Genomic DNA, 143668 nt, shown 5'->3' with positions numbered 1-143668 from the left:
AGTTCGGAACGTGGAGCCGGTGCGCCATGGAACTTCTCCGGCCCCTTTACTTTAACGCTGTCAGAAAGATCTGCCACATCGTGTATACTGCGCTTCTCTCTCCGTTTTAACATCGCATTCTTATGAAATACGAATGAATTAAGTTTTGCGCCTTTGTCATTAGTAAAACTGTTGCAGTCTGGTCCGGGCGTTATGCCGCCGAGCTGCCTGTTTCTCCGGGATACTGGGTCTCCGTGTACTTGAGAATAAAGTTCAGCTCTGTCTGCCCAGTCTCCATTATTTTCCGCGGTGCCGGATGCACTTTTCCTGTAGAACCTTGGCAGTGATGTTTGGTGATTAGGATGTTTGTGCAGTAATGACCCCGCTTGCGCTTTTAGCGGGATTTTGGTTGAAGTGAGGCATGATGCACAAGTTATCTCTGCGCGGACGGGGAGCGCCACGAGAGCGCAAAGTAACGCAACCGTGCAATATGAGGGGAAGCTACAGAGCTCGGTAACTCCCATCTTTCTTCCTAAAAATATAACTTAATGAGCCCAAACAGCCGGTCCCGAATCAGCTCTCCGAGGCGATGACTCCAGCATCACTGAGCCTGACACTGAGTGGAAGCGCTTGGTTCTGCGCTCGGCGGAGATGAGAATGAGATGCTGTTACCGGAGAGGTGGAGCTGACACACACGCGCGCGCGCGCGCACTCACGCTCCACACCCGCACGCGCGTACACACACACACACACACACACACACACACACATACACACACACACACACACACACACACACACAAAAGCCCAGAAAGAGTGAGTGGAGAGTGTGTGACATGTGCACGAAAAGTAGAACACAGAAGAAAATAGTGATCGGATATGGCAATGGTCCCGTGGGCATCCGCGCGCTGCTTCAACTGCAACATTGCCGTGACCAGATCTAATTATATTATTAAGCGTGTCATAAACACCTGAAACTGGGCACAAAAAGAAGAACTAAAATTAAGGCTTTATTGTTTCGGTTCCATGCACTAAATCTTGAATAAGTCACTTTTTCATCACGTATAGATAGGGTTAGACACGTTAACTCGCATCACATCCTTGACGCTGTAACCGTGAGAAAAAAAACGTTACATGAAATAGTAATACGAAAATATTCATTTCCACCAACCTGTGGAGAATTCGTGAGGGAGCAGGAGGGAGACCAATAGAGAGAGAGAGCAGTAGAGAGAGGGAGGAGACCAGTAGAGAGAGAGAGAGAGAGAGAGAGAGAGAGAGGGAGACCAGTAGAGAGAGACAGAGAGACCAGGGTAGAGAGAGAGAGAGAGAGAGAGAGAGAGAGAGAGAGACACCAGTAGAGAGAGACAGAGAGACCAGGATAGAGAGAAGAGAGGGACTAGTAGATGTGGTAACACAAGTCTTTCCTGGGAGTGAATTAAAATATTCATAATTACAAAAACTTCGCAGTGATAACAATAAAGGCATTGGGGACCGTTTTACAGTCTTGTATAGAAGAAAATGATTAAGTAATGTCCCCAAACACCTTCCTCACGTGTATGTGTGCTCTTTGTGTCTGTGTACCTTGGTTTTTATGAGAGGTGGTACTCAGAACCATTGACATAGATTAATTTTACTATCTAAGTGGTGTTTGTCTGTGAGCAGTTTTTAAAACTATTTTTAAATTATTGACTATAAAGCTATCTTAGGTTATTTCTGAGCATAGTGCTGACAGTCAGCGGTGCTTTCTAATCAAAACAAAAAGCAATGTATTAAAAATTATTCGAACGCTGTGCACTGATATACAGACTCAGTAAAGAAAATCTTGTTCTACAAATATTTACCATCATTACTCATTTACATAATATGAGGAATTGATACAAGCTAACTGGTAATTGATGAAATTACTCTGAGAGTAACTTAGGTCTCAGAGACAGATCAAACATTAGCTACTTCCTGGGCTTCTATGGAGTAGCAGTGTGCAGTGACCTTTTACAGCGTCTGTGTCTTCTGTGAGTTATGTAGCTTCATGAAAGAAGATTCAGGAAGTAATTGTTTATCTTGTGTGTACAAAAATAAAATGTGGCAATGATTTATTGATCTAATGATTTATCTTTGTGCTAAAAAACAAAACAAAACAATTGAACAAATTGAACAAATCTTGTGAAAGCAACTGGTAAATAATTCCCTTGATATAACACTCGATTTTTGTTTTGTTCTTTCTCTCTGTCTGTCTCTGTCTGTCTCTATATGTCTGTCTGTCTGTCTGTCTGTCTGTCTCTCTCTCTCTCTCTCTCTCTCTCTCTCTCTCTTCATATATATATATATATATATATATACACTATATTACTAAAAATATTCGCTCACCTTCCTTGACTCACATATGAGCTTTAGTGAAATCCCATTCTGAATCCATAGGGTTCAACATGATGTTGGTCCACCTTTTGCAGCTAGAACAGATTCAACTCTTCTGAGAAGGCTGTCCACAAGGATTAGGAATGTGTTTATGGGGATTTTGACCAGACTTCCAGAAGCGCATTTGTGAGGTCACATCAGGGCCGGAGTGGGCCACTTTTTCAGTCCGGGAGTTTCATGCCTAAATCCGGCCCAAAATTATTTTTCCCTCCCAATCGGCCCAAACTAGAGATTGACATGAGCCGGCCCATCGGGAATCCTCCCGAATCTCCCGATTAGCCACTCCGGCTCTGGGTCACATACTGATGTGGGACGAGAAGGTCTGGCTCTCAGTCTCTGCTTTAATTCATCCCAAAGGTGTTTTATCACAGGACTCTGTGCAGGTCAGTCAATTTCATCCACACCAGACTCTGCCATCGATGACTTTATGGACCTTGCTTTGTGCACTGGTGCACAGTCATGTTGGAAGAGGAAGGGGCCAGCTCCAAACTGTTCCCACAAAGTTGGGAGCATAGAATTGTCCAAAATGTCTTGGTGTGCTGAAGCTTTCAGAATTCCTTTCACTGGAACTAATGGGCCAGTCAGACAAGTACCTTTCTCCTGGCAACCACTAAACCCAGGCAAGTCCAACAGTTTGCCAAATGGAGAAGCACGATTTGTTACTCCAGAGAGCGTGTCTCCACTGCTCTAGAGTCCAGTGGCGGCGTGCTTTACACCACTGCATCCGACGCTTTGCATCGCACTTGGTGATGTATGGCTTGGATGCAGCTGCTCAACCATGAAAGCTCATTCCATGAAGCTCTCTGCGCACTGTTCTTGAGCTAATCTGAAGGACACATGAAGCTTGGATGTCTGTAGAGATTGACTCTGCAGAAATTTGGTGACCTCTTTGTCAGTTTACATGAAATTTCATGACTAGATTTGTTGCACAGGTGGCATCCTAACAAAAACATTTGTGAAAGAATGGGTCACTCTCAAGAGCTCAGTGAATTCCAGCATGTAACTATAAAAACAGTGTGGGTGTTGCGAATGAACAGGATGGGTGAGCGAATACTTTTGGCAACATAGTGTATATACAGTATATAAATGTACGCTAGTAAGAGAGTAAGACACATGCATAGTAAGCAGATATGAGTGAGAGATACAAACTTTGATTTTTTAAAAAGGAAAATAGAAATATATTATGGAGACTTATATGTCCCATATACACACAATCAAATTTATCGACTCAAATAAAACACACACACATGCCTTGTCAGTAACAAGAAGGAAAGAGACTCTATCCTGCATCTTCAAGAGGGAAGAGAAACGGAAAGTATTAAAGGGACAAGAGAGAGACAGCAAAATAGGCAAGAGAGACAGTAAGACAGGGAAGAGAGATGGAAAGAAATACAGGGAGGAAAGACAGAAAAGAGAGACAGAAAAGACAGATTCCATGCAATGCAGGCAGTAAATGTTTAGCAATAATAATAATCAAACTAATCGTAAAATAAAACTAAACTACACTCTTGGAGATTTTTACAATCAAAACCACTTACGCATTCAGTAGTGTCATGCCAACGATCTGAAAAAGTTTTGAAAAATCAAAACAGCTAATGTTGCAAGCAAAATCGCAAGGCTCCATCATTTCTTTTATCATGTTCTTCCCAGCTCAGTGACATTGGATTCACTGTGTAGCATTCTGCATTACAAAACAGTGCCGCCTTTGTCCGATGGTGTATTTACATCCTGTGGAGTGTATGAGTGCGATGTCACACTGCCACATTACACTCAGAGCTTCATTCCCCTCCATAGTTGATTAGTAATAGATCCGGTGTACCGGGTCCAGGCCCAGGTGTAGAGCTCCAGGTTACTGCTGCGTGCTGGGCTCTGCTGCTGGGTCCTGGAGCTAAATACTGAACTCCAGCTGCATTCACCCCAGGGTGCAGTCCTGTCACCTGGAGCAGGTAAGGGAACGTTCCCTGGTCAAATATAGCTCTCCCCTTCTGTCTGTCTGTCACTGTACTGTGAGATCATCTTTCTATACCAGCAGGTTTCACAATTCACTTTATATTTCCACAATTAATCCACAAACACACACACACACACACACACACACACACACACACACACACACACACACACACACACACACATGGTCACATGCTCACACACTCACACACTCACACACAACACAGACATGTGCAAACACAAACACATGTGCGCATGCACACACACAGGTAACAGATCTGGTGAGTGCATTTGTTTATTGCCACTGGAAAGCAAACACCATCTGGTGATGAATTGTAAGTCCCTGACCCACTTACCAATGCTATGCACAGAGACAACACACACAAACACACACACACACACACACACACACACGCGTGCGCGTGCACACACACACACACACACACACAACTGGATACAGATATATTACTGTTGAACCGACATACACACACACATACACACACGTCACTGGATACAGACATATTATTGTCAACCAGACACAAACACACAGACACAGCACTGGATACAGAATAATTAATATCAAATAGACAGACACGGCACTGGATACTGTAGTAATGCTGTTATAAACACTACATCTTTTCTCTAACTAGAGAACCTAATAACAAACAGTTCACCCACTGATCACTGAGTATAGGGCATTTATATTGTCTAATGATTCTTGTTAACGTTATGATATTGGCTGAAAACCTTAATCTGTTCATAATAGTTCAGCACATGCTAACCCACTTGCCTATTCTTTTTTAATATGATTTTTTGAATATGTATATTTCAATCTAATTTCTTATATACATCTGTATAATCAACTTGGTAAAGGTCTGTATAATCAACCAGTGCAATATGAACTTATATATATTCTGTCAACCTTGTATAATACAAAACAGTGAAAGGATACACCACCCAGAAAAAAAAAACATTTCTTCATTTTAAACGCTCATTGATTTTCTTTCTGGTTGACATACCTCTGTGTCAAAGTGCACTGAAGTTGAAGTTTAACTGCAGTTTTTCACTTTATGTGGTGCAGTCGAACATGATTTACACAACATACACACTGTAAGCCTCACTGAAACACACACACACACACATCCTCACAGAAACACACGCACACACACACACGCACACACACATCCTCACGGAAACACACACACGCACACACATATCCTCACGGAAACACACACACACACACGGAAACACAAGCACATCCTCACTGAAACACACACACATGGAAACACAAACACATCCTCACTGAAACACACACACACACACACACACACATCCTCACTGAAACACAAACGCATCCTCACTGAACCGCTCACATCCTCACGGAAACACACACACACACACACACACACACACACACACACACACACACACACACACACACACACACACACACACACACACACACATCCTCACTGAAACACACACGCATCCTCACTGAACTGCTCACATCCTCACAGAAACACACACACACATCCTCACTGAATCACACACTCACACACACACACACACACACACACACACACACACACACACACACACACACACACACACACACACACACACATCCTCACTGAAACACACACAAACACACACACATCCTCACTGAACCACACACTCACACACACACATACACATCCTCACTGAACCACTCACACAACATCACTGCATACAACACATACACTACATTCTCACTGAAACACACACACACACACACACACACACAACATCCTCTCTGAAACATACACATACATGATCCTTACTGAAACATTTACACAACATCTCCGCTGAAACATGCATTCTTGTACACAACATCCACACTAAAACACACACAAAACATCTTCACAGAAACACACCCAACGTCCTCACAGAAACACACACATGGAACATCCTCAGTAACTATTAGCATCTAATCAGTAGGCCCAATTTGAAAGTGATACTTTTGGTGACAAGTTGTTACAAACACACTATTACAGAATATCAATATAAACACCATTTCAAGTGCACAGGGACACTGCAATAAACCTGAAACTTTCACAAACAAACACACACACGCACTAAGAAACAAATGAGGTGAAAAACAATGCCACAATCTGAAACAACCTTTTCACAATTCACACTCACTTTCAAAGGTGTGACTTTAAAAAGCCTTATGAGCTGTGAGCAGAGGCCACACCAGAGGAAGGAAAACTGAGTGATTTGTTTGGACAGGTGAAGCACTCTCTGAACCCTGGTCAGGTACATAATGACACATTCACTGGCAGAAGGGTCTTATGTAGGTGAATTATTTCCCAGTACATTTTAATTTTGAAAAGCTGGCAACAGAGACAGCAGAAACAAGTGGAACATGTTTTGATAGGACTCATTATGAGCCCTAATAAAGCCGTTGCTGCGGGAGAAATGTTATCAGCCTGCTAAAATGCAGTGATTCCAATCCAAGATCAGACAGGTTAAAAGACCATGGTAGATCCTATCCACACTTGGGCGTAGGAGACTGCTGATGCTGAAACACACACACACACACACACACACACACACACACGCACGCACACACACACACACACACACACACACACACACACACACACACACACACACACACACACACACACACACACACACACACATCCACAGGCATGTACACACATAAGCATACATTCATACAAACACACTCTCTGTGGGACCTGAGCTCAGTTCCAGTTTGAGTTTAGGAGACATGCTTCCATATGAGGTTTTTTGATACTGAAAATAAAGTAACATATTCTCCAAAGAGAAATTCTGACACATGTTCTCTCTTTCTCTCTCTCTCTCTCTCTCTCTCTCTCTCTCTCTCTCACACACACACACACACACACACACACACACACACACACACACACACACACACACACAGTGTGCATATGCCAGCAGATCACAGTGAGCCGTGTATAGCTGGTTGTTTCAGTTTGAGAAAGCAGCATTGGAGAGATGTAACTGGAAAAGCAGCTCCGTGATGAAAGGATGTGCAAAACGTTAACATGGAGTCAATCTGCTGCTAGTCATATTCTGTCTGATACCCATCTCTCCTTCTCCATCTCTCCTTCACTCCCTCTGCCTGTCCCCTGTGACACAATCATCAGATCTCAGCATAAGCTTGCAAAGAGAGAGAGAGAGAGAGAGAGAGAGAGAGAGAGAGAGAGAGAGAGAGAGAAGAGAAGAGAGAAGAGAGCAAGAAGGAGCCAGAGGGAAGAGTGGAACAGGAATGGTGAGATTGGCTCCCTTAAGACTCTCTCTGTCTGATCTTACACCTTTAGTTGGGTCTGTGTGACTCTCTGATTATGGTAATCTACTGAAAAAGATTCCTAACTCATAATTGATTAACATAATTAACCATCTAATATTCTTTTGGAAACCTATTTGGGCTTTACAAAAATAAAATAAAATCATTGATCCTGATCTTATGTTTCTCTGTCACTGTGTGTATGTTCATAAATGTGTGTGTGTGTGTGTGTGTGTGTGTGTGTGTGTGTGTGTGTGTGTGTGTGTGTGTGTGTGTGTGTGTGTGTGTGTAATTGAATTTTTATGTATGTGTGTGTGTGTAACACTATACTCCCCAGTCCCCACAACACTTTGCAGTGCTACTGGACACTTTGAAGAGCTGCTGGAGTGATATCATACATTGTAGCACAGGAAACTGAGAATCAGAGAGGAAGTAGTGTTGATGGAACTTCACAGCCTGAAGGAAAACAGAGTTTGTGTGTATATATGTGTGTGTGTGTGTGTGTGTGTGTGTGTGTGTGTGTGTGTCTTGTGCATGAACATGGGCCTGTCTAACTGTTGGTGTTGGACAGAACCTGTTCCACTATTACACCTCTATAAGCACACCATCCTTCATACCATCCAAATGGTAAGATTAGATTTTAAAAATTGTATAGAAAGAAATATTTACTTTTTTATCATTGAATTATCCTTTGACTAGTCACATGGTCACTGCTGTCTAGTGATGCTAATGAGATGAGGGCCAACAACCAATAGGGACCCCGCAGGTGTAATTATGGATGGAGTTAAAGCCTTAAGTGAATGAGGATGTTTGGGAAAGGCTTATTACAGCATTCTGAGACACTTGAGCTCCAGTTGCCCCGGTTTTCATTATGAACAGGCTATGGCTGCTTCATTAGACAACCTGTTTGTTTTCGGGAAGCGACTCCATGAGCTTCCTTGACACTTTTGTGCCAACTGGGGGTTTCAAACAGGTAGCAGGGGTGTGCAAATCTTTACAAACCTTCTGCTCTGTATAGTTCCCTGGGTTATAGAGTAGGTGCCACGTCATGGAAACACAGGCTTCTGACTAGGGAAGAGCATGAAACTTTTGTTTCTTTTTTTACACTGAGTCTTGTTTTAGGATTAGTGTGGACAGAAATATTTATGTAAATTGTGTCCTTTGGTGTAACCAGGTATCTAGTATTAATAAAACAACACAAGAGGTTCTTCATGCTGCCTGTTTGCTCTATTATTGTCCCTCTTTCTTCACCAGATCCTCAATAAAAGACACATTTGCTTCCCATTACAGCCTGAACAAAATTGGGAGCATAACAGACGTAAAGGCCTCATTAGTTAAATGTTTCCCAGCATTTAACTTAATTTAATACCACTGGACATTCAGTGACCCGGAGGACTAAGGGCTTTAACAATTATTGTTGATCAGCCTAGAGAAGCAAAGACTCTTACAGAAGCTCATAAAAATGCTAATAAAAAAACTTTTCTTAAAACAATTTTTATAGACTCTGTTAATGAATCACATCACAGGCAATTAATCTGCATTGTGTGTAAATGTAATTTAATTTACAATACAAAGTATATTTTTAAAAAGTTAACTGAACTTTTACTTTACAAGAGTCAAGCCAGTTTTAAAGTGGTTGTATTTGCCTCTTTGTATTTTATTGAGTTAATAAAGCTGTAGATTTTCAAGAAGGAACACAGGCAAAGAGTGACCATTTAAACTGAGTTCATAAGAGAATGTCTGGACTATAAAAATGGCAAATGGTTGGAGAAATGGTTGGAGCTTTGTGGAGAAATGGTTGGAGATGGTAATCGCTGTAGCAGGTAGGGGAGCAACAAAAATGGAAACAAATCAAATGGTCCTGTGTTTCACTTCAGCAGATTAACACCACACTAGGAGGTACTTTATCAAGGTAGTACTTTTATCAAGGTAGTGTTTTATTTAAGGATAAAATCTACATAATTAGCTTTCCACATACAATGTATGTTATACTGTTTCACATACAGTAATGGTATTCTCTCACAAACCCTGACATTATTGTCTTAACAATGCTCTTTATTAGTAGCTATAACACTCCTTTAGCTTTACACAAGCTAAAAAATTATTTCCAGCTTTCTGGTTTTTTCTAGTTTTATTTCAAAAGCTTTTTCATTACTCTTCTGTCTCTCTCTCTCTCTCTCTCTCTCTCTTTCTCTCTCTCTCTGTATGTGTTTGTCATGTGGGAACTGATTTGTTGTGCTTTGATGTAAATATTAAAGCATTAATGTGGCCTGACTAAGCGCAGGGGAAACACGTTAACTAAAACCAACTGCAAACTATCACCTTTCATTACGATCATTTACAGCTAAAAACATGACTTGACTAATCAAATTATAATAAAACAGAGGACATCCATTGACCAGACTCAAATATCATAACTTTCTTTAGTCACCGAAAAGGACATTGCTGAACATTCACATTTTCTCTTTGGAGGTGTGTGTGTGTGTGTGTGTGTGTGTGTGTGTGTGTGTGTGTGTGTGTGTGTGTGTGTGTGTGTGTGTTTGTGTGTCTAATCCATAGAGGGCTCAAACTGCTGAATCTCCGTTAAGCTGGAGATGTTTCGTAGCTGTGGGAGCTTCTCTTGTCTGGGAGCAGCCCTGCATATGCTAATGAGAGTGCTTTAATCAGGACCTCTCATTAAGGTCTCGTTAGGGGTCCCTGCAGGAGCTTATTAAGGTAAACCTGTTTTACTACTGCCCCAGGATTACACCTAATTAGCAAACTCCAAATCAAGAGGAAAGTGATCAGAACTAAAGATTAGCTGCGTCTGGATATGTGCGTTGAATAATAAACTCCATCTTCTTGGTGTCATGTGAACTGCTCTGTTTGTATTATATCTGCAAAGTTTCTGCCGCATAAGTATAAATTATTACATTCTACTGTTTTTTAAGTATGTGTCTTTCTGTACATGTTTGTGTGTCTTTCTATATGCAGATATCAGAGCGTGTGCACGTGTGTGTGATTACTTAAGTTAGTACTTGTTCTGCTCTCTTCATCTACATCACCGTCCGTCTCTCTCTGTTCACCCCTTCATCTCCATCACCCTCCATCTCTGTCTGTTCACCCCTTCATCTCCATCACCCTCCATCTCTGTCTGTTCACCCCTTCATCTCCATCACCCTCCATCTCTCTGTCTGTTCACCCCTTCATCTCCATCACCCTCCATCTCTCTGTCTGTTCACCCCTTCATCTCCATCACCCTCCATCTCTGTCTGTTCACCCCTTCATCTCCATCACCCTCCATCTCTGTCTGTTCACCCCTTCATCTCCATCACCCTCCATCTCTCTGTCTTTCCCCCCCCTCATCTACATCACCGTCCGTCTCTGTCTGTTCACCCCTTCATCTCCATCACCCTCCATCTCTGTCTGTTCACCCCTTCATCTCCATCACCCTCCATCTCTGTCTGTTCACCCCTTCATCTCCATCACCCTCCATCTCTGTCTGTTCACCCCTTCATCTCCATCACCCTCCATCTCTGTCTGTTCACCCCTTCATCTCCATCACCCTCCATCTCTGTCTGTTCACCCCTTCATCTCCATCACCCTCCATCTCTGTCTGTTCACCCCTTCATCTCCATCACCCTCCATCTCTCTGTCTTTCCCCCCCTCATCTACATCACCGTCCATCTCTGTCTGTTCACCCCTTCATCTCCATCACCCTCCATCTCTGTCTGTTCACCCCTTCATCTCCATCACCCTCCATCTCTCTGTCTGTTCACCCCTTCATCTCCATCACCCTCCATCTCTCTGTCTGTTCACCCCTTCATCTCCATCACCCTCCATCTCTGTCTGTTCACCCCTTCATCTCCATCACCCTCCATCTCTGTCTGTTCACCCCTTCATCTCCATCACCCTCCATCTCTCTGTCTGTTCACCCCTTCATCTCCATCACCCTCCATCTCTCTGTCTGTTCACCCCTTCATCTCCATCACCCTCCATCTCTGTCTGTTCACCCCTTCATCTCCATCACCCTCCATCTCTGTCTGTTCACCCCTTCATCTCCATCACCCTCCATCTCTCTGTCTTTCCCCCCCCTCATCTACATCACCGTCCGTCTCTGTCTGTTCACCCCTTCATCTCCATCACCCTCCATCTCTGTCTGTTCACCCCTTCATCTCCATCACCCTCCATCTCTGTCTGTTCACCCCTTCATCTCCATCACCCTCCATCTCTGTCTGTTCACCCCTTCATCTCCATCACCCTCCATCTCTGTCTGTTCACCCCTTCATCTCCATCACCCTCCATCTCTGTCTGTTCACCCCTTCATCTCCATCACCCTCCATCTCTGTCTGTTCACCCCTTCATCTCCATCACCCTCCATCTCTCTGTCTTTCCCCCCCTCATCTACATCACCGTCCATCTCTGTCTGTTCACCCCTTCATCTCCATCACCCTCCATCTCTGTCTGTTCACCCCTTCATCTCCATCACCCTCCATCTCTCTGTCTGTTCACCCCTTCATCTCCATCACCCTCCATCTCTCTCTCTATTCACCCCTTCATCACCATCACCCTCCATCTCTCTCCCCATTCACGCCTTCATCTCCATCACCCTCCATCCCTCTGCCTCTTTTCAACTCTCTCACCATCTCTGTCTCACTGTCCTTCCATCTCTCCAACTCATTCTCTCTCTCACCCTGTTTCCATCTTCCTCCATCTTCCTCCATCTTTATTTTCTCCTGTCTCTTGCCCCTTTCTTCATCTCATTTCTGCTCTCTTCATCTGGGTCTCCAACCTCTCCCATGTCCCCCAGTCCCTCTTGACATTTCTCTCACTCTTTTTCTTTACATTGCTCTACATGTCCCCCTCTCCCCCAACTCACTTTCAACATCTCTCCCTCTCCCTCTATCATCTAACAACTCCTCCTCTCACATTCTCTTCTTCTCTTATCTTCTCTCCATCTCCACCTTCCACTCTCTCTTCCATCTCCCTCTATATATCTTTATATCTGTCTTTCCAACTCTCCCCATAATACTCTCCCATTTTTGTCTATCTCTCTCTAACTCTATCTGTTTTTCCATATTCACCTCCCTTTCTCCTTATCCCTTTCTTCTGTATCTCTCATTTGACACGCTCCCTTTTCCTGCGCAGGCACACACAACCAGCCCCTTTTCCATGTATTGCAGTCAGCTCCTACCTGTCTTTCTGGGTTCTCCCCATTCTGCCATTTCTCTTATCCGTCCAATCTGCCTGAAAAGAGGAAACCAAAAATAAACAGTAGTTTATATTTGTAGAACACACAATCACCCTCCTACACATATATCCCACTCTAACACTTACAAACACAAGTTTTTTTTTTTCTCACTGAGACACATACACAAGCTCAGACACTTATGCAGTCCATCGTATCAGCTGACCTCTTTTACTGCTCGTCATGGGTTCTGTGGAAGCCGTAGAGGCGGTGTGCACACTACCTGCCAGTGTACAATCACGACTAACATTTTATTTCAGGTGCACGCATGACTCGGAGTCTCTTCTTAATAAGGTACGTTTCAGCCCGTTTTCCCTCAGCCTGATGCATTCCTTTCAGACATGACATTGCTGAGCTACTCTGCAGGGGCTTGTCCACGTCTCTTGAGGACGTGAAGACTTTCAGATGGTCTTTCAGAGGGGGTTTTTCCACCGCCAGCAGTGCGACATCTCAAGCCTTGGTTGTCCGTAGAGAACCGGAAATGTGGACCTTTGACATTCTGGTGATTTGTGTAAGCCACCTGAGCTGGTGGAGATGAAGAGTAGCATCAGTGCTTCTGCTGTTGGTCGACTGTAGGACCGCTAGGTGCTGCCAGGTCCCTTTCAGAATGCACCAAGGACATTTTACATTTTATGTGAAAGTTCCTAAGATGTTAAGGAGGCAGCTCTAAAGCATCCATGTCTCCCACACTCATACTGAATTTCAGTAGACTGTCCAATGTTCAATCCTGTCCAATGTTCAATCCAAACACAGTACGACATCGGTCAGATTTTCAAATTTGACCACACTTTGAGGATGTTTACACACACACTTATTCTGCTGCATGTGCTCAGAGAGAGAGAGAGAGAGAGAGAGAGAGAGAGAGATAGAGAGAGAGAGAGAGAGAGAGAGAGAGAGAGAGAGAGAGAGAGAGAGAAAGAGAGAGAGGATACACATGGGCCTGAGTCTGGTTGTAGCTTGAAACCTTGGTGGAAAACAATGTCAAAGCACAATGAAGAAACCGCTCCACCTTGTTGTATGCCAGTACCTACCGTGAAAGACTCTTGTCCATCTAGGCTTTCATCCCAATGTATAATGTATTCAGGATGTTCAGACAAGTCCTGGGTCAGAGGACCTTCCAATGGAGATCATAGTTTACCATGGATTTGGAAAAGCCTTGGCCTTTCAAGGTCATTCTGTCTCTGCTTTAACAGCCAGAAAGATGAGAAAGATGAGATGTATCGCCACAAGGAGTCTGGTCTTGGTCAAAGCCCTGATGTTGATGTTATAACACTTTAACTCTACTCTTTAACACTATTACGATCACTACAGGCCAATGCTGAATTCCACAGAACTGTTTTTATATCCCAGGTTTATATATCACTGCAGTGTTTTTAACTGCAAGTGGAATGTCCTAGATGTGGTAGCCTATTCAGGAGAGATCTGAGGGGTCAGTATTTGGTCTACTTTTTCTAGTTTTTTTTTCCCTTATTGCAGTGATTAGGGCCACGCTGTTACACAAGGGTCTGCCTAAATCACAGTCATGCATCCCAGTTTCTAGTGACCCTTGTCCAGCACCACTACTTGTCCGAGCTTTCAGGTTCTCCGTCTCTGCTCCTGCTCACCACGGGTTATTCTGAGAAGCCCCACCTGGAGAAGTGATGATACATGGTCTTGATCAGTGTGACAGAGGAGATGTGCTAGTATCACGTGCTTTTACTCCAATGGCAAGATGACCAGCACCTCCGCTCTGCTGAAGGAATCTGCCAGATATCCAGGTTATATGACCTTGCTCTGTACAGCCACTGCTTGCTATTCTCTCGATAGTGTCCCCAGACCTCTGTCCTCTAAAACCTTTCCACAAGACAACAAGGCAGTGGTTTCCTGGCACCTATATTGTGGATCTGCGCCCCTGGGGACTACTGAATTGCACAGACACCTCAGTCTGACACTAGAGTTTCAATTTGACACCAGAGCCTCAGAGTGACACCAGAGCTTCAATATGACACCAGAACTTCTGTCTGACACCAGAGCTTCAATATGACAGCATAACCAGAGCTTCAATATGACACCAGAACTTCTCTCTGACACCAGAGCTTTGGAGTGACACCAGAACCTCAGAGTGACACCAGAGCTTCAATATGACACCAGAACTTCTGTCTGACACCAGAGCTTCAGAGTGACACCATAACATCAGAGTGACACCAGAGCTTCAATGACACCGTAACATTTGTGACACCAGAGTTTCAATATGACAGTATAACCTCTGTGTGACACCAGAGTTTCAGTATCCTGAAGAGAATTCCAGATCATTTGTGGACTGTAACTAAAAGCAGATTCCCTCAGCTCACTACATATTCCTGGTAACTTACAGGTAATGCAGTCACTGGAGGAAGTATGATGGTAGTTATTATTTATAGTGATCAAGGCTGGAATATAAGATGTCATATGGAGGATGTTTTATAAATAAAATTAAACACTGCTAATAAGGACCAACCAACTTTGATTGAGATGATTTGAGTGACAGAATCTAAAAGTTTGAGGGATCTTGAAGATGCATGTTTTTATTTTTAATTTAGATCCAGGATAGACAGTAAGGTTGCCTCCACAATTCTTTTCCTTGCATACTTAGGCAGACCGGATTTATTTTGGTACAGGAAACAAAGATTGTGTCTATACTTACTGACAGAATTTTATTAATATGAGGTTTAAATGTAAGTTTATCATGCATCCATACATCAAGGTACTTATAATCTGTGTTGGATCCCATCAGGGTAGTGACATTCACAATTTATAAAATCAGTATTTATAGATCAGGAGAACAGCTTGAACTACCTTCCTACCTGGCATTTAAAGTACAGTAGTTTGTGCTTATAGAAAGCAGCATGTAAAGCATTAAAAGAGCACAAACATGTATAAGCATGTATGCATACAGACACATATCCATGTATATACACACACACACACACACACACACACACACACACACAAACATGTATGCATCATCTGCCTACATGTGCACGTTGCAGTCTGAGGTGAAGGTGTCAGTACCATTAAGTATATATTTTACATCAAACTGAGTCCAGGATGTAAACTCGCGGAGCTCCTTTACCAGTGCTACACACTGCTGTCTGTCCAAAAAGCTTATTTTGGGCCCTATGTGTTGCTTTTTTAAATCAAACCCAATCATTTGTAAGTTATTTTGGGAGAAGTGATTCTGCCTGTTTATGTCCCTTAGAGGATGGTATAAAATCAGTACTGTATAGTAGCAGAGATGATGTCATTCTCTAAAACCAGACTAATAATTAAACATAAAGAGATTGTCTACGTTGGGTGTTCACTAAGCATTTGAAAATTTTAGCTAACCATCACAGTTTTGTTACTCGTTTATAATTAATTAGATCTGTTGCTTCAGCTCCTTTGTACAATGAAATAACATGTGCTGTTTTCCAGACATGTGCTGTTTTTACAGTAAATTTTGCAAGATAATTTGAAAGATTAAAAATGCATGTAATATGTTCTAAAATAGCTAGAGCAGCTCAGGAAACATGAGACCAACCCATCCTCACCTTTAGCGTATGGCTTAATAGTACCAAGAACATTTGATAGTATATAAAAAGTCAGCAGTGTGGAGAGACCATGGCTCTGGATTTCAAATATTCTGTTCAGATATTAACCGATCATAAACTATTTTAAGTTATTTTTAAGACAAATTGCTACTTTGCTGAATTGTTTAACTTTGGACAAATTGATGATCAACATAAGGTAATAATCTGACTTCTAAGAGCAGATGTACATTTATTTCTCAGCTGGCTGAATATATGTGGTCACCCTGTTGTGCCTGGCATTGGCATCCAAGCCTTATTTCTTACTTTACGCAATTAGGACATTTAAATAGAAAACCAGGCACTCAAACTATCCCTTATTCTTAACTTATTGTATGAAGTAGGAATATTTACCAGTGCTACGACTGATTTGCTGAAATGATCTAATGCTAAATCAACATCTGGAATTTCAGACGTATGTGAATTTCACACATTGCTAAATCATATTGGTTCATTAAAATTACATTTGCTCCTAAGCACCAGCTGGGACTCTGCGTCCTAACGCATCCAACAGGTGTTATGTCCACCATTCATGGTCCGGCTGTTGTGTTGTCTCCTGGTTGGGTTTGTCAGTGTCTCCAGGTCTCGCAGCTCCGATCGTATTTGTTAGTGTCTGTGTTCTGGCAGCTCCTTCTTGCTTCAGATTCATGGCCCAATGCAGGTGTGCCACCATGTGCTTGTATCATCTTTCTGGGACAATAAAGGGGCCTATGGATGTAGAGTTCAAGTCAGCCTAGAGCTCACCTGCACTTTTGATTCACTGCTTGCAGTTTGTTGTTTGTTATTCTGTCCTTGTGATGCTACGTTGCTGAGCTTGATTTGCTTCTTTTGATATTTCTGCTGGTTATGTGGTGTACATAGTGACTTTATTTAGTAAACTGTTTATCTAGATGCTATTTACAATTACAATTACACTAAACACATTACAATTGGACAGTCTGAGGTAAATTTATCTGGCTAAACTGAGAAATCCTGCTTTTGTTGGGAGTGGGTTTTGTATATATTTATGTGTAGTCAGACAGTTAGGGAAGTGACTGTATTTTCATAGGTAATGTGGAAGCAACTGTAAATACTGAGGCAAGGTGAGTAGTGTTTTTGGCAGTACCCAAACTGATGTTGTTACTGGTGGTGATCCCCTGTTTCCATACCGGATCACTTCTTCATTTTCTGTCTCTGTTCTGTTTCTTTTGCTGGCAGCCTTTGGTCATGGATCCTTGTCAGAGACATCTTGATTCTTCTTAAGAATCGACCCTGTGGAACTGGGCGCAGAGATTTGTGTGACAGGGCTGTTTCCAGGGCTCCGCCCTCTCAGAACATTCAGAATCTGAAGACATCAGCTCTCACCAAGCTTGCTCAAGTGTAGTCCTGGTGTTAGCTATTACAATAAACACGCCATTTTATGGAATCCAAGTACAAGCCTGAAAAGTGGAGATGTCAGTTCAATTAACATCTGAAAAGCTGTTTTCTAAGGATGTGTTTCAAGCCATGACAGAAAGCAGAGGTATTATTTTGAACCATGAAACAAGGAGCCATTCTGACACTTGGACATTGTCAATACTGTTCTACAGACCTGCACAACAGAGCAGTAATGGCAAATATGCTTTTCAGCTCTAGAGACCAGTAATTACATCTAAGAGTATTAAATTGAACGTTTTGATCAAAGAGAACGTGGAAGAATAAAGTCAAAGCCTCCACCATAGTGAAGCTGGTAATGGATTCAGTCCAACACACACATAGGCGAGGTTATTGTAGGTAAAAGGTGAAGCATGAGTGTGTATGTGTGTGTATATGCTTCATCCATTACTGAACTCATCGTGATGGAGGCCAAAAGTGTAACCTGTTAAAAGCTGTAAGAGGTGGAGAGAAGGAGTAGACAGCCTGTAAGTGAGAGAACATGTGTGTGTGTGTGTGTGTGTGTGTGTGTGTGTGTGTGTGTGTGTGTGTGTGTGTGTGTGTGTGCATGCGCGTGTGTGTGTGCGTGTGTGCGTGCGTGCGTGTGTGTGTGTGTGTGTGTGTGTGTGTGTGTGTGTGTGTGTGTGTGTGTGTGTGTGTGTGTGTGACAGAGACAAGACAGAGAGAAAAAGTAGGAGACAGAGAGAGAGTGGTCTGCCTGTAATGACTTTGGCATGTGTCCAGTCTCTGAGCTGTTGTATTCCTTTGAAACTCCATGAGTGAGGACTTCAGGTGTGTGTGTGTGTGTGTGTGTGTGTGTGTGTGTGTGTGTGTGTGTGTGTGTGTGTGCGTGTGTGCTTGTGCACAGGGTCTGGGGGTCTTCCTCCATCTAATCTCATATCTGAATTACAGCAGTGCTCTCTCCTCCCATCTCATCCCATCTTCGCTCTCTCTCTTTTTTTGCTCTACTTTTCCAACACAATCACTCTCTCTCACACACCTATTCCACACCTGAGCCTTCATTTTGCTTCTCCATCTCAGGCTGCAGACCTGTCTCCAGTCTACATGTCTGATTTCTCCTGAACACTTCAATCACACACACACATGTCTTAACCTTGGCTTCCAGATGAGTATAATAGCAGTGAGCCCGATAGCACCACCGCAGTGGAATCTGGGAAGGGGAGATGTGGTTCAAATTCAAATCAGTCATTAATAATCATAATGTGACAATGTGGCGTGCGTCCATTCCTTTCTTCCATATATATATATATATATATATATGTGACACAGTTTTTCTTGACTTTGAGCACAGAGAAAACATCTGTGCCATCTTAGCATCTTAGCACACAGGAAGATAGGCTGCATGACTGACAGATCTGACAAGAAATTGCAAGCTTGTAATCGATCAGCACTTTGCTACTAAGTAGAGGGAAATCAGTGGGGTAAGTGAATGCATCTTCCTGTGGGGAGAGAAAAAGTTGCAGCTGCTAACGAGCAGTTGGAGGATTGCTGGTGTGATGTAGAATCCTCTGAAAGTGGACCTCATTCTCGGGAGTTCTGTGAAGTTGCTTTGTGACAACAGCTATTATAAAAACCACAATATAAATAAATTTGACTTTGAAATTTAACACAGAGAAACAGTTCTGAATACTTTTTAGTATATCTATATTGTAACAGTTAATTGTACATACTTGAATCTGGTTATTTAAAATCTTGTGATATAGCCATCAATACATCTTCTGGGGTTCTGTGCAAAGCTGCATTAAGACCTTTTGTATACTTAGGCCTAGTAATCACTAGTGTGTGTGTGTGTGTGTGTGTGTGTGTGTGTGTGTGTGTGTGGGTGTGTGTTCGTGTGTACACATGGGTATGTGTCTGTATGCATATGTGTGTGTGTGTGTGTGTGTGTGTGTGTGTGTGTGTGTGTGTGTGTGTGTGTGTGTGTGTGTGTGTGTGTGTGTGTGTGTATGTGTATATACACATGGGTATGTGGCTGTATGCATACATGTTTGTGTGCATGTATGTGTGTGTGTGTGTGTGTGTGTGTGTGTGTGTGTGTGTGTGTGTGCATGTTTACACACATCTCTCAGTGTAAATTTCTTTCCTCTGGATATCAGTGAGCTTCTACCTGATGAGAAAATCTGCATACTGAAACCTCCTCTTACTTACAGGGAAAGAGAGAGATAGAGATAAAAGGAAGAAAGAAAAGAAGAGAAAATTAATGTCAGCTTGTCATGTAAGATGAGTATTTGATCCCTGAATTAAGGTCTATGTTTTAGCCATCAGACGCAGCATCAGAGCACACAGGGATTAAGAGCTTGAAGAACAAAGGAATTCACCAAAATAACCCCTCTCTCTATCTCTCTATCTCTCTCTCTCTCTCTCTTTCTGTCTGTCTGTCTGTCTCTCTCTCTGTCTCTCTCTGTCACACACACACACACACACACACACACACACACACACACACACACACACACACACACACACACAGGGGAGAGGTCCTGCAAATTCTACATGAATGCAAACATAAACCAATGAAAATCAGCAATACTGAAAGTGTCACATTCTTCTAATCCAAATCTTTGATTGGTGTGTAACCAATTATGTGGAGTCCAACCCCCAGTAACCCAAAGCTGTTCCAATGGCATGAAAGGGACTTAGTCAAAGTTAGGCAGGTGTTTTAATATTGTGCCTGATTGGTGAAAGACATGACCATGTGATATGGATCATATACAGGAATATATACAAGTCTAGGCTACTGTCTTGTGGGACTACCAGGTCCAGACAAGTTGTAGATAAACAAGTAATGGTGATCTGATCTAATGAGAAATTGTGATAGTGGACAAGAGGCAGGAAACAGCAAATGTATGAGGTGTGGGTGGAAGTCCCAAGTTCCAAAAAAAGGCACATGAAAAGTAAAAAAATACCATAGAGTGCAAGAAGAAGGAAAAAATGTGGAAGAGGCACTTAGGTGTGACCTCTAAGCTTGAGGAGCGATTTCAGCAGATCCCAAGAATGACAGAGAAGAGTAGTGTGCTGCACTTTCAGACTCCCAGGTCTTTGTTGAAAGGCCCAAGGGTGGGTAGAAATACATGAGCACTCACTGAAAGAGTGAGATAGGACTTTTTTTTATCAAAAGAGTACTTTAAGAAAATAAATGGATTCAAAAACAGTCCAGAATAGCACTGTCTTCAATTTTAAGAAACCCAGCTACACCCCTAGTCCACGCTTCTATCTAACTCATTTAGTTTTTGCACAAAAAGTGTTGCACAAAAACTAACTCTCCAACTCCCACAGGAGCAGGGATCTCCCATTCAGCTTTAGGCCACACAGGAATAGCAGGAATTTCTTTGAACATACACTGAAGACATCAAATTTAAACCACTGAAGAAATGTCTTTTTCTCATGTCTGTTTTTCTGTTAATTTCAGTGTATTGCTGTAGATTGTAATATATTACAGATTATAACAGCACCACCTCAATCTCACAAGATATGACCTTTTAGTCCCTCAGAGACAAACTCAACTGCTAATGTAAATACTTAGAATTATGGAAATACAGGATGTAATTAAAGGATGTAATAAATGACGTAACAAAGGACACAATAAAGGACGTAATAAAGGATGTAATAAAGGACATAATAAAGGACGTAATAAAGGACATAACAAAGAACTTAATAAAGGATGTAATAAAGGACGTAATAAAGGACATAATAAAGGACTTAATAAACGATGTAATAGAGGATGTAATGGAGGACGTAATAAAGGACGTAATAAAATACGTAATAGAGGATGTAATGGAGGACGTAATAAAGGACGTAATAAAGGATGCAATAAAGGATGTAATGGAGGATGTAATGAAGCATGTAATAAAATATGAAATAAAGGATTATTTTGTGTGGAGATGCTAATGCTCTTCCTCCTCCATTTCTTCACCTGCCTTACTGAACACTTTTACAGTCAGAAAAAACTCGTGAGGACCTTGGGCTTGTTCTTAATATGAAGAATAAATGTAAATTTAAATACCTGTGACCTGCCGTGTTTTTAATCTGTGGTAAATGGAATGCTGACTGATTGGGTTCATCTGCATAAGGACAGCTGGACAGCCAGAAAATACACACACAACACACATTCGAAGATGGAGAGAAAAGAGGGTGAGTGACGGTTTTTGTTCAGGGTAAAGGCATAGTCCCTGTTTGATGCGTTTTATGAGCTAACCTTGAGCTACTTAGACAGCAGAAGATGAGCTATGGCTGTATGGCATGGTCTGTGTGGCAGGAATTTCTCTTCTTTATTGATGAGTGTGGGCCAATAGAACCACAAAGAGAAAAATCTCCTTTAAGCTACACAGATAAAACTGCAACCTTTAACTTACCGCTCAGGTACGGACTACAGTAGGGATCGACATATCCCTGAAGTGACTCTGCACTAGTAACAGAGCGGACACTGTTACTCAGGAAGGGAAATGTGTGTAAATGTGTTGAGAGTTGCCAGTTTGGCCAGTTTGGCACATGTTTATGTGGCCATTGGGAGCATTCCTATGGTTAAAGCAACATACCCTACATGAGGGGATGGTGAAAAGACCAGGGTGAAGCCCTGATGAAGGGTGGACGAGGTACAGAGGGAAGGTGTGAAGTGCAGGGGTATACGCCCTGAAGGAGAGGCGGGCTGTGAGAACCCGTCAACTCATGAACGAGAGAGCAGTGTGACTGTCACTCAAGAAGGTGAAAGGTGTTCTGGCTGCAGCACCAGAGAGATGACTCTTTGGTCTGGTGGTCAGAGCACACGCTTACTCTGAGTCTGAATCTGAGACTGGGGATAGTTTATGCTTATGCAGTTCTGTTACATACAGGCTTTTTAGCATGAAAACTGCCCAGCACACACATCTATTCAAACATGCCTGTCATGCTACAAATTACCTTTGAGATACATGAGAGGTGCTGAGTAATACTGTGGTATATTAGACATAAGAAGAAGTGTATATATCAGAGTGTGTGCCTCTATAGATCCAGTTCAATAGAGGATCAATAAAGAATGACCCGCCAACTGTATGTTGGTCGTGGTGACATTTTTGCAAGTAAAATATAGTAAGAAAACCTATTCAGTTTCTCATACCTCCTGTAAATGATAACCATAAGACCTGTTTCTTCTGAAATGAACTTAACCCTAATGCACATATGTCCGCTGAGAAATGAGTCAGCAGATGTCCATTTGCACCTCTCCCAGTCCATTAGCAGCAGGGTGACTAAAGATCCCATTTGGCTTCATTAAATGTTTGAATTTCTCAGACATGACCTGAGTGCTATTGTCTGTAACCGAGTGCTTCACCAGGCAAGGAAGAAAAAGGGGCCCTCAGTCAGGTGTTGCATGCTCGAGTGGGGATATTTAACACTCTGGACACGTCCAGTCGTTTAGAGTATGCAAATAAAACCAGCATTAAGGTGTTCCTCACGAACGAATCACCAAGATTAATATGTAACCACCTCCAACAATCCCCAGGAAATTCCCTGTGCCTGCCATGGCTTCATTTGCACCGCTTGGCATGTTTCACTCTTTGCAGATTAGCTCAAAATCTCTCCCAATTTCAACCATCATGTGTACAGATATAAGAACATTTTCTGGACCTTTCCACATGAATGGTTGTGAAAATGGGATCTAATCTTCATTTAAGTCATAATACAAAATCTTTCTTTAGTTGCATGTAGATGGTTAAAAGCACTAACTTCCCATAATTTTAACCATCTACACGCAACCTTTAAAATATATTCAAGGTCACTGATGGAAAAAGACTGGTAAGCTCCAGGATATATGGTGGTCATTACAAGCGTGTGTTCCAGGCCACTCAGGTGTGGCTGTGACCTACCTGGTCATGTGAAAAAACAACCAGTTTTGGTCGCCTCTTCTTCACAAAATAAAATTTGTTTTTAGTGCACTATGGTCCAGACAAAATTCCAGAAAAAAAAGTTCATAAAACTGGAGACGGTTTCAAAGGAGCCTTTATTCAACAAGATGATAAACTGCCTCATTTGGCATCTGTTTGCAGTGATTATAAAATCTGCCACACTCTTTATCACCGGCTGTCTTCACCACTACCTCTTACCCCACAATACCCCACTAGCACATTCCTGCAAAGCCTCAAAGCAGCTCATATATCGCAGGGAGAATATAGTACAGTCAGGATGCATGAACTATTTAGCTCCTGATTTGCAAGAGCAAATCATGTATGAGTTCAATACCTAAGCATTCTCATGTCAGTAACTAAGCATGATGTACTGTTCTTTTCAATTATAGTATTTTTTTCACGATTTCCCCTTTCATTAAAAAATACAGTAAAATGTGTGAGAGTCTGTGTACCCAGTTGTGTTTGAACACATATTATTATATTCTGTGTTTAATATATATTCTGTATATATTCTGGCTTTTTTCGATGCAATCTTATGTGAAATGACAGTTATGTGAAAGTACACCTTATATCTATAAATTATACTTCAATTTGTAAGTTATAATAAGTGTGATTTGTCATTTCAGCCAAGAGAATCCCCCATCCGGGAAAATGAAATGTAGTGTTGGGAAGAGTATTTGTATAATTTTCAGTAGCCTTGAAACATGAACAACTACGGATAGACTTTGTCCAGAGAGTGACTGGAGGTGTCACTGATGAATTCTGAATTATATATTACTAATATGTAACGATACTGTATATTGATTGTGTCACTAAATAATTAATTACTAATAAATGAATTAACACTAATGAATTAGGCCTACTTCAGGAAAAACTTGAACAAGGTAGTTGTAATGAGGAGCGATAATGAGGCGAAGACATTTGCTGAGAAGAGCGAGATTTATTGAGGGCAAATCCAAAACGATTGTGGGTAGAAGGGTCCAAGGTCACGGCGACGAGATGAACAGATCCAGAAAACACATTAGACAGACAAAGAAAAGCAAAAACATGCAAACTGAAACAAATTAACAGGGTAACTGAGAGGAATAAAAAATGATACAGGCTGCAGGGGAAAACGTAAAGGCCTACACAAAACACAACAGTCTGGAAGTGTAACGCCTGGGGCATCAGTGAGCGATAAGGCGGGAGCATGTGTTGAGCAGAACGAGATTTATTAAAGGACATTTCTAACTCTGGGTCAAATAAACAGGCATTGGTCAACTCCGAAAGTTGAACGTAACCAACACAAAGAGATATATTCAAACACACAAGTACACGCCGTAATCTGATCAACAAAAAAAAAAAAAACATGCGAAAACAGAAACTAAGACTCGCAATTCTAACAAGCACACAAAGCGAGTATATATAGACCACACTAAACATGAAACACCTGAACACACTAACGAGGGAAACGGGTTACAAAACAAGAGGAGGGTCTATGAATGACAGGACCACATGGCTACATAAACAACACATACATGATTGACAGCTGGGGGAGGGGCTAACCGTGACAAGAACAATGGCACATCTACATGAAAATTACAACCACCAGCGCTAATCTGAGAAAATATATACAAATAACATGTTTAATAATAAATAAACAGGCGAGGAAAACCAAACGAGGGGCTGGAAGCAAAACAAAGAAGCACATGGAAATTTAACCCAGGAAGTAAACAGAAACAGAAAGCATGTGAATTTGTTGCTGTTCGTTTGCTGTGGGGACCGTGATGGCTGAGAGGGGTCGATTGTGACACTAGTGTGTTGTGCATTGATTTACATGTGTGTGCACACTGTAACCTCTACTTGTTGCATAAACCCTGGCCAACTATAGGAAGCTGAATGATAATCTATGTGGTACTGGTCAGTTCACCTATGAATATGAATTCATTTGGTGTTCATCAATAAACAAACAAACAAATATGACAATAGAATTTGAATATTGATGTTTTTATTATGAGCAAATTGATGTTAAATGCACCATTGACTTTATATGCAGTTTATGATAAAGCTAAAAGTTGTAATGATCAATGAAACAAAAACATTTTTTAAATGTTTTTAAAATACAACTTTTAGCAGCATGACAGTGCCATGTTAACATCATCTTCCAAAGCTGTGGCTCTATATTTGAATTGCATATTAATATTAACATCACTGCTGTTAACCTGTGATGATCTATAAGCTCTCCTCTCCTGTGTCTTATAAAGACAGACAAATGGGCAGACGGCTTCCCCACACATTTTGTTAGTAAAGCACCCTTTGCTTTTAGTAAAGGAGCTATGGTGAAGGTAATTCATCAGCAATGTCTGTACAATTAAAACCAAATAACACCAGTGGACTGCAGAACATGGCCAGAGTGGTGAGGGGAGGAGTTTAAGAGAAGCCTGGAGTTCTGAGGGGAGGAGTTTAGGACCAAGCTATAGTGGTGAGGGGAGGAGTTTAAAAGAGGGCTGGAGTTCTGAGGGGAGGAGTTTAGGACCGGGCTATAGTAGTGAGGGGAGGAGTTTAAGGGCCAGACTGGTGAGGGCAGGAGAGCCAGTAATGAGTAATGAGCCCTGTCCTAAACTGTTATTCTTCCACTGTGTTTGCTTATGTGTGAGCAAGAGGTGAGGAGAAAAACAAAAACTGGCTGTAGTTGTTTCATTGTGTGTGTGTGTGTGTGTGTGTGTGTGTGTGTGTGTGTGTGTGTGTGTGTGTGTGTGTGTGTGTGTGTGAGAGAGAGAGAGAGAGAGAGAGAGAGAGAGAGAAAGAGAGAGAGAAAGAAAGAGAGAATGTAAAGTGCAGACGTGTTGAGTGGAGAGAGACAGCTCTGATATTTTTGACATTTACTGATGAAAGTGAGCAATCTGCTCTCAGCATGAGCTGTGTGTGTGTGTGTGTGTGTGTGTGTGTGTGTGTCTGTGTGTGTGTGTGTGTGTGTGTGTGTGTGTGTGTGTGTGTGTGTGTGTGTGTGTGTGTGTGTGTGTGTGTGTATGTGTGTGTGCGTGTGTGTGTGTGTATTGATTATTGTGCTCTGATCTTCGCTGTAGGTGGTCTCCCTAGATTTATCTATCACATCCCTATATATGTCTGTCTGTATGATGTACACAATAAAATAAAATCAATTTTTTTGTCCTTCAAGTTAGAAGTAGTCAAAGCAGTGAGCATTACTGAAGAAAGCAAGACAATGTCAACACACAAACACACACATGTACCAACATACACACACATAAACACTTATGCACACACACACATACACCCACACTAACACACCTACTCAACAGTTGTGAATTGTGGATAGAGAGAACACCTGTATTCCACAGAGCTCTTCACCTTCCTCATCCTCAACATGGTTGGTGGGCACACTTCCCTGACACCAGAGCCAGCCGACTACAGGCCATGAAACACCACAGTTGAACCTATGACACAGACACTGAGAGAGCAGACGGGGAAGAAAGAGGAAGAGGCTTTTAAATTCATGTATAACATTTTAGCAAATAATATTTGCTAAAATTTTATACATGAATTTAAGAAACATAAAATCTAACAAATCCGAAATAGAAAAAAAATGTAGCCATTTACATAATAATTAAAGATTAGCAAAGCATAACAAATATTTCTGCCTTTTGACCAGCAAATTTGAAAATTGTGATTTTGAATGAAATTGTGTTAATGATAACCTGGAAAAGTACATTGTGTGTTTATGATAACGTGGAACAGTAGTTTTTTTATGATAGGTAAAATATCTAAACTCAAAACTAACTATAAAGCTAGAATTCAAAAGGTAAAATCAGAATCGCAAAAGGCCTACTGGGAAAAGTCATTATAAAAAAATTTGTAAGCAACTTTGAAGCTGTAATTGACTCTCCAAGTTGGAAAATGTTACACTTACTGCTGCAAATGTGTGGAGAATCAAATCACTGACTACAATCTGTGGTGTTCAATGGAAGCTTTGTGTCTGTGCCCTCCAGAGGCAGTCTCAACTCTGGGAATAGCAGCTGGATGTGCTGGTGAAAAAAATAAATGCACATGTTTCAAATGTTTGTGTGTTGATGATAACATGACAAAGTGATTTATTTTTGATTGGTTAAGTTCTTTCTCTAAACTCAACCCTAATCCTATTACTAGAACTACTAAAATCAGGCTCTCCGAAAGCCTACTGGGAGAAGTCATTACAAAAACTAATTAATTAAGTAAAATTTAGACTGTAATTTAGTCTGGAAGTTGAAAAATGTTCTATTAATTGCCGAAAATATGTGGAGTATCTTGTTTTTGTCCCAAGTTGTAAGCATCTATGAAGCTGTAATTGACTCTCCAAGTTGGAAAATGTTCACTTACTGCTGTAAATGTGTGGAGAATCACATCACTGACCAAAATCTGGGGTGTTTAACTGAAGCTTCCTATCTATGACCTCCAGAGAGGTGGCCTTATCTTTGGGCATAGCAGCTGGACGAGTTGATGAGCTCTCTGATAAAAACAAATGCATGTCTGCAAATGCACATTTACGTGTTAATGTGTTAATCACATTTGATCTGCATCTCAATGCTGTATTGCTCCACCATGTCCAGCCTTACTTTCTTTCCAGTGTCTCTCTCTACTTTCCACTCTGCTCTTCTTACTTCCTTTTCTTTTCCCCAATGTATCTTTTACCTCACTTTCTATCCCTCCATATATCTGCCTGTCTCTCTCTCTGCCTGTGTGTCTATCTGTTCTGAATCTTGTAAGGCCTCCAGAGGCTTAATCAGTGTCAGTAAGGCCTTCACTGAGTCCTCCAGTGTGGACATATTAGGTCATATACACACGGACACGAACACACACGCACGCATGCACGCAGGCAAGCACACACACACACACACACACACACACACACACACACACACACACACGCACACACAAAAACACACACCCCTTTGTCTCTTGCCAGAACCAGAATAAGTTTTTCTTCTTCATTCCTAAATGGAGTGATATCACAGAGAGGAAAAAACACACACAAACAAGCACGCACACACACACACACACACACACACACACACACACACACACACACACACACACACACTTCCTGTTTACTGTAGTTTTTAATTAGTAAAATACATTTATATGCTCCATTTATGAAGCATTATACATGAATACGTAAATTGTGCAACATACAGAATTATGTGCAACTGGAGTGCTATGTATGTTTATGACAGATTAATAAAAGATTAAAGAATAATCTAGTTAATAAGAGCCTAATTTGTTTGGGATTTGAGTTTAATGAGGGAGAGACTGAACACAATCGCCTGAACTTCACAGCACACTAACTGGATAAAGAGCACCACTCAGTGGTGAACTGCACAGCACATCTCTTTATGCATTGCATTAAGATTTACTTTTCTTTTTGTCTGCGTAGCTGCATGTGTGTCATTGTGTGTGTGTGTATGTGTGTGTGTGTGTGTGTGTGTGTGTGTGTGTGTGTGTCTGCGGTGTGTGAGTGTGGTGATTTCTTGAAAGGCATTCTAAAGTTATTTGGTTTCAATACCAAGGACAGATCCCATCTTCACACTTAAAGTGTTTAACCAAGCTGGTATATGGAGGGTTAAATGGTATTCAGTGAATCCTTGGGTTGGGTTAACAAATTACCTTTTTGACAAATTACCCCAGCTGTTCATTGTTTTTCTCACATGTCTATATATCCCTCTTGTACTTTGGTTGGCATTGTTTGTATGAGTTGTTTACCTGTTATTGCATTTGTGTGACTCTTTGTTCTCCTCGCTTTGTTGTCTTGTTAGCCTCTGTGTTAAATAGTTTCTAATTTCCTGGATTTGGTCTCCTTTTAGCTGCTTTGTTTAGTTTTTTTCTGCAGTGTCACTATGGAGTTGATTAAGAACCACTTGCACTTGCATCCTGCTCCACTGACTCTCTGTGACACATTACAGCAAAGGTGAAGAGACTCGAACATGTAATACGCAATAGAGTATCTGTACAACCTCTTCTTTATAAGTCCAAACTCTCACTGAAATCTGCATAACGCCATTTGTATCATATTAATCCAGACAACCACTGACATCTGTATTACACGTTTGTGACAGCTGCTATGCCAGGAAACTGGCTTTGTGGTCCGGTGGTCAGGGCTTCCAGTTACGTCCTGTTGGACTTGGGTTCTAGTCCTGGGTTGGGTGGCTGCCTTCAGCCTTTTGCCAGCAGTGGAATGGTGGCATGGCCATCAGGAGTGTGCCTTAGGTTGATTATCACCCCCACCCCTTCCCCCAGCTGTGAGGACACAATAAAGCAACAGTATGAAGACTCCGGCTGGGGGGCATGGGTATCACCCTGATGGAAAAAGGGGAAGTTGTGTGCAGAGGGATACATAGACAGTGTCATGTGCAGGGGTGTTCCAGAGAGGATGGTGTTGTGATGGAGACCGTCACTTAGGAAGGTTAAATGGGTGCTTTGGGTGCTATGCCAGTGAGCTGGCTCTTTGGTCCAGTGGTTAGAGTTCCCATTTTCCTCCTGTTGGACCTGGGTACGGTGGCTGCCTTTATCCTTTATCACAACTGCCTTTATCTTATTAGTCTAGACCACCACTGACATCTTTATTGCAGCTTCTTAATCTTATCAGTTCACATCACCACTGTCATCTGTATTATGTCTTCTTTATCTCATTGGTCCAGACACGGACATCTGCTGTCAACCAGATGTGTGCAGATCAACAAAATATCATTTTTATTGGTAGAGGGACAATCCAAAAATATATTCAAAAATAGGCAGAGAGCAAATGCAATACAATGAGATTATCTGAGCAAAAGAACATAATATAGATAGAATAAAAAAAAACAGACAATGTACAATGCCAGAAAGAGCATAATCTAGAAATCAACCAAATACAAAAGGTAAAATCCAGAAGAAGAATCAGGAAAATACAGAAGCTGGTCAGTACACAAAGGGTACACAAACGACAATATAACCGCTCCATAAGTTCTATAGATAAGAAACAAGGCCCAGCTGAAACACAGGGCTTAAACAATGGAAGAGAAATAAGGAACAGGTCCCCAGTTAGAACTCCAGGGATGATGATATCCCCAAGTCCATCCTATTGGATGATGTCTGACTAGGGATGTCAACCTGACTCTCCTGAGGAATACAGTGAAGAACCCACATGTTAGCTTTAATGGCCATGGCTTACAGGTTGGATGGCTGCATGACATCTGTATTACACCTACTTTATCTCATTAGTCCAGACCATCACTGACATCTATATTACACTATAATGAGGCAGGTAGGAGACAGGAGACAGACGCTAAGTAGAGCAACATTTATTAGAGGCGAATCCATAGACAGTGTCCATGATATGTCTGAGGTCATAAAGTCAATAACATCAGACAAAGGAAGAAAACCAGTATAGATAACTATTACAATAACTGAACAATACAAACAACACAAGGAAAAACACTGATACAAGGCTAGACAACAAAACAGGAAGCACAAAATCACTGTGACATCAAATAATGACCAGCCACGAGACCGGGAAACACAGAGGGTTTAGATGCACAGGGTAATGACAGAGCTACAAGGAAAACCTGACAGGACAAATCGGAAGCCAAAACAAGGCAAGGCACGTGTGGAAGTTGTCACCATAGAGATGGTGAAGCTAGAAGGGGTAGCCATTATACCTTCTTTATGTCCTCAGACCAGTCCATCACTGACATCTCAATTCTTTAACTCACAAGTCCAGACCACCATAGAGACTGTTGTATATTCACTTGTAAAACAGTAATACGCCCCATAAAACTCCAATCTCTAATCAGCACAGACTTTGCTGGGAGATGTATCTTATTGCTTCACAGAGCTCCACAATCTCTGGCTCACCATGCTTGGACTTGTATATGGATGAAAGCAGGTACTGTGATTCAGAGATGCACCAGGCAGGGGAAATGCAGGTCAAACTTGGCGAGCTCCTTGGCCAACTATCTAACACTCTGGCTCCTTACCACTTCCCACAGATGGGCTGCTTGCATTGATGGAGTGGATTTCTATTATTCCCCTGAGTCATCCTCCTTTTCTGAGCAAGATAAAACCCATAACATCCCAAAACAGATGGAATGTAAGAACCTAATAACATCCAGTAAGAAAAAAAAACATGTTGCTCACTCTGGCACTGAAAAGAGGATTTTTCTCATTTTAGGGTAGTGTAGAGTTCATGTAAGGCTTCCTCATGTCTGCCTCTTCTCATCCTTAACAAGCAGCATTTGTTGGAAATATGATGTGGGTCATGTTGGCTGCTATGGGATGATTTGCATCTGTTAACCCTAAATCAGCACCATCAGTGGAAGCCAGGCCCAGCATCAGGACCAGACCTGATGGCTTGTGAAAGGGTTCGCTGCCCGTTGCTGCTGGCTGCTAGCTGTCATTTTCAAGCTTACGTTTTTGATTAAAACATCTGCTTTCATGTTTTCTGTTTGACATTATACAGACAGTGCAATGGTTTCAACCTGTGGACCGCGGCACCCCCGGTGGACTACAGTGATATTGCTAGGGGGGCGTTGGCTAAGAGTTTCTGTTTTTCTGTTTTGCAAAGAAACATACAGATATGACATCAAACAAAATTTCAGACGTGGCAGATATGATGTGAATTGCTTGCAAAAACAAAACATTATATTTAGGTTGAGGTCACTGATTGGTGTGTCATAGTACAGTCACAGAACGGACAAGCTAACTGGTGGACTAGTGATCTAGTTACATTAATTAGTGTGAAACATTTTAATTGTAATTTCTACCATCCATCATGGAAAAATCGATGATTTTTTTCATGCGATTCTGGAAACAATGTTGTATATGTTTATTGTTTATTTTGTTGTATGATTATGCAATCAAGATATAATAGGCTAGTTGTGTTGTATTGGTTTAGATTTGATCAATGGAAATTATTACATTTTCAAGTGAGCTGCAGAACATTTTGTGGTTGTTAAATTCCAAATGTTTGGGAACCCCTTATATTGAGGTACAGTACATTTAGTCTAAGTAAAAGTAACACAGATGGAACTTGACAGAAGTGATCTATATCTACAATAATTATGGCATTGCTAATCTGTGACAAGGATCAGATTAGACAAGGCACTTGAATCCTGCCTTCAAATTTGGCCAAATAAGGTCCTTTACAAAGGGATTTACAAATGGTGGGTGATAATCTCTTCATTGTGAAAATCTGCATGGGTGGGGGTACTGGAGGTGGCTGGAATGGGGCTTGACTAGAAACTGGCCAATAGAAGCTGGCCAATAAAAGCTGGCCAATAGAAGCTGGCCAATAGAAGCTGGCCAGTAGAAGCTGGCCAATGGGACTTGATTAATGGGAGCGGCAGGGACAGACCAGGGATGAAGAGTTGTGCAGGGGAAAACTAAGAATGTAGGACACTGGCTGCCACAGAAACTCCCAGTGAGACATGACAGTTTTTCATGGAGTTACATGGAGGTAAAACAAACTGTAATTGAAATGGTCCAAAATGCTGAGAGAAAGCTACGGGATTGGCAGGCTTGTCACACATTAAAGAAAGGTGAAGTTACAGAAATATGAGACGTCTTTCTCACAAATTTCAATTACTCCATCCCTGCATTGTATGTAACCCAGGGCATGGTCAACATATCAAAAGTTAACGTGGAAGTAATCAATTAGATATGCATATTTTGCATAATGTAATACCTCAAATTAATGCAAACACACAGTGTGCATATGTTTGTGCAATGTTCCAATGGTTACAGCAATGTGCTAAGGAAGCATTAACTTCAGAGAATGATGTGAAGTGAGTTGACACTGACCTGCAAGCAATGGCATAGGTCTTACTTGGCGAACCCCAGTTTCCACTCCTACACACTCATACACTAGTAACCATACATTAATATGCTCGTGAAACTCATTTAACACTAAAAGCACAAAAACACGGTTGCCTGCAGGTGCAGTAGATGTAAGAACAAGATGACAAATGCGAACACCATGTCCTTTATGGAGATGCTGGAGATGGAACCTCACACACAGGTAGCATGCACTCCACTACTGAGCTACCACCTCTCAACAGAATCCATTCTTTGAAATTGGAAAAACACAGACACAGTAAATAAGAGGACAGAAGCAGTCATATGTTGAGTTGATTATGCAAGTTAGCCAAGACTTTGCAGGCATGAAGGCTCTTACGTTCAGCAAAGATGAAATTCAAAAACTACTGTGAGTGGAAATCACTGATGCATCCTACATTTGAACAAACAAACAAACAAACAAATCCTGACTTTTATATTTCATTGATTTTCAAGATTACAACAAAATAACAGAAGATAAAATCCCTGGTAAGACAAATCTTGGTAAGACACTTTTAAGTCTCTGCCATGAACAATTTGGGAAAAGCATAAGGGCTCATCCCATTTCCTTTTTGGACTAAGCAAGTTATAGGTTCTTAGAGGCTCACTTTGAACCAAACTGGGCCAATGGCACTGGTTGTTGAAACAATGCAGGTGATCCCGACTAATAAACAATAATATACTACTGAAGCATGGTGACTCAGCATGGAGCAGACAGCGGTGACATTTTAGCCACCTCTTGTTAGATATAGAGGACGGATGTTGTGCAAAGGTCTTTTGTCCAATGTGAGAAGTGGACTGAGGTAGCATGCGACTGCGAGAGCAGGAGACGCACCATGGAGGAGGTGTGCGTCGGAGAGAGTCACTACAAAGTAAGCAGACATCGTTTCCATGGAAATGGTTGACCTTTTGTCCACGTTCTCTTTCCTAAAAGCCATGTATGGGGATTGAACCTGTGGGATTCATGTTACAGGGCCGCTGCTGTGCTGCTTCTACACCGTGCTGTAGGTAGTGCTGATGGCTTTGATGTGAACCGATCAATAGCTGCAAGCAAAAGTATGTCGAGTCTGATCTAAATGCTTGCTATCCAATTTGCATGCTAACGCGAAGCCTCAAAATGCATTACAACTCTGTGATGGGGTCAGAGTTGCATCATCACCAGGAATGCTTGGGACTCTTGCTATAGATTTTGATGACATCTAAATTTGACATTTAACGGAAAATGTGTGTCTGTCTGCTTGGTGGGTTTTTTTTTTTTTTTTTTTTACTGAAGTCAAGACCCAAGTAAGTAACAGTAAGTTAGGTTATTTCCTTGGGTTTGTCTCAAAGTACAAATACACAAAAATGTACAAAAATCCTTTCATGGTTATTCATTTATTGTGGTTTCTAGTTTGAATCAAGTGGGCAGGATTATCTGTAAAACTCTAATGGGTGGGTACAGGATATTTGACATCCTCTGTAAAATTGCAATTATTTGTTACTAATAAAATATTTTTAGAGCTAGTATATGTTGGCAAGACAAAAGAAGGTGCATGTTTCATTATGTTGTTTATTTTTAGCCAATAAAGAGCTAGGGATGAGTCTCTTCTTTTGATCACCAGCTTCAATTTATAAGCATTTGTTGCATTGTTGCATTATATGCATCCATCAACATGAAAAATATAATTAGAATCACAAGCATTATAGCACCATCATCATCATTCTCATTATCATAATCACCTCCACCAGCAATATGGTCACAGTTATCATCATCACATTATATAGTTATCATCCTCACATTATAGGAACATTTGGATGGTCCTAGTGGATAAAATCACCACAGATCTTGTAGATTTTATTACAGTAACTGAGACTTATTTTAGGGTTAGAGTTATATGTAAATCTTATTTCAATTATACTTAGAAATATGTGAGAGTAACCTACAGCAGCCTCACTGCTCAACACTGTCACTGTACAGCTGGTAGTACACTGTTACTGTACAGCTGGTAGTACACTGTCACTGTACAGCTGGTAGTACACTGTTACTGTACAGCTGGTAGTACACTGTCACTGTACAGCTGGTAGTACACTGTTACTGTACAGCTGGTAGTACACTGTTACTGTACAGCTGGCAGTACACTGTTACTGTACAGCTTTTAGTACACTGTTACTGTACAGCTGGTAGTACACTGTTACAGTGGTAGCATAGCTGTGATTTGTCAAAAAACAATTATGGAATGGTGACATATTATAGATTATAGTCACCAACAAGTGATAAGAGCTGTGAAATGACTGTACTGAAACACCATACTGAACACTGAAGACTCAGCACTAAATCCTCATGACTGTACTGAACACTGAAGACTCAGCACTAAATCCTCATGACTGTACTGAACACTGATGACTCACCACTATATCCTCATGAATGTACTGAACACTGATGACTCACCACTATATCCTCATGAATGTACTGAACACTGATGACTCACCACTATATCCTCATGAATGTACTGAACACTGATGACTCAACACTATATCCTCATGAATGTACTGAACCATTGTGACTTTGTGTGGAACCTCCATGTCTGTACTGAATGTACTAAAGGATTGGTGTTGATTATCCATAAATGACCGCACAGTCTTTTTTAACTATGATGTCATTTGTAGCATGGATTATATCATTTATATGATAAGCATGACTAAAATACACTAACATGCATTATTTGACAAATACGTTCTTTCCAGGTTATATTCAACAGGAAGTGGAGGACACACCTATCTTATGCTACTTCTTCTTCTCCAGGAAGTTGGAGGGCACCCAGCCCCTCCGGGTGGGTGTTGTGTCAAGGGTGCGGCAGTACCACCATCCATTGGAGCTCCTCTCCAGAACCTCCAGCCTCGTTCCTGCTGGGAATGCCATTGACTCCGCATCACCATGGTAATCAGCAATGGAGACATACTCTTCATGGAGGTTGTTATGGATGAGGTGCGGTTTGGGCTTCACCATGGAAACAGGAATAGAGCGACCTGTGCTGGTGGTGTCACGATGGCTCGACAGGGGGCAGACAGATGTGAGCGTGCTCAGAGACTCATTTTTCCACGCAGTGCCAATTGGGGCATTCCACTGTGACGAGTTGCTAGCGTAGTCCTTAGTGACACCAGCCTTGTTCTTAGTAACACTGTTTTTCTCCTTAGTAACACTAGCATAGTCCTTTGCACCAGCTTTGTCCTTAGGAACACTAACTTCATTCTTAATAATGTCAGAATTCTCTTTTCTGTCCTGGGGTCTCACTCTGAGCCCGCACAGCGGCCTAGTGGAGTCCTGAAGGTTGGGGTTGGCCTTGGAACTGCTCACTCTCTGAACACATAGCTCATTCTTCTCTCCACCTGCCCACCTGCCCTGCTCACAGTGGGAATCCCCAGTGTGTGCGCCTTTGGTGTGGGGGGGCATGATAGGCTGTAGGTAGTAGGTGGGCACCCAGCCCTCTAGTGCCCCCCAGCGGACGAACCACCAGCCGCTCTTTTGCTTCTCCAGAACCTCCACCAGCGCTCCGGCTGGCAGGCTCAGTTCTCCAGCTGCCCCCTGCTGGAATTCGGCAGTACTGCGGTACAGTTGGGGGGGCGTGGCCTCAGTGCTGATAGACAAGTCAGGGGAGGAGCTGCAGGAGATCAGACAGTCGGCCACCGACGTTGCGCAATCTGACCCAGCAGACATGCGTGAGGTGGAATCGATACTACAGTCGTTCTTGTGTGGCTGAGCTGCAGGCTTCAGGCTGCGCCTCAAGGAGTTCAGATCCGAGTTGGCGGGTTTGGGACGGACTGTGGGTTTGAGTTTGTACACTTCTGCCTGGAGTTGGAGAGTGGGCGGAGCCTCCACGGGGGTGTGGGGCTCAAATGTAGGGGCGTCATATTCAGGGGGATCCCACATTGGTCTCTGATACAGCCCACTGGGTGACTGTGTCTGCCTGGTGTCCACGTTCTCCATAATGTCACTTTCATACAGATTTTGGTGTTTTCCATCCTGTCCCTGAACATCCTGCTCAAGCCTGCAGGGGGCAGAGTGTGGGGGAGAGGGGCCCGAGGCTTTGGCCTCTCCAGGCAGGAACTCAAACTCCAAGCCCACAGTTGGAACATCATACTCTGGCTCCTCGTATACCCGTCCCTCTTCATGTATCATTATCTCTGACTCCATACAAGGAAGCGAGTTCTGCTTTTTGATTGGCGGGGCAGGAGGCGGAACCTTTGGCCGTGTGAGGGTGCTGGTTCGCCGGTTTAAGCTTGGTGTTTTACGCTTGTCGATGTAGGAGCAGGGAGCCCAGCCCTGCTTATTACCAATCTGCACATACCACCAACCACCTGAGTTCTTCTCTATTACCTGCAAACACATACAGGCATTCACAACACTGAATTATGTACAACATTTATCAGTTTTCCCATTTGCCTATTTATAGACATACATCCATCTATCTGCCTGCGTGTGCTGTCACTGTGGATTATGTAAGAGGTGTATGGATGGATCGGTCACCTCAGCTCTCTGCCCTCCCCTGAAGCTGATGCCGTCAGTCAGACAGGACTGAAACTCTGCAATGGTGTAGTACTCAACAGGGACACAAGGGGGCTCCGGAGGCTGAGGCAGCTGAAACCCCTAAAGAAAAACCCAAAACCTGAAAATATCTAAAAGCTGTTGTTAATTAAGTACCAAAACTATTTTAATTTACGGTTTTAATTTCAGTTTTTATATTGTCTTCACTGCTTTTCAATATATGCATTAATAATTATTTTATTAACTGTAATTATGGTGAGAGTTAAGCTATACTGTTGTGGCATATGGCCATGTTTTAATCTTTGATCTGAAACCAAATCAAACATCTCTTTGATCAAACTGAATTAAACGGCTCTTTGATCATACTGAATTAATGAAAGTGACTGACCAGGCTGTTTTCACGGCGGGGAGGATGTTTCTGACTGGAAGTTGGAGAACCTGAGCGGGAAAATGTCAAATTCATTTTAAAAACAGCAAAAAATAAATGTGACGAAGGGAGACAGCATCCAGGACATAAAAGGTGAAAAAATGTATCGAGAAAGAGGGAGAGAGAGGCAATAGAGGGAGAGATAGAGGAAAGAGAGGGAGAGAGAGAGGGAGGGGAGGGAGAGATAGAGGAAAGAGAGGGAGAAACAGGAAAGAGCGAGACAGAGGAAAGAGGGAGAGACAGAGGAAAGAGAGGGAGAGACAGGGAAGGAAGGGAGAGACAGAAGAAAGAGAGGGAGAGAGAGAGGAGAGAGGGAGAGTGAGAGGAAAGAGAAAGAGAGTGAGAGGAAAGAGAAGGAGAGTGAGAGAAAAGAGGGAGATATATAGGAAAGAGAGGGAGAGGGAGAGGATAGAGAGGGAGAGATATAGAAAAGATGGAGAGTGAGAGAGAAGAGAGGGAGAAAAAGAGAGGCAGGAAGAGAGACAGGAGAGAGTGAAAGAAAGAGATATAGAGAGAGAAAGGAAGAGAGAGAGGAAGGGAGAGAGAGGGAGAGAGGAAGGGAAAGAGATGGAAGACATAAAGAGATGCAAAGTGTGGGGTGTGTGGTGACTGTGGACAGTGAGTGTGTGAGGAATGTGAGTGGTGTATGGAGTGTGGATGAGTATCTGTGTGCGTGGTGTATGCAGGACGTGTGTGTGTGTGTCTTGTGTCCAAGATTTGTGTGTGTATGTGTATGTCTTGTGTACAAGGTCTGTGTGTGTGTGTGTGTGTGTGTGTGTGTGTGTGTGTGTGTGTGTGTGTGTGTGTGTGTGTGTGTGTGTGTGTGTGTGTGTGTGTGTGTGTGTGTATTTGTGTGCTGTGTGTGGAATGTATGTGTTGTGAGCAGGTACTTCACCGTTTTCTACACTGTGGAATCTCTGTGGTGTTACCCAGGCGATGGCGGGGGTGGGGTTAGCCTTTGGCATGGAGACCCTGGGACAACACACACTTGCCTCTGTAACACACACACTCACACTCCCTTCCGGGGCTGACACACATGCATTTGGGTCCGGAGTCTCCACATCCGTAGCAGTTGTTCGTGTGTGCATACTATACTTAGGACATTTATCAGTCTCTCTCTCTGTGTCTGAACTTGTGTCTTCTATGATAGCTTTGCTAACTACGTCAATGTCCTCAGTGTGTGTGGAGCTGTCTGTGGAAGTGTGTGTGTTGCTGTGTGTGGTGGTGTGTGTGTTATTGTCCACGGATATGTGGGAATTGCTGTGCATGGAGCTTTGAGTGTTTGTGGTCTCTGGCTTTGTACTGCTGTGTGAGTCAGTGTTTGGGTTAGATACTGTGTGTTCTGTTGGGTTCAAGTCTGTAAGTGTGTCTATATTTCTACCTGAATGGGTGAGTATGTCATTTGTGGACTTTATGTTGCTCAGAGTGTATGTATCATTTGTGGAGTGTGTCTTGCTCAGGGTGTGTGTGTTGTTTGTGGAGTGTGTCTTGCTCAGGGTTTGTGTATTGTTTGTGGAGTGTGTCTTGCTCAGGGTGTGTGTGTTGTTTGTGGAGTGTGTCTTGCTCAGTGTGTGTGTGTTGTTCGATGAGTGTGTCTTGCTCAGGGCATGTGTGTTGTTTGAGGAGTGTGGATTGCTCTGAATGTGTGTGTCATTTGCAGGCTTCCTGTTCAGCAAGTTGCTAATATCCATCAGGTTTCCAATGATCTCCACTTGGCCAATCACAGGTGCTCTATTGGTTTCCATGGCAACAGCCTGTTCACTCTGGGAAGCAGCATCCTGTGCCTTCCTCAGGTAGGCAGCAGGGGCCCAACCTTCTTTGCCCCCAGATCTGAGAGACAGAGAGAATATTACACAAATCTGTTGGACCTTCAATTTTAGAAAAATAATTAACAGAATCACATACATTTACGTGTTAAATAATAAAAGTGGGAGGGGATATCCTCTCAGATATTGTACTCTCTCCTCACAGAGTTGAGCTGTCATGCTTTTGCAGTGTTTACCGTATGAACCACCAGCCACCTGGGCTCTTCTGAATGACATCCACAGTGACCCCAGGCTCAAACTGTAACTCACTCTGACCTGAACTACTGTAGGCCTGTACTGTCACATAGCGCTCTGCTACAGAGAGAGAGAGAGAGAGAGAGAGAGAGAGAGAGAGAGAGAGAGAGAGAGAGAGAGAGATGGAATATTATACTTTGAAACAAAAAGAAAACAAATATTGTAGAGTTAAGGATGTTCACCTGTCTGTGCGTGTGTGTATGCGTGTGTGTGTGTGTGTGTGTGTGTGTGTGTGTGTGTGTGTGTGTGTGTGTGTGTGTGTGTGTGTGAGTGTGTGTGTGTGTGTGTGTTATTTTGGCTAATAAAGTGTAACATTCAGTAAGTAATACATATTTACTAGGTAACACTTATTTACTTTACAATACTATGCAACATTTTAAAAACAATCCTTGTAAAAGTGGGAAGGAGGCTCAGACCCATTCGGGGCACTGAGGCATGTGTTCTGTTCTGTTTGCAGTCATGGTGAAACTGCAAGAATGTTACAGCTATTCAGAGAAACTTTTGTTAGAGTTATTCAGAGGAATTTTGTTCTGCAGCCAAGGGCCTGTTCATGCTACACTCTATGTCAATGACATCCAACAGTTTACCTAAATCCAAAAGTTTAAATTAATTAATCTGTGTTTCCCCTTAATCCAAATGTGAGGGTTTCACCTAAATCCAAAAGTACATCACTTAAACCCAACAATAAGTATTTCATTTAATTTAGTACAGTGTTTCACCTACAGTGAGTATTTTACCTAATTCACCTCTGGTGTTTGACCTACTCTAGCAGTGAGTGTTTGACCTACTCTAGCAGTGAGTGTTTGACCTACTCTAACAGTGAGTGTTTGACCTACTCTAACAGTGAGTGTTTCACCTACTCTAATAGTAAGTGTTTCACCTACTCTAATAGTAAGTGTTTCACCCACACTTTCTAACAGCAGGCAAGTGTTTCATACTGTAAAAGTAGAAAGGCTGGAATGTAAAAGCCTTGAGATGCTTAATAAAGTCATTTAAAAGGACTGGTCCTTTCAAATCTAACACTTCTGTAAATAACTTTTGTAAGTCAAATTTAGAATGAGGGAAATTTATATAGTAGGTATGCTTTTCACCTTAGACTCACTAGGCTTATGAGCATTTAATTCACTGTTATAACTTTTCTGGCATGAGAACTGGAAAATGAGAAATTTCTGCATGAAAAATAAAAACAGAATAACAGGACCTAGTGCCAAACATTCACCAACACTCTAAATGCTTGGTGTGTGTGTGTGTGTGTGTGTGTGTGTGTGTGTGTGTGTGTGTGTGTGTGTGTGTGTGTGTGTGTGTGTGTATAACTGCTGATGCTGCACTAAACTAAATTGATACTTTTGCCAGTTTTTCAACACCCCACTCAGCCAGACGAGTGCTTTTGCAGTGTCCGTGTCCACCATGACTGCTCAGGCTGGACAGGGACACTTAAGCAGTCCTGAGTTAAACCTGCACCTCCCTCCCTGCCCCCTGGTGCCCCATCAGGGCCTGCACGCCACAGCTTAGCAGTGGATCAGCTAGGTAGGCAGTCAATTATTGATGTCTGGTTTTCCTTACTGTCTGCACTTGGCGTTCTGTGATCATCTTGCGGCTCTCTGAGAGAGATCAGGTATGTAGCAGGAACCCAGCCTTGTTCCTCTGCTGTGCTCACAAACCACCAGCCTTGTAGGGGTGGAGAGGGAGTGAAAGAGAGAGAGACAGACAAGATTGAGAAAGCTTGAGAAACCCACAATAACGCAGTTCATTGAAGTGATGTGATATTTTTGCTAAAATCTTCATTGTTCTGCAGTAGACCTGTGGCCTAGACGTTGCTGTACAGCGCCATCTGCAGGCCAGTCAAAGTGAGGCTCTAGCGCTGCTCTAAGTGAACTATAACAAGGAGAACCTAAGGTGTAACATCTACAGTAGATTTGCATAAATCTCAAATGTTCCTTTTTTGACCTACATACGAGCACACACACACATACACACACACACATACACACACACACACACACACACACACACACACACACACGTGTGTGTGCGCAAAACAAACATACATACAAATTTTCCAGATCCTTTGTACAGTTTATGAAACAAAATGTGTTGATTTCACACTCCTTACACAGCATGCAATATACAAAAATGAAAAGCATCAGAAAATCTATGTGTGTGTTCTCACCATACTATTGCTATAGATTTAGATGTTTGTCACGAAGTGTAAATGTGAAAATAATGATGTTTATGAAAGAGGGAGGGGGAGAGGGACAGTTGGGAAGGGGAGAAGGGAGAGAAAGAGGGAAGCAAAAGACAATCGGGGAGCAGGAGAGAACGACGGGGAGAGGGAGAGAGGGATAGCGAGGAAGAGAGAGGGATAAAAGGAGAGGGGGAGAGGGGAGATAGATGGGGGGATTCTGAGGATAAGACTCTCAGCATTCCACTGCTGATGAATTCCCCAGCAGCTCAAGCAGCCGCTCTGTGGAGGATCATGGAAAAATGCAAAGTGGCAAATAGCTTTTTAAATGCTCGTTTGGCAGCATTTTTAGAAACGCATGCAGAAGCAACTACGTAATGCTTTCACAAATGTGTCCCCTTTTCTTCCATCTTTACCCCTCTCTCTCTCTGCCTCTCTCTATTCTCCCTCTCTCTCAATATCTGTTCCTCTGTTCTCTTTTTCTCTGTGTTATTTTTTCTTTGGCTGTGTTAGCACTTCTGAGCTGTGGAATTAGCAACTAAAATATAATAAGGTAAGAAGTGCACATACAAGATTGCACAATAGCTCACACACATGCACGCACACAAACATCTTCCTCCTAAAATCTCTGCACAGAGACAGAGAGAACCAGACATCACTGTCCTCCACCTCACCTCCTGTGCATGTGCCCACACACACACACACACACACACACACACACACACACACACACACACACACACACACACACACACACACACACACACACACACACACACACACACACACACACACACACAAACACACACATACACTTATAGTCACACACACACACACACACACACACACACAAACACACATACACACACACAAACACACACATACACTTATAGTCACACACACACACACACACACACACACACACACACACACACACACACACACACACACACAAACACACACACACACATACACACACACAAACACACACATACACTTATAGTCACACACACACACACACACACACACACAAACACACACACACACACACATACACACACACAAACACACACATACACTTATAGTCACACACACACACACACACACACACACACACACACACACATACATACACACACACACACAAACACACACACACACACATACACACACACAAACACACACATACACTTATAGTCACACACACACACACACAACAGGATTTGGGAACACATATTTACATTTAGGAGAAGAGTAGACGTGCTATATGGTTCCTCTGTTTCAGTGAGGGAGACTGATGGCAGTACAGGAGGGTGCTGAGGTGCTGTGAGGCGCTCATAGGGCATTTAGGACACTGGGGAGGAGACGTTTCTCACACGGTTCTCTGGAGCAGTCAAACTGAAATGTGCAGTGTTGTGTATGTTAGTTTGTGTGCCTGTACTCGAGAAAACAAACTCCAGGCTGGTCAATCTGTTTGGCTGCTCATTATGAGCAAAAGCTGGAGAGAGATGTTGTGTGCAGATCCCAGTGGGCATGTGGCCATGTTATCCCAACAGAGCTCTGACTTCTACAACGCTACACAAAGCATAATCCACCCTCAGGTCTCTACAACTACACACAGCTGTACAAAAAAAGACAAAGTTCATAATAAACCACAAATAGGTGAACATAAATTGCATACAGATTTATACAAACTATTCTCTAAAACTACAAATTATGCAAACTACAGTGTCACATAAACTACATTTGGTTCTCAAAACTACAGAGAACTGTATAAACTATAGAAAGAGGCTGTATGTTTGTGTTAGCTTGTGTACTGTATGTGTGTATGTGTGTGTGTGTGTGTGTGTTAGCTTCTGTATTGTTTGTTAACTTTTGTGCTGTGTGTGTAGTCTGTTTTTCTGTATGTGTGTATTAAATTTTTATTTGTATGAGTTTATGTTAGTGTGTGCACCCTATGTGTGTGTGATAGTTTGTGTACCTTATTTGTGTGTGTTAATTAGTGTAGTGCATGTGTGAGAGAGTATTCTGTTTTTGGTAGCTTGTGCTCTGTCTGTGCTTGAGCTTAGCTTGTGCATTGTGAGTGTGTGTTAGCTTGTGTACTGTATGTTTGTGAGAGTATGCTGCATGTGTGTGTTAGCTAGGGTACTGTATGTATATTAGCTTGTGTACTGTATGTTTGTGAGAGTATGCTCCATGTGTGTGTTAGCTAGGGTACTGTATGTGTATGAGAGAGCACACAGTATTTATGTGTTAGCTTGTGTATCATAGGTTTGTGTGATAGCTTATGTACTGTAGGGGTATTAGTTTGTGTACAATATTTGAGTGTGAGTGTGCTTGTGTACTGTATGTGTGTGAGAGTACAGTGTCTGTGTGTGTGTGTGTGTGTGTGTGTGTGTGTGTGTGTGTGTGTGTGTGTGTGCGTGTGTCTGTGATAGATTGGGTACTGTGTGTGAGAATATTCTGTATGTGTGTGTTAGCTTGTTTACTGTATGTGTGTGAGAATACACATACAGTGGTAAGAAGAACACAGTATGTATGTGTGTGTGTGTGTGTGTGTGTGTGTGTGTGTGTGTGTGTGTGTGTGTGTGTGTGTGTGTGTGTGTGTGTGTGTGTGTGTGTGTACATTATGAGACAATGTTCTGTATTTGTATCTGTGTCTGTATATATTATCGGTCTGTGTTCTGTATGTGCATATGCATTATGAAACTGTTCTGTTTGTGTGTGTGTGTGTGTGTGTGTGTGTGTGTGTGTGTGTGTGTGTGTGTGTGTGTGTGTGTGTGTGTGTGTGTGTGTGTGTGTGCTGCTTACCACTGTCATTCTTCTCAATCACCTCCACCTGTTCTCCAGCACGGAGGCTAATCTCTGTATTCTCTTGCTTCTGGTAATCTGTTGCCACCAGATACACAGACTCATCTCTGCCCACAGCCTCACCATGTTCTGCCTCTGAGGATGATGGGAAAAGACAAGCCGTAAACCAGCTGCCTCCCCTTCCTTGTCCCCTCAAACTGCGGCGTGCCATTTGCTGATGCTCACACAGCGTCAGCCAATCAGCACACCAGAACAGATCAATCCATTTTCCAAAGAGGACACAGTCCCACAAGTCCAATCATACAGTCTTTTGGAGCACAGGGTCCGATTACACTGCCCTCAGGGACATCAAACCTTTCCCGGCAAAACCAAGTCAAGGTCTTCGGAGAAAAAACTTCAACCAGTAGCCCAGATCTTCAGATCCTAAAATCCAGTGGGTCAATTCCTCATAGAAGCAGTGGGGATTATTTGACAGGTCTAGAAATGCTGTAAAATAAGAGTAAATATTTGACCAATAGAGCAAGAAAGGTTAAGGAAAAAAGGATGGAGAGAGAGAAGCCAGGAGAGAAAGAGAGAGAGTGCATGTGAAAGAAATAAATAGAGAGAGAAAGAGAAAGAGCTGCATAGTGGGACAAGGAAAGTTTTTCTCTGGAAAATAAATGTAAAAGCTGGAAGTTCAGAGGGCGGGTTGAGAGAGAAAAAGAGAGAGAGAGAGAGGAAACAGATGCCAGTCAAACTTGTCTCCGCCCCTTAACTTACTCTTAAACAAAAACATATGGGCTCAGTGAAAATGAAGCAAACATATACCCAAACAAACATATGTGCACATATGAGATATGTGAGATATATGCACACAAATACAAAACACCTCACAGATCTTTGGTTTGGGGCCATCAGAGAGCCATCTGTGAGAGCACTGGGCTTCGATGTTTGTTTGATGAGATCTTGAACACACCATGGCATCAGATCATTCAGTGGAACGTCTGCAGCAGTCAGTGTCTCTTTCTCTGTCTCACTAACTCAAACACACAGACCAGAGAGGGAGCAGATGGTCATGGGAGACCTTTATTCTTTGTCCCAAACTTTCAATCTGTCCCAATCACCCCACCATATCTCTTCTCTATTGCTCTCCTTACCTCCCTGTTTTTCTCTCTCCCTCCCTCTTTTTCTCTTGCTCTTCCTCCCTCTTTCTCTGCTTCTTTCTCCCCTTTTCTCTCTCCCCCTCATTTTTCCTCTATGCCACGTCAACTGGTTTCAAAAGGTTCAACAGCAAATGTACAACTCTACTCCTTTCACTCTCTTTCTCTCTCGTTGTTCCTTCTCTTTCTATCCCTGCCTTTCTCTTTCTCTCAATCCCTCGCTCTCTCTCTCACACACACACACTTACACATACTCACACACCCCTGCTTTGTCTCACACACATGGTTACACTTTTTTCTTTCTTTCATTCCTTTTTTCCCTTTTCCCTCCTCACGTTTTGTTCTCATTTAGTCCGCTCAGCCCTCTGGACAGTGTCTGTTCATCACAATGTTTGTATTGGACTGCCTTACAACATTCCACAAGTGTGTGTTTGTGCATGTTGTTTGAGTGTGTGTGTGTGTGTATGTGTTTAGGATTTTGCCTGTGCATCTGTGTAATATGTATATATTTGTATGTTTCTGTCACTGGGCAGGTTTTGCATTAGAGCTGGAATAGCTGATTCAGCATCATAGCACAAAGGTTCCAAATAACGAGCACAAGGACACTAAAAGCTCTAGACACACACACACACAAAGACGCAGAGTCAAGCAGTTTTTCTCTTTCACTAGAGCAGCTGAACGTTGCATAAGTGAGGGCAGTGGAACTTTTGAAACTCATTTTTCTTTTTGTCGTCAGAGCACATGATTTCAGAGACAAAGATAAGGCACCCACGAGGGACCTGCAAGAATATTTATCTGGTCATTCATTTTCATGCAACAAGCTGTGTTTTATCATGATTTAGCAGTACTGTTATTCAGCATTACCAGGAAGGAGAAACGGAGAGACAAAGACAGAGAACGTTAGAAAGGAAATTAAAGAGCGTTCTATAGAGCTGAGTGGAGCCGAACACACACACATTAGTGCCGCCACACACACTTTGAGTCGATGACATTACCTGGCATGCTCCTGGAGGAGTTGGAGTCCCTGCAAAAGCCCAAACACAGCATGTCTTTCTTCACCAGAACAGTTTTACACAGACACACAGCACCCACTCGTGGTGCAAGATAGGTCTAGCATATAATGTGTGCACGTGTTACTTGGGTTGTGTACATGCATGTATGTGCCACAGGACTATGTGAGAGAATGAGTGTGTGTGTCGCTGAATGTGTATCAGTGTGTGTGTGTGTGTGTGTGTGTGTGTACTTATTAACTCTGTAAGGGGACTGAGATCCTCTGGTTTTGGCTCAAAGAATTTGAGCACTTCTTCACACTGAGAGATGTGAGCAGGTAACCGCATCAGAATCTGAGAGAAAGACAGAGCAAGAGGAGAGAGAGAGACGGGATGCTTCATAACTGCATCTTTCTTTTAATATGTTAAGTGATTTGTTAATATGTAAGTTGAGAAATTAAAGTTGGTATGATAAGGCTGTGATAGCTGCATGTATAGTAGGGTATGTATGAGCTATGTAAAGAGTGTGAGATGTGTATTAGTGTGTAAGAGGTGTGTGTAATGTGGCTAGGGTGTGTGGGGGCTGTGTAAATATGTGTTGTGTGTAAATGGGGGTAATGCATTTTTGAGTGTGGGGTGTGCAAGAGATGTGGTAAGTGTGGGTTGTGTGAAGTGTGTGACATGGGTGGGGTGTTTTGTATTTATGCTTGTATGTGGAGTGTGTTTGGAGTATGTGTAAGATATGTGGAGTGTGTGCAGGGTTTGTGTAGAGTGCATTACCTGGCAATAATGATCCAGATGCTTCAATCTCCTCATCGCCACATCTCTGACCTGACTACGACCAAAGAGGACTTTACCTGAAACATACACCCAGCTATAAATGTGTTTGTGTGTGTCAGGTGTGCTTGATCAAATCTGTACCTGGGAGAGAGGGAATGTGTATTGGTTTGGGGTCTGTGTGTGTGCGTAATTGTACCTGGGAGAGGGGGAATGAGTCTTTGCTTGGTGTGTGTGTGTGTGTGTGTGTGTGTGTGTAAGTGTACCTGGAAGAAAGGGAATGAGTCTTTTCTTGGTGTGTGTGTGTGTGTGTGTGTGTGTGTGTGTGTGTGTGTGTGTGTGTGTGTGTGTGTGTGTGTGTGTAAGTGTACCTGGAAGAAAGGGAATGAGTCTTTGCTTGGTGTGTGTGTGTGTGTGTGTGTGTGTGTGTGTGTGTGTGTGTGTGTGTGTGTGTGTGTGTAAGTGTACCTGGAAGAAAGGGAATGAGTCTTTTCTTGGTGTGTGTGTGTGTGTGTGTGTGTGTGTGTGTGTGTGTGTGTGTGTGTGTGTGTGTGTGTGTGTGTGTGTGTGTGTAAGTGTACCTGGAAGAAAGGGAATGAGTCTTTTCTTGGTGTGTGTGTGTGTGTGTGTGTGTGTGTGTGTGTGTGTGTGTGTGTGTGTGTGTGTGTGTGTGTGTGTGTGTGTGTGTAAGTGTACCTGGAAGAAAGGGAATGAGTCTTTTCTTGGGATCTCTCTGTCCTCCCTCCACTGGGAACAAATCAAGCAGCTTCATCTGTAACACAATAAAGGTGGCAAAAAATAACCGCGCCACACACCCATTACCCTTCATGGATGTTCCTGTATTTGGTTGCATTTTCTGTCCCTCATTTGTGACCAGTCTCCCTGCCGCTGCTACAGTGAAGCCCTTACTGTCCTTCCAAACAGTTCTCCCACCTCCACACAGGACTGTTGGGGCTCTTTTATTTCGCAGGACCATTGGGTCCTGTCTTCCCTCCCTGAGCAAGGCCCTTCTTGTCCAGACTCCCAATTTGGTCCTAATGCCAACTCTAGGAAAGCTCATCTTCGGATGCTCCTTTCATTTCAAAATGAAGGGCAGGGACCAAAAGGAACAAAAACAACTTTCTTCTTAGGGAATCTAGCTATTCCCAAAGGCATCTTTTTTCTTGCTAGCTGTAGTTGGTTGCATTTGTGATGAATCTCTGAGAGATTTTGATTTTGAAGGACAGATAAGATGTTCTTGCAGTTAAGTTCTATGTTTTCAAATATCATTGACTTATTTTTTTACTTTATTATTCACTGTTTGGTTTCACAGAGCAATGTTCTATCCAGCTATCTTCACTGAGCGCCCAAGTGATCACTCCTCAAAAATAAAAGTTCTCCTTGAATTTTAATACATTTATCTAAAAGTCTCTAGAAGTCTCTAAAAATATGTTCACTTAGTCATTATGAGTGATGTGTCATCTGTAGGGTAAAATGGCAATTATATCCATTCAAAATCAAATCCAAAATACAATAAAGTATACACAAGCAGATGACAGCTAACATTTGTCCTTTTGCTTCTGTTATACCAAAACACATTATTCAGACATTATTTAGACATTCATGATGTTGCCACAGCTCAACAAATGAATCCTCTTCTCCACAGTCCACAAAGTTACCCATTTAGCCACCCTTGCTTACAGCTTCTTCCGTAGAACTACACACTAGCATCGCATTTCACACCAATCACCATCCACCCAACATTACAGGATAATGAGTTGAACATATTGAACATGTTTATTATTTACAATTCCCAAACAGGGTGGTCCAGGAGGTGGAGTGGAGGAGTAAAGATTGGACTCACACTACAAATATCACACATTCTCAAATATACAGTATAATGTGCATACACTCAATACACAAATACACATACTCTATCCATAATATATACATCACACACAGCTACACCTTATATGTACATGGGTTAAAGCAAGAAATTTTCATTTGACTGAAAATTTTTCCTGGCAAAAGACAATGCTAGCAATTACTGAAAATGTGGTGTAGTTGGGACACGACCTCTTTTGCCTAATTCTACACAATAAACACATTTATAAAGTATATTTATCTAAACAGCCTGTGTAAGGAGAGAAGAGAGAATCTATGAAGCGACAAAATGCAACACCTGAGCAATAAATGTACATAAATCTGGGGGTCCTCTTCAGAAAACTATTTAAAGATCAAGTCAAATTTAGTGAATCCTGGTGAGTTTTAAAAGGTATGAAGCTCTCTTGTTTTTATCAAATTCACTATGCACAAAAACATAAGCCGTAAGATTACCTGCTTTAAGTAGGTATGTTACAAAAAAATTACACTGGATAGAGCTTTTAAATACAAACAGAACAAAACCATCCATGTTAAGCCTGGTTTAAGCCATTATATTTGACGCGGCGCGTGCGGGCGTCGCGGGCGACGCGGGCGGTGCGTGCGCCGAAAATGACGTAATCGCGGTGGCTCCACCCGTGCGCGAGAGCCTCGCGCGCTGGTGATTCGCAAGGTCGTGCACCTCTCGAATTTTGTAACTTCGCACGCGCCGCGCCTCAGCACAATGAACAAAGTCATGTTTGCAGGGTTCATACACCTTTATAAGGTGGAATTAAAGCACTTGCACGTCACTTTCAAGGTCCATTTCAACACGTTTTCAATGTTACATTTAATTAAGTTAAATATTTATACATATACTCGAAATGATTCGAAATAATTCGCTTTTTATCACATTTTTAATGGTTGTTTATTTTCAAAACACCCAATCTTAATGTCTTCACGTTCTCTCATGTTTCCTGGAATTACAAGAGGCTCGTATTTGTTAACGTAATGCAAGAAAACTGTTCAGTCAGACAGATATTTGTTGTGAAACGAAGTAGTTACAATTTCAACATTTTAAAGTACTTTAGCCTAAATTCCAGCACTTTTCAAACCTGGAACACATAGCAACATTAAAATTCTCCTGTTTTTGAGCGGTGTTTCTTTATACTACCACGTATCGTTTCGGACAAGACTGCAAAAAGAATGTGACGCGTCAACTAGCCTCCGTCGTTCGCGCAAGTTTGCACGAGGTGTACAGAGTCGCGCGCTACGGTCACGCCAGGCAGGAGGGAGGTCACTTTTCTACATAATGTCCGTAAATCTGAAGGCGGAATGACCCGCAAGTCAATCAAATGACATCGCCGTCATCCATCCAGCGTTGATGAGCGCCAGTGAGAATCATATTTCGGCCACAAAAGATAGCACGCACGCGCGTGTGGTTTATTATGATTTGACGGATTTTTTCCCCAAAAAAATCAAATGACGGAAATCCGTCGTAGTGACGGAGAACTTTAACCCATGTATGTAACAAACATTCAACACATCACAAACACACTGCCTGCTCTAACACATATTACACACATAAACAATTAATTACAGACAGATTAAAGACATTTTTCTCATTACACACACATTATACACTCTTTGCACAATCAGGCAGTAATGCTGCTACCTGCAGGGTAAAGAACTGGCTGTATCTCCTGAAGAGCATCTGGGAGCTGCAGTCGCAATAGGTGACTGAGATGATGAACACCTGTTTAAGTAAACAACAACATAAATATATGCAAAGATAAAATAACTGCAGAAGTAAACAACAGTCGCACCACTACAAGCATCATAAATAACCGCCCACAAAAAGCAATACCACAGCCCCATTTGGAAAGCTCAAACACTATTTCATGTCATGACCAATGGGGCCAGGATCATACACTAATCAATGACTGAACAGAAAGAACTTCAGATTACATTTAACATCATTGTGGGCTGAGCACTGTGTGTGTATGTGTGTGTCTAGACCAGATCTGGGATGGATCATGTACTGTATTTGTCTAAGAGTCTGTACCCTGAAAACACCCAAACGTCAAGAGAGCAAACACACACTCAAATAGCTGGACTGAGCTCCAGTCTGACGAGTGCAAACACAGACTGAGCTACACACACACACACACACACACACACACACACACACACACACACACTCAGACATCTGAATTGAACCCCAGTCTAATTAGGACACACACAGAGAGCTGGAATGAGCAACACACACAGCCAGTTTGACTTGGCCCCAATCTAATGAGAGCACTGAACTGAAACTCTTTGGTGCACTTATCAGAGTCTGATACTGCTGCTGGTGGACACAGCAGACCTGCATGTTTAAACATGCTAAACAGTGTCTCAAACAAAGAAACTGCTGGGCCAAGTTTACACATACACACACACACACACACACACACACACACACACACACACACACACACACACACACACACGCACACACACACACGCACACACACACACACACACACGCGCACACACACACACACACACACACACACACACGCGCACACACGCACACACACACACACGCACACACACACGCACACACACACGCACACACACACACACACGCACACACACGCACGAACGCACACGCGCACGCACGCACACACATACGCACGCACGCACACACACACACGCACACACACACACACACACGCACACGCGCACACACGCACGCACACACACACGCACACACGCACACACACACACACACACACACGCACACACGCACACACGCACGCACACACACGCACGCGCACACACACGCACACACACGTACACGCACACACACACGCACGCACACACACGCACACACGCACGCACGCACGCACACACACACACACACGCACACACACGCACACGCACGCACGCACGCACACACATGCACACGCACGCACGCACACACATGCACACACACACGCACGCGCACGCACGCACACACACACACACGCACACAGCCTAATTAAATGCAGCAGCTCCTCAAGCTCTAGCCAGCATGTTTTGCCCTTGTTACTCTTAAGAAAAAAATCTCACATGCAGGAATGTTGTCAGCAGAGATTGTGCAACGGAACTGGAAACGAGAATAAAGGAACAGTTTCATTTTTCGCTGTGACAAATTAAGAATTTTACACTAAATGAGATTGTGATGCTATAAGTTGCTTCTGTTATTACCCACACAATGGCAAAAAAAGTATAAATGAGAAAAACTGTTAATGTGAAAGTGTTTCTGGAACTGGAAAGTGTGTGTGTGCATGTGTGTCTGTGTGAGTGAGTGTGTATACACACTTCAACGGTGTACTTTTGAAGATGTTTAAAAGTGCATCTATGGCCATTCACAATTAGAGTAAAACAACTAGCTTGCCACAAGCCCCAGTACTATACCAGCATTACACGTGTAACCAAGGCCTACCATGAGTCACTGCTGGGTGAGAATGGCCTTTGGTCCTTACACTACAGCGGGGTACATCACTCAGTCTGCCTGCACGAGTCCTCCAGGCCTACAGTAGACACTGCTGTGGACTAACACCACTCCTTGTGGCCATGCCTGCTGCTGCACATGCTGAACCAGTGAAGAGATTGTGCTCACTCAGGTTTAAGGCCTATCAAACATGACCTTCCTTGACATCCCTTATCATTTCATGATTCGTGTCACAAACATATTATTCATCGTCACTAATTGCATGCTCAAAGTTTTCACATTTTATTGCAACATGGGAAACCCCAAATGAGTTGACTCTTCATTTTTGGTGTGGCTTTGTTCATACATGTACAGAATGCAATAATTAAATATATATATTATTATGCAATGTACGTATGATGATAAACTGGTGCATTTCATAACTGATTTAGTAGTTTATAATAAGACAATCCAAGAACTGAGTGGTAGCAGTATGGTAGTTATGGGAAGAACAGGGCAGCTCTTGTTGCCATGGGAGCAGCAGGTAGATGTACAGCCTACCACAGTCGAAACATTCAAGGTTTTCAAGGTTTGTTGTTGTTTGTTTATATAAAACAAGCATAAAACAAGAAGATAATGCGGTGCCAGTGGTAAAGGGAGGGGCGGGTGGCTTTCGGCCCTCTTCACTCTTGATCTGTACCACTTAACAGGCACTTTGAGAATTTCAAATCTTCGCTTTTGTTCTTGAAGGATAAGTCGGAACTCCGTAGGCACAAGGATTTGTGTTCAAAGCCGAGTGCTCGTATAAACAAAAACTGTACAAAGCGGATTAAAGACGTGAAGCAACCTATGCATGCAGTACTACAAAGAATGTGAACTCACATAGTGTTTGGAAGGATTTCTCCTTTTCTGAACATCCACAACGTTAACTGCGGCAACAGTCCGAAGCTGCATGCTGATATCGTTAAGTCAATTCTAAAAGACAGAGCTGAGCAGGAGGCCCAGCGATGGGGTTTTTCTGCTGGTGCACACACGAATTGAAGAACTACCTAAACTATTAGATGATCTCTGAAGAAGCAGTGGGCTGTACCGTGTCCTAGAGGCGGTGCTGCAGCCGCTGGATGAACTCCGGCTGGAAACAGCTGGATGCTCCCAGCTCGTAGCTCATCTGACCGTTAACAGATTTGGGTTCGGTTAGAGCTCATCACAGTTGGTGTAGTGTTTTACTCTGTAACAGTTTTACTTAGATTTGAACATGAAACATTTCGTCAGACGTCTGCGAAATGAGAGATATCATCCTAAAAGATGAAAGGACAGCGGACGATTGGACAATTCGTCAAACTGTAGACACACCAATCTTCAGTACAGATGTACTTGAACTCTACTTACGGCACAGAGTTCAAAATACTTTTTTGTGGTTTCACAAACTTTGTCATTCATTGTAATTTCCCCCAACGGAATATAATAGTGAACCATTTAATTCACATCACATCTGAAATGTTTACATTGATTTTATTAAAGTAATTGTATCGAAATTAGGTGGGGATGTATGTTCACTTGTATAATTCCTTAATGTACATTATACATTATTTAAAAATACTTATTAGCTCTTACTGGAAAAACACTTTAATTAATAGCTAGATTTCATAATAAAGTACAATGGTCACACCCAGCGCGTGAAGTGTGAATCACTTCCTGTTTACACGCTGTTGCTGGGCTGTCATTTGTAGCGTGGCGGTGACTCACGCGCCGACGCGCGCGCCACTGACGTGATTGCGCTTCACGAGACTCAGAAGTTGAGTTCGTCAGAAAAGCGTTAACGCGAGTCGGTAAGAGCGATGGCAGAACTTTTATATTAAGCAGACCTGTTTTTTTCTATATTCATATTCGTGTTTCAGTTAAACATGGAGAAATATGTATGGTCATTCAACACACCTTAACGCGTTTACGATTTAAAGATGATTTTTTTCCGCCTTGGTAACTTACCTCAGTTTGACAGTTACCCGAGCCTCGTGCCCGGTCCGTTTAAATACGTCACTCTTGTATGCTGTAAAATATCAGCAGTGCTTTAAGTTCTGTAACAGTTTAACGATTTTCTGACAAGCAATGTTTTAGATGTTGATGTGTATTCATTTTTGAAACAGCTGGAGCACCTAGGTGTTCGTTTAACAGTGCGACAGGAGACAAGTTTACAAACCGTGTTTGTTTCACGTGTTCTCTGTGTGTGCTGCCAAAGACGGTCTCACACCACCGAATCCCGACCGGCACCGGCGGCTCACCCGGGCTGTTTGCCAAGGGCAGGTTTAATTAACGTGTTGAGACGGGCTGAGTGAACATCTGTGGCATCATTCTCATTCAATCACGCCTTTAAAAGCAGGAGGGGAAGGCTGAGGTAGCTCTCCCGGTAAAACCGGCCGCTTGAACGGCTCGTATCACGGAGAGACACAGTGAGTCATGGTTGTAGTACAGCTGTGATATTGTGGTACTGCCACACACAAGTGCTTCACAAATGGGGAAGCTGATCCCGTGTTCTTTTAATGGGCTCTAACCGCAGCAGCAAAGTGTGTGTGTGTGGGGTGTATGTATGTATATGTGTGTGTGTGTGTGTGTGTGTGTGTGTGTGTGTGTGTGTGTGTGTGTGCGCGTCAGATAATGTGTTACTTTAAGGTTTATGTGTCTTTACATATAATGAAGTGATTCCAATATTTGCTATACCCTAGCATATTAATGTAAAGAATGATAGAAACTTTCACTTTTCACACTATACTACCCTATATTTATTGTGTATATAATTTAATGTCAGCTTGTGTTTCCAACATGCACAAACACACTATCGAGCTTGGTACAGTGTGGTAGTTTTGTGTGTGTGTGTGTGTGTGTGTCTACGCGTGCTGCAGCTGCAGACTGTTAAGGATTGATTTGTTTTGGGTAGAGTGTTGTATTCAGTCTTTCATTGTCTTTCACTAACACAAATGGGAAGAATTTCTTATTATGTTAGATAACACAGAGTGTAGTATGAATAGCTACATCTTGTTTTTTCATGCTGGAAAAGTCTGGATTGGCTAGGTCTAGGTTGCTCTGGTGAGCAGAGAGGACAGATAATTAATTACCTTTATTTTGTAATAATCTGACTGAATGTGTGCTATTTGTGTTGGTCATTACTATCAGGGAGTGACTTCTCTGTGTATGTGTGCATGTTTGCATGTAATGTAGATGGAAAATGGCCCTTTGATATCATGTCTTTACTAGCTCCATTCCATTACAAATCAATTCTTAGCAATCTAAATAATTTAGGATAATCCTGCTGTTTATTGAAGATCTTGAATATTGTCATACTTTAAAAATGAAAGACTTAAATCTCTGAGGTATAATCTCTACTGTGGTGCAGTGAAAGGCTTTAATCTGACAGGTATATTATCCACCACAGCACTTAGATGTTGATGCCACCATGCTTTTTGTAATCCAATACTAATCCAATACCAATAAATCCATCAGTTACTCAAATCTGTGACTGCCATGCCCTTACACTATGTTTAATCTGAACCCTCCCAGCTGTTTCATCAATGCTCAGTCTATTCGCACATGAGCAGCTAATCAATAAACAGAGAGGTCACATTCTCCAGTCACACTCTAGCACTGGAAGGGCCAGTGCTCATGTCCTGGGTAGACCTGCCATTCAAGAACAGCTGTATCGAACATCTTCACCCAGACAGTAGCAGTCCATTCCCCTAGGATAGAAACTCAACAGGGGAGGTTTGCTCTCAGAATAGTTTGTCAGCAGTTGCTCCATCCTTTTCAGAAGAGAGAGGCCCAGAGAGTTGAAGGACCTCACCCTGAACAGAGAGAAGCTCCCTGTGCTGAACGCACTTATAAAGCCTAGTACCACGTTGCAGCGGTATCTCACACTCTAAACTATTGTACTGGCTAAAATGTATTCTGTGAGAAGATGATGAAGCACTTTATAAGTCCCTCAGCAGGGTACCCGCGGGTCCTTAAAAAGTCTTAAAATGTCTTAAATTTAGTTTTCCATATTCAAGGCCTAAAAATGTCTTAAAAAGTCTGGAATTTTATGAGGGGAGGCATTAAATTATTATAAGTGTGTGTTGTTCAGTTGTTCTGGCGCGATGTGAAAGGTCCTAGTGCTAGATTCCTAGCGTTGGAGTATACGGGCTCAACAACGTCAACACTTTTCGTTCGCCAACCCCCCCCCCCCCACAACAATTCTCGTTCGTCACACACACCCCCCCCCCCCCCACCCATCAACGATGTGGAACACACCTGCATCCCCAGTAATAGTATTATTTTTTCTTGTGAGAGGTATTAAAAAGGTCTTAAAAGTCATTGAATTTGAGATTTAAAAATGTGCAGATACCCTGCTCAGGACAAGGAAATCATTTACCATTAATGTAAATGTAAACATTAGTATGTGGAAGTGGCAAATGGCTAATGTTAAAGAAAATACAACAGCACACACACAAACACAAAGTGTAGAGGTCTGCTAATTCTGTGTGCGTGAGTATGAACCTTTTCTAGCATGGCATCTCGGAAACAGATTGTATAAAAGATGACATCTGCAAAATAGCTTGAAAATAGATTGATGTCCCAGACCTTTGGACACTGTTATCACAGGCCTTTGGAGACTGATATCACTGATATCACAGACCTTTGGAATGTGTGTGTCTTGAAATGATGAACTATTGCAGATAATATCAGTTTAAGGTTGAAGCCACATATTGAAAATTCAGCAGTTCCTCACTCCCTTCCCTGTGTGTGTGTGTGTGTGTGTGTGTGTGTGTGTGTGTGTGTGTGCGGGCGTGTGTGCGCAGGCATGCTAGGCTGTGGCAGTGTACAGGCCTGGAGCACTAAACAGGTAGCCCACTGGCTGCGGGAGCAGGGCTTCAGCGCCTACGTGGATCTGCTGTGCAGGCAGCATCGTGTGGATGGCACGGGCCTGCTGTGTCTCACGGAACAGGACCTGCGCTCCCCCCCCCTGCAGCTGCCTCTGCTGGGAGACATCAAGAGACTCGCCCTTGCCCTACAGAAGCTCCAGAGACAGCACTCCCCTTCACACTTGCTGTCCACAGACTTGGGAGTAAATAGATCCAGATACCGTTACTGTAATGACAAGTCGGGTGGAGACTATAGGCAGTGTAATGGGGTTGCCACAGTAACAGGTGTGACGGAGCAGCATTGTCATGGTTACTCAAATGGGAAGTGTAAGCATCAGTGGAACCGTCTGGAGCCGGAAAGCTGGAAGACCGTCCTCAGCTTGGTCTATGTGACACTGGTGTGTGGAATCACCTCCTTTGTTATGGTGCTGGTGCATGAACGAGTGCCTGACATGCACACCTATCCACCACTGCCTGATATATTCCTCGACAGGTATGTGTGTGTGTGCGTGTGCATGCGCGTGCGTGCGTGTGCGTGTGTGTGTGCGTGTGTGTGTGTGTGTTTCTTTTGGTTGATCCATTACTTTATAATGAACACTCTTTTTGTCTGTGGTTTAGTGTACCTAGAATTCCCTGGGCTTTTGTCATGGCTGAGGCTTGTGGAGTGGTCCTATGTTATATACTACTGCTAGTGCTGCTTCTGCACAAACACAGGTACACACACACAGTTACTGCACAAACACAGGTACACACACACCTATAGGTACTTTGTAAACACATACAACTACTGCACTGACGCACTCTATAAAGCCACTCTGTGGAAAGCTGACCATCACCCTACATGAGGTGTGTGTGTGTGTGTGTGTGTGTGTGTGTGTGTGTGTGTGTGTGTGTGTGTGTGTGTGTGTGTGTGTGTGTGTGTGTGTGTGTGTGTGTGTGTGTGTGTGTGTGCAGATCTATTCTCTTCCGTAGGTTATGTAGTTTGATGGGCACCGTGTTCCTGCTCCGCTGTATCACAATGTTTGTCACCTCTCTGTCTGTCCCAGGAAATCACCTACAGTGCTCAGGAAAGGTCTGATACTACCCCGACCCACCCCTGACTCTGCCCCCCCCCACCCACCCTCTGACTACCCCCACCCACCCCCTGACTCTACCCCCCCACCCCTGACTCTACCCCCCCACCCCCTGACTCTACCCCCCCCACCCTCTGACTCTGCCCCCCCACCCTCTGACTCTACCCCCACCCACCCTCTGACTCTACCCCCACCCACCCTCTGACTCTACCCCCACCCACCCCCTGACTCTACCCCCCCACCCCTGACTCTACCCCCCACCCCTGACTCTACCCCCACCCTCTGACTCTACCCCCACCCCTGACTCTACCCCCACCCTCTGACTCTACCCCCCCACCCTCTGACTCTACCCCCCCACCCCCTGACTCTAACCCCATCCACCCTCTGACTCTAACCCCACCCACCCTCTGACTCTACCCCCCACCCTCTGACTCTACCACCAACCCACCCCTGACTCTACCCCCCCACCCCTTGACTCTACCCCCCCCTCCCCCACCCCCTGTCTCTACCCCCACTGACTAACTCTACTCCCCCACTCCCACCCTCTGACTCTACACCCCCCACCCTCTGAATTATATGCATTTATGGGTTCTTCACCAATTGCAGCAAGAATTGTGCATGTGTATGCCTGTGTGTGTGTGCATGTGTTGTGTGTATGTATGATGGTGTGTGTATGGGCTTGTGTATAATGTAGATGTATGGCGATATGTGGTCCAAGCTGCTCCGGGCACTAGAGATCTGGGTAGGGATGGGAATGTCCATTACAGGCATGCACACGTGTGGAGATTACATGTTCAGTGGACATACTGTGCTCCTCACTATGCTCAACTTCTTCATCACTGAATGTGAGTTGGATTGTTTTTTTTGTGTGTGTGTGTGTGTGTGTGTGTGTGTGTGTGTGTGTGTGTGTGTGTGTGTGATTGTGAGTGTGTGTGTGAGTGTGTGTGTGTGTATACTTGTATGTAAACACATTTTCTCAGTAATGTGAGTGTACTTTTGGATACTATTGGTGACTAATGTGAGTTGTTTGTCTGCATTTGACCAGTCATGTGAGTATTGCTGATATCTTTATCTGCTAAGTACTTTGTAATTTGTAAATTCTGTTTTTCATCAGTAGTGTGAATGAGTGCTGCAAGAGTTTTTGTGATTGTTGCTGTTTTTGGTCTGTTTAATGTCATTAAGTTGACAGGTAATGTCTGTTTTGGTTGGTTGCCCAAATGCTGGAGTCTGTAGTTGATCAGAAGTGTGAGTGTGTCTGGGGTCTGTACTTGGTTGTTTAAATGGTGATGGTGTATATTTTTCTGCTGTTGACTGCATTTGGTCAGGAGTGTGAGTATTTCTGGTATTTGTGTATTGCTGTGTATTTTTGCAATTGGACAATAGTGTGAGTGTTGCTAGGTTCTCTATTTGGTGAGTAATGTGAGTATTGCTGGTCTTTCTGTCTTACACAGACACACCACGGAAGTGGCGTATTTTGCACACGCTCTCCTGGGTGCTCAACCTGTTTGGCATCTTCTTCATCCTGGCAGCTCACGAGCACTACTCCATCGACGTCTTCATCGCCTTCTACATCACCACGCGCCTCTTCCTCTACTACCACACGCTGGCCAACACGTGTGCGTACCAGCACAGCCACCGCGCACGCATCTGGTTCCCCATGTTCTCATTCTCCGAGTGCAACGTCAGTGGGCCGGTGCCCAACGAGTACTGCTGGCCCTTCTCCCGACCTGCCTTCATGAAAACACTCGTAGGGTAGAGATGTGTGTGTGTGTGTGTGTGTGTGTGTGTGTGTGTGTGTGTGTGTGTGTGTGTGTGTGTGTGGTTGGATGCTTAAAGACATTTCACAGTTAGGGAGGGTAATTTATTTATTTTTTTCTTTTGGTTCTATACTCACAAGAGAAGAGAATTGGTGTGTTTTGGACCCCCACACACACACCACTGCTGGTACTGGCATTGGGGAAACCGGGGAGTAGTCTGGGTATTTCTGCAGACCCACAGGAAGTGGAATGGACTGCACTACAGTAATGAAGCTCACAGCTGTGTGTTTAAACAGTTTTTAAAACTTTTTTAAAATATACACCACACAGGGTACATCACACAAAAAATGTTCTGTACTGTTTAATTATACGTCACATATGTACAGTGTGCTACGGTTGTGAAGCTGAAGCCCACAAAGGTCTTTTTGGGGGGGTGGTTGGTGGCCTTTAATATTGTGGTACAACCAGGATATTTAAATATAATTAATATATGTCCACACTCCATACATAAAGCTTCCTTATTTATTAGAGCGTCATAAATTCAAAATGAAACAACCAAAAAACACTCTGGGATTTTTGTATACAGGTAGAATTTTAACCAATGGTGTCATCACATGCAAGACTTTTCAGATGATGAGCGAAGCTCTAGCCAAGTGGAGCTTTACCACGCAGAACCAAACAAAAAATGCTGTATGTCTGTTGTGAATCTTCAAATCTGAACTGTATTGAACTGGATTTTATGAAACTAGACTCCTAGAAATTTTGTATTTTATGCCTTCTACTATGATGCTAAACATCAGTATTAATGCAACTTGACCTAATTAATAAATGTTATGATTCTGTATTGTCTAAGGATTTTATGTGGGAGGGAAAGAAAGCCCAGTTTTTCAACATTTATTAACAATTACTGCCTGTACAGTGTTTTTATCTTAATCTTTTGCTGGCTCAATATTAAATACAGTTTACTAACCGATTCTGAAAGGATATTTGGAACCCTAATAAATGTTTACAGATGACCTCTGTGTAACTCTTTGCTTCTGGATTCATGACTGTCCCCCTGTGGATCAGCAGGGCGAGTGAGGTCAGTCATCTTGTGGATACTGGAAGGCACCAGTCACTAGGTTTGCCACTAAAATAAAAGGATTATATACACCAAATGTAGTCAACCAAACATAACAAATTTGCTATTTTATTTGTGCAAATGTCCTTGTCGTTTTATACAAGTGATATAGCAAATCGGGTGAAGGGTCTCCAGCTTCAGCACAGCCAGTACGGTGCTTTTATATGAGTGACGCGTCAGCAACCACGTGGACAAGGTGATTGGAGCTTACCGAACATCCCCACATGGGCTGTGACAAGCAGGCGATGATGTCAGCTTTCAGGTTGCATGATTGTGTGTACTTGTTAGATAGCCAAATGTCTCGACTACATTGGATTAAGGGAAAATCGCCTTCTGACTAAGCCAGAGGTTTTGAGTCCAGTCCTTGGCACCTCCAGAGAGGCCGCGCTTGTCATCTCTCCCAGCTCCCAGCACGCCTCGGCCTGCTGGCCTGGCACCCCGCTGCCCCTGCTTATCTAGCTCAGCTGCATGAGGTACCGAAGCAGAGCAAAAACCTGGACTGGTTCCGAGGCCCTGGGGACTGGACTAGGAGCATCTGGTCAAACAGATGTTTTACAAAAGTTAAATTACTCTGAGGTTTGGGGGAGGGATGATACAAGTCGGTGACGAACGGACAAAAAAAAAAAAGTTCAGATCAGGCAAACGGCACAAACAATGTCAGAGCCTTTGGAAGGAACCACCGGAAGGAAACTGAGAGTGGACATCACGGATCGAGAGAGCAGAACAATATCCAGAAATTCTGACAACACTGCCAGAATTACTTAAAGCATCAGTGTTTGCCTACAGTTTACAAACACCAGAATAACCCAGGAGGAATAGAAAAAACCTGCTGTGTTCAGAAGAGATTAAACGAAGGCTTTCAAGTTACTCAGAAACTTCAGCCTGTAAGAGTAGGCCAGAAACAACTTGCATATATCCAGATGAATGTACATATTTAGCAGTAAGATGAGCTTGGTGCTGCTAGCAACTTGCTCGACTTGACCTACCAGGTGAACTACAGGAGCACATGCAAACATCCAAACCCAGATCCTGGCAATGGTTTCCTGATAATGTGTTGCTCAAATGAAAAGTGTCTCTTTCTCCTAGTTAGTTAATTTAAAATGTTACTTATCTACCCAAATATATTCTTCTGTTGTACAGTTGTATGACCACATGAGGGTAGCACACACATTGATACAATGCAGAGGGCTTCACGAACCACAGGGTTGCTGTTTGCAGCTGTAAAAATGAGATAAGACTCACCCAGAACCTGCTAGAGAAGAGAAGGACACACTGTGAGACATTTGGAGTAGATCAGAGGAGCGCAAACCGGATTCTGGGGTGGAGGAGATGGGTAGCTGGGAGAAATGAGGAGTGGCGAGGAGACGCAGAATGAGAGGATGACTCCTGCAGTTAGAGGATTATGACTGAGTGTACTGTTCTGCCAGTGATACTCCAGCTCACACTCACACAGATGCTCAGGTAAGTCCTTTATCGTGCCGATGCACACATATAAGGCAACAGCCATGAAGGCCTGCTTCCAGACTGAGTACAGTGTAACACTCTTAAAGAATGCAGTGATGGTGCCACATCTCTGGTATTGTGAACTTAAAGCAGGTTCTTGTTATCTGTGCTTGTTCTGTGACTAAAGCATCTATAGTGCAACATTTAGCAGTTTTTGCAAGTTCTTTATCACGAAGGAAGATTGGTATTCATCAGCATGACAGCTTCCTGGGAATCAAACCCATGATGTTGGTCTTGGTTAGAGGTTACACCTGCTTTCCATGGTGAGCTAAAGGAGCCTATAGCATGTGTTTTGTGTGGTAAGTGGTGCATATTAAATACTGCTGCAGATTTTTTTTTATTACAGATTAAAGTCTTCCACAGCTGTGAAGATTTTAGAAGATTTTATCGCAAGATAAAAGTAAAGATAAAAGTAAAATTTTCTCTGAGTGATATGTTCATAAATGCTCTCTGCTTTGGTGATCAGCCAGGACTCTATATGCTTAATTTGTTATTTTAAAATTCTAGATAAATTTGGAATTGTGGAATTCTTGTTAGGCTCAAAGGTATCATGGAATTTCTCTTAAGCCCCCCGCACACAGCGAGCAACTAGCTGAGCAAACGGTCACGCGTGCCCGTTTGCTCAGCTAGTTGCTCGCCGTGTGCGGACGCTTGAGACAGAATTCTCTGCCTCTTGAGCCTGTGAGACATTTATCTAACGTGTTTGATATTTTCTGGCACGCGTGCCCGAAATCTCACCGTGTGCGCTCGGCTGAGCAATTTGGCTCAGCAACTTTTCGTCACCAGCCAATTGGAAGCTCGCTTGGAGTCACATGACACTTCGGCGTTAACGCCGATAACGGCCATCACTAATCAAAAGTAAAGAAAGAAGTTGAACAAATAATAAATAACAACCATGAGATATAAGATAGTTATCATGGCTTATTACATCGAGTTTGGCGATAGAACAAGAAAAAAATAATTTAATAAATTCGGTGTCGTGAAACATGTGTTTATGAAACACATAGCAGCATTTTCATTTGGTTGAGACACCATATACTGACGACACCGAATTAGGGTTACCACCTGTCTGACAAAACAGACATACTGACACGGGGTGGTGGGTGGCGAGTGTAAAATGTTGACAGGGGGTGGCGAACGTAAAATGTTACCGGGGGGTGTAAAATGGACACAGCGAGAAAAAAGACAGATTTAAAGTGTGCAGAAACAGTCTAAATAGTCGTTTGAACTAACCTAGTGAAAAACAGGACATTAAATTAATTTTTTTTTGCCGGGACCGAATATTAAAAAGAAGGAAAACCGGGACAGTCACGTGAAAACCGGGACAGGTGGCAAACCTACACCGAATTGATTAAAGTATTATTATTTTATTCTATCGCCGAATTCGATGCAATAAGCCATGTTAACTATCTTATATCTCATGGTTGTTGTCTCCTCTTGTATCTCATTTATTATCTGTTCAACTTCTTTCTGTACTTTTGATTACTACTTTTGATGTATATTTGATATATATATTTTTGCATGTAGCTGTATTCTATCCAGTTAACTACTTACCAGGGGCTATGCTCTTCTTCAACTCGACTTGGATTTAGCAAAAAACAACACAGAAATTGTATAAATGTATTTATTAGAAAAAAAGTAATAGAAAAAATGTATTTTACAGTTTCCATAATGAACAAGTTACGGCAGCTCCGCAACTTGTTCTTCTTTTGGTCTACGCTACCGTTAGTACCACGTGACACTGAAGTGTCATGTGACTCCAAGCGAGCTTCCAATTGGCTGGTGACGAAAAGTTGCTGAGCCAAATTGCTCAGCCGAGCGCACACGGTGAGATTTCGGGCACGCGTGCCAGAAAATATCAAACACGTTAGATAAATGTCTCACAGGCTCAAGAGGCAGAGAATTCTGTCTCAAGCATCCGCACACGGCGAGCAACTAGCTGAGCAAACGGTCACGCGTGCCCGTTTGCTCAGCTAGTTGCTCGCTGTGTGCGGGGGGCTTTAGAATCATACAAATCATGTGGAATTCCTATCTCGGAATCATGGAACCATAGCTCTACTATCAAGGTGTTCAGTACTATCCAAACTGGTTTGAGTCACAGTATGTAAAGTGACATCTGACCTCTCTATTCACAGTGAGTGAGATTACCTAATTAACCAGATGATGATATATCTCTCTAAATTATCTTACCCCTCCAACAGTAGGTATGTAAAAAATGAACATACCCAGCTAATATTCTCTCTCTGTTACATTTCCTACTAGTCTCCTCAGTCCTCACATTTAGAAGGTCTCTTTCTCCAATATCAGGACAGCGTTCCTGATTCTCTTGATGCTTTCTTCATATTATAATGAAAGATTATTGATTACTGTTAGCTGTGAAAAGTCATTGAAGTAGATTATTCTCTACAGAGTACATCCACGAGCACAAGGGAAACACACAACATGCACACACACACACGTCCACACAGACATGTGCACCCAGACATATGCGCACATATACACATACCGACCATATTCCTAAAACTAAATTGTGAATCTGAGGGAATCCTGCAATGTCAACAAAGAGTAAGAACACAGAACCTGGACCCTCTATTCCTCATTATTCTCCAAGTGTCCTTATGGTGGAGACCGTAGCATCACACTCAGATGTAGCAGTTCTCTTCCTCTTTAATTATTTCTCTGATTATTGCTCCCTCTCTCTCCACTTTCATTTAACTGCAGCTTTAACGGGTCATGTGTGTGAGCAACTGGTGCTGCAACAAAACTGGAACCAACATCATTTGGTACAGAGCTGGAGTGAACTCAGTATTAAAGTTGATTCAAATACCAACAGAGGAATCCAACAGGTTTTGAGTTACCATAACACTATTCAAAATTTGAATTTGAATTTCATACCAAATAGAATATTTAACTGAAACTCATTTTAAGACTAATGTACCAATTTAAAATCTGGAAGATAATTTATTGCAGGATATATGTGTAAACATTCAGTTTCTAACTGAATGTTTAAACATATTCCTAAATGAATTTTAGTTGTGTAATGTTACAGTATAAAATAAAAAGCATGAAGCCATTAATGTTAGCCTTTTGTCTAAAGTTTAATAAATAGTAATTTAAAATACTGTTGTTGGACAAATACTACATACCAAACACAGCTCACCGTGCTTTCCCTACTGATGGGCTAATCATGGAGGACACACAGTTGACTCAAAAATAAACAATAAATAACCTGCAGAAAGTGATCAATACATAAAGAAGATCTTACTGGTACGTACCATATAGCGATCAGGTTTCAATGGGTTGAACCGCAAACTCTTTTGACTACACATGTAGTTAACTATACATGTACTGTAGTTAAAATCTTATCAGTATGCAATCCATATAATAATAATAATAATAATAATAATAATCTTTATTTGTATAGCACCTTTCATACATACATGCAACTCAAAGTGCTTTACAGAGTAAATAGAAAAGAAACATTAAAAGGAAGAAAAGAAGACAAAAATAAAATAGTAAAAGAAATTAAAGATAAACAAACACAATAAAATAATGTAATAAAGTGACAAATTATAAAATAATAGACAACATAATGTAATAAAGTAAATAAGATGGAGCAGAGTTAGAGTTTCTTAACTAAAAGCAGATCTAAACAGGAAGGTTTTGAGATTCTTCTTGAAGCTGTTCAGGGATGAAATGCCTCTGAGCTCTTCAGGAAGAGAGTTCCAGAGCTTTGGGCCATAGTGGCTAAAAGCACCCTCGCCAATCTTTAATCGGCTTTTAGGAATCACCAGTAGATTACTGTTCGAAGACTTGAGAGACCTGACTGGAACATATCTAACCATAATTTCACTGAGGTAAAGAGGAGCAAGACCATGAAGACATTTAAAAACCATGACTAGAACCTTAAAATCCATTCTAAAGCTGACCAGGTAACCAGTGCAGTGAGTGAAGTGCAGGTGTAATATGCAATATCTCTTTCTCCTGCGGGTCAGAACCCTTGCAGCAGCGTTCTGAACTTTTTATTCTCATAAAAATGACTAGGTGTAAAAGTTACTGAGAAACGCATTTTAAACAGTCCAGACCACATCTTCACTTCTCAAAATAATCAAAATGTTGAAATGTACAAATTCAAAAATCAAAATGAAAAAAATCATATACCTTGCACAAATCATGAATCCTTATGAAATGTTTCTGTTGTGGAGGGTAACAGTGACACCTCCAGTACATTCTGCAAAGAAGAGAAGATGTGATGTAGCTGATGTTTCTTTGGAAACATATGTAGATGGAAAAGTGACAGCCGGATTGACACACACAGACAAACACACCATGTGGTATCAGGCATGGGTGGGTCACACGCAAGCATCTCGGGACATCAGGCCTCATCAAACAATCTGTCTGTACATAATAGCGAGTAAGAAAGACATGCACTGGTACATATTTATGGACAAAATAAAGGGAAACTTCAGATAAAGAGACACAAGAACATCTCAGTGGATTAAACACAGGAGACTTTATATATAGAAAAATACACAGGTACATCTTAAGACTATATAAAGAAAAACAGTGGATTAAATGCAGAAGACTATATAACAAAAACAAATGAACATCTCTGTGGATTTAATGCACGAGTGTCTGGTTGAAGAATATTTCTGGAGCAGATTATCTTTGATTTCTATATTCTCTGTTCTCGGTTCTCTAGGTTCCTGTTGTTCTCTAGGTTCTAAGTCATCTCAGTTCTCTGGTTTATCTGGGTTCTCTGGTTTATCTGTGTTCTTGGTTCTCTAGATTCTCTGTTCTCAGTTCTCCTCGTTCTCTGGTTTATCTGTGTTCTTGGTTCTCTAGGTTTTCTGTTCTCAGTTCTCTAAGTTCTCTTTGTTATCTGGTTTATCTGTGTTCTTGGTTCTCTAGGTTTTCTGTTCTCAGTTCTCTAAGTTCTCTTTGTTATCTGGTTTATCTGTGTTCTTGGTTCTCTAGGTTCTCTCTTCTCAGTTCTCCAAGTTCTCTTTGTTATCTGGTTTATCTGTGTTCTTGGTTCTCTAGGTTCTCTCTTCTCAGTTCTCTAGGTTTTCTTCGTTCTCTGGTTTTCTTCGTTCTCTGGTTTATCTGTGTTCTTGGTTCTCTAGGTTCTTTGTTTTCAGTTCTCTAGATTCTCTTTGTTCAGTAGGTTCTCTGTGTTCTCAGTTCTCTATAGGTTCTCTATGTTCTCAGTTCTCTATAGGTTCTCAGTTCTCTAGGTTCTCTATGGTCTCAGTTCTCTAAGTGGTCCATCTTCTCTTTGTTCTCATTCTTGTTCTCTTTGATCTCTCTGCTCAGTGTTAAAGTCATTCCTGTCATTGCAGTCCTGCTCCTAAGGGATTCCTGCAAATCCTGGGAATCCCATGATTTAAATACACTCTAACTTTCTCTTTCTGTCTCTCATTGTTATTTATTTATTAATGCTGTACAGTAACGCATGTTTGACATAATTCAGCAGCTTTCAGAGCATTCACACTCTGTTCTTCAAAATGTTCAGATGTTATCCAGACAATTCATATTGTCCTGATTTCTAGGAATTGGACCAATCAGGTCCCCCCACACACGTTTTCCACACTTGCACCAAATCAATATCATTGTGTCTTCAGCTTTTTAGTACAACCCACATTTAGACTGGAAAATACAAACCATTGGCACCAGTGGGACAGGAAATCAGTGTTTCAGTAATTTCATTTCAAGACCAGCACCCATCAATATCCAATTATAGACGCTATCAGACTTGTTGATTTAGTAGAGAACAGAGAATGGAAAAGTGAGGGATAAGGATGAGGATTCAATTCAAGTTCACCACTGCCACCAGAAAGTTGTTCTCCTTCACTCTGACGTAATATATTTTAACTTGTTGTGAATGTCCATTCTGCCTGCTAAACATCCACCAGTTCATACCCTAGCAATTCAACTGTGGCTCAGCACTAAACCTGTTGCAAAGCACAGAGGAGGTGGGTATCATTTACATGATAGAGGAGTGCAGGATTGAATCATTTGTGCAAAAGAGGAGTGCAGTAGTGAATCATTTATGTAATAGAAAAGTTCAGGAATGAATCATTTGCACAATAAAGGAGTGAAGGAGTGAATCATTTATGTAATAGATGAGTGCTGGAGTGAATTATTCATGCAAAAGAGGAGTGCAGTCGTGAATTTTTAAGCAACAGAGGATTGCAGATTGAATCATTTATGCAATCAAGGATTACAGGAGTGAATCATTTACACAATAGAGGAGTGCAGGAGTAAATCATTCATGCATGTTCAATTCAGTTCACGATAGTTAAGAACGTGATTACTAATGATCTTACAGGTTAACTGCAAAACAACATTACTGCAAATTTTTGGTCCAGTTAGTTTTAAACAGAGGTGAGTAATTTGTCTTTAAGAGCTCATCTCAGAACTGGGCCATCTGCTAGACTGCCTTCAGCCAATAGAAGATGGTAGAAGGTGATCCTCGGGTAATCAGTAGCAATTAGCCACACCTGCTGTTCTCCTGCCCACTTAAGAGCAGCTCACACGTTCCCTGATGCTCAGTTTTGTTCAGTGTGCTGGTAAAAGATCAGACTGGTATTTTAGGTGGAGCCCTCAAGGGCTGCCGTGTCTCATTCTTCTCACCTCAAGCTTCTCAATAGCTCTGAGTTGCACCATTCCCTCAACCCCCCCATGCCAGCGTTCACCCACCCATCTCGTTTGAATTCTCCTGGCTTCATCTTGTCTTTGCTGGCAGCTGCGGTGTGCTGGTAATGTGCTGGCTTGTCTATCCTGAGAGTGGTGCTTCAAACGTCATTCTCTCATAGACGAAGATCCCCAAATAAACCGTGCTAGATTACTACCTCATACTAGTTAGGCTTACTGCAGCCTGTCTGTCTGCACAGTGCAAAAGTTCTCTATTGATCCTTTTCTGAGCACAGAGTCACTGTTGCCGATGGTTTTTCAGCAAAGCATTAACACCGTCATGATGGTGGTATGGTTGTAGAGATTGTGCTGCTATAACTTAATCAATGCTGGTGATCGTTTTTGATCAGTGTTTGTTTGTGTTGTTGTGTGTGTAGGTACAACGTAGGTGTAACTTTTCTACTGCAAATAATATATTGTTGAAGTCAAGGTAGATGATTCCATCACAAAGCAGGTTTACAAAAATCTGGGTCCAGATCCCTGAGGATCAAGGCAAAGTGATCAGTGATGAAGATCACGATGATGAAGAAAACTCTGCAATGACATCAGGAAGACACTTCGAGATGATCCCAGTAGGAAGTAGTAAATTAGTATTGATTGTTGAAATTGGACATTCATGCAGGCCACGTCTGAAGAAAACTGAATAATCAGCATCTGGTCATGTGCTCTGGAAATATTGTTCTGTGATATTACAGACAATCAGATTGGAGGTCTGTCTTGGGCAGATGAGTCTTTTAGCTGTGTGAGATGACAGCAGTGTAAATGTGTCTCAGATTCCATTATTAATCCATATCCATTATTTTTACAGTATGAATGTATCTGTTCTTTTCAGGTTCTAATGAGGCTCTTCCTGCTGCTCCTGTGAAACAACCAATTAGGATGGCTCTTTCTGGCTTGCCAGGGTGGGCTGGACTCTTAAACTCCTCCCTCTTTCACGAGCACAGTAACAGCAGCCTGTTTCTGCAGGATGAGCCCTGCTGGGGGTCACTCGGGGTAACCTTTGCACTGGTGTTCTGCTACACCCTGGTGTTCGTTTTTGGGTTTCTAGGCAACATCCTCCTCATCCGCATCATAGCACGAAAGAGGGACCAGCACAACGTCACCAGCATGTTTATCGCCAACCTGTCCGTCTCCGACATCCTGATGTGTGTCTTCTGCCTGCCCTTCACACTGGCCTCCACGCTCATGGACCACTGGGTGTTTGGCGCCGCGCTGTGCCGGCTCACGCCCTTCGTGCAGTGCATGTCTGTCACCGTCTCCGTGCTCTCCCTGGTGCTCATCGCTCTGGAACGCCACCAGCTGGTTCTGCACCCATCGGGCTGGAAGCCAAGCCCGACCCAGGCCCGCACCGCTCTGCTGGGAATCTGGCTGCTCGCCGCCTGCACCTCTCTGCCCGTCCTGGCATTCCAGCTTCTGAGCGGCGAGCCGTACAGCGACCTGCCGCCCCCCCACAGCGACCTGCAGGCCTGCCAAGAGGCCTGGCCGTCCGCGGGGCACAGACGCGCCTACAGCGCCGCCATGCTGCTGTTCCAGTACTGCGGGCCTCTGCTACTCATGCTACTGTGCTACGCGCGTATCTTCCTACATCTGCGATGGCGTCTGCTGGAACGGAAAGACGGCGGGAGGTGTGTGGGGGAGCGCGGACGCCTCGCGCACAGCAAGCACGTCAGCGCCATGCTGCTCGTCCTGGTCACGGTGTTCGCGGTGTGCTGGTTGCCACTCAATGTGTATAACGTGGTGGCGGACTGGCACGAAGAGGCTCTGCCCGTCTGCCAGCATGACCTGCTGTTTTTACTCTGCCATCTGCTGGCCATGAGCTCCACCTGCGTCAATCCCATTATCTACGGCTTCCTCAACTCCAACCTCCGCAGTGAGGTGCGCTCTGTGTTCCAGCTCTGCTGGTGTCGTCAACCGGAGGGCAGCTACGAGAGCTTCCCACTCTCCGTCATTAACACGGACCTGTTGCACTTATCGCGGAAGCTCAGTGGAAGAATTCACTCTGTCTCCACCAGCGCTGAAGTAACACGACGTGCCAACACAACAAGCTATAGTTCAACATTTGCAGCAGCCCAATTAGGCTGAGTTTCAGTGTTTGCCTGCATAGCCTACTGCCAGTATACACCCCCCACTGCACAACTCCACAACCCACTGAACAAATACACACTTTACACCACAAATGCAAACAACGAAACAGCGCTATAGAGATACACACCTCCATACAGCACCAATATATACCCCACTGTGTGAATACATACCCCACTCTGTAAATACATACCCCACTGCCCGAATATATTCCCCACTGCCAGTATATATACCCCAACACACAAATTCAGTGATACATATTCCATATACCATGGCACTGCTGCTATACAGGTGTGATACTGAACTCTCCTCTAGGTCGCTTGGTTCAGCAGGTTCATACCGGTACCACAAAGGTCATAGGTTAGATTCCACGGAAGCATGCATGCTTTTATACTGTAAAATCTGGACCTCACTACACAGACAAATCCTTCAGTATGCGTGTATATAGACTTCATTATACAGATAAATCCTCCACTATGTGTGTATATACACCTCACTACACAGATAAATCCCTGACTACGTGTGCATATAGACCTCAATGCAGATACACAGCATATAATCTAGCATATTATACTTCACTGAAGCCTGGGCTCAGTTACATATATATTTTATTTCAGATACAGACTATACTGCACTCTACTGTGTCTGACTCTCCAATAAATCCACCATACCCATCTCATGGTAAAATATCTGATACAGGATCAAAAAGGGAAAAACTATTTTATTTCTATGGGTTATCTCTGACACTAAAGTAAAATATGCATTCAAGCAGTATTTTGACTGCAGTATTTTCAAAGTATCTACAGGAAATAACCCAACAGAAAGTGTGGTTGGTGAAAGTTGGTAAAGTGCTGTAAATATCAAATTCAGCATGTTAATGGAACATTGAAGGTACATTTTACTCTGCGTACAACACAACCATCTGGTCAGCTTGATGGACCATTTTTTTACATTCCCATTTTTTATGTCACCTTTTAAACTGTATGGACGTCAGTATATACTCCACTCAGAATATCATGGCATGTGCAGGTTTATTCAGCACTGAAACAGAAGATTTTAAAATGTTACACTTCTGAAGAACCTTGGTGAAAATGTGAAATATACACTGAGTAACCTTTGCCAGTTTTGGAGGTGTTTATAGTATATTGTAAAATATCATAAATGTTACTTTGACACAGAATATTCACTAATACTTACAGACAGTGTCATCCTTGGTGTTATACATATACATCAAGCTCAAGTCATAAATGGTAACGAATAAATATTCTTTATGATGATCTATTGGTCTTGAACTGATTTCATATTCAGAGGAATCTATAATATGTCCTAATATATCAAAGTGTGCTGTGCAAGTTCCCAAGTAACTGGACGTTATACTCTTATTGTTACAAAGTCTCAAGGCACACACACACACACACACACACACACACACACACACACGTGAGAATATGATACATGCCCCATGTGTTCTGCTCCAACTCTAGAGAGAGAGAAAAAGCAGGAGAAACAGGATGTGGGACAAACACCTACAGCTTGCTCAGCTGGGATAGCTCATACTTCCCAGCCCCACCACTATGCAGGATTCTGCTACGCCTCTGTCTTTACCCAGTGGCCTCAACCTTCATAATCACCAACACAACCTGCATGAGAGTCAATCGACTGCCCTGAACACTCTTCTCTGTACAAAAGGAAGTGGAGCTAAGTGTGGCTGGTCTTCTATCAGAGCTATGGACATATCTGAGCTCTGCCCACGGGGTTCTCTGTGCAGGATACCGGAGCTGTGCTTCTTCGTGTGTGTTCCTTGCCTTCTATAGATGTCACTGTTCCTTGTTTACACAGTGATTAGGGTGAAGGTTCCTTACAACCAGAAGCCACTGCACCTGTGGACGGTGATGTCAGGCAGTTTGTCAGTGTGTTTTCCCCCCAAGATACCAACTGAAAGTTTAAAAGACTATGTCAAATTACTTACATAATGTCATCTCTCTGAAAAAGACAAGAAGGCATCTGAACAGGCTTCTCTGTATGCCTCTGCTATATGGTAGATGTTTAGATGACTGCTTTAGGATAAATGTTTAAATGCACTGCAGTGATAGATATGGGCGGTGGTCTCTGTGTCACAGCAGTGGCAGGTCTGTCCATTTTCAGACAGGGTGTGATTAGTGTTTCCATGGTTGCACCTTCCTGAGGCATGCCTGTAGCCAGCTTCCTCACCAGAGAGTCAGGCTTAAATAGTGCTTCAGCGGACTCTTGTGATATCCTACGTCTTCAAAAAGTGAATAAAAAAGTGATCTTGGCTAGTGAAGATGTGTTTCTCACCGAGTCGTCTGGTTCAAACTACAGGCGTTACACCCGGGTGAGACACATGGGCTCTGTCTCAGTAGTGATGTATACATGTTTGTGTTTGTATATGTGTGTTTGTGTGTGTGTGTGTGTGTGTGTGTGTGTGTGTGTGTGTGTGTGTGTGTGTGTGTGTGTGTGTGTGTGTGTGTGTGTGTGTGTGTGTATATAAATATAATGATCCAAGCCAAAGAATACTATGGATGTTAAATAGTTGCATGGGAAGCTCAGATCAAGCCTCAGTTGTCAGTATATAACTTCTGGAAAGCACACATCATTATCAGCATGATTACACAGCTAGTAACTCTATGATAGACTCACTGGTTAAATATATTTCATTTATGTACTGGTTAGGGTACATTGGCTCTTCCATTCTCTCTTTGTCTTTGCCACACACACCAACACACACACACACACACACACACACACACACACACACACACACACACACACACACACACACACACACACACACTTACTTCTTGTTTCTAACATCTTATTCCTTACCAAAAGAAAAAGAAAATTCACCCTCTGTTTTCCCAACAAGTATTCTCTTCTTCTCTGTTTCTCTCTCCCTTTCCTTTAGATATGTCTCTAGGTACTTTAGTTTCTTTCACTCTGCTCTTTCCTTCAGTCTTTCTCCACCTGTCTTTATGTCTGCATGTTTATTCCCACATCAATGTGTAGGTGGAACTCTGATGTTGTAAAAGTTGTAAAATACAAACCCTCCCTAATGAGTGCTCATGTGGCATGTGGCATGTGTGTGTGTGTGTGTGTTACTGAGTGAGTAAGCAGTATCCCAGCAGGCTCCCAGCAGTATCTTTGTATGAGAGATCAGTTCTAAACATAAAATATATGCAGGTCTAAACATAAAAGTCCAACAGCATACCTCTGATATGTGCACCAAAATATTGACACTGAGAGAGATTGCTCTTATAACAAACACTGAGTCCAGAACCCCAATCAAGAACAGACCGCAGTACAGCATAGACTGCCAATGAGTCCAATGTACCTAATTTAATACCATATGTTTGTTCAGAATTATGCTACTTGAATAGCCAAAATATGTACTTGAACAGCCTCAGACAATGTGCTTTTTAAAAATATTTTGGAAAAGTTGGTGAAAGTTTTATTCTTGTTCACAATTTGACCCATCTGTAACAAAACATTCATTTTTACAATTTGGGTCATAACTTTACTTTTTAAAAAACTTTACTTTTTTTGAATGCACGAACAGCAATGTAATACATCCAAATTGTATAATGGAAATTAGACCTTAAATTATTATTTTTTGCATTTTCTGTAAGCATATTAATGGGACAATATAACGTTATTAAAATATAAAAAGTAGACCCTTGGAGATTTATATTCTCCAAATATGGTAATTATATCTGTGTTATATATTTTTTCTGAGCTCTCATGTAGCCTACAAATATTCATCTTCAAACTCAAGCTTGAAATAATTTAGTCCTGTGACCAATTACATCACCTGCATACAAATCCTCATGTGAAATCAAGGAAAACGTTAAATGAAACTTTCAGCTAAAGTCACATCAACAGCTCTTTTAAAGCTTCGCAAACTCAAAACGTAATTCTGGTCCCTATCGTTACCAGTGGGATTAAATGAATCAACAAAGGCAAATATCTGGGCGCACGCGAGGTGCTAGAACAACGAAGAAATGGCACTTTTCGAACCAGTCCTAGGTGTTTCACTCAGTTGCCTCAATACTGGTCTCAAGATCAGGATAAATAATGAAACAAAAATGAAAACTAAACACTAAAAAACAAAAGAAAATTTCAATAAGCTGAGAGAAAAGGAATGTCGATCCACTCTTTGGTATAGCCTAGGCTACACCTTTCAGCATTAAACCAGACACAATAAAATACAGATTTCCATTACCGAACTTTGAAAAAAGAGCATTTGAGTATGATGACTCGTGATACTGTGTGTTGTAGTTTTACTATCTCAACACTTTTACGTGCACGCCACGGGAATACACTCTACGCAGAAATGAAAAGATTTCCCCTCCCCCCGCGCGCCCCAGCAAAAAAATATATTGTAGAAACACTGCCATCTAGTGGTCAGTGTTGAAAGTCTATGGCCCTTTTTTCTTTGGGATAAATTAATTACTACAAAAATCTCTAAAAGGTTAAACATAACCAGTTTACCATATTCAACAGAACTAAAATGCTGAAAACCTGTTCTAAAAATAACACAATATTTATGAGTTTACCACAAAGATAAACTGATGGGATGATCTTATTTGATACTGCTCCAAGCCTTAAATCAACCTCTAATTATATAAATGCCTCTGAAGAATTTGTTACCACTATCAAAATCTTGAACTTTAAGAATGTTCTTACCGCGGCCACCTGAACATGGCTTGTGACAATAGAATGGGGTAAATGGTTCTTTTGGCTTCATTGCTGGCTCTCTAACCCCAAAATGACTGAGCCTCATTAAACACCAGAGAGATACAGTGGAACACATGGACTAGAGCAGGGGTGGCCAACCCGTCATAGACCAAGAGCCACTTTTCTTACTGTGTTACGGCAAAGAGCCACATCGTACATGGGCGAGTGTAATCTGTTGGGGGGGGCGAGTGTAATCTGTTGGGGGGGGGGGGGGCGAGTGTAAATTATTAGCTGTGAAGACAGTCAAATGCGTGTTTTCCACTACGCCGGTTTTAAAAGTATTAGCGGCTCGCTAGGCTTGTAAACTAACCGCGCACCACGAAAATGTAGCAGTGTGTCGCCCCGTTTGTGCAGGTGAGCCCGCAGACCGGCTGGGGAGCCGCATGAAACCAGGCAAAGAGCCGCGGGTTGGCCACCCCTGGACTAGAGCTTATGGTGACTGCGAGGGTGAGATGGTACTGAGAAAGTGAATCGAGAACCTTGCTAATGGCAGAGATGCTGTTTGACTACCTGGCCAATGACCAAGCAAAATCTGGGGCTGAAATGTCATGTGGAAAAATAAACAAATAAACCTGTTTAGACCAAGCTATTGCAGTTCAGCTGGTGTGGATCCTGGAATGGGAGGCATTATGAACCATTCCCCATGCACCACCCGAAGCCCAGAGGTTCTCCTAGGCACTGCCTGGACTCCGCTGCCCAGAGGGAGTGTCCTCTGATGTTCATCCTCTAACACAGCCGCGGCTTCAAAACAGTTTGGTCTATAACATATATCCGGCCATACAAGCTCACGTAAACATAATACCCCTTTCCATGTAGGTATAGATCAAGTCCTTGATAAGAATTGAAAAGCGACATATTTGGGTAAGTGCGGATTTCGTGACGCCGAAGTTTCCAGGCAACTAGACGGACGGCCACACGTCTAAAACTGTCGCAAACTGGATTCAATTACAGTTGCGCAGGTGCGTTACCTTGGTGGCGTTATACGGCACACGGAACATGGCGGAAGGCGAAACACCAGTGAACGCTCTGCAGTTATGCACGGTAATCATTTGGGGCTATTTTCGGTTTGTTTATCCGTTTCATTTGCACGTTTTCTATTGTCGCAGTATTGTTTTGATGTTGTGGCTAGCGACGTTTCCTACCGATAATATTAGCCTGAAGCTTGTTTACAATTGTGTTGTCGTTTATGCATTTGGTTAAACAGCTTATTAGGTTGTTGGCTAATGGTTGTTAGCGGAGCTAGCTAGCTAACCAAGTGTGTTTAATATGTGTTAGCGGAGCTAGCTAGCTAACCAAGTGTGTTTAATATGTGTTAGCGGAGCTAGCTAGCTAACCAAGTGTGTTTAATATGTGTTAGCGGAGCTAGCTAGCTAACCAAGTGTGTTGAGTGTTTTAGTGAAATATTCTGAAGCGTTCGACGTTAGTGAATAACTATTAGTTAGCTGTCGAGGTCAGCTAAGCTGTGTAGATGATGTGGTCATACGTGGTTCAGGTCCAGGACTGGTACCCTTTGTTTCTACATCCGTTACCCTCCCACGAAGTTTGGGTTTTCAATATGGAAATAAACTAACTTGTTTGTTCCCGTTATGTATAAATGTGCTCGTCGTGACAGCTAGATATCCTCTCATCGCGGGCTGGACGGTGTTGTCCATACACGGTGGCCTGTCCAACACCTGGACCCTCGGAACCCGTTTACAATAGTCCAGTCTCTCGTTTAGTTTCTTTCAGCGTTCATGTCTGCTGATAATGTATTAAAATAAGTTTGAGCAGAGTCAGTATTCGCTAGCTAACTTGGCTAAGGAGGAGTTAGCCTTGCTTGCTGGCGAGCTTAGTGTGGTTTGTTGGGATAATTTAATCCGTTTCATGCACATTAACGGCGTTATATGTGACTAGTGCGGTGTACAGTAGAGAGAACCGGTACCGCAGACACCGTCAGGCCCACACGGCCTGTGTGTGTGCTGGTGCTGCCTGGTGTGTGTATAATGTCTTGTTTACCAGCAGGGTGAAGGCCTAGACCTCCACTGTGCTGGGGGGAGTGAGTAAACTCTGAAACCCGACCAAGCTACTGCACAGCGATACCTACAGTTTAACACACTGTTTATTTTAAGAATGCAGGGTAAATATTTTGAACACACGTTTCAGTTGGTGGTGTTGCGTTATTTCAGTGGGTGGTGTTGCGTTAACTCCTGCTGTTGTGTTCAGATTAGTTTACCTTGTTTCAAGTGACGTTCACGCACACCATTTTTGGAGACGAGATTACATGTTCTACAATCATTTATAAGGTTTTATAACAAAATACGTGGGTCTGAATCTAATGAAAGGTTGAATCTGCAATCTACTGTGTCCTGAATGAATTCACATTTTATAGATAGGAGTTTTGTGTTTTAAATGTTATAACAAAGCTAATGCATTACCTGTGCCTACATTTAAGAGAAAATTGGTAAACGTGTGAGGCACAAGTTCCTGCAATAAATTTTCTACAAATGCGTATCTGTTTACTTCCTTAAGAGATGGCTGGAGGCCTCGGATCGGGCCGCTGCTATCCTCCACTATGTGGCAGAGCAGGTCCCCCGTATTTATTGCCGGGAGGTGGAGCCACAGCAGGTGGAGGAGGAGCAGCAGGTGCGGGAGCGCATCCTGCAGCCTCTCGAGTGCTTCTTGTTCGGGGAGGACCCCAGCAACGGCCTGCAGAAGCTACAGCAGAAGAACTACGGCTCCTCCTCTCAGCTGTGTGGGCGTGTCTTTAAAGAGGGCGAGACGGTCTACTCCTGCAGGTTAGAGCCGAAGGGTTCTGTCATTACTGTTGTGATGTGCAACTGAAATCTAGGTTACAACATAGCGAGGTTACAATCCTAGCTAAGCACAGGGTTTTAAGGGCGGACCAGCCCTGTCATGACCAGTGATGAAGAAGGTAAGAGGTGCCTGACATGGTTCATGGCAAAACAATTGGCTACATACTGTAACCGAAGACTGTTAAAACAAAAACAAACCCACATCACACCTTATTGATACAATACTGGTGTTTCCAATATGCTTTAGGTTGGTTTATTTAGAATCATTTGACAGTTTGGCTTAGCATGTGAACAAGGCTCAGGTAGTGACGAGGAATGCGTTTCAAAATAATCAGGGGAAGAACACCATCACAAAAACCTGTTGAAAGGTGCTAAACAGCACAGTGCTGCATTAAAGCCTTTTTCAGACCCATAGGCTTAGTGTTGTGTAAGTCATGCCTGCCCAATGCCATAACTGTGTTTTCGTTTTTTTTCTCCAGAAACCTTGTAAAAGTCTTTGGATTTTGACTGCACTTTTGTTGCCATATAAACATATGAATTGACTTAGAAAAATATTACTTCACATGTCCTGAATAAGCCAGCGAAGTCTGCTGTTAAAGCTCATCGTTCTGTTTGCCTTCTGTGTTGTTTGTGTGCCTGATGTTGAGAGAATATTTGAATGAGGTCTGGATTTGCTTTTCTTTTGTGTGTGTGTGTGTGTAGGGACTGTGCGATAGACCCCACCTGTGTGCTCTGCATGGATTGCTTTCAGAGCAGTGTGCACAAAGGACATCGCTACAAGGTCAGACACATTACTGCGCTGTACATTACTCAGGATTGTACATTACATTTGACAGGATTATGTGTTATTACTGGCTAACCAATCAGGCGCTGTGTTTGGTCTCCTAGATGCATGCATCGTCAGGAGGGGGCTTCTGTGACTGTGGGGACATGGAGGCCTGGAAGACCGGCCCCTGGTGCTCCCAGCATGACCCAGGCACCTCTGTTGCCATGGATACAGTGAGGCTTGGTTTCTGCCAAAATCCTTGGTTGTGTTTGGGATATCTTAGGAGGACGTCAGAGGGTAGACTGCAGGAAACACACACACACGCACACACACACACACACACAAACTGATGTGGGAAAGTGACAAGTGGAATATGCAGCTGTAAGTCAGGCGCCTCTGGGCTCTCTCACCTCTACAGGAACACTGGGAGGAGCAGAAGGGAAAGTTCAGTGGAAAAGCTTTGTGGCTGTGTGATCTGCCGGACATGCAGTATTGAAAAATAAAGGTTTTGAAGTTAGGAGCCAGCATTGTGGATCATAGTTATATTCAGGCCCTTTATGTTCCTCTCTGGACACCGCTTTTGTGTTCCAGATTAAAGAGAGTGAAATATTTATTTTCCAAGTGAAGGTGTGGAAAGGGCATCTCACTATTACAAGCGGCCAGGTTGAGAACGTGCCAGACGTGAGCGCATGCACGTGTCTGGGTGCCTGAAAGCAGGACAGATGGTTGTTCTCGGTGTGCGTGTCACTCAGGCCCGTCTGTGTGATTAGATCACGATATAGAGCTCCTGCCGCACACTCGGCGCTCTGCACGTCTGCCTGGAACAGAGCAGGTGTCTGCAGGACCTGATGGTCTGCTTTGGCCTTTGTCATCATGCTGAGACTGTACCAAACCATTAAAGCCTCCAGCTGAACCAATCAGCTAATGTTTGGCTGTTCACAAAGGCCTTCATCACAGTGTCTAATCAGTTTAGTCTTTAAGAGGAGGACCTGGTGAAAGGATGCTGAAGCCTGTTGTTCTTCATTAGGCTGACACAGGTCTTCTGCTAACATTTTATTAAATTGAGAGGCTTTATGTAATGTTCAGTGTGTGACTAAATGAAGTGGTGTATGTTGGCTGGCAGTGGTGTGGGTGGTACAATTCCCTTCAGTTACAGCAGAATGTCATTATTCAGAGTTGTATAGTGTCCCATCCACAAAGCATAGCGCTTTTAGAATTTGGTGAGCTGGGTTTGCTTCATATTGTACTGGTTGACGTGTTCTGTCAGAGGTAATCTGAAACTAGATACTCAAAGGAATGTTAGAGACACTGAGAAAATAAATTGAAAAAGACATTCTAGACAAAGACATTGTTTTTGTTGGTGCTACACAATTAATCTAAATCAAAATGTCAAGCCTGTGTAATTACATAACCGCCAAAGTCTGATTTAATTCTATAAATGTGTGTGCGTGTGTGAATGTGACAACCTGTTCTGTGTGCAGTCTGGTCATTATTTGAGCCCATAATAAAGAGCTGTCCAGTCAGTCTCTGTTTAGGCAGTGAAGTGTGGCCATTTGAGGGTGATTGGAGTGTTTGGTGTGCAGAGCAGGTGGTTCTAGGTGCCCATGTGACACTGACACTGAACCAATGGCAACATCATGCAGCAACGGGGCAACATGACGCATTTGTATTATCACCTTAATCAGGACAGGGAAGAGTGACAAATGCATGGAGGTGAAAACCCCAACTAATAAAGACAAAAGGCCTGTAGTCCAAACACCACCCGGCCTGTAGTCCAAACACCACCCGGCATGTGCTACTGTAAAATAGCAAAGGATTTTGGGCCACCTCTCCACTACAGCTGGAAGAAAAGAGTATGAAAGGCCTTCCGGACCTTTCCTTTGGAGATCCTGCACTCTGTGTACAAGGCACTCTGTTTGCTCCTGGACTTCATACATACTTGGATAAGTCATTGTTATGTGAGCATATCTTACCTGAAGCATGTTTTGCGTCTTCTGAACACCTTGGTACCTGCTGAAGAGGATGAGTACACTGACCTGACCAAATCATCGTAAACAAAAGTTCGGATCTACCTCATCAGTAAATATGAAGACATGCAGCTCCTGCTGAACATGACATTCCTGGACCCAAAGTTCTGAATTTTCTGAACACGGTACATCTGTACTGGAGAGACCCAGACTATGAGGGACTAGATGATCTGAGAGTTGGTGTGCAGTTTTGATGGACATTTCCAATATACCACACTCAGCTACTGAGATCTGTCTTGCTTGGGTTGTAGGCTTACTTGTGCAGTGGTCTGGTGGTCTTCTCAACACTAAATGGAGCACTGTTTCATTACCAGGCTGTGTAGATCACCCTTGCAGCCTGCCTTCATATTGGAGGCCTGGGAGGAAGGTTATCAAACTCACTGCAGTCATTTAGTTTTAGAACATTAAACACTCTTTTTTGTTGTACCCTGCTTAATTGTCTTCCTTTGGAAATTCAAAATGACTTAATGGAGAATTGTAGTTTATAATTTTATTTAGTTGTACTATTGGGGAAATTTAGTTTGCAGAAATGGTTTATGGATATGCCTTTATTTTAAATATTTGTTTTGAAACCAGTACTGTACAAATATTTGAGGTTTTGTTTGATGCTTTATTTGTATTTGACAAATACACATTTCAGAATGATCAGTAATAACTGCATTATTAAACAATATTGCACCTTTTCCCTAAATCTTGCAGCCCTAATTCTTGTGTTTACTGATGCAAAGTAACAGACTTTTGGATTATTGATGATGAGTGAATCAGGGTTGTGGCTTTTATAGAGAAGTCTATCTCATAGACAAACCAACATTCATAGACACAAGAATCTCTCCAGTTCTGTCAGAGATGGCCATCATTATCATTTCTGAAACGTGTGTGTGTGTGTGTGTTTCAGGATGAGTGTGTGTTGGAGGTGGGGCTCCAGGATCGGGCTCACACACTTTTTCAGGTGCTGCTGGGTTACGTCACAGAGCTGATGCTGTGGGAGGAAAACAGTCATCTGTCTGAAGAGCTCCAGCCTGGGTCAGCCTGCCCTCTCACTCTGCCACCAACAATACGCCTCCTCTCAAAGCTGTTCCTTTCCCTATTCCCTCTGGGACGTCTTACATCAGCATTACTACATCGTTGCCGTATGCATGTACGTTTCCGATTATGGGGGGGGAAACCAAAACTTGAGCCTATTTGTGTTTAAATGTAATCTTCAGAGTGAAAGAGGACAAGTACTACTGTGTGCTATACAATGATGAACACCACTCCTACGATCACGTGATCTACACTCTCCAGAGGGCCATCAGCTGTGACCACAGCGAAGCTCACACACACACGGCCCTCATCGATAAAGAGGTGAATACTGCTGGCACGGTGATGCCGTGAAGGAACAAACACTTTTCTTACACGTTACTGACCGTGCTGTTTAATTTCCCTTGTGCACGCAGTGATTCAGCTCAATTCAATGTAGTTAAGCTTGTTTTACAAAGAATACCAACTGATCTGATATACATAAGATCATTTGTGATAAAGTTAACTGGAAAGTTCTGTTTGTATTAGTAACCAACCCCATGGACATAGTTTTACAATGGTTTAAAAATACTAACAGTTTGGATATCCCACTGAGCACTGGTGGCTCAGCTGTGAGGAGACGGAAGCTGCATCATACCACCCAGACGCCGTGCTCATGCTACTCCATCTCTCTTACAGGGTCGCAGAGCTGTGAAGAGAGGAACCCTGAGGTGCTGCCTGCAAGCCAAAGAGCTCATCAGGGTATCACGTGGCTTTAACTCTTTAGCTCTTTCTTGCTGAACTCTCACTTCCTGCTATAGACAGTCATATAGCTACAGTGTCCACTCTTAACGCTCAGCTCTTTCTGCATGTGCCGCTTCTGAAGTCAAACTCTGAGCACATAACCCAGCAGCCCTTGCGAGTGGAGATCTTGCACTCTGCAGTGATGGCCCATCAGACCTTCGCCCTCAGGCTGGGCTCTTGGTTTCAGCAGGTCATTGGTTATTCAGGTACACTGCATTCTTTGTTTTGTTTCTTTGGAGGTTACATTTTTTTTTTAATGAAGAAAAATTAATGAGATGAAATGTGAACAAAAAATTTTGAAGTCTTCAGGTCATGGTACAAGGTCATGGTATTGATTAGTTGAGGATGGACTTTGGTACTTGTTTCTTAAGCTATAGTCACTCCTCTATAATCAACTTCACTCTTTTCAAATAGGTGAAATTGCTTCAAATACTGTATCTTAACATCCAAATAATGCCTTGTTGATGGTGTGAGCTGTGCTGTGTTTGTTAGGCTGTCGCACCCCCTTCGTCTTTAGGGTGCTCTCAGACTCACACAACATTGGTTTCCCCTCCTACCAGTGGGCCTCAGGCAGGTGTTCTGCCAGGTGGCTCTGAAGCCCAGTGATGATGGTGGAAAACCCTGTTTGATCAGCCGTCTGATGCTCCATGATGCCAGACTACATAAAGGTCGGCGCTAAATTGACACCGTTTCTCACTTGATCTGCTGTCATTATGTTGACCGTTAGTTGCTATATCTTGAGACTTCATATGGATGATGCGTTCATTCTACTGGGTCTTAACCTCCATCTTCTAATGCCTTCATTAGGAGCCCGTAAGGTTCTCCATGAGCTGATTTTCAGTAGTCTGCTAATGGAGACGGAATATAAGAGGCAGTTTGCCATGACATTTACAGAGGTGGGTTTTGGTTCTTAGATCTCATTCCTAAGAAAACAGCATGCACCATGACCCATAGACAGTCGTGATCCATAGATGGCCTGAATGCAATCATGTGTCATCATGTCTTCCTTCAGCTCTATAAGCAGTTGCAGGAGGATTTCATCAGTGACGACCATGACCGGAACATCTCAGTCACAGCCCTGTCTGTGCAGATCTTCACTGTTCCCACTCTGGTAATAAAAACAAACACGTTATAGCCACATAACAGTGAGAACAGGGATACACACTCACAAAGTTACAAAACTTTTCATTCTAGCAGTGGTGCATGTTTAGAACTAGATAAACCACACTAAGTTAATTAATCTGCTAATTTTTTTTAATTAGTTTTAAAGGACTTTCATAACGGCAGAAGTAATCTGAGATCAGTCTGTTACAAATCTCTCCTTTTTCTTGACTCTTTGATTTCTCTGTTTGTCTCTTAAGGCCAGACAGTTGATTGAGGAAGGCAGTGTGATCAAGGTGATTGTAGACACTGTCATGGAGATGCTGAGAGAACATCTTGACAGGAACCAGCGCTTCCATTTTCAGGGCTACAATTCTGACAAGTTCTTCCGGATTCAAATGATCTTCAATGACCTCAGGTGAGTGGATCTAAACACGATGGATACGTGAAACACCGTCAGAAACAATAGGGAACAAGTACAGGAACATTTTTTTCCTCTCTGATTTTTGAGACGTTATGTAATTAATTATGTTCACAGGTACATTCTGATCAGTAAACCCACAACATGGACTGAACAACTTAGGCGGAAGTTTCTAGAAGGTTTCAGTGTCTTTCTGGAGATGCTCAGCTGCATGCAGGTACTACTCATCCCAGATTAGGCATGTAAGATTCCAGTTGTGCTTTAGGTGTGAGTGCCTCTTTGCCCTGCGTTAGGGAATGGAGGAGGTGAAGAGACAGTTTGGCCAGCACACGGAGGTGGAGCCAGAATGGGAGGCTGGTTTCTCCATCCAGGTGCAGCTACGCCACATTCTCTCCATGTTTCAGGACTGGTGCGCCTCCGATGTGAGTCCCTGAACAAAACTCCTCATACACAAGCACTATGTAAAAGAGCCTTTTAGGCTTTATAAAGCCATGTCAAATTCCCCTCTTCTTCAGTTGTAGAATCTCATGAGACTGTTCTCCTCTTTATTTGGCTTTTATAGCGGCTTCAGACTTGTTCAAATATTATAGTGACATGACCCATGGTCAGTTTAACTTTGTGGACCCGGTTTGTTTGTAGCAGTGAATACTACTAAAACAAGAGTTTTTTTTCTTACAGGAGAGAGTCATGGTTACAGAATGGTAGAGAGTGTAACGGTGCGTGTGTGTTGAGGGGAGTTGTGGGTAACGAGTGGCGTAACCGCACGTCTCTTACAGGAGAGAGTCCTGCTGCAGGCCTTCAGGCAGTGTCACCAGGTCCTGCTCTGCTGCACCAACCAGCCCTTCCACAGTTTGCCCACTGACAGCTACATGTGCAAGCACATCCTCCACCTACGCCCATACAGGGTCTCCCAGGAGCCCGTATCCATCCACCTGCCCATCTCCAGACTGCTGGCTGGTGAGCGTCCATGGGAGAAAATACTTGGTGGTTTAGTAGCTCTATTTTCTTCTGTTTTCAGAAGTCATTAATATTGTTAAATTGTAGAAGGTGTTTTCAGGATTGATCACCAATCTTTGTTGAAGCCCATTTTCTCTCTCACTGCAGGCCTGTATGTTCTGTTGTGTCGGACAGGAGCCATCAAACACCTCCCTGACTTTGTGGATCCTGTGAGTTATGACCATCATAACCTTTTACTCTGTTCTCTTGATCAGTCTAAATCTTTACTGCCGTGTCAGTTAGGCCCTCTGACCCAACAGATAATGGTAGTATTAGGGTGTGTGTGTGTGTGAGACCTGTAGTATGATTGTGCATATCTGTAGTATTAGGGTGAGGGTGAGTGTGTGTGTGTGTGTGTGTGACACATGTAGTGTGGTGGTGCGTATCTAAAGGCGGTGTGTGTTTCTGCAGCCGCTGGACCTCCCTGCTCTGGTGGAACAGCCTCTGCGCTGTGTGGTTCTGGCTGCCCAGGTGTCTGCAGAGATGTGGCGCAGAAATGGCCTCTCCCTCGTCAGTCAGGTCAGTTGAGGTCACACCTCCGTTGTGTGTATCCTGAGCTGTGAGCTCTTAACTGTGTTTTGATGACCTAGGTTCTGCATGTCGTTGTTAGGAATGGAACGTGAGCGCTGTATATGTGCGTACTGGCACAGGAACTGTGAGATTCAGTTTAGAAGCTGTTACATGTCTTGGTTGTCAAGTTGACTTTTGCTTTTGCTTTAGGTGTACTACTATCAGGATGTGAAATGCAGAGATGAGATGTTTGATAAGGACGTCATGATGCTTCAGGTATGTCTCATTCTTCACTCCTCCAGTGCAGCAAAGCCTAACATGTTCACTAAAGTCCTGAACATGTATGTGCAGAGTATTGAACATGTATGTGACCTTCTCCTACCACAGATTGCTGCTTCAAAAATGGACCCAAACCACTTCATAATGCTGATTCTACTGAGATTTGAGCTCTTTGGGGTTTTTAATGGAAATTGTTCAACTAAAGATCAGGTATGTGCAGATAGTAAAATTATAATTTCCTTATAGCCTATAAAGTTTTATATATATTTAATTTCAGAAAGTTATTGAACATTTGAACTAATAGGCAACTTTGAGAAACTCCTTAACGCATTTTAATTCCCCAAAACAGCAGAAAAAAGCTTCTGTGTAGAGTATATAGTGACTAACCAGATGAACCTCCCCTGTCAGGACCTTCTGAAACAGTGCAACAGATTGACGGAGGAAATGCTTCACCTGCTGATCATCATCACAGGCAAGTCCTCCGAGCCCCGCCGTGGGTGGGGTTAGTTAGTGGCATGTCTTACTCACCCAGGGAGCTGAATGAGATCCAGTCACTGCAGAATGCACAGCACAGTAAGTATGCAGTGTTCAGCTGTCATGGCAGCAAACTGACAGATGCACTCCTGGCCGTATTCCCCCATCCTACTACTGATTTTGTGGCTTCAGTAGTGGCTAAACCCTTCCTTCCTTTTCTGTGTTGTGTTCATGCAGGTGAGCGGTACGTCCCTGGAATCAGCGATGTCACTAAAGAGGACGTGATCATGAGAGAAGTGATTCATCTTCTGTGTATAGAACCCATGGCTCATAGCAGCTTGGTCAAAAACCTGCCTGAAAACGTAAGACAAAGTAATATCCTTAAATATTTTAAGTATGATGATATGTTTTGGAAAAACGTCCTGGAGCAGATGATGTCATTTGTGTTCCTTATTATAGGAAAGCCGTGAAACTGGGCTTGAAACTGTTATTTCTAAAGTTGCCACCTTCAAGTGAGTCAGTCAGAATGATAAATATCTGCTTGTACAAAGACATTTGCTTGTTTATTTTTGTTATCTTATTTCTTATTTGTATTTTTTTCTACTTTGTCTAGGAAACCAGGAGTTTCTGGTCATGGTTTATATGAAGTAAAGAAAGAATGTCTTAAGGAGTTTAATCCCTTCTTTTACCATTATAGCAAATCACAACACAGCAAGGTACAGAGTCTTTACATGTGTTGATATTCTGTTTATTCTTGCTTCCTGCTGTGTAACTGTGGGCTTTGAACTCCAGGCAGAAGATGCACAGAAGAAACGAAGGGCCCAGGAAGGCAGTGATAAAGGCAGGTGGACTTTCCTCAAACACCTCCTGCCATTTTACATTAGAGATAGCTTGAGTGGCGTAGGAGCTGGCGTGTTTGGTGGTGTTGAAGGTGGTGTTTGATGGAGGTGTTGGAGCTGGCGTGTTTGGTGGTGTTGAAGGTGATGTTTGATGGAGGTGTTGGAGCTGGCGTGTTTGGTGGTGTTGAAGGTGGTGTTTGATGGATGTGTTGGAGCTGGCGTGTTTGGTGGTGTTGAAGGTGGTGTTTGATGGAGGTGTTGGAACATGCGTGTTTGGTGTTGAAGGTGGTGTTTGATGGAGGTGTTGGAGCTGGCGTGTTTGGTGGTGTTGAAGGTGGTGTTTGATGGAGGTGTTGGAGCTGGCGTGTTTGGTGGTGTTGAAGGTGGTGTTTGATGGAGGTGTTGGAGCTGGCGTGTTTGGTGGTGTTGAAGGTGGTGTTTGATGGAGGTGTTGGAGCTGGCGTGTTTGGTGGTGTTGAAGGTAGAGCTGGGCGATTAATCGATATTATCTATTAATTCGAATTTACAGTTAAGGACGATGTGTTTTTAAGAAAATCGATTTTCTGAGATTTAATTTTCACCACCGACGCTGCACTGTGGGCTCCCGTAGTTCAGTGAGTTTAGCACCTCCCACCCATCCACCCTCAAAACACACACACACAAACATGACGGCGGAACTTGTGTCCAAGAAAAGAGCAACTAGCTCCGTGATCTGGAGTTGGTTAGGTTTTGCGGCGTCAGATGTAGACCAAACAAGTCCTCGCTGTAAGGTGTTTGAAACCGATAGAGGGAGAGAGCGAAGAGTGCTATTCAGTTGCGCTGTCAATAAAGTTTCCCTCCGCGGGATATTTTGGATTAAGCAGTTTCTGCCTCGGTCACCGAACCCGCTTCAATGGATTATACTTTCGCGAGTGACCGTAGCGCGCGGCTCCGGGCACCTCGCGAGTGTGTAAAATGGAGACAAATTAAGTATTATATCGCGATCCATTATTAGTGTTGACTTGTAACTCCTGCGGTAGCCCAACTCAAAAGTAGACCAAAAAACCGCACCCCGCGACCCCATAATTTTTACCCGCGGCTGGATTTTCCAAACAAGCCCAATTTGGCGTGAAAACGCGAACCTGGCAACTATTGTAGTATAAAGTATAAACTGTGGTAGTATAAAGAAACAGTGGAAGGAACATTTACCTGACGAATTTTAATGTTACATTGTGTTTCAGGTTTGAAAAGTGCTGGAATTTAGGCTAAAGTGAGGGGAGCCCTGTTCTTAATCAGAATGTAGACAGCGTGACTGTCAGTACAACATGCAAGAATTGTTCAATTGTATTTGTTTTCCATTTTATTAAAGGGCACCAAATTATTTATATCTATTTATTTTTTGAGGGTGTGTTTTATTTATTTATTTTAAGTTTGAGGTTGCATTGTGTCAATGCTTAAAGTATGTTGGAGAAAACCTTCTAAAAGTTACTGAATGTTCTCACTTGTTAGGGTTCACACACATAGTGTGGGAACCCTATTGTAATTGCTGGTATTTTTCTTTCTTCTTCTTCTTATTATTATTCTTTTGCCCATTTTGCTGTCTAAAAATGATACTGCAGCCTAAACCGTAAGGCCTAGACACACCAAACTTGCCAAACTTGTTCTCTAGGTCAAAAGGACCACACTCACTTATAGGGACCCACATCGGCCTGATGGTGGCGCTATAGCACACTATGTGACTTTTTGGCCCATATCTTCCATACCATAAGTCATAGAAACAAAATTCCACTTCCTATGCATTCCTTGGCTCAATTCAATAGGACATTTCATATACAACTATGAAGCTCCGCCTACTTAGATTTTTTGCTAATTTGCATAATATGCAAAACCTACTTTTGCCTACTACTCCTTGGTTTTTCATCTGATCACCACAATCTTGGTATCAAACTACTCAGAAGAATCTTATTATCAAAACCTATCGACAACATTGTGACATTTCCATACAGCCTAGTTGTCACATGTCAATCAATAGCTCTGAGGCGTGGCCAAATTAACTTCAGCAGCTATATCTCAGCAATGCTTTGACCAATCTTCATGAAAACTTATCAGTTGTTAGGACACATGACTCAGAGGTCACAGGTCAAAGCTGGCCACGATTGTCCAATAGGGGGCGCTATAACTTGGGAAAAACTGTTTCTCAGAAACTATTAGTCACATCAAGCCAAAACTTTACAGGCATCATCATGGGGTCAAGTGGTATCAAGACACACAATGATGACCTCATCACTCAAAAAACATGGCCGCCATAAGCCAATTAATTTTAATTTGAATTAATTGGCCATTTGACAGACTTACCATAGGTACATACACATGAAACTGACATGGTATGTTCATGTACACACCCTCTAAGACATACCCATGTTGGAAGGGAATTGCACCACTAGGTGGCGCTATACTAGAAAATCCAGAATTTCTCCTACATATTTTCACTTATCAAGTAATGCTTGCACTCATATGATTGTATGCAGAATTCCTAGCAACTTTGTAATTACATGTGCTTTGCAAAAATGTACCACTTTTTTCACTATTATCAAATATATATAACTTGCCATTTTCATACTAGTCCTAGCATTTTAACTCCATCACCTTAAATCACACCTTGTAATACTCAGCAGACTCTGAAATGCTAAGATTAGCGAAAAAATCCTAAGTTTTTGACAAATTAATATTTTTCATATGCATCACAATGCTACCATCATAACACATCAAATTCCCAGTTCAATAACTACGCCATAGTATGTCTGATTGTTATGGAAATTGAAATCCACATTCACATGACCATTGTGGTGCGATGTGCCAATTTTGAGCCAAATCCGTCCACAAACAGCTCTACAGTGAATATTTTCATTTTCCATACAAAGCAGTGGAGGGAGGCATACACAGCTGCTAAGCCACACACGCACGTGCCTTTCTCACACACTCTGCCCCCCCCCCTCCTCCACTCCCCTCACACTCCCCCTTGCTTCCAACACTTTACAACCCATGGGCTCTACCTCCCCCCCCTCTCTTTCACATGCACTTACAAAAACACAGGCCTCTGTAGCTTTCACACTGCCCTTGCCATACCTACCCATTTCGCTATGAGTAACCCAGATACAAACACACAAACTGACGTTTAGCTTCTGTTTTTGAAAACACACTCTCTCTCTCTCTCACACACACACACACACACACACACACACACACACACACACACACACACACCTACTTATAGGTTTAACATACACACTGCCCTAGCCATGTATACCCATTACTCTTTGACTAAAACACACACACACACACACACACACACACACACACACACACACACACTTCTACCTAAATGTATGTATAGTTTGTATGCATATTTATAGTATATGTATAGTATATGTCATTCATGCCAGCAATGTCAGTCGTATCAGTCATCAGTCATATCAGGCATGCCATGCCAGTCATTTCAGTCCAGTCATATCAGTCATATCAGTCATGTCAGTCATATAAGTCAAATAATCAAATCATTACAGTCATGCCAGTTATGTCAGTCATATCAGTCATGTTAGTCCACATTCATACTTTGAATACACGGACAGTCATGTTAGGCATGCAAGGTGTGCAAGGAGTGAATTAACAAAGCATAGTCTCTGGCTCCCTCAATCTCTCTCTGTCGGTAATATACAGGCCCAATTATGTATAGACACATGCAGGCCTTCCTATATTGTTCACATAGATGCAGCCCTAGCCAGATGTGCTATTTCTGTGTCTCCTTTTCTGACACAAGCAGATGTCAGTCATGTCAGTCCAGTCATGTCAGACATAAGTCGTGTCAGTCATATCAGTCATGTCATGCCAGTCATGTCACTCATATCAGTCATGTCATTACAGTCATGCTAGTCATGTCACTCATTCCAGTCATGCCAGTTGTCAGTCATATCAGTCATGTTATTTTTGTTCATCATGCCAGTGAAGTCATTCCAGTCATATCAGTTATGTCAGTCATGCCAGTCATGTCAGTCATGTTATGGCAGGCTTTGCAGACTACGTTCATACTTTGAATACACGGACAGTCATGTTAGGCGTGCAAGGTGTGCAAGGAGTGAATTAACAAAGCATAGTCTCTGGCTCCCTGAATCTCTCTCTGTCGGTAATATACAGGCCCAATCATGTATAGACACATGCAGGCCTTCCTATATTGTTCACATAAATGCAGCCCTAGCCAGATGTGCTATTTCTGTGTCTCCCTTTCTGACACACGCAGATGTCATCACAAACTATCTGTAGAGTACACACTGGCCAAACCCAAACAGCTTCTTTTCACTTTTATTTTCCAATATCTTTCACACTGTAGGGCCTAGAAACAAAATACTACTTCTATTGCATTCCTTGGCTCAAGCCAAGATGTACTGCTTAAATCAAATAACACACAAACACACATACACACAAAGCTAATCACAGCATGTGATTTACTTCTGATCAGAATCATTTTGCCAATTTTTTGGGCTTTTTTGCCTTTTTCGTGTGTGAACCCGCAATTGCCGCTTGCGGCTATATTTTACAATTTGTTTCTGCTTGCACTTTAACCCCAAAGGGGAAATTTAAGTGAAAAATAAATTAAAACTTTTTTTTACCATTCCTTTATCATCTGTAGTTTTTTAGTAGAGGAAAATAAATCTATTAAAATCGAAAATCGGATTAAAAAAAAATTAATCGAAGATTTTTTTGGAGGGCCATATCGCCCAGCTCTAGTTGAAGGTGGTGTTTGATGGAGGTGTTGGAGCTGGCGTGTTTGGTGGTGTTGAAGGTGGTGTTTGATGGAGGTGTTGGAGCTGGCGTGTTTGGTGGTCTTGAAGGTGGTGTGTTTGACGGTGGTGTTGGAGCTGGCGTGTTTGGTGGTCTTGAAGGTGGTGTGTTTGACGGTGGTGTTGGAGCTGGCTTGTTTGGTGGTGTTGAAGGTGGTGTGTTTGACGGTGGTGTTGGAGCTGGCTTGTTTGGTGGTGTTGAAGGTGGTGTTTGATGGAGGTGTTGGAGCTGGCGTGTTGGGTGGTGTTGAAGGTGGTGTTTGATGGAGGTGTTGGAGCTGGCATGTTTGGTGGTGTTGAAGGTGGTGTTTGATGGAGGTGTTGGAGCTGGCGTGTTTGGTGTTGAAGTTGGTGTTTGATGGAGGTGTTGGAACATGCGTGTTTGGTGGTGTTGAAGGTGGTGTTTGATGGAGGTGTTGGAACATGCGTGTTTGGTGGTGTTGAAGGGGGTGTTTGATGGAGGTGTTGGAACATGCGTGTTTGGTGGTGTTGAAGGTGGTGTTTGATGGAGGTGTTGGAGCTGGCGTGTTTGAAGGTGGTGTTTGATGGAGGTGTTGGAACATGCGTGTTTGGTGGTGTTGAAGGTGGTGTTTGATGGAGGTGTTGGAACATGCGTGTTTGGTGGTGTTGAAGGGGGTGTTTGATGGAGGTGTTGGAACATGCGTGTTTGGTGGTGTTGAAGGTGGTGTTTGATGGAGGTGTTGGAGCTGGCGTGTTTGAAGGTGGTGTTTGATGGAGGTGTTGGAACATGCGTGTTTGGTGGTGTTGAAGGTGGTGTTTGATGGAGGTGTTGGAACATGCGTGTCTGGCGGTGTTGAAGGTGGTGTTTGATGGAGGTGTTGGAACATGCGTGTTTGGCGGTGTTGAAGGTGGTGTTTGATGGAGGTGTTGGAACATGCGTGTTTGGTGGTGTTGAAGGTGGTGTTTGATGGAGGTGTTGGAACATGCGTGTTTACTGCTCTGTGCTGTGCAGCTCTCAGGCCCCCGGTGCCTCCACGATTCTGCCACGCCTTCTCCAGCATCGTGTACCTGCTGTCCTGCGACGTCTTCCTCCATGTGCTGAGGAGGGTGATGCAGAGGGTGGTGGAGGAGCGCTCCACCCTGTGGAGTGAAGCTACGGTGCAGAGGGTATGAACTCACTCATGTTCATGCACTCACTCCTGAACACTAACACAGGCCCATGACTCAGGAATCGTGTGTGTGTGTGTGTGTGTGTGTGTGTGTGTGCGCGTTCCCCCAGGCACTACATCTTGTAGGCCAGGCGTTACTGGAGGAGAAGACTCAGTTGGAGGCCAGCACTGTTGAGGATGTGACCTTTGACTTTAGTCTCAAGGCTCGAAGTACGTCACTCATCTCCTTTCATTTTTAGTACCAGTATGAGAAAGAGGTTAATATCTCGCTCCACACACACTATACTCCCACCCATCACCCCATATGTTAACACTCCACACACACACACACACACTATACTCATTAACCCACGGTATGACAGTGGGAGTATAGTGTGTATGTGTATTTAACCTGCAGGGTGAGGGGTATAACACACACCACACACACTTTATGCCCACCCCTTATCCCATGGGTTAACAACACACACTATACTCACACACACTGTCCCTGCTTTGCTCTCTAGAAATCGGTGCTGATCATGGAAAGTCGTTGTTCCATTTCCTCTCCAAAATGAAGGCACTTCCTTCTCTTGAAGCTCAGAAGGACATGATTAATTGGACACTACAGGTTAGTGTTTGCTTGCTCACTGATGCCACCGTCACCTGGACGGTGCACGTCAGTTACGGTTTATTTGTTCCTCGACCTTTCAGATGTTTGAGATGGTGAAGTGCCTTCGCGAGAAATCCAGCCCTTCTCCAGTGTGCACTATGGATCAGACGAAGCCTGAGGAGGTGATGACACCCTCACCACACGTGTTTGTTTAAACATCCTCATCCTCTTTGTGGGCGTGTCGGTGTAAACACCCCTGTCATCTGCGCAGAGCGTTCAGGACAAGGAGAAAGCGGAGCGCAAGAGGAAAGCAGAGGCTGCCAAGCTTCACAGGCAGAAGGTCATGGCTCAGATGTCTGCCATGCAGAAGAACTTCATTGAGACTCACAAGATGCTGTATGACAATGTTCCTGAGAGTGGCAGCCAGGGGGAGCCGGCGGGCTGTGAGGAGAGGTGAGCGGAACCCCAGCTCCACACCTCCTGCAGCAGAAAGAGCATCATCTTCAACACAAAAGGCTTAAAACATCATCAGTCATTTTCTGTGCTTGCACATCTCCAAGAAGAGTGTTTCTACATGTTTCAGGGAACATTAGTAATAAGTCTGTGTGTGTGTGTGTGTGTGTGTGTGTGTGTGTGTGTGTGTGTGTGTGTGTGTGTGTGTGTGTGTGTGTCTGCGCCTCTAACTCCACAGTGCGATGGATGTGGGGGACAGGCGTGTGGCCGTGGGCCCTCAGCAGGGTGTGGGTTCCTCAGACTGTGAGAGCCTCACCTGCATCCTGTGCCAGGAGGAGCAGGAGGTGCAGGCTCTGGCTCCAGCCATGGTCCTCACCGCCTGTGTGCAGAGGTCCACAGTCCTCACGCAGAGCAGGGGGAAGAGTCTCTCCATCAGTGGTTAGTCACGCTGCTCTGCTCGGTGTTTGGGGTGATTTACTGAAATGCATTAAAACACTGAGGTTTGTGTTGTGTTTTGGCAGGACGCTTCCCCCTGTTCATGCCCCCTGACCTGGCTGTGGGCACACACACTGGGAGTTGTGGACATGTCATGCACGCCACCTGCTGGCAGAAGTGAGTCGCACGTCACGTACCACGTCACATTTGCTGTGTCATAAAATAACAAATGTGGCTGTGAAACAAATGAAGCCAAAGAACTGTTAGTGGGTGAAAACAGTGGTAACAGGCAACACACCCAGGGTAAAGAGGTAGAGTAAAAGGTCCTTTATTATAAAAATGGACCTGCCGTATCGATGCCTACCGGTTTCGGTGACCAGTTCACCTTCAACAGGGCAGTAAAGTGATGATAATTTTATAATAAAGGACCTTTTACTCTACCTCTTTACCCTGGGTGTGTTGCCTGTTACCACTGTTTTCATCCTTGACTCTTTTTTTCTACGGAGCACCACCGACACACCATTGACTATCACTTTGAGCACCTGTCCTACTGCTTAACTGTTTGTGGGTGTTTAATCGGGTGTGAGCAGAACTCAGGAGCTCATGTGTATTTGCAGGTATTTTGAGGCTGTGCAGAACACGACTCGGAACCGTCTGCACGCGGAGTTGATCATAGACCTGGAGAACGGGGAGTACATGTGTCCACTCTGCAAGTCTCTCTGCAACACGGTGGTGCCTCTTATACCCACGCAGCCCAACAAACTCAACTAGTACGAGCCCACTACACTCAGCACTTCAGCTTGTTGTTGTGAAGCTGTTATGAGTGTGTGACTCTCTCTCTCTCTCTCTCTCTCTCTCTCTCTCTCTCTCTCTCTCTCTCTCTCTCTCCTCCCCCCTCAGTGAGAGTGCTGAGTTGGTTGGTCAGCTCCTCACTCTTCCTCGTTGGATACAGATAGTCCTGGCTCGCATCAAAGGACTCAGAGCAGCTACTGAAGCTGGTACGACCCCCTCATCCCTCCATGCACAACACGTTAACTACCATTTCAGACATCTAGAGCTAAAGTGAGTGTGTGTGTGTGTGTGTGTGTGTGTGTGTGTGTGTGTGTGTGTGTGTGTGTGTGTGTGTGTGTGTGTGTGTGTGTGTGTGTGTATTCAGACAGTAGTGCTGAGGCAGGAAAAACGGAGTGTGGCTTCTTGGAGGACAGGCAGACCGACTTCAGGTCCATCCTCAGCTTTGGAGTCCAGCCACCGTAAGTGTCTCTCTTCTCTCAACACGGAGGACGTGTGCTGAAAGGTGTATTGTGCCACATTCAAGAGTGAGACTGTGGCTGTGGAGTGAATGTAAGCCCTGCTGTGTCTCGCCCAGGCCCAAGTACTCCAGCAGCATAGCGGAGATGCTGGTGGTGTGTGCCACCGCGGTGCACAGGGTGGGGCTGCAGACGGCCCCCAACGAGCTCAGCCCCCACGTGCCCATCATGTCCTGGAACACGTGTGCGTACACCGTCCAGGCTACGGGTGAGAGAGTCTTTCCCCATTCACCCCTCAGCACGTGGAGCCCTGACCTGCTGGAGTGTGTCATCTCCGTGCTCTGTGCTCCTCTCCACAGAGAACATGTTGCAGGAGGAGGGGAAAGCGCTGTTTGGATCTCTACAGAACCGGCAGGTGTGTTCCTGCACGCGTGCGGTTTGGTTGTTCTGGGAGTGCGGTGGTGTGGAGTGATCGTCTGTAATTGTGTGTTTCAGCTGGCAGGACTCAAAGCGCTGGTGCAGTTCTCAGCTATTCAGAGACTGAAGTGCCCAGAATCCGTCATACACGATCATTTTGCCCGCATGCTAGCAGGTATGGCTGCATCTTCAGTGCAGGTATACGCGCCAAAGAAAAGCTCAGCTGAACGGTGCTGAACGTTTGACCCTCTTTCCCGTCTCCCGTCTCCCCCTCTAGTCCTGATACCCGTCTCTCACGTTGAAGACACCCCTTCGATATTAGAAGTAGATTTGTTTCATCTCTTGGTAAGTATGAGTTGTATCGTACTGGAAACGTAGGTCTGAGTGATGTGTAGGTCTACAGTAGACTGTAGTAAAGTCCCTCTGTGTGGCTGTTCCCAGGTGGGTCTGGTTCTGTCTATGCCGGCTCTCTACCAAGAGGAGAATGTAGACCTGCAGCCCTCCGCCATCAGTACCGCCTACAATCACCTGCACCTGCTGCACCTGGTCACCATGGCCCACGTGGTGCAGGTCACCTTGTCCTCGCTGGGTATATTTCAGCTGCTAACCTGTCACATCTGGCATGCTTACTGCTGATAATGAAAGTAAATGAAGTGTGTGTGTGTGTGTGTGTGTGTGTGTGTGTTCAGACTTCATTCCTGTAGTAGGCGGGGTGGAGGAAGGTGAAGAGGCTACAGCTGCTGCAGCGTTGTACTACACACTGTGTCAGCACACAGAGAGGTGAGTGTGTGTTGTTGATGCGTCACACACTGTATATGTGCATCACACACTGTATATGTACATCACACACTGTATATGGGCATCACGCACTGTATATGTGTACATTCTGGAAGTCAGTTGAATTTCTGTTGCCTCTTCTACAAACTAGTTTGACTCTGCTCTCAGCATGGAGGTAATGTTGTTCTCTCTGTCCGCCCCTCTGGTAGACTAAAGGCGGGTGTGTCAGGCTCCATGATTGCAGACAGAGTGAGGAACGGTGTCCTGCCCTTCCTTCGCTGTGCTGCACTCTTCTTTAACTGCCTTACCAGGGTGCCCCCTCCAGAGGAGCTCTTCAGTACTGCATGTAAGTTACCAAACACGTGCGTCCTTTTCAGGAGCCTCAGTTAAGATTGTGTAGAAGACCCCACTGTGTCAGAGGTTCGGTGTCCAGCTGGTGTCCTGTGTTCTGTGTGCAGTGTCCAGTGAAGATCAGCTGACGCTGCTGTGTAGTTATCTAGCTTTGCCCTGCAACCTCTTCCAGCTCTTCCAGGATCACAGAGACACCGTCGTCCCCCTTATACAGAGGTGCGGAGCTTCAGTCAGTGATCATGTTCTACCTACATCAGCGGTGTAACCTTCACCCTTTTGCCACTCAATGCTCTGTTTGTACCTCAGGTGGTGTGGACATGCAGCTGTATTGAACGCTCTTAAGCACGAGCTGTCCATGATCAGGTGGGTCCTTCCTCCTTGTCAGCTTATTCTGTCCCAGATGGGAATGTTACTAAAGTCTCCGCTCCAAACTGCCGTAGGTATCCGCGGAAGAGAAACACCCTGATGGATCTTCCCGAGGACTACAGTGTTCTGCTGAACCGAGCCAGTCACTTCAAGTAAGAGCCAATTGCTCGGCTATACGTTATTGAAAGACACGTCCCTCTCGTTTAAACGAAGGACGCCCTGCGATGTCCTCCCGTAAATGAAAGGCCCCTCGCTCGTCTCGTGTCCCTCGCAGGTGTCCCAACTCGTTGGACGAGGAGCGGAAGCACCCGACGCTGTGTCTGTTCTGCGGGGAGATGCTGTGTTCACAGAGCCCCTGCTGCCAGGAGCACCTGGAGGGGGAGGATGTGGGTGCCTGCACGGCCCACGCCGCTGCCTGTGGAGCTGGGGTTGGGATGTTCCTCAGGTGAGCCCCCGCGCTGTGGGTCAGTCAATCCCCCTCGCTTTAGGGGTGTGTAGGACTGTCGCATCACAGCCTTCTGAGACATCAAAGCCTTTTGAAATTTCTATTACCACTTCTGCCTGGCTTTGTGCTACTTAACATTACACAGTCATAAATCACTGAACCTGAACATCACCCTGTCGTGTTTTGCTGAACAGGGTGAGAGAGTGTGAAATCGTTCTGATGGCCAGCAGGACTCGAGGAAGTACATATCCAGCTCCCTACCTCGACGACTACGGGGAAACGGACCCTCAGCTAGGGTATGGTGACTCAGACATAACGAAGGTAACTAGTAAGAACGAGTGGACTCGGTGACTACATGAGTGGTGTGTTGTCTTGTGTTGAGGCAGGCGTGGGAACCCTCTTCATTTGTGTCCCGAGCGCTACAAGAAGCTACACCAGCTGTGGCTGCAGCACTGCATCCTGGAGGAGATCGCACGCAGCCTGGAGGTGCTCAACATCATGTTCGCCTTCGAGTGGCAGATGTTATGAGCTCCGGGGTGGGCGGAGCCAGACGGCAGGAGGGAGGGGCGAAGAGGCGAAGGCCCACAAGGAGGGAGCGCTCCACTCTGCCAGGCCTCTCGCGTCGTACGTGCTGATATACCTACTGACGTTTGCTCTTCCAGCGTTTCTTTAAGGAGCGGCTGGACGGAGGAGGAGAGTGACGGGGAGGTCTCCGGGTCACGCTCTTCCTTTGAGGACTGACCTCTCTGAGCTCAGCAGCTCTGAGCTGCTTTACTGTCTGTTTGCTCGGCTTGGTGTCTTTCCGTAGTAGAGTAGTGTTTCCTGCACAGTTTTCTAAATGTTGAGAGTCAGACTGAGGTTTATAGTTGCTTGTGTGAACATGTTCTGCTCATGAGCTGCTTGTTCTGCGCTGGTGTAAACAGCCTGGTCTGCTGCCCTCCTCGGCTATGGACTTCTCACCTATTTGTCCTTACTGTGTGGGAAAAAACACTGCAGTTCTGAATATATTATACCAACATATGAATATATTATGCAAATATCCCTTCAAAGTATGTTCATTATTTCCAAATTGGCAAGTTGTTTTGCCAGTTGAATTGTATACTTCTGGCACAGTTTATGCTTTTTTTTTCACATGATACACCAAAATGTATATAAAACCATAATGGATGATTATTTTGCGAAATAAATACAAGACGAACATCTTGGTACCACTAAAATACAACCAGTTCAGAGTTGCTAATCATGAGACTATGAAACGGCTTACAGAAAACACTGATTTGTGGATTTAACCCATTTTTATGCGTGACAGTGAAGTGTGTGTTTTTACTTCAATAATGTTACCATCATGTCTGTTTCTGTCTGTTTTTAAGCTAAAAATGTGAATAGTTATATTTCGCACTTGCTGACTAGCAGTCCTCTGATAGGAAGTAATCTTGGCTAAGTAAATAAAATACAATAATTAAAATATCATGTCTTTACTGGTGAGGCATTTTACATAGTCTCCTGTAAGAATGCCTTTGGAGTGTTTGCAATATTGCAGTATATGGCCAAATTAGTCAACATTAACATTAATCATCTTCAGATTGCTATTAAAAGCACTCTGAGCCTCTTCATTACACTTCTGATAACCAATAACAAAATGGTCACAATTCTGTGTTGCAAAGTTTGGTCATTGTCAGTTTCATTCAAAAAGCTTTGATTGAAGCTCATTTGTGAGGAGCATCATCTTGACTGAAGGGTTTACTCTGAAGGAAATGACACTATTAATTCTACAAAGTCGTCTTTGATGTTGTGGGGTTTAACTTTTTGGTGCACATGTATGTGAGTACTAGTTATCCTCAGTTTATCAAAATCATTTTCAACTTTAAACTTATCTAATATTTCAAACTTCTACCCAAGCAAGAAAGTGCTTCAGTCTTGGTTTACATAATAAGCAATTGTATAACAGTGATAGTAATGGTGGTGATTGCAGTAATTGCAGTGTATTTGATTTCCTCTGATGTTGCAATATTCAAGCTTTGAAATTGAAAAGGTTTCTCAGGCAGGTGGTGATAATACCATCCATAGTTATGAAGGCACACATTTGAAGATGGACACAAATCTGGTTTTCTGATTACTTTTACTAAATGGTGAATTGGCATAGATAGGATATCTTAGTACTGTGTCTTCCTTTCAGGTTAGGGGAATACAATACATTAAACAAGATCAAACAGGAGACATCCTCAATCACACAGCAAGAATAAACAGTTGTCATAACACTGAACGTAAGACAATGTTTGTATTAAGGCCTCCTAACTATTGTTTTTCATCTTATCACAGTTTGAATGATGGTTCTGTCTTTCATGTATAGTTCTCGTTCAAACGTTTTTAGACTGGTCACTCTGCTTTTAATGCTGAAGTGACTTTTCACCTTCTCAAGCAGTGAATGAAACTGTTAGACTATTCACACATTGCCAAAGTCCAGTCATCAAAGGGCTAGAAGTCCCTGATTCATAGGACCGTTGCATAAAACCAGCATGACCAAACGAGGCCTAAGTTAAGAGGCCACGGGCGTTGGTTGTGGCGGCAGGTTTTCAGGCCCATAATGTACCACAGAAGTTCTGTCGATGTTGGGATCTCCGTTTGTGGCCACGTCCACCTGATTGATTTTGCCAAGGCTTTTGAAGATGTTGAAGTTAGCACACGCGGTTTCCATGAGGCCGTCTTCCAGTAGCCATCCGTGGGACTCGGACTCTGGGTCTCCCTGACGCAGGACGTTCTCCATGGCTGTCTGCAGGTAGCGGACGCCCGTCAGCACCGACAGCTGCAGTGAAAAGAGAAGTAGGCGAGAAATCATTACACGCTTGTGCTTGATACCGTTTTAGGGAAAGAAAACAGACTTGGCCTGTCTCAAGCGCTGTGTTGGAATCTCATGGCTGATGACAGATCAATGTACCAAAACAACCCTAAGATGAGACTAGTTAACACTCAACAAAATCACCTAGGACTCATCACGACTCCTGAGTGAAATAGCTGACCTCAGCTGTTTTGCTTCTGAAGCAAAATTCTAACATATTTTACTTTGGATCTTGTCATAAAACATGCTGCTACTTTAGTGTTAGGAAAACAACCTCCTGTATGAAGGCAACGTGTTTGGGGTGACTCTCCTGTGTTAGTGCCAACCTCAAAGATCCAGATCAGGAGCACCGTGCAGCCGATGGAATGCATGATGTTGGTGTAGTACTCCACCAAGGCCTGGTGACAGCCTCTCCTCCACAGGTTGAGCTCCTCTGTTAGGTAGTCATAGTTAAAGTGTGCTGAGTTGTTGGTGATTTGGTATTGAATGCAGGGCCGTGGTGAGTTCGTGTTACAGCAGCTGAAAGGAACACTGTCCAACAGGTACTTCCCTTCCACGTTGCTATGCAAACGGCTGTAAAAGAAAAAAAGTATAAGACATTTTTAAAAAGTGAACGCTGCTGTGTGGATTAAGCCATTAAATATTAGTTTCATACTTAATTGAGTTAAGTTCTGAAAACATATTTACTCCACCACTTCCTGCTTTGACATGTCCAGATAGCGGTTGCTGATCCACTGGATATGGAACCAGTCTCTGTGGTCTCTGTTCCCACAGCACTGGAACTGGATCTGCAGTAGGTCCACGGTACGCTTGAGGAAGCAGCGTCCTGGTGTGTCCGTGTCTCTGTAGTAGCGCATGGCATCGTGAAGCCCCTCCTCTAGAGATTCCTCCAGTTCCTCTTGCATGCTGTAGCACATGAGAGCTCCAACCAGCACGCAGACGGTGAAGAAGAAGGAGCAGATGACGTAGGGGAGAATCAGCAGCTTCCAGCGGAGGAACCTGTTGGTGTCCACGCAGTCGTAGCAGATCTTGCCACCCAGGAGGTTGATTACGCAAGCTACCAGGCCAACCGCAATTAGCATGTTTGGCACAGGTTGAAGGTCCCTCTCGGCCATCAGCTCCTTCTTCTTTGTGAACTCCATCTTGAGGAATAGTCCCAGGCTGAAGAGAATGAGTCCCGTTACCACAGAAACCCAGTTTAACAGCCACAGCACCTGAGCCAGTTTGTCTCTTTGACCTTTAGTGAACTTCACCCGCAGAACGGCCATTTGTGGATTCCTCTGTGCTGGTGGTGTTGGTATCAACCTGTACTGAGAGTAAAGTGAAGTGAGGTTTATAGGGCAGTTAGTGGGTGGAAATAGATGAGCTTGAAGGAGAAAGATGGGCACTTCACATTCAGCTTTTCTGTCTGAGTAAGAGAATGACATCCCTTATGATGTAGGTCCTACTGAAGACAGCCTTAATGGGATTGGAGATTGCCATGAAACATTTTGTCATAATGCATGCCGTCTATTTGTTTGTGATAGTGGCCAGTGTTTATCCGATTTAAAAGTTTTGTGGTAATGTGCAGTGTTCTTCAGATGTAAGACAGCCTTTTGTGGTATTATCCAGTGTCTATCAGATGTCACAAAGTGTTTACTGGAATACACTGGCTCAGTCTTTCAAATAGTGGATGGTGGACTACCTTCCTCTTAAGATTTTAGAGAATGTCCTGAAAGCTTATATACAAATAGCAAAAACAGTACATTCCTCATAATTTTCTTGTACGTTTGTTAGAATTACATTTTCTCCAGGTGTATTAGAAAGCTTGTTTCCAGTGAACAGTAGCATTACACTTAATACTGGAAACAGACTGCAATATGTGTGTCAGAAGTGGATGAAAACATGATATACACATAAAACTTTATTCAAACGTTCACAAATAGGTGCTCAGAGCTGAAAGCTGAGAGCTGCCTTGTTTCTGCAAAGCCAACTTGGATGCATATTTGAGACTTAAAAGCTATAATTAATCTTTAGTACAAAAGAGCAGAGTAAACATAACTGAAAGACAAAACCACCTCTTCAAGAGGCTCGACAAGCTGAATGAAACTAAGACCTGCACAATGAGCAAATGAGTAAATAGAGTCATTCTCACCAAAGCTTTTCTGCCCTCTCTTAATTCTTTGCAACACCATATCAATTTTCAGCTTGTTTCATTGTTCTTGATAAGATATCCTCCGTTTTTACATAATAAGATGGTGTGAGTTGTTTGGTCATAATAAAAACAGTGAGTACGTGGTACACAGCCACAGGCCTTTCCATAATCCCAATGTAATCAGTAATCGGCCCAGATGGATTACGCAGGGAGGGAGCCTTCTGCCTCCCACACAAATCTTACCGATGTATGTGTGTGTGTGAAAGTGTGTGAGTGAGGGAGAGCAGTGTCGCTATGGGCACAGCAGGAAATCCCGGCTGTGCTCTGGAGGTGTGTGTGATGACCTCGCTTACGGCAACATGAGGGGAGCGTTCAGGGAACGTCATTTAATATCATCTGAAATTCAGCTAAATAATGTTTTAGTCTGTATGTTCCTTCATTTCTTTCTATCCAAAATAGGATGTCTTATTTGCTTTCACCTTAAACGTCCCTCACAAGGTGAAGCTTGTTTATTAATTAAAATGTTAAAATGATCTCTATAAGATGCATTATGTTATGTGCAGATTTTTATGAAACCATTTCTAAAGTTGATGGTTTCGGTCCTAAAATCTTATTTGATGAGCTATGTTGGAAGCCATTGTAAAATACTGTACTTGATATCTTGTGTGTTATTATTGTACTTAGGTTTGATGAATTTCAATTTAGGTTTCTATTTCAAGAATGTAGAAAAAATATTGAAGTGTGCAATATAAGGGAACATATTAGGCTCACCTAAAACTGACATGGTAGACATCACACAGACAAGGAGGAGGGCAAAAAGCTAAATATGAGCAGGAGCTTGGGGTGTTGTCCATGGTGCTGAAAGGCAGCACTGCTGTTTTAGACAGCCGAGGCAGTAGGACAGAGACATGGCTGGCAGCACATTTATCACACCTGTTCATATTCACACGTTTGCTACTGAGCCACAATAAAACACAGCTCCATGACCACAAGGGGGAGTACTTTGTGCTCCATGTATGCTATTTCCTAAAGTCCAACATTTTCCCCTCCCTACGTTGTTTTGCCATTCCCCTGGTGTACTCTTTCCTAGAGGACCAATGAGATCAGTATGCTGAGAGATCTTCCACACATTGACACAGTTAGCCCAGGGGTGTTGCTGCCTCCCTCTGCCCCACCGGCCAACCACCCCACACTGCCTGCACTCCTGACTCCTCCCTCTGCCCCACAGGCCAACCACCCCACACTACCTGCACTCCTGACTCCTCCCTCTGCCCCACCGGCCAACCACCCTACACTGCCTGCACTCCTGACTCCTCCCTCTGCCCCACCGGCCAACCACCCCACACTGCCTGCACTCCTGACTCCTCCCTCTGCCCCACCGGCCAACCACCCCACACTGCCTGCACTCCTGACTCCTCCCTCTGCCCCACCGGCCAACCACCCCACACTGCCTGCACTCCTGACTCCTCCCTCTGCCCCACCGGCCAACCACCCCACACTGCCTGCACTCCTGACTCCTCCCTCTGCCCCACCGGCCAACCACCCCACACTGCCTGCACTCCTGACTCCTCCCTCTGCCCCACCGGCCAACCACCCCACACTGCCTGCACTCCTGACTCCTCCCTCTGCCCCACCGGCCAACCACCCCACACTGCCTGCACTCCTGACTCCTCCCTCTGCCCCACCGGCCAACCACCCCACACTGCCTGCACTCCTGACTCCTCCCTCTGCCCCACCGGCCAACCACCCCACACTGCCTGCACTCCTGACTCCTCCCTCTGCCCCACCGGCCAACCACCCCACACTGCCTGCACTCCTGACTCCTCCCTCTGCCCCACCGGCCAACCACCCCACACTGCCTGCACTCCTGACTCCTCCCTCTGCCCCACCGGCCAACCACCCCACACTGCCTGCACTCCTGACTCCTCCCTCTGCCAAACCGGCCAACCACCCCACACTGCCTGCACTCCTGACTCCTCCCTCTGCCCCACCGGCCAACCACCCCACACTGCCTGCACTCCTGACTCCTCCCTCTGCCCCACCGGCCAACCACCCCACACTGCCTGCACTCTGTTTTTCACCTTTATTCCTTCTCACTAATGCTTTCTGATTTTGTAAATAAAGGTAGCCCAGGAGGCTTGCAGTCTGTTTTTTGTGTTGACTGTGGTTAGTATTGCTCAACAGTGCAGTGAATCTTTCAGTTTTTTATCATTTATTTGAAGACCTTCATTATGTTACTGACATTAAATGGTTAGAGAATCTGGGCACATTCTAGTTTGCTTCAGGTACCTGTGTAAACCGTGAAATAGGCATTTTATGAGGCCAGCTGTTCTTATTACATTGCAGCTGTTTTTGAAGCGCTTTCATGGACCTTTATGACAACCAGACTAAAGGGTTTGTATAGAGGTTCACAAAAGATCTGAGTAAGAGTTTTGATAATGGTTTGGTTTCTGTCGTGTGGTGCAAATAGAAGACAGCAGTTCAAATACTAAAATGAGATAAACAGAAAACATGAGTAAAGTTGAAGTACACCTTTACTGCTCTAGATTAGAATATTTCATATGCACATAATACATTTATGCACTGGCTCATTGTTTGCTGATTTTTGTTTGCTAATCTACAGTACCAAAAAAACGAGTCTGCACTGTCCTCTGCACAGTTCCAATTTCCTGATACCTGGTTATGGATTTATACTTGATATAACCAAGGTGTTTACAGATATCACCATTTCTAGCCAATCCACCAATGCTTGCCACTAGTACTGTAATTTAGAACTTTGTTTCTACAAAGAATATTGTCTATGATAAGGACGTATATGAGTACGTCATTAGAGCCTTTGAACATTTTCCCATCTGAGCAGAAAGCTGAGAGAATTAAATGGAAATGCGTTCTGCTGAAGCATCAGGAGCTAGCACCAGTCTGGAAGTGAATCAACACCAGTCTGGAACTGTAGCCTTGAAGGCCGAGTGATCTCTCACAGGTCTTAATGAATTTGCTAATAATGTGTTTAACATTACTTAACTCTTTTCTCTGAGTCAATACGTTCAATGAATGTGTCTATTATATTAATTTGTATAGGCTGCAATGTTTGTGATTACAAATATCTGCCTTTACTGGCTTGTAAATGTTTGATAATTGATCTTTGTCCTTATTCTATAGTTTGTCTTCTGCACATGAGGAGTGCCTGCAGGACTTTAGCTATGATTGCCATGGTGTCATGGGCTACCTCTTATGAGACATACCCCAGGAGGCTCCAGCTTCTTCTTCGGGTTACTCCTTCACCCAACACTAGTTCCACTTGCTCTGCTGAGCCCAGCACGTTTCGAGCAGGGCAGAGACCCCAGCAAGAGTGCAACCGCCAAGCTCTTCTAGACCATCAGACCATGTGAGCAAGCATAAGATGGCAGTGGGCTTCAGAGAAATGTGTTAGAAATTCTGAAACCCTTAAATGGTGAGCACAATAAAAGTCAGAAGAAGTTGGGTTAGATAATAAAGTACAATGATTTATTTTAACAAATCATGGATTAACCCAGAGATCTCATTTACATACACACAAGGTGTCTGTTGCAGAGAGCTAATTCCCCACTCCGAACTCTCATCTTTTATACTCTTAATCATCAATACACACGGTGTCCACGAGGTGAACACGAGGTGATCAACCAAATGTGATTGGACAATACATGAAATAATTAAGACTGATTTGACAGATGCATATGATGCATGCCCCCTCCACGCTCAGCATCCTCGTGATGTCATGACAGACTGAGTGTCACCGTAGTCCCTTCCAAGTGGAGATTAGGCGTCTCCAGCGAGGTCAGTTTAGGAACACCAGAGGAACATCAGATTAGGACTGAGCCGAGGTCGTCCAGAGAGCACACACACACACACATCTGAGGCCTACTGAAGTCACGAGGATGGCTTCAGTGCCATGATTAACACACGTATATGTAAAAAGATATCTAACACCTATATCTAATGTGTTTAATGTCTACTAAGAAAGCCTAACATAAATGGAAATCATCACATTTCCATCACACCAGCCTCAGCAGTTCCACTGTCTGCTGGCGAGCAGGTGTCATCCTGCTATTTAGGTCAAAAGTATTACTTCACCTCTTCATCCATAGCTCTGATTTACTGCACCGAAAGCAGTGTCCTCTGATGCAGGATGACTAGAATATTAAATGCCAATCTTCTGTCAGTCCTAGACTGGTAGACCCAGTACTCAGCTGTGCCAATACAGTTTTTCTTGCTAAGTAAACCGAGGTAGAGATGCTGAGGGAAGACGGCTGGTATAGTCCTGTGAGACCACACGGTGGCAGTGTTGCGTTAATGTTCAGGAACCTCACTACTGCAAAATGGCCTCAACTATGTGTTATTCTTGTATGCTCAGATGCAAGCATAATAATATTGGATCTCTGCAACTGTTTGATTTTTACATCTTGATTATTGATGTAGTCACTATTAAATGATCTTATAGCCAGTGAGACTTGTGCTGTATTCAAGAGTGATAAGCACATTCTAATGGAGCGATTGGATTGCTGAACCAACTGTTCACTCTGAGAGATGTGTAATGAAAAATAAGACATTATAGGCATTGGTATTCAATCTTCTTTAGACATACCCAGTCATAATCAGGCTTAGCTGGTTTTGGACAGTTTGAGCATTCTTAGTTAGTTTTTTCCACTCAGTATCTGCCCTGAAATATATTTCTAGAATTAATCTTTAAAATGCCATTCAGGTCATTAAACATCCCGGTAGACAATAATAATTAATGTGTAATATGTAATGTGTTTGGATATATATTTTATTCGATGTTACCAATATTACAAATCAGGTTACCTGGAAATGTAAAATGTTTTATTTGATGCTATTTGTCTAAGATGAAGCTCATTAAATGTAATATATAGTACTGTATGATATGACAGTGGTTGTGCACATGCCCTTCATCAGCTGTGTCTCAGTCTGGCTTCCCAGCTTAGTCTGTGATGAATGCACTAATAAAATGATATACACATGACCTATACACAAAATATTAATAAAGGAAGATACTGAGGCCGGACTGCACATAAATGATGACATGATTTTCCACAGCAATTAAGATGCAGAATATTAATGAACTCCTTAAAGCACAAGCTTTATAAAGAGCATACAAGACATTATTTTGTAGTGTCTTTGACAGATATAAAGTCATTAATCTTGACACCTGTATTTTTGCTGCTATAATAGAGTCTTTAATTCATTTGAAGAGCCAAATATATGAAACACAGATGTGTAATCCAGGCTGATATCATATGAAAATAATTTGATATACAGCGTTAAACAGCCAATCATTTATCAGCGCCTCTAGTTCATTTTGTCCTCCTCCTCCTCTGTTCAGGTTTGCTTGTGGTTGATAAGTCAGCGTGCTTTTGAAGAGGAATGGCCTCCATTTGAAGCTTTCATCATGGCCTCTGGTTTCTTTGTGAATGTCCTATAACCTCAAGCAGAGATGAATGAGGTGAGGATATTTCTGCTCTTACACACATATGTACAAGACATTCAACTCACCATATGCTTCCTGAGTAACATGCTTGTCTGTTTGTGGATAACATTAAATGTTTTTAAACGACGTGCCTTCAAAAAGCATCAGACTCTTACAATTTACAAAGGTACAAAATGTAGAAACAAAGAATAATATACAAATGTAAATGTAAATATTTCTTACACACAATCATCTTGAGCACTCTGCATTATAAAAACACATTATCAGATGGAGCGCCAATATGTAATATTGTGTTTTCATTGGAGCTCATCTGCTTAACCTTTGTGGAAGACTGCAGAATAAGAGCAAGAGAAGTGCAGATGCTCCATGAGCTCAAAAGACAAGAGTAGCAAACGCATCACATGGACAAAATGTAAGAGGCTGTGAAGCTGTTCATAGATCAGCTGTCTACTGTACATAATGTCATCTCACCCCTTTAACACCAATCAAAAAGTCCTCACAACCAATTTATATTTAAAAAATATAAATACATAAATAAATAAATGTGTTTATTGCATCAATACTTTTTGACTTTGTTAGGAACTTCTATTTAAACATTTTTAACTAAATTATAAAATGCTTTTGTTAACATTATGACCTTTCTGTTGTTAGGGTCAGTTTCAACCCAGGTATAATTAGAAAACCATAATAATTGCTAAAACTGAAATCATAAACATACTATATAACAACAGCCCACAGCCAGCGCTTCCTCCAACCATTTGATCGTCAGTTAGGGGAATCTGTCTTTGCCTTTTTCACAAAACAAGGAAAGGCAGACATTTTCATATCTTTCATATTTCATATAGGCCAAATCATTTTAGAGTTGCGTATACTGTTGTATTTGCTGAAAGGCCCAGGGGGCCAAATCAAACATATTAAAACCAATAATTTTATGGATAGAGTCCTAACAATGTAACCAAAATGTAAGAAACAAAATGGATGATAAAATTAGTTTTTAGGGTATCTAATGGCTGATATGAGACACGTCAAAATCGATTCATTAACATAAGTGATAGTAACAGAAAGCTAACACAGGGAAAGTTAAAAAGATAATTAGGTTTTATGTTTAATCTTTGAATTGTTTTATAGGTCTCTACAGTTGTGTTCCTGAATCATACAACGGATAAGAAGTATTTTGATGAATTTGAAAAACGGATCTTGAATCATGTGAAGTGTGGGTCAAAAATGAACCATCAGAGTAAATGGTCAAAATGTTTGCTTTTGAAATATACCTACATCCACAGTCTCGTGTTTTTTGGCTTAGCAGGAGCAAATGTTTATGTGCGCGCGTGTGTGCGCGCGCCTGTGTATGTGTTCTTTGACTTCGATAGAACACGTGCACAGACTTCGTTATTTAACAAACTTGATCGCTGATCTCTCTCTCTCTCTCTCTCTCTCTCTCTCTCTCTCTCCCTTTCAATTTATTTATTTATTTTAATTTTTTGCATCAATCAAAAAGCATGACCAGGCAAAGACGATGTTAAAATAATATGTAATATAATATATATATAATATATAAAATAACTTAAACACAGTGCTTAATACTGCTTTTTGATTTAAAAAATACATGCCTCGTTCGTTATTTGTTTTTGACGTACCACTTTAGTCCATCTGTAGCTACAGTACTCGCACTAAAGCGTCTGTGCCCGCAAAGCACAAGTGCGCAGCCGCAGTGGCAGGGCTGAGGATCGACACAAGCGCTGCCAAAATGACTAAAGATAATTTTATATTTGCGCAGTGTGTACTATATTTTTTGGCATTTATCTTTGGTTTTATCGCAGTAGTGCCTCTCTCGGAAAACACGGAAGATTTTCGAGGAAAATGTCTGCTTTTCACACACGGAATGTGGCAGAACGAGAACATTACGGTATCCAAGCAACGCTTCCTAATAGAGGAATGGGGACCACAGTCTTCCTGCAGCTTCATCACTGTTGTTGGAATAGCCTCCCTCATCTTGTCCGCCATTCAGGCTTGGAGGTTGCTGTTCTTTATTTGCAAAGGACACGACGAGTGAGTTAATGTCTCGTACTTTTCACCACTGACGTGCATGATTCTCGTGCAAAGGACGTGATGCGGCTGCTGCCATCACTGTAGGATGAGAATGGGATGGACGCAGCGTTCAATACAGCGCACATGAAAATCGTTTAAATAGTTTTTTTAAGTGTTATAACATTATTTATAAATATAGCATATGGAAAATGAAGGAGAACATAATTATACTTAAACAGAATAAGCGTTAAAATAGGCTGTGGCCTGTTCAATATGCTGCTCTCAAGATGAATCTGTTAATTTGCATCCTTTTCCAAATACAGATTTAATAATAAAGAGAGCAAAATCATTATATAACACATGAGCCAAAATACAGCAGTTTTATTGACACACAAAATCCTTGAGACGCGAGAAACTGTGTGTTTTTTATTGATCCATGTGCTGGCCGTGTAGGCCTTAAAAATCCACCACTGCTACAATCTATAGACAACTCTAAATATGTAAAAGTTCATCATTCCAGAGGCCTGTTTGTACTTGTGCCTTTTTAAAGTTAAAGCATGACATAAAAAAATAATGTAATCAGTCCAACATCAATCCCTTTTTTTACATGTCTGTCACCTTGGCTTGGAACTGTGATGTGCTTGTGAGCAGCTCCGTCTTCAACACCTTCCTCAACCTGCTGTTCAGTTTGCTCATGGTCTTTGCTGTCTTCCTGTCGAGCACCATTGTGAGCGTGGGCTTCAGCCTGTGGTGTGACGCCATTACTGAGGGGGGCAGCATGCCCAGCAGGTCAGCTTGGTCCAGTCCCAAATGACTTTGAATAATGTTTGAGTAAATATAATCAAATGTGAATTCAATCACTCTCAGAAGTACTGATTTCATAAACATTTTAAAGACCTTTAAATGAAATGTTATTTGAAAGTATATTCAAATCATGGCTCCATTTACAGCAAGACTATATGTAGTTATACTATCAAATGCTAAGGACCTCATACAGATGATGATGATTAACTGTATTTATATAGAGACTTTAAAGGTATACTCATGCTTCCTCTATGAACAGAATTAATTCGCTTCTTTTTACTTTCAGCTGTGAGGATTTACAAGACACTGATCTGGAACTTGGATTAGATAATTCAGCATTTTATGACCAGTTTGCCATTGCCCAAGTAGGTTCATAATATTAATAGTTCATTGAGTGTTTATTACCAAAATTATATTGCTTGTATTATATAATAATACATGTAATTTTCTCCAATATAGTTTGGCCTGTGGGCTGCTTGGTTGACCTGGTTGGGTATCACCATTATGGCCTTCCTTAAGGTCTACCACAACTACAGGCAGGAGGACCTGTTAGACAGCTTGATCCACGAGAAGGATCTCCTGCTGGGCAGCTCCTCACGCCGCTCCTCAGATGTGGGGGAGATGAAGAATGGTTTGATCTGATCTTCTCTGGAGATCCACTACAGAGGTGCAGATGAGCCACAGAGCAGTATGGGATGACTGAGACATGAAATGCATCCACACTCACTGAATAGAGTAGTAAACAACCATTACCATCATAGAGATTACCATCGCTTTGCTTATTTTATAGTAGGCCAGCTAAAGGAGTGAACTGCAATTTATGTTAAAGCTATAAAAACACCATAGTGATAATAAATTATTGTGAACCCTGTTTAAGACCCAATCACTATAAATACTGTGCATTTTGAGGTACTTTATCAATTACTATAATAACCAATGGTACTTTTACTCTAGATTGCATAATCCTGGACTCAGATATTAAAATGTAGGCTACAGGTAAGTAATCCTTAGCTGTAACACAACAAGTCTATATATTTATTGACAGCAGTATTCTAAATAGTGTTTTAAATATCTCAGTATAGGCTACAATGTTTACTCTGCTCTGGTTTACAGTAATTTCCTCTTTGAGCTATTTGCCTGCATTCTGGTTTTCCCTCTCCACTATTATCTGTGTCAATGCATATGTGATAAGTGTAATCAGTTATGTGATGGCAATATGTGAAGCACTATGCTCTCTCCAGATCTTATAATGTAAATCATAAGGAATAAATTATCATCTTACATTTCTCTAACAAAATACTATATTAGATTTATAATGGGTGATGTTGGACTTCTTAATATGACTTCATGCAAGTTTACTTGATTTACCATCTGAGACCCAGTATGGAAGGGATCAGTGGAAATTTGGTACTGATGGTATACTGGTGAACAGTGGGAAACAGTTATGGTGGGTATAATGTTGAACAGCTGAAACCCACAATAGATTTTATACCAGTGCCATGCTGAAGGCACTATCAGTGGTATATTGGTGCCCATCTGAAACCCAGTATAAATTTTATACTGATGAACCACTGAACCACTGAAACTGAGTATGAAAGATGTACAGGTGCACAACTAAAACCCAGAGAAGATTTTAAATGGTGCCCTACTGAAAGCCAGTATGGAGGGTATACGTGTGCACAGGTCAAATCCATTATAGATTCGATTCTGGTGCACAGCTGTAACCCATTATACATTTTATCCTGGTGCAGAACTGAAATGCAGCATACTGGCGCACAGTGTTTCTAGTCTCTGTGCTATTCTCTCTCTGACAGTAGTTGCCAACCCAGTGTTTACTGCATGCTGCAATAAATGTGATTTCTGTGTTCTTCATTATCAACAGGTTAAAATAGCCAAATATCTATTTTGTAACTCTACTGGAATGTGTTTTTATTTCATGTGTTTATTCATTTAGCAAATGCATGAAGAATGATTTGTGTATATTTACAACATAACCATGTGAACATTTGTTATCTCTATCATGTATAAAACACAATCCATATGTTACACTGTGTCTCATATTTCTCTTTATTTTTGTAGTTTGCTGATTAATATTCTGTTCTGTAATCTTAGCATGCAATTATTATACAAGCCTTGATCTATTTAAAGAGCAACAAACAGACAGCAACTGCAGAGAACTGAGAAGAGGCGCTGTGTGAGAGCTTTACGTTCTAGTTCTGAATTGGGGAACCATGATGAAATATCTGATTATATGTGGAGAGGAAAGACTGTCCACATGGGACTCATGGGTTCACTTAGAAACCCAGTGTGTGGCAACTGGATAGTGCAGAATAATACTAGGCAATTCTAGGCACAAAATCACAGAAGACAAAAGACAGAAACTAGATTATCTAGACACCCTTGAAATCCTAAGAGAGAAATGCATGGATTATTTAGACACCCATAAAATCATTAGAGGGAAATGCATGGATTATTTAGACATCTAGAGAATTCAAAGAGAGAAATGCATGAATTATCTATATAACCACAATATATTATTAACAAAATATTGAGTAACAATTAGGATTCTAAAATAAGATCTTGATTTTGTCTTTATTTATTTAATGAGTGACATTAATACTTGCTCTTAAGTAAACCTTTGAAGGTTTACTTTCACATCAGCATTTATGCACACTGTTAAATACACGGAGGCAAACAAAATGGCCAAAATTCTTGGTCTCTTTGGTTTGCAGTGACATTTATTGATGACTTCACTGTAATTTGAGTTGACAAAGAAAGGAGATAACCTTAGAAAGGCACTTCTTTTGAAAGTGTCCACATATAGTTTCTGTAATGATGTGGAGTTAACATAGACCAAAGTAAACCTAACTTACACCATAATGTGAATATGTGAATGAGAACATGTCCACAGTCACAATGGGTTTATGTACTATTTTCTATGGTCCTTTGATGATTTATAGCTTTGTAAGTTCAGAAGTTCAGATGGTTGAGCTCAGTAAGATAAGAAGTCACCAGACCACCTACAACTAATTCAGTTGTTATACTTTGCTTCATATTGCTTTGAAGATTCAAAATTGAAGTATAAACCATTTTTTCTCATTTATCCCTTTCTCATAAATTGTTCATTAATAGTTTACATTGTACATTAAGCATTAAACTGTGCTATGCAATGGACAAATGAGTTGTATATTGCTCAAATTATACACAATTACATTTATATACTTAATGCATTTTTTCTTACAAAGAAATATTTATTGAGCCATATTATATGAGCCAAACAAACAATTATTTCACCCAAATACGTCACAGTGTTTTGTTGCATATCACAATATATCAATATTGTGCCGTTTACATAACATCCTAAAGGGTCCTGAAGGTGGAGGGGGCAGAGCCCCAGGCCTTCACCAAGGTGTGCAAGACAGAAGTAGCTACATCAAGAGTCCAACATTCATTTCTAGTGAGGTTGCTTTAAAGGGAATTCCACCTAAGAACAGGTTCTCCTGTTTCCTGCAACTGCTAATAATATGCTAATATTACAGTGATATGCTAAGAGTTTTCTAATTATAGTGCAATTGGATATTTTCAAGGACAATCCACATAGCCAAACAGAATAACTGGGTTGATGATTAATAAAAGGGCCAGCCAATATGGCGATAACCAATTCTCACTCATTATTAAAAATGTTAGATAATTCAGCATAAGTATTTGTTTACTTATTTATTAATTACTCGTTTTATCTTAAACGGGTCCTGTAAATCCAACTGTTTCATGTAATCTTCACAGAATGGGTGTTTTTTCTACTTGTTTTTGGCAGTAGAGGTTATATAATGGCCTGTGTGTTTTATTCACCATAGACAGTACATATGAGTTGAAGTGAAACCTGTGCCATTGGTAGTAATGGTTAGTCATGTTAAGCAAAAGTGAAATGAATGTCCTAGGGTTAAAAGGTTTTAAAACATTTCTCCAAAACAACATAAAACAAAAGCTATAAACATAAAACAAGTATTGTAATTAAAACGCATCACCACTTATAGTAACAAACATTGATGAATGATTACATTTTAACTCAATTCCTTATTGAATATTTCAAAACTGTAAAAAAAAACAAAATAACAAAAAACTATTAAAATTATGTTAATTGTAGAAAAAAGGACAGCTAGAAATAGTAGTAAGTAAAAAAAATAGTAAAGAAAATGCATTTACCAAAGTTACATTAAAGCCAAGTTGGTTCTTGTAAAATGAACCCAACTGACAGGAACATTAAAATAATTCAAAAATTCAAACCTTTTTCTCAGTTGCTTTTTCATAAACTAAATATGGCTTTGCCATTTTTCTGTGTAGACAAAGTCAGACTTTGTAGAAGATAAAATATGGCTATCTTCAGTGTGAACCAGAGTTGTCTCTTGAGTGAATAAATAATATAAGGACATTTGTGCTTAACTTCATAGTCCTTCATTAAAAATAGTGTATGGGTTTAGTTATTGTGCCCTTTTATGTCTTATTTATGATTAGGAGTACATTCAGATACATAATATATACATTAACATGGCTTACATAGGTTACAGTTATTGACATTTTTCTGTACATGAGAAATACATTTTAGTTTCGAAGTATATTCAATTAAATGTAAAATAAATAACAAATTGCATTCCATTTAGGCAAGTATATTTTGTATAATATAGAAAACGAATAGTGATGCAATAACCAAGATATTTAAGAAGACAGGCATAGTAGGTGGTACAAGACATACTCAATTCAATCTAAATAACTTTTTGTAAATAATCAAAAAAATTAATTTACACAATTTTCCACTTATGCAAAATGAGGTCAATTTGTTCACATTTTGCTTTCTGTAAGTGTTACACAGGAGTTCCAATGCTAATGTAGCTAACAAGTAAAATGAGCAAATCACCACCTATCAGTGTCTTGATTCATCCGATCTAACCGACTACATTTGCTTTTTTGCTGAACCTTTCCTTTAATTCACAGATGAGTAACAAGTAGCATTAGAAACATACATTGTGGTCTGATTACATCAGCAACAAGGACAGACAGATATCAACACAGACTGGAGATTTGGATCTCAGCAAAACTAAGGATGTGAGATTACTGAAGGACATAGAAACATGTTTGGATAATAAAAACCTTTGAGTGCCTAGAGGGGACCATCAAAAGTACATGGAGAATGTGTGTTAGAACATCACAGAGGACACACACATCCGGCGTTACTGCACTTATGCATTCAACATTGCCCATTATCCCTCCATTAGAAGCACTGTTCCTCACGGCTCTCAGCTCTCGAGTAACTTCTTCGCCAACAGATGGCGTCCCTTCATAGAGTACAGGTTGACAAGGCTGAAGCCCCTAGTGGCCGTCCAAGGCTACTGCATGGTGATCCAGATCCAACATCCCCAGATGATTTGTTTGAGCTGGAACAGGTAGACGGCCAGCGCGGCCTGCAGCTCCTCACAGGCGCTGTGTGGCCGGCGGCGGTCGGTGCAGTACAAGGCCACGGCCAGAACAGAGAGCAGCAGGAACAGACAGGTGAGCACGGCCAGGTGCGGCCGGCTGTGGGAGGAGTCATACGCTGCAGACAACAAAAGCCACAAAGGTGAGGAGCAAGTAGGCAAAGTCCTCATGAGGAAATGTGTTTCACGCTGGAAGTGCTGAAGTAACAAACCAAAACCGGTTTATGGTGAAGGGAAGGTGAACAAAAACAAAACACAGAATATAATAATGCACACACACAAAGTTAATTATATTAAATGTTTTAGTTGTTGTTTGGTAACACTTTATTTTGAGTGGTCTTTTATAGATGATTAATGAACTCTCAACAGAGTGTCTGTAACGTTATGATTGAAGGAGAGTTTGGATACAATCACAGTCACGTTTACTCACAAGGAAAATATTTCAAGGGTCAAACAGCACTGATCAGACCTCAAACCAACCCATCTAACCTTAACCTCAAGCTAAAACCTAATCTTAACCGACAGCCCAATTTAAACCCCAACCTCAATCCTTAACCAAAACCTACCCTAATCCTGTGCCTTACCATTGCAAAAATCCAATTAAAGCTGACAGAATGTTGTTAACAGCATGTCTAAAACAGCTTGCATAGTATGCTGAGATGGAGTGTATTATACCTGTAACATGTTCAGTGACGTCTGAGGCTAGTATCTACAGATATGAACTTGGATACTCCAAATTGTGACGGGCAGGGTGAGCGAAATAAAATGGAAGTGATCACGCCAAGGCTCAGGGAAAATGTGCGCAAACCAAAAACCCGTGACTTGATCCAAATTAAGGATATAATAACCAGCGGTCAACTGGTACAAAGACAAGACATATATAGGCAAACAAACGACCCTCAGGGCTCTGCCCACCTGAGGGACGAACATAACCACAACAACAGGACAGCTGCCGCTGTATACGGGGGCGACCAGTAGGGGGCCTGCCGTACCGTGAGACAAATAAAGAAAAACAGCCAAATTCATTACATTATAAACAATCTTATTTACACAGTTAATTATAAGTCTCTTGATTAATCTAATCAATATATTCAGATGCATCACTACTGCCTCATCATTGAAATGCTAACAGTCTGTTGGGAGTTTTATTTTATCTAAAAAAAGACCACTCAAAATATTATTACTTGTTTTTGTTCTTGCTAATTATTATTCTATAATTATTATTCCCAAAATAATACCACCCTTGCCCCTGTGTGCCTCTTGACATTAGTATGGTAATATCACAGTGAATTACAGTTCAGTGTGCTTCATATCACTACTACAATAGTACTTCAGTACATTCTGATCCAGTGTGCTTCCTAATATTAGGTTTAGTATTTCTACAATAAACTCACCTCCTAAACAGTCATAGCATGGAATGTCTGTAAAACCAAAGTGAGAGAGAAATGTAGATCTTCATTAGATAGATTTGATTTTGAGACTTTGTAGGCTTACAAAGCATGTCTTCAGGGCAAGGCGAACAGCTGGTATCATAAACCCATTAATCCGTCATAGTGTAATCTTACAGCTCTTTAGATTGTCTGGCTTAATAAAACAGATGTGATAGGTAAACGTTACCACCCAAGAATAAACAACCAACTGATTCCAAATGTGCTGTAGACACTGCAGATAAAATTTGCCTTCTGTCATAAACATAGCAGTCTTTTTGGCACAGACTGCATAGTTCCTCATTTGCATGTATAATTAATCATATATGTAAATCCCCTGGGCATGATAGTGTGTTGTTAAACCTAGGTAATTTATTAACTTTAGTGCCTGCAGGGAGGGCTCAAACCTCTACTATCTTTCATTTACTTTACTCATTTGCTTCAAGTGATCTTAACGATGCTGACTTCACTTTGGAGAAGCACTAGAATGCACGAGCAGGTCTGCCAAGACAGAGGAGCGATACCAGAATGTGTCTCAGCTCCTCTGAATCAAACCTCTCACCATGTACAACAACCTCCGGCTCCCTGAAACGAACACGCCTCTCCGCTTTTCTCCGGTGGGTGGAGTCTGACTCGGTGCCCCCTACACCGGTCCGTTTCAGGATGGAGGTGGGGGTTTTACTGTTGATCGCCTAAGGACAGATGTGATACAGTTAATTTCTCTTGGTTTATTCATAACGGCTGCTGTGTTTTAAAATAGACAATATTGCACCCAACATTGTACTGCTGTAGTGTCAGTACCTGTGGTGTTGGAGTCTCTGGTGGAGGGTGTGGGTCGCTCCTCAGCCGGACCTCAGTGTGCCGGTCCTTATGGTGGTGTGTGCAGCTGTTGGAAGTGCTTCTGTTTGACTCCGTAGCAGAGAATGTCTTTGACAGAGCTGACACACAGTGACCCAGTGAGTCTGTGAAACAAACTCTCATTAAACATTGATGCTTGCCTTTTATTAAATGATTTCATAAATACAGATATAATGCACTATACCATACAGAATACTAATGTGTAACATTTTAGAAGCAAAATTAATCCCTGTGTTGTCATCATGTTGTACAAAATGAAGAATTAATTTATTTCGTACTAAAGATGTGCTTATGATTTCATCTAATCCTAGATAATTTACCACGGGAAGCAATTTATGATTAGAAAACATGTCCCGTAGCGGTTGTTGTGACAGCTGTGTGTGTGACTGTGTGATGGTGGTAAACGGTGCTGCGTTTCTCATCTGCGCCTCACAGACGGAGAGCTGCAGTGGAAGCACTTTCTTCATGTAGCTGAATCAGGAGCTGTCGCATGTCTGGTGTACGTTTTTACCAAGGATATGAAACCTCCTGAAAGAGCGTCTGGCACACTTCAGAGCATAACTGGTCTTAAAGACATAGTGCTGAGCCCTGCGGGGAGGTACTACTGTTATAGGGGCACTAAGAGAGAGGGACCTGGCCTCTATCTGCTACAGGCATGAAAGGGCTTTTCTGTTTAACAATAAAATAAAAATGAATTTAGAACCTAAGATAAGAGTATGCTACCTGATTTCATAGTATGAAAGTATGCTACCTGCGTGTTGAGTAGTTATTTTATGCATTGATAAAGGTCATTTAATATACGAGTGCACTATAATTAGCAGTGAGAGGCAAATTTAGTGTTGATGAAAATGCATTTTTAACAAGTATGTGCAACTATTCATAGTAGATATTGAAGACTTTTCAGTGGGATGTAAGAGAGCTTTTCTAAGGTGCTGATCAGACGGTCATGCCCATGTGGAAGCCAGCCGAGGTTTGGGCAGGAGGAGACGTCTCAGGTCCAAGACAGAGGTTAGAGCAGGAGATGTCTCAGGTCAAAGACAGACATTGGGGCAGGAGGAGACCTCTCAGGTAATGTCCTCTGCTTGCTTTGTTTCTGTTTTTCATAGATGTGTGGTGCACTGATGCATGCTAGTCAACAGCTACTATTACAGTACTTCATGACATTATTACATCATTATTACATTGCTATTATTATGATATTGCTATTTACTATACTGCATTGCTATTTTTAACTATAAGTGAGATGCCCTGCAGAAACATTTTCAGAGTCTTTAATAAACTTTTAAAAATTTATTTTATATACATCACATTACCTTTAATATTTTATTTATCTATTATTTTGGATGGTGGCAGGACGGTTGTTATACCTGAATATTCTGTTTTGCCAATCTCAGCATAGACGGTGGCCAGTAGCTCCAGACTCCGGGCTGTGATGGGGTGATCATTACCAAATGCGCGCTGACGGATTTTAGTGGCCTGAGACAAGCGGAGACAACAGGTGTGAACTGCAGCAGAGGTGAAGGGATTTCAGCATAGCCTTCCTTTAGAAACCTTTCATGCTTGTATAGTTTCAGAACTGAGGAGTGCTCACTGGAACATCACACACGTACCTTACCACTGTACTCTAAAGCAAGGTGGGGTCTGAAAAGAAAAAAAGAAATACGAGAAAGAGAATTAAAAACAATCTTATTACTTCTCTTGTTCTTTTACAGTTATATGTATGTACACCTTCCACGTTAATCAGGTGTTAGAGAGACAGGTGTAGGTTATGCATGAGACAGACAGACACACAGATGTGCTGTTGTGTTTGCATGCTAATGAATGGATTGTTAATTATCTTCAGTTAATTTATGGGGAAATAAAAAGTGAAGGAAATTGAGCAGTTATTCTGGATATTCCCGATCTGTGACTTTGAACTATTTAAATGCAAAAATTGCAGTAGCAGTGTGCTACACACCTGCTGTGTGTAGTGTGTCTGCAGTTTGTACTGTGTTCTGCAGTGTGTAGTGTGTAGTGTACGCTGCAGTGTGTAGTGTGTGCGACACTGTGTAGTGTGTCTGCAGTGTGTAGTGTGTGCTGTGGTGTGTACAGCAGTATGTGGTATGTGCTGTGATGTATAATGTGCTGTAGTGTGTCGTGTGTGCTGTAGTGTGTAGTGTGTACTACAGTGTGTAGTGTGTTGCAGTGTATTCTGTAATTTAAACATGGAAAACCAGGGTACTTTAAACATGGATCTCCTCCCTGTAAGCTGTCAACACAATTCTGACACCTTTGCACCGAAATACTTTCTTTTGAAATGTGACAACCACAGCAGGCCCAGGCCAGGCCGAGCGAGAAGGCCCCACGCTCAGCTACGTGGGCCGTGAAGTCCATCTGCACGTCACCCCTGGTTCCACCATTAGCCTTTCATTTAGGCACTGATAACATGTGGCCCGCACCAGTTAATCTGACCCTCTACATGATCATGTGTGAAAGGTGCCCAGTGCACAATGCTCTCACCCCCTGGTCCTTGTCATTCTAATTTTACATTCACCCCGGGTTTAGTTTCCACAATGGCTCTGTGTGAGCAGTAATGCATGAATTAGCACCTTGAACGCCAGCATGCCAGCAGGTTCTGGTACAGTAAGACCAGTCCCAGGGTATGAGCCCAGGCTTGGAGACTATTGTAACATGTAGGGTTAAAGGTCATCCAGACTGCCGGTCACCTCACTACATGATAAGCGATGCCAAGCTCAGAGTAAATGTCCGAGCGACACTCCAATTCACAGTCCAGTTGTGAGTCTGTGAAGGATGTATGATCTGCAGGTGGTCAGCTGGCTTCTCAGCATGGGGAGCGCTATTGGCTACAAGACTGAAAGATTAAAGACACCAAACCATTTTCTGTGTAGATGTGTGTGTGTGTGACTGTGTCTGTAGATGTCCATACATGTGTGTGTTAGTGAATACGGTTTAGAAAAGCTGCATATGGTCCTACAATAAAGCTGCAGCTGAGTGCTGGTGGAAGCCTCATCTCTGCTTCACCTCCTCCACCACCCAGACTGGCTCTACGTTGAATCATACGCTCGTGTACCTGGCACTCAGGTGCAGGATGAACAAACACCCAAACCTGACCAAAAAATGGACTCTCTGATGGAATGAGTGGAAGCAGCGTTTCTATTTGCTGCACTCTGAAGAAAATACAGCTTCACTACTTTACGATAAAAGGTCTGAGTTGCACTTCCTGCTGTGTAGAGTCACTGGCCATTAGTGAGGCTACTCTTTCAATGGGCCCGCATAGCTCAAATCCACAGCCTTCCCTGCCATCCTGTGTTACCTGAGCCACTACACACAGGTACAGATTAAGAGATTATAATGCAAATACCACTATCTATCCCTGTGTCACTGGTCTCAAATTTAAGCTCATGAGAGCAATTAAACAGTCTCCATGTCATTCAAGTGTAATGTAATTGTAATTCTACAGCATCAATCTTATCTCCTGTCACAAGGTTACATGGATGTAGTTGGCGTGTGTGGCCGGTACAGACGGACATGAACATTGGTCACTGTCCTCATGTGCGCAGCATGTGGTGGCCTTACACATGACTGTGTGGAAACGTTAAGTGCGCTGAGGACACGGGACACCTGAGTCAGGGTGATCCAGTAACACCTGACACCTGCTGACTCATGTAACTCTAGTCACCTTTCTCCCATTCTACCTGTGTGCGTACGTGGGGTTCGGTGTGACACGGGTCACCCTTGTTTCGCAAAAAACCTGGTTCCAAAAATGGATCATCAAAAAAGGGATTTACAGAGATACAAATATAAAGAAATGTATCGATTGTTTTTAAACTAAGTTTAAAAGATTATATTATATTTCAAATATAATATAATTTATTATTATATTCACCATCTGAATCACAAACTAGTGTTGCTAATGAGCGACGTGTGAGGCGCAGTGGAAGCCCTGTTGCAGGAGAACAGATCCACCAACCCATGACCCCAGCAGTCGGCCTCTTGCTGGACGACAGGCCTGCTGCCCTGGGCCAGGGGGCGGGTCCACAGACCCTAACTCCTCCCCCCTCAAACAGATGCGCTCCTATCCTCCAGAGTGGCCCCAGCCTCAGTGCCAGCACAGCACTCTCCACACGCGTGCCCTTTGTCTTCACTTAAAGGCTCCAAAAATAGAGTGTTTACCGGCTTGAGCCAGAAAACCAAGCACTAATATTTAGTTTTAGTCAGGACTGCAGCAAGTACTAATATCAACAGACATATGCAGACAATTTATACTGGATGGATATGGTATAAAATAACTAGAGGACCTTCCTTTTAACACATAAAACACAAATATCTTAGCACAAACATATCACCCTTCATATAGTTTCACAGGTCGTGGAGGAAACCGTTCCCGGCCTAGCTCTCTTATGTATGCCACACTCCAGGAAAACTCATACCTTTTGCTCATGATGCAAAGCTGGGCCAGTTTCTCAAGATCCTGGGCCTGTGCGGCCTGCTTTGATAAGTCCTCCTGAGAGAGCCATCCTGGAGAGCTCAGTGAGCAGTCCTCTTCAGCACCCACTACACACACACACACACAGCATCAGAAACGACAACGCTATATGTTACAAGTGCTAGAACTCTACAGCCATCCAGACACATGTGCAGCAGTGAGATGTAGAGGGGAGGGGAGCAGAGAGAGAGAGAAAGTGAGAAAGTGAGAGAGAGAGAGAGAGAGAGAGAGAGAGAGAGAGAGAGAGAGAGAGAGAGAGAGATAGGGAGAGAGTGATAGAGGGAGGGGTGGGAGGAGGAAAGAGAGAGAGGGAGAGAGACAGAGAGAGAGAGAAAGGGAGATAGATGAGAGGAATTAAGAGAGAAAATTAGTGGGTGAATGAGTGGGTGAATGAGTGGGTGAATGAGTGAGTGAATGAGTGGGTGAATGAGTGGGTGAAATAATGAATGAGTGGGTGAATGAGTGAGCGAGTGAGTGAGTGAGTGAATGAGTGAGTGGGTGAATGAATGGGTGAATGAGTGGGTGAATGAGTGGGTGAATGAATGGGTGAATGAGTGGGTGAATGAGTGGGTGAATGAGTGGGTGAATGAATGAATGAGTGGGTGAATGAGTGGATGAATGAGTGGGTGAATGAGTGGATGAATGAGTGGGTGAATGAGTGAATGAGTGGGTGAATGAGTGGGTGAATGAGTGAATGAGTGGGTGAATGAGTGGGTGAATGAGTGAATGAGTGGGTGAATGAGTGAATGAGTGGGTGAATGAGTGGGTGAATGAGTGAATGAGTGGGTGAATGAGTGGGTGAATGAGTGAATGAGTGGGTGAATGAGTGGGTGAATGAGTGAATGAGTGGGTGAATGAGTGAATGTCATGGCAGTGCAGCTCCAGAGAGCTGAGGCAGGTTTTCTTGTTTCCATGGAGCAGCTCTTCAGTGCTCTATGTCTGTGTGTGTGTCATTAATCTGTGTGGAGCGCTGCCCTTCCAGACCAGCTCCCTACAGTGTGCTGCATCAGCAGGGCCACGGAGGCCATGCTGGATCACGCACACGTGGCAGCAGACAGGACATCGATCCCCCTCCCCTGTGAATGATGGCCTGTCCTGCTGCGCTCTGCATGGTGCTTGGCCTTGTTAAGTTGGATCTGTATTCAGGGCTTTGGGTTTGTTTAGGCTCACATGCTGGTTTCCCTGAGTGCAGATTACAGCACTGTTCTAATCACCACCCCAACAATATCAGGAGCATCTGCCCAAAACAGCCAGCCTGCTACCAGAGACACTCTGCACACTTCCTAGTTTTTACTTTGATAATATGCAACGCAAATACAATCCAAAAGTATTTTTGAAACAATATACAAATCAGAAATTTTGCAGTGTGGCCGTGTGAGCATGAGCACAAAGAATAGAGCTGGACTAAGAGGAACAGGACTTACCTGTGGGGCCCTGCAGGGCGCTGAGCTCAATCAACGCCACTTCATAGAACAGCTTCTCAGCCTGAATGAACTGCAGGGCCTTCTCATCTGATTCAGACCAGTGAAGGAAGCATTCGTATAATGGCACACACACACACACACACACACACACACACACACACACACACACACACACACACACACACACACACACAGGCACAGCCAATCACTCCCACATTCAGCATCACTGTGGGGGACCACCAAAGGAATCTAAATGGTTTCCTGGTTTACTTTAGTGTCATTTCAAAGTCAAGTAACGAACTTTTAACACTTGGTTACCTGATTGGACGTATTACCTGCAAGTTATATTTTGTTAATGGCTTTCATTGTTGAATGGATCTGCTCCTCCCTCTCTCTATAGAAATACACAAAACATGCATTCAAGCTACTGACAGATGTATATTTGTTTATTTACATAGCCAAAAGTTGCAATGATCAAAAGGTACACCTTTGCTTGGCAAGTACCACTAAAGCCTTTTGCTTAGAAAGGGAAATATTCTAAAAATAAACCTTAGCTGAAAAATATTTCAGGGTGTAATGTGTTCAGATATAGTGTCTTACAAATGTTTCTATTTTGGTCTTACAAAGTCATTACTAAGTAAAAAAAAAAACAAACGCATACACTTTAATGTCACTTTAATCTCTGCATTGATTGAATCTGTGCTAAACGCTGAAGGCTAGTACTCATTTAGCCAAAACCAATTTTTAAAAATCACATTTCTCTGGAAGACTGTGGAAGTCTGGCTTTCTGCACTGGTACTCTGAGCAGCGGAGTGAGGCAGTGTTCCTGGGGGAGCGCTGTCAGCAGATGGGCGAGGCTGGCTGGATCTGCTCCCCCCTCCCTGCACCAATCAGGCTAGAGCACTGGACCGCTACCACAGGCCTGCGCTTCCAACATGCAGCTGTGCTAACACCAGCACCAACAAAAAACAAAACAGGTACAGGGCAAACAAAAACGTTTCCATTTCAGTCAACCGGGACCATCACAGTGGTATAAGGTAGACCACTCCAGGGCCCAGACAAGCACCACTACACAAGTTGACGTGTCACATTTCTGAATGTGAATCATCATTAGCTAAGATTTGTGATGTTCCTCCTAACGCTATTAACACAAGTTTGTCTTTTTCCAATGACAATTTTCCAGGATGTGACACGTATTCCCAGGAGTTCCTGACATATTTTTAGAGCACAGATGGGCGGGTCAGGTCTGGTTTGTGAGTACTTTAGATAAGACTGAAGGCAAACAATCTAAGTTTGTAATTATTATGATGAGACCAGGAACAAATGCAAATTATAGTCATTTTGACTAGATGAAGCTCCTCCTGATCTTGAGCAGAAACAAAGTGAAGGCTTCTGGGTACCGTGAATATAGGGCTATTAATGGAGATCTGGAAGTGTCCTATTAAGAATCAGAAAGACCAAATCATAGTATAAATGTGTAATAGATTACTATAGAAATATCATGGCATTAACCTTCATATAAATGGCTTGGTATGGGACAAACACCAGCAAACTTGTATGACTGAATTCCTCCTGTTTACACTATTACCACAATTATACACATATGCATTTGAAGACCCCTCTCTGTGGCCTACGTCCACCACAAGGTCTGTAGCCATGCAGCTTCTCTCTATGGGTAAAGCTACAAAAATGTTTGTAAGGTAAATCTAACACCCAGTAGTGCATGTCCCCACTGTGAAAGGATTAGTGCCTGTTGTGTTTGTAATGACACACATCAGAAGCGCCGACCCCGATTCTTACGTTTCAGGGTCACTAAACTAAAGAACGACAGAAGATGCTTGATTTTGCATGTGAATTTACATATAACCAGTCATGGACCTTCTAAGATGAAGGTCAGACTTGCAAATTCAACATTTGCCATGTAGGCACACCCAGTAGCCTGTAGGCACATCCGCTAGCCTGTAGGTACACCTGCATGTTAGTATTTTACCATTTGTATAGGACCTTGCTCTCCTAAATGAGGATTTTAGCCTTTGTCAGTTCAAAGTGTATCAGAGCTTATTAACTTGCCGAGACCCAAACTCTGTTTCTCTCTTACCTTTATTCTCTTCCCAAGAGGTCAATCAGACTAGAGTACAGCCCTCACAATCAGACTAGAATACAGTCCTCACAATCAGACTAGAGTACAGCCCTCACAATCAGACTAGACTACAGCCCTCACAAATCAGACTAGAGTATAACCCTCACAAGCAGGCTAGAGTACAGCCCTCACAATCAGACTAAAGTACAGCCCTCACAATCAGACTAAAGTAAAGCCCTCACAATCAGACTAAAGTACAGCCCTCAAAATCAGGCTAGAGTACAGCCCTCACAATCAGACTAGACTACAGCCCTCACAAATCAGACTAGAGTACAGCCCTCACAAGCAGGCTAGAGTACAGCCCTCACAATCAGACTAAAGTACAGCCCTCACAATCAGACTAGAGTATAACCCTCACAATAAGACTAGAGTACAGCCCTCACAAGCAGGCTAGAGCCGACCTTCTCTACACACTCCTTAGCCCTTTGTTTTGTATCCAGGGCCGTTTCATTAAATATGCTACATTCCCTTAAAACAATCCTCTAATCTCACCCAGTAAGGCTGAAAGTCGTATAAATGAAATCACGATGACTGGTGTTCTGTAGAGTGCTGAGCAGCACACAGAAGAACTGGTCTGAATGGATCTAATGGTCTGTCATTCCCACATAGTGGAGCAGTTCTGCTTAAGAGCTACTCACTTATCACCACCACTTTATCACAGCAGTGGACAGTCTCAGGCTGTCTCCACTCGAGCTGGGGGCTCTCACCCAGTATAACGTCATGTCTTTTACCATGACAGTTCAGTTCAAAATTTCTGATAGCATAATTAATATGTTAGATTTGAAGATAGCTTAATGCTATTCATAGTCCGACGTGACCTAACCGATTATCCAAAGCACTAAAATACATTCATCAGACTAAAACACATTCATCCAGTTCACATGGGATACTAAGTCTGTATAAAGAGGCAATGTATCATGTAATATGATACTTCTATATGGTATTCCTAAAAGATATATGAACGCATATTTCTTATGTTATATACATAAAGATTAAAAAATAATCAATTTAAGCTTACGGAATTGTTATATATATATATATTTACTCGGTGTATTAGATAAGAATAAGCATTTCATGTTAGTGGATTGTGTGAGAATAAAGGTGTATTGTGTATGCTGAGCTTTGTAGAAAAGGATACAGTTCTTCTCATCAATGAAGAGTTCAGCAATCTATCAGAGAAAAAAAAAAAAAGATTATCCAACAACAGATAATCCACTAGTGATAACATCTTTTGTCACACTCAAAATTGCATAATTTTACTCAAAAAAATAAAAAATAACTCAAAATAACTTTATCCAAACCTTGTATGTTTTCCTCATGTAAACACTACGGTATTGTGATAGATGTGAGTGTCATTAAACACTTGTATGTTGGATGTGATGTATTGCTCTCTTGGCCAGACTCTGGTCCATTTCATACCACACATTCCTTTCCACTTGTATAAGAGCTAGTGTTTATACACAACGCACTTCCCGTGACACTTCTAACCCTCAGACACTAATGCCTAACTAGACTCACCAGTAGCCCAGTGGGACTGAGTTATCAAGGCACCCAGCTATTATTTACTTCACTGTCACCAGTCAGTCATGTTTGAAGCCAGGTCAACAGAGGGGAAAATCAACAGCTGAACATTTCTAAACCTTTTTTTGGAATGCTGAAAGCTCCCACACATCCCAAAGCAGGAGGCACAGCTCACTACAGGCCAGTCATCTCACAGGCTAAAGTCCATTTCTTCCTATGCACTGACAAGCAAATAAACAAATTGTGCATTAAACTTACATGCCGTAATATGTCTGTATACGAGCATCTGTGTGTCATCAGTTCGAAGAACTTGGATAATTAAAATGTTTACTTTTTGTTATAATAATAACAACTGTCCCCTTAAATGTCCCCTACTTGTGTCCTTAAAATATGCAGGAGCAGGCTAGTATGTTGAAATTATTTAACCAAACCCAGTTGGTTTTCATTAGTGTCCCATTAAATCAACCAGATGCTATATAAACACATCTAGGCTACTCCTCTGTGCTCTAAATGTACTTGCTATGCTCAATTACATGTGTACCCTGTGCGTGCACACAATATTGGTACCACACATGCACGTGCAGAGGCAGGTCATGTTCAAATATGACGCTTCAGTTGTGTGCATGACCCTTACACAAATGCAAAGTAAATATTTACGTCAACCCCGCCGTGGTTACTGTACCACCGTGTGTGGCGTGAGTGATGGGGACAGTCCGTCCATGCTGGTGCACAAGTGAGGGTCTGTGAGCTGCAGCGTGGTGCTCACCTGGTGCAGGCAGTTGGGCAGAGAATGGAAGCTCTGCACGTGAGTCAGTCCCAGCAGGCAGCTGAGGAAGCAGCGCAGAGCCGCGCGGGAGTCGCCCTGCTGCTGGAGCCTCTTGCCCTGCTCGAACAGGCCCTCGCGGCCGCCTTTCAGCATCCCGCACCCGGGCAGACCCGCCACGCAGCTCCACCGCCAGCGCGCCCCCCTCCCATCTGAGCTTCAGCAGCAGCGGCCGGCGCGAGCTGCCGGCGCGAGCGACCCCCCACCCCCTCCCTCCGTCCAGCCGCGCGTGGAGACGAAGCACCGACAAGCGTGCGAGGAGGATGGAGGAGGAGAGACTGGAGAACCAAGCGGGGGAAGGGTGCTGTTTCCCCTGGTCTAATAATGAGGACAGGATCGCCGCTGCGCTGTCTTGTACCACGGCTGTTCTGTAGCACTGAAGGGCAGGTGGTGTGGGAGGGAGGGAGGGACAGAAAGTGAGGGAGGGAGGGAGGGAGGGACAGAGAGTAAAGGAGAGGGAGGGTGTGAAAACCTTACAGGGAGATGAGGGCTCTGCTCTATCTCCTCCCACACCTGCATCATTTGACAGAAGAGCTCACTGTTAGGACTTTGCACATTGAGTGACAGGCCTAAAAGCCAATCACAGAGGTTCTCCTGTACAGTCGCGCAGTTGTAGCCCAATGAGGAGAGGCAATAGTACATGCCGTCCCAGAGTCTATGTTCTGGGCTTCAGAGAAAAGAAAAACAATGATTCCTACTGTACATTAGAGGTGGGACTTTCTGTTATCCAAATATTGGTACCTAACCTTTGATTGCCGGGTTGTAATGTTTATAGTGTATTCTTGCAGAACAAGCATGAATAATAAGGTGCAGTAGTAGCGCAGCCTCACACAGCAGTGGTGCTCACAGCCAGAACTCAGACCTGGACACACACAACGCAGTTTATACTCTTATTTCACTAGAGTGTTAGAGCAACAAGTTTAGAATATAGATATAATTTTGATACGTGAAATTCAAACACTCCAGTGGATATATTCCTGGATAGAGGATATATTTAGATAATACATTCTTAATGTGTTTACACTGTCCAATTGCTTAGACTGGTTCTAGTCTCAACAGTGAATATTTACTTCATAAATATGAGCCATATAAATATGGCTGTACGCATCTAATAATTGACTGCTTTGAACTACAAGAACTACAATAAAATAGATTGTCCATTTAAAAAAGAACAAGGTTTTCAATTATCCTTTTAGTTGCAATTCGACATTCAAAAATGGGTAAAAATGTCTTATTCCTAAAAAAGAACAGGATTTAGCTGTTTGGCTAATTTAACTAATGTTGAATTCTTCTATTATTATTACTATTATTTTAAAATAAAAATACAGCATATTACATTCTTAAGCGATGCCATCGCCACAATACAGCACTGCAGAAAACAAGCAAATGGTCATTTGAACAGAGCAGCAGCCTGTCAGATATCAGTCCCGCTCCAGAACCCATCCTGCCTCCAGAACCCATCCTGCCTCTGGCTTCTCACATTTACATACCGCTGATGCAGTTAACAATGAGCTATCTGGGTGTGCTTGATACTTACAGAACGTCCGAGTGCATGTTTTATGGCAGGTGTGTTTACACTGTACCTCGTGATCAGGCCCTGGAGTTCTGTGTAGGTCTTGTACTATAAGACATGCCAGCATACACAAGTGTATTATGCAAAACTGCTCTTCAAGTCATTCAGTTGTGTTACATTGACAGCATATGAGTGCAGGTACATGACAATATGCTCGTCCTAAAGCGTGAACCAGTGACGTCAATGACACATCATCATTGGACTGAACACATGCATGATATAAATGTTTCCCACAACAGTGTCTTGTTATTTGTCTTAGAAAAATAGAGCTAATATAAATAAAGCAGCAACAGCTACAATAAAGGGAAAAGTAACCGTTCCACACTCATCTTCATGCAGAGTACTGTGTGAGTATAAATGGACTTGACTAATAATGCGTCACAGTCTCCTACTGTGGAGAGGCACCATGTGACATTTATGAAGACCGGTGGTGTCAGCCAGTGTTGGGCTAGGTACTGCAAATAGGTCCAATACCAAACCTTTACAAAGCACTAGAATACAATAACAAAAGCACAAAAAAACCTTTACAAGGTACTAGAAAACAATAACAAAAGCACAACACCAGAAAATGACAAAGTACTAAACTATAATAACAAAAGCACAAAACCAAACCTTTACAGAGTATTAGAATACTACGACAAAAGTTCTTCAGAATGTAGAATACTACAATACAAACATCTTCTTTGAAACTGCACCAGGACTACCGATTACTTCCTGGAAATAGTAATGAGCTCGTTAGGCTGCCCTACTGCTAATTAGACTTGGACCTTTAAGCACATTCAGCCCTGTAACAGTAGCATTGGACACATGCTGAGGTCATGCTGTGTGAGTAGCTGTAGTAGTTAGTACACAAATGCATTAGTGATGGGAAAAGGATGTAGGATTGAAGACACAGTGCCATATAGTTGAAATTGATGTTTTATAAAATATTCTCTGTAATTAATACAATATGCTTGGAAGCATATGAGGAAATCAAGGAAATTAAATTCCAATTGAGCCAGTAACTGCACTCTGACTACAAGAGTTCAAACTGTGGAGTGTTACTGTTTGAGAATAAGGAGGTCACACTGAGGAGAACACCCAGTTCCGCTGCAGTGGACACTTACTCGCTGCCTGTGAACGTGTCCCTCTCTTCCAGCGCGGTGGACATGTCCCTCTCGTTCAGGGCTGCAGACGTGTCCCTCTCTTCCAGCGCTGTGGACAACGTGTCTCTCTCTTCCAGCGCTGTGGACAACGTGTCCCACTCTTCCAGCGCTGTGGACGTGTCCCTCTCTTCCAGCGCAGTGGACGTGTCCCTCTCTTCCAGCGCAGTGGACGTGTCCCTCTCTTCCAGCGCTGTGGACGTGTCCCTCTCTTCCAGGGTGGTGGACGTGTCCCTCTCTTCCAGCGCTGTGGACGTGTCCCTCTCTTCCAGGGTGGTGGACGTGTCCCTCTCTTCCAGCGCTGTGGACGTGTCCCTCTCTTCCAGCGCAGTGGACGTGTCCCTCTCTTCCAGGGATGTGGACATGTCCCTCTCTTCCAGTGCTGTGGACGTGTCCCTCTCTTCCAGCGCAGTGGACGTGTCCCTCTCTTCCAGGGATGCGGACATGTCCCTCTCTTCCAGCGCTGTGGACGTGTCCCTCTCTTCCAGCGCTGTGGATGTGTCCCTCTCTTCCAGCGCTGTGGACGTGTCCCTCTCTTCCAGCGCGGTGGACGTGTCCCTCTCTTCCAGCGCGGTGGACGTGTCCCTCTCTTCCAGTGCGGTGGAGTGGTGCTCTGGGCTTGTGTGCAGAAGGACTGTAGGAGGAACACAGGGCTGTCAGCAGCACACTGGCACAGTGGCCAAGAGATCAAGGGAGGACATGAGTGTCCATGAGGACACCTGCATGTTGTCTTCACTGATAACACAACAACAACAATGTCAATGAGGACAACAACAACAATAAAAGTAGTAATAATAATAATACATTGATTTAGAATATATATATAGAATGCAGTTTATATTTGGGATGACTAATCATATTGTTAAAAGCTTATTCTTCATTTCAGTGAGATTACTGTAATTTCCTTTGTTCTAGCATCCTCTAGTGGACATTTATTAATATGCACAGAGATTTCTTGAAAGCAATGAAAGATTTGAAAAATGTAAAAGAGATAACTAGGCACAAACCCTCAAAGGTGTTTGAGTCATAGACTGCTCTAGTGAGAAGAACATTATTCTTATTGTTGATGTCTTTCATATGATACAACATTTTACAACAGAAAATAAATCTGTTCATATATTTGGAAAAGCCTGTAAACAATATGATGTGTAGTCCTGCTATTATGTCTGTTATTATTGTCAAGTTTCTATTGAAGTTTCTTTCTGTTGACTTTGCAAAGTTTGTATGCAAAGTTTAAATTAAATGTTTTGTTTCTGTCATTTTCACATATTTGACATATATTTTCACTTATTTATGAAAACCAATTTCAAAATAATTGGTATCTCATTAGAATGGAGTCTTGAATCTTAAAGGGAAGATTCTCTTCTCACAGCATGCTCTGATCTGTGCTGTGCTCACATCAATCGTTTGTTTGTGGTGAAAGGCTGCATGTGGTGATGACACACAACGCCAAAGGAGTCCATCCTCCTTCTGGACCATCAGAACCAGACACCCCAGGACACCCCGGGCATGTCACACCCATGTTGACTTGATTGTGGTGCAGGGCAGTTGTGATGAAGGCTTCACCAACCTGGACACACAGAACCAAAGCAGTACTGATCACCAAGGATTATGAAGCACAGTTTCAGTAGCATCTCATCCCCCTCAGTGAACTCTACGGTGCAAACCTGGCATTCCCAAAATTAACATCACACTCCATCATCATCATTTATCACGTGTGCTTTTTGTAAGAGATTGCCAAGATACAGATTGAATGGAAATCTCAGTGACACCCTGCTTGCATCTAACTAAGGGGTTTGTAATCCATGTCCATAGCCTGCAATGAGACAGATTACCTCTATGTATTTATGTACGCTTAGGGATAGACATGAGACCCTAACTTAGGCACAGCGCCATCACCGATGAGCATTAATGAGAAGCACCCACAGCCTGGTCCCACACGCTGTCCCCCAGCCTGGTCCCACACACACTGTCCCCCAGCCTGGTCCCACACCCTGTCCCCCAGCCTGGTCCCACACACACTGTCCCCCAGCCTGGTCCCACACCCTGTCCCCCAGCCTGGTCCCACACCCTGTCCCCCAGCCTGGTCCCACACACTGTCCCACAGTCTGGTCCCACAGTCTGGTCCTACACAGTGTCCCACAGCCTGGTCCCACACCCTGTCCCCCAGCCTGGTCCCACACACTGTCCCCCAGCCTTTTCCCACACACACTGTCCCCCAGCCTGGTCCCACACACTGTCCCACAGCCTGGTCCCACACACTGTCCCACAGCCTGGTCCCACATACTGTCCCACAGTCTGGTCCCACAGTCTGGTTCCACACCCTGTCCCCCAGCCTGGTCCCACACACACTGTCCCTCAGCCTGGTCCCACACCCTGTCCCCCAGCCTGGTCCCACACACACTGTCCCCCAGCCTGGTCCCACACCCTGTCCCACAGCCTGGTCCCACACACTGTCCCACAGTCTGGTCCCACAGTCTGGTCCCACAGTCTGGTCCTACACAGTGTCCCACAGCCTGGTCCCACAGCCTGGTCCCACACACTGTCCCCCAGCCTTTTCCCACACACACTGTCCCCCAGCCTGGTCCCACACACTGTCCCACAGCCTGGTCCCACACACTGTCCCACAGTCTGGTCCCACAGTCTGGTCCTACACAGTGTCCCACAGCCTGGTCCCACAGCCTGGTCCCACACATTGTCCCCCAGCCTGGTCCCACACACACTGTCCCCCAGCCTGGTCCCACACACTGTCCCCCAGCCTGGTCCCACACACACTGTCCCCCAGCCTGGTCCCACACACTGTCCCCCAGCCTGGTCCCACACACACTGTCCCCCAGCCTGGTCCCACACACTGTCCCACAGTCTGGTCCCACAGTCTGGTCCTACACAGTGTCCCACAGCCTGGTCCCACACACTGTCCCCCAGCCTGGTCCCACACACACTGTCCCCCAGCCTGGTCCCACACTGTCCCACAGGACTGGCAGGTGTCATGAAGCACTGAGGTCCTGCAGCGTGTCGATGGAAGCAGGATGAAAGCCCTTTTATCTGAGCCGCCTGCTGCAGATGCTGTTTAAATAGCACTGCATGTCTAGCCTGTCAACTGTGAAAGGGCCTGCAGTCAAATGAGAGTCTGAATCCAGGTCTTCATTCACTACACATAGTGTAAATTGTGGTTCCTGTTAGTCTCCTATGTGAGGACATGATGTGCATAAGTAAAGTGGGAAATGCTGTTAATTGCTAAATGTTTTGCTGTCATCCTTTTTTTTCTTTTTAAATATATTGCCTAAATTACAATATTTTGCAAACAATTTTTGGGAGAGTCCAGGATTCATATTATGTCTTAGTTTAGGATTCATGTCATGTTTCTGAGATGGGCCAGGTTTCCTGAAAGCATCCTAACACATTAACCATTGTTAAATGTGCAACGATCCCACTGAACACTCACTCTTTCATTTTAGATTATAACAATAGAACCATTTTAGCACCTCAGATTTCAGTCAATGCATTTGGTTCCTTTCCACATGTAAAATCATAAATACACAATAACTTCATACACTGACATGTAACAGCATAAATCATCTTTGGTGTTTCAGTTTGCTTCGGTGAAAAAGAGCACTCTCCATTTTAAACATATTCTAGTGGCTTAGCGTTGATCAGTCAATTCTAGAAGGAAGTCATCAAATTAGATATAGTGTTAACACTCAGAAAAAGTGTCTTGCATATGAGACCAGTTTGATTGCTTGGGGAATTAACTCTCACTGCAATTGGACTCCAATAATGGCTCTGCAGGTTGGCATCAGTTTCAGAGCTCTGATCGTACAATGTGCTAAAGCAATCTCTTGTAACCTGAGCGCCCAGACTATTCAATTACTTCAGTGAAGAATGAGTCATCTGCATGTCTTCCCTGGGAGTACCTGGCCCAATCACGGCATTCACACACGAAAAGAATGCTTTGGTTCATTTTCATCCTGACAATATTTTTCATAAATTGTTTCATATATAGAACTGCTTATGACTTTTCATTACCGTAAGCAAAGCCGCTCTAAATTTAAAATAGATACATAACGTATTCATTACATGATTGTGAATTGTATGATGAACATGAGATCCTTTTAGACCTGGGAAGACATTCAGCGCAAGTTCAGGACACTCCAGATCACTCAGAAGATGTGTGATGGGCCGTAAAAGTATCAGGAGATGAGAACTGAGGAAACGTGATGGCACAATTAAAGTTTCATGCCATGAACAAAATGCCCTTCGGTCCCGTGAAGCATCTTCGGCAGGATAAAGTGCCCTGAGTAGAAGGTTAATGGTCTCACTTGATTCTTGGAAGCTCCTGTCGGGATGCTCTCCTGTGCTCCTCCCATGGCAGTAATAAGCCAGCGAGCTGAGGGTCAGAGGTGACAGCTCCAGCGGCAGCATCTGTTCAGTGATGCTGGCGATGCTGTAAATGTTAGTGTTCTCATCATCTACTGCCCTCACGCTCACCTCCCCACTGTCCTCTCATCTCCGTGTGAAGATGATTAAAGTTAATCAAGCAGAGAATTTCGTCAATGTTTTCCCAAGACCCCTGAATTTATGAGCCCTAAACAAGCTTGGTACATTTTACATTTGAATGGTTTAATCTGGATGCCTGTTCAATGGGACAGCAAAAGGCATTAGTCTGTGCAATGGCAAATAATATGTTTATTGATCCTGTCGGTTTTGCAATTTAATTTCCTTCTCTATTACACAAACTTTTATGAAGTGATAGAGTTTTATAGATCACCTTTATGGAAATGTTATCAGAGCAGTAAGCCAAACAAAACAATGCATATGTGCATGTCATGTTAAGAAAGTAACTTGACATTGTGCCTGATGTCCCTTAATAAAATGTCTATATATTTCTGTGACTGCTTCAGAATGTAATTTTAGTACTACATTTTTATTCATTAGGAGCTTGACAGAGATTTTGTCAGTGGTTTTTATTGCAGTTTTCCCCCCAAAATATCCAGGCGCTTATATGGTCCTATTCCCCTGTGCTAACTTAATCAAGTAGATCTGATGCAAACAGGCAGCTGTGGTGGTTGGCATTTAATTAAAGCTAAATTGGATTTAGACTTTAGGTTTAAATCACTTTAGGAATTATGCTCTGCTGTGCTGCAAATGTTGCAGAGGCCTGATATTTTATGACATGACTTATGTGGGTAATACACACACTGCAGGTGAGATATTTGAACATGGTGTTTTATTTTAGATTCAGTAAAATAAATGCATGCTTTGCAGAAGACTTCCATAATGAAAAACCATTTGTTTCTGTGATTTACAATTGATCTGGTAAGTGAGAACTGGCCGATCCAGCATTCAGAGGGTTCTGGGTCTCATCCACAGTGCTACTGCCTGTGATGCTGCACACCTGGACACACATTGCTCTCCTCGGTGGAAGCTCTCACACACAGCCAGTAGTGCAGAGAGGATAAGTAGGAAAGATTGAAGCACTAACATTCCATTCTCACTCCCTACACAGACAACAAATGCATTATACTGAGAAGCTGAGGGTTTGTCCGACGCCCCGAGCCCCTTCGGTTCTCTCTTGCACTCTCCCGAGGTCTCTCCTCATCAGAGTTCACATCAGACGCCCTGACTGCACTAAATCTTCCTCTCCTGGGTTTGAAATCTTATACCACACATCTGTGCGCCTGTGTTCAGCCCTTAACCACTAAACTGCATCACTGATCATACTGGTTCATTTACCTAATCCCAGTGTATGTGATGAGTGGGCCACACACTCCTCTCTCTGGACCGCTGGTCTTGTCATCTGCGATGTTGAGGCTGGATGGAAAGGTGGTGGGTGGGGCTGTTCACAGTGTGGTTGTCCAATAACTGAGACACACGTTGGTGTCTTTATTCCTGACACATCCTCAGTGGAATTTGCTTTCTCATTTTGAGAAGATGGAAGTTTTGGTTTATCAGCTAATCAAATATCTCGCAAGCCACGACAAGATGGAATCTGCTGCAAACTTTCAGGTCTTTCACATTGGAGAATACCACTAATCATATTCAAATGATTGCATTTCAGCTCGACATACATGTGGAACCCAAGAGAACAGAAACTAAAGTGAGTTATCTGCAAACACTTCCTCCTGCAGTGGGGCTTGTGTGAAGTGACTACAACATACGTCTACGGCCCCTAAATGAACTTGTCATTTAACAAGAAATGTTGCATTCGTGCATTATAAAGGCATAAAACAACAGAGAAAGTGAAAACGCTCTTTATTAACTTGAGTCTCCCACTCCAATCAATAATAATGGGGCCAGGGAGAAACTGGCTAACTGCATGTAATTTCCTCGCTTGTAGATCTCCAAAGCCAGAATATAAAACTTCATTCTACCATGAGTGTTTCCACTGAGGGTTTGTGCTATAACGTATATTGACACCTTCTGCAGCACTGGTGAGAGTGTCATATGATAGTATGAAGCCTGGAGCCTGATAACCTGCCACACTGTGTCATATCACCCAGACACTGACACCAGGACCCCCAAGTTGCTCCCCCCTCCTGGCAGTGTGAACACTTTAGATCACCTGCCGTGCACCTCATGGATAATCACACTGTGCTCTAGCTGTGTTCACTGCACCTGCTGCAGAGCTGCTGTGGGTAGCACTTCATATCTTGAACCGAAACCTTGAAAATACTGACAATGCTCCTTTTTTTCATTCAATTTTATACAAATCTGTATTCAGATGAGCGCTAGGAAATACCAGTTTATTCAGTCCACCCCCCCCCCCCCCCCAACCCGTTTACATTTTATCTACCGGAAATATCTGCTGACTACAGACAACGGTAAGATGTATGTTGAGAACAGGGAGCTGCTTCTGGATATATTGTGATGTGTGTGGTGGGTTGAACGGAGCTCCTCCTGGGATCTCCCTGCAGTTGGGGAGGAGGACACTTCCATCCTGCCTCCTCTCTGGAGCTAACCCCAAGGTGCCCCATCACTAGAGCCACTCCCTGAGCCCTTTCTGAAGCTACCCTTGGCCTTGCCCCCCCTCCGAAGATAATTAAGGCAGATCAAAAATGAGGATGGTGCTAGATGCTACAGTGATCATCCTATCGCTGTTCATTGGCCCAATGACTGGAATATCCACCCGTCTCCGATCTCTCAGTAAATCTGAGGGAGTAGGTGCCCCAGCTGGCTTTGGGTCATTTGTTGCCATGTGTTGCTCAGTCTCATTAGAATTTCGGAGAGTTTGTTGTGTTGTTGCCAGATGGGGAAACATCTGGATGAAGTGGTTGACTGTGTTACAGGGGCTCAGGCTTCTCTTCGCCTGCCCATTCATCATGTTCAGTTCACTAACTGCTTTAAGGCCGCTATGACTGGGAGTCAACCAAAAGTCTTTTATATTTAGACGCTGTATCATTATGGAAGTGACTGTCAATAAAAGCATAAAACCACCTGAATGTGCTGCATCCATCAAGTTCACGCAGCTGTTGCCATGGATTTATTATTCAGGCTGAACCCTGGATGGGTGTGGTCTGAATGGGTGTGGTCTGGATGGGTGTGGTCTGGCTGAGAGAAGCACTACACCCTCCCTTGGCATTTGCTAAATGCTGTCTTTGATGTTCAAAGTGTCTAGTGACTGCTACCATCAGTGATGCCGGTAACGCGTTACTTAGTAACGCGTTACTGTAGTCGGACTACTTTTTTCAGTAACGAGTAGTCTAACGCAACTACTATTTAAAAACTAGTAGTCAGATTAAAGTTACTTATCTAAAACATCGTGCGTTACTATTTCTGCATTTCGGGGGAACGTAGGTTATATTTATTCATTCTTATTTTTTGGCTACACGTTTCTTACGCGGTTACGTCATCTCTGCTCTGCGGCGCCAAAGTCAGATGGAAGGAGAGGTTCGCCTTTAGCAGCAGGAAATACAGGCATTATTTTGATTTTATTTCGGCTAAGGAAGACAACATTAAGGTCCGTTGTACACTCTGTCCTGGCGACAGAGTGCTGTCTACTTTCAAAAACACAACGTCAAACCTGAAAAAAAAAAAAAAACCGGGGCTTGGCGGCGAACGTAAATTGTTACCGGGCGGGGTGTAAAATTGACTAAATTCAGTATTATATCGCGATCGATCGATCGCCGGTGGTTGGCGCCAGATCGAACTAGTAACTCATTGAATCATAGATGTGGATCAGAGGTAAATAAACTGGATTTTTTTTTCGGCGTGAGATATCGGAAGTGTGGCGTAAGCGTGTGAAGACAGTCAAATGCGTGTGTCTCAATGCGTGACAGTTGGCAACCCTGTAAGTGGGCGGAGTTGAACAGAAAGACTGTCTTATTTATTTATTTAAAAAACATGTAAGCCTATTTCAAGAAAAAGTTTACAAATGCCAGTGTCATTTTTGATGTTCCGGTTAAAATACATGTCAATAAAGTGAGTATTGGCAGAACTGGTAGTCATTTTCATGTTATAGGGGCGGGGGATCAGCCTCTGCTGAAAGTAACTAAAAGTAATCTAACTTAGTTACTTTTAAAAGCAAGTAGTCAGTAACTTAACTGAGTTACTTTTTAAAGAAGTAGTCAGTAGTCAGTAGTCGGATTACTGTTTCAAAGTAACTATGGCAACACTGGCTACCATAAATTCTTCGTATGTGTCAAGTTACATCTATGAATAACTAATTGTTTTTGAAATTGAGGACATTTTTTAATGCAAATTGTGGTCACTACTAAAGGTTGCTGGTTTCTCCTTATCTGGTACCTGGATACCACTTATATCATTTTGTAGAGCTAACTGATCATAGAACTAACTGATTGTACAGTTAACTGAT

At 43.0% G+C, this 143668-nt stretch overlaps 8 protein-coding genes and 1 long non-coding RNA gene across 17 annotated transcripts in view; 4 read left to right on the top strand and 5 right to left on the bottom strand.

Moving 5' to 3' along the window:
- The window catches only part of sorcs3b (sortilin related VPS10 domain containing receptor 3b), a 91180-nt gene extending 90566 nt beyond the window's left edge, over positions 1 to 614 (bottom strand). For both annotated transcript variants that reach the window (XM_076978817.1, XM_076978818.1), the window contains exon 1: positions 1 to 614. This exon is cut by the window's left edge and continues 136 nt beyond it. In XM_076978817.1, the coding sequence (XP_076834932.1) occupies positions 1 to 503 (503 nt within the window). In that variant the 5' untranslated portion in view covers positions 504 to 614.
- Positions 615 to 34838: 34224 nt separating this feature from the next.
- sh3pxd2ab (SH3 and PX domains 2Ab) lies at positions 34839 to 54868 on the bottom strand. Of its 4 annotated transcripts, none has more exons than XM_076978878.1 (13): positions 54689 to 54868; positions 52022 to 52102; positions 49204 to 49279; positions 48511 to 48587; positions 47993 to 48084; positions 47737 to 47765; positions 45603 to 45737; positions 42173 to 42277; positions 40552 to 40666; positions 39445 to 40379; positions 38511 to 38560; positions 38105 to 38224; positions 34839 to 37954 (listed from the first exon to the last, which is right to left on the bottom strand). In XM_076978878.1, exons 1-13 carry the CDS (start codon positions 54758 to 54760, stop codon positions 36365 to 36367), a joined length of 3477 nt encoding a protein of 1158 aa, XP_076834993.1. In that variant the 5' UTR covers positions 54761 to 54868; the 3' UTR covers positions 34839 to 36364. The 4 variants fall into 4 exon arrangements, with proteins under 4 accessions (XP_076834993.1, XP_076834992.1, XP_076834994.1 ...); XM_076978877.1 differs by having other exon boundaries at positions 40552 to 40669; positions 54689 to 54867; XM_076978879.1 differs by lacking the exons at positions 49204 to 49279; positions 52022 to 52102; positions 54689 to 54868 and adding an exon at positions 48774 to 48796 and having other exon boundaries at positions 40552 to 40669.
- Positions 54359 to 62475, top strand: LOC143480986 (sterile alpha motif domain containing 8). 3 transcript variants are annotated; one of them, XM_076978883.1, is made up of 6 exons: positions 54359 to 54395; positions 58633 to 59188; positions 59314 to 59409; positions 59650 to 59767; positions 60463 to 60613; positions 61220 to 62475. In XM_076978883.1, the coding sequence occupies exons 2-6, from the start codon at positions 58635 to 58637 to the stop codon at positions 61522 to 61524; spliced, it is 1224 nt and encodes a 407-aa protein (XP_076834998.1). In that variant the 5' UTR covers positions 54359 to 54395; positions 58633 to 58634; the 3' UTR covers positions 61525 to 62475. The 3 variants fall into 3 exon arrangements, with proteins under 3 accessions (XP_076834998.1, XP_076834996.1, XP_076834997.1); XM_076978881.1 differs by lacking the exon at positions 54359 to 54395 and adding an exon at positions 55507 to 55635 and having other exon boundaries at positions 61220 to 62473; XM_076978882.1 differs by lacking the exon at positions 54359 to 54395 and adding an exon at positions 56123 to 56253.
- LOC143480989 (uncharacterized) lies at positions 62113 to 64032 on the bottom strand. The gene is made up of 2 exons (XR_013121927.1): positions 63888 to 64032; positions 62113 to 62654 (listed from the first exon to the last, which is right to left on the bottom strand). It is a non-coding gene; the product is annotated as an uncharacterized LOC143480989 (long non-coding RNA).
- Positions 63664 to 74287, top strand: npy4r (neuropeptide Y receptor Y4). Of its 2 annotated transcripts, none has more exons than XM_076978884.1 (2): positions 63664 to 64106; positions 71677 to 74287. In XM_076978884.1, exon 2 carries the CDS (start codon positions 71724 to 71726, stop codon positions 72924 to 72926), a length of 1203 nt encoding a protein of 400 aa, XP_076834999.1. In that variant the 5' UTR covers positions 63664 to 64106; positions 71677 to 71723; the 3' UTR covers positions 72927 to 74287. The 2 variants fall into 2 exon arrangements, with proteins under 2 accessions (XP_076834999.1, XP_076835000.1); XM_076978885.1 differs by lacking the exon at positions 63664 to 64106 and adding an exon at positions 64388 to 64447.
- A 4098-nt stretch (positions 74288 to 78385) lies between these two features.
- On the top strand, positions 78386 to 101908 carry ubr1 (ubiquitin protein ligase E3 component n-recognin 1). The gene is made up of 48 exons (XM_076977644.1): positions 78386 to 78539; positions 78630 to 78719; positions 80187 to 80452; positions 81173 to 81251; positions 81359 to 81469; positions 84159 to 84286; positions 84469 to 84607; positions 84962 to 85024; positions 85149 to 85272; positions 85627 to 85734; positions 85874 to 85962; positions 86079 to 86177; positions 86428 to 86585; positions 86706 to 86805; positions 86882 to 87010; positions 87365 to 87545; positions 87693 to 87754; positions 87996 to 88103; positions 88305 to 88370; positions 88482 to 88583; positions 88782 to 88845; positions 89085 to 89209; positions 89307 to 89359; positions 89461 to 89563; positions 89640 to 89688; positions 95474 to 95628; positions 95741 to 95840; positions 96134 to 96237; positions 96321 to 96401; positions 96491 to 96672; positions 96911 to 97110; positions 97194 to 97284; positions 97725 to 97877; positions 98008 to 98105; positions 98264 to 98357; positions 98474 to 98622; positions 98714 to 98769; positions 98850 to 98946; positions 99049 to 99116; positions 99213 to 99360; positions 99461 to 99551; positions 99758 to 99894; positions 100007 to 100115; positions 100206 to 100262; positions 100340 to 100417; positions 100540 to 100710; positions 100905 to 101006; positions 101097 to 101908. Exons 2-48 carry the CDS (start codon positions 78675 to 78677, stop codon positions 101236 to 101238), a joined length of 5214 nt encoding a protein of 1737 aa, XP_076833759.1. The 5' UTR covers positions 78386 to 78539; positions 78630 to 78674; the 3' UTR covers positions 101239 to 101908.
- A 1338-nt stretch (positions 101909 to 103246) lies between these two features.
- On the bottom strand, positions 103247 to 104814 carry LOC143481023 (photoreceptor outer segment membrane glycoprotein 2-like). The gene is made up of 3 exons (XM_076978950.1): positions 104234 to 104814; positions 103873 to 104119; positions 103247 to 103513 (listed from the first exon to the last, which is right to left on the bottom strand). The coding sequence occupies exons 1-3, from the start codon at positions 104812 to 104814 to the stop codon at positions 103247 to 103249; spliced, it is 1095 nt and encodes a 364-aa protein (XP_076835065.1).
- Positions 104815 to 112814: 8000 nt separating this feature from the next.
- Positions 112815 to 116040, top strand: LOC143480683 (transmembrane protein 179-like). Its single transcript, XM_076978474.1, has 4 exons — positions 112815 to 113211; positions 113842 to 113979; positions 114281 to 114359; positions 114454 to 116040. The coding sequence occupies exons 1-4, from the start codon at positions 112910 to 112912 to the stop codon at positions 114634 to 114636; spliced, it is 702 nt and encodes a 233-aa protein (XP_076834589.1). The 5' UTR covers positions 112815 to 112909; the 3' UTR covers positions 114637 to 116040.
- A 527-nt stretch (positions 116041 to 116567) lies between these two features.
- Positions 116568 to 132542, bottom strand: c17h14orf180 (chromosome 17 C14orf180 homolog). 2 transcript variants are annotated; one of them, XM_076978472.1, is made up of 10 exons: positions 132085 to 132542; positions 130936 to 130966; positions 127658 to 127744; positions 126178 to 126301; positions 123358 to 123388; positions 123115 to 123223; positions 121691 to 121851; positions 121452 to 121581; positions 120857 to 120883; positions 116568 to 119581 (listed from the first exon to the last, which is right to left on the bottom strand). In XM_076978472.1, the coding sequence occupies exons 1-10, from the start codon at positions 132235 to 132237 to the stop codon at positions 119376 to 119378; spliced, it is 1059 nt and encodes a 352-aa protein (XP_076834587.1). In that variant the 5' UTR covers positions 132238 to 132542; the 3' UTR covers positions 116568 to 119375. The 2 variants fall into 2 exon arrangements, with proteins under 2 accessions (XP_076834587.1, XP_076834588.1); XM_076978473.1 differs by lacking the exon at positions 120857 to 120883.
- Between the last annotated feature and the right edge of the window lie 11126 nt (positions 132543 to 143668).

Source organism: Brachyhypopomus gauderio, chromosome 17 (genome assembly GCF_052324685.1).
Source record: "Brachyhypopomus gauderio isolate BG-103 chromosome 17, BGAUD_0.2, whole genome shotgun sequence".
In the NCBI taxonomy this organism is placed as follows: domain Eukaryota; kingdom Metazoa; phylum Chordata; class Actinopteri; order Gymnotiformes; family Hypopomidae; genus Brachyhypopomus; species Brachyhypopomus gauderio.
The sequence above is the reverse complement of the archived record's forward strand: the minus strand, read 5'-3'. Positions and strand labels throughout refer to the sequence as shown.

Coding starts and splice junctions, on each gene's coding strand:
- LOC143480986 (XM_076978883.1), top strand. CDS start 58,635: ATGCTAGGCTGTGGCAGTGTACAGGCCTGGAGCACTAAACAGGTAGCC. Junction 59,410..59,649: donor CTGCTTCTGCACAAACACAG/GTACACACACAC, acceptor GTGTGTGTGCAG/ATCTATTCTCTTCCGTAGGT. Junction 59,768..60,462: donor ACCTACAGTGCTCAGGAAAG/GTCTGATACTAC, acceptor TGTATAATGTAG/ATGTATGGCGATATGTGGTC.
- LOC143481023 (XM_076978950.1), bottom strand. CDS start 104,814: ATGGCCGTTCTGCGGGTGAAGTTCACTAAAGGTCAAAGAGACAAACTG. Junction 104,120..104,233: donor TCAAAGCAGGAAGTGGTGGA/GTAAATATGTTT, acceptor TTTCTTTTACAG/CCGTTTGCATAGCAACGTGG. Junction 103,514..103,872: donor TCCTGATCTGGATCTTTGAG/GTTGGCACTAAC, acceptor TTTTCACTGCAG/CTGTCGGTGCTGACGGGCGT.
- ubr1 (XM_076977644.1), top strand. CDS start 78,675: ATGGCGGAAGGCGAAACACCAGTGAACGCTCTGCAGTTATGCACG. Junction 86,178..86,427: donor TCTTCACTGTTCCCACTCTG/GTAATAAAAACA, acceptor TTGTCTCTTAAG/GCCAGACAGTTGATTGAGGA. Junction 95,629..95,740: donor GTGAAGCTACGGTGCAGAGG/GTATGAACTCAC, acceptor GCGTTCCCCCAG/GCACTACATCTTGTAGGCCA.
- npy4r (XM_076978884.1), top strand. CDS start 71,724: ATGGCTCTTTCTGGCTTGCCAGGGTGGGCTGGACTCTTAAACTCCTCC.
- LOC143480683 (XM_076978474.1), top strand. CDS start 112,910: ATGACTAAAGATAATTTTATATTTGCGCAGTGTGTACTATATTTTTTG. Junction 113,212..113,841: donor ATTTGCAAAGGACACGACGA/GTGAGTTAATGT, acceptor GCTTGTGAGCAG/CTCCGTCTTCAACACCTTCC. Junction 114,360..114,453: donor ACCAGTTTGCCATTGCCCAA/GTAGGTTCATAA, acceptor TCTCCAATATAG/TTTGGCCTGTGGGCTGCTTG.
- c17h14orf180 (XM_076978472.1), bottom strand. CDS start 132,237: ATGCTGAAAGGCGGCCGCGAGGGCCTGTTCGAGCAGGGCAAGAGGCTC. Junction 123,389..126,177: donor CTTTGCATCATGAGCAAAAG/GTATGAGTTTTC, acceptor TTTTCTTTTCAG/ACCCCACCTTGCTTTAGAGT. Junction 120,884..121,451: donor GCCGGAGGTTGTTGTACATG/GTGAGAGGTTTG, acceptor TTGGTTTTACAG/ACATTCCATGCTATGACTGT.
- sh3pxd2ab (XM_076978877.1), bottom strand. CDS start 54,760: ATGCAGCTTCGGACTGTTGCCGCAGTTAACGTTGTGGATGTTCAGAAA. Junction 47,766..47,992: donor GATCTCAGTCCCCTTACAGA/GTTAATAAGTAC, acceptor GGGCTTTTGCAG/GGACTCCAACTCCTCCAGGA. Junction 40,670..42,172: donor CAGAACGCCAAGTGCAGACA/GTAAGGAAAACC, acceptor CTCTCTCTGTAG/CAGAGCGCTATGTGACAGTA.